General features: G+C 36.1%; 11 protein-coding genes across 17 annotated transcripts; 7 read left to right on the top strand and 4 right to left on the bottom strand.

The window, feature by feature from the left end:
• The first annotated feature begins 10,744 nt into the window (after window positions 1–10,744).
• LOC120774571 lies at window positions 10,745–18,380 on the top strand. The gene is made up of 2 exons (XM_040104304.1): window positions 10,745–11,336; window positions 17,839–18,380. Exons 1-2 carry the CDS (start codon window positions 10,745–10,747, stop codon window positions 18,378–18,380), a joined length of 1,134 nt encoding a protein of 377 aa, XP_039960238.1.
• A 3,480-nt stretch (window positions 18,381–21,860) lies between these two features.
• On the top strand, window positions 21,861–26,368 carry LOC120775116 (gamma-tubulin complex component 5). Its single transcript, XM_040105134.1, has 7 exons — window positions 21,861–22,490; window positions 22,579–23,052; window positions 23,122–24,453; window positions 25,191–25,328; window positions 25,385–25,828; window positions 25,896–26,121; window positions 26,202–26,368. The coding sequence occupies exons 1-7, from the start codon at window positions 21,978–21,980 to the stop codon at window positions 26,243–26,245; spliced, it is 3,171 nt and encodes a 1,056-aa protein (XP_039961068.1). The 5' UTR covers window positions 21,861–21,977; the 3' UTR covers window positions 26,246–26,368.
• Window positions 26,369–29,076: 2,708 nt separating this feature from the next.
• LOC120774478 (transmembrane protein 17) lies at window positions 29,077–30,062 on the top strand. The gene is made up of 4 exons (XM_040104137.1): window positions 29,077–29,254; window positions 29,313–29,416; window positions 29,494–29,607; window positions 29,686–30,062. Exons 1-4 carry the CDS (start codon window positions 29,215–29,217, stop codon window positions 29,965–29,967), a joined length of 540 nt encoding a protein of 179 aa, XP_039960071.1. The 5' UTR covers window positions 29,077–29,214; the 3' UTR covers window positions 29,968–30,062.
• Window positions 30,063–30,101: 39 nt separating this feature from the next.
• Window positions 30,102–34,418, bottom strand: LOC120774477 (glycolipid transfer protein). Of its 2 annotated transcripts, none has more exons than XM_040104135.1 (4): window positions 33,275–34,418; window positions 31,006–31,061; window positions 30,651–30,908; window positions 30,102–30,546 (listed from the first exon to the last, which is right to left on the bottom strand). In XM_040104135.1, exons 1-4 carry the CDS (start codon window positions 33,387–33,389, stop codon window positions 30,382–30,384), a joined length of 594 nt encoding a protein of 197 aa, XP_039960069.1. In that variant the 5' UTR covers window positions 33,390–34,418; the 3' UTR covers window positions 30,102–30,381. The 2 variants fall into 2 exon arrangements, with proteins under 2 accessions (XP_039960069.1, XP_039960070.1); XM_040104136.1 differs by having other exon boundaries at window positions 30,382–30,546; window positions 30,632–30,908.
• LOC120774476 (putative zinc metalloproteinase YIL108W) lies at window positions 33,729–36,860 on the bottom strand. The gene is made up of 2 exons (XM_040104133.1): window positions 35,050–36,860; window positions 33,729–34,450 (listed from the first exon to the last, which is right to left on the bottom strand). Exon 1 carries the CDS (start codon window positions 36,643–36,645, stop codon window positions 35,107–35,109), a length of 1,539 nt encoding a protein of 512 aa, XP_039960067.1. The 5' UTR covers window positions 36,646–36,860; the 3' UTR covers window positions 33,729–34,450; window positions 35,050–35,106.
• Window positions 36,861–37,461: 601 nt separating this feature from the next.
• LOC120774083 (putative inositol monophosphatase 3) lies at window positions 37,462–38,808 on the bottom strand. The gene is made up of 2 exons (XM_040103411.1): window positions 38,149–38,808; window positions 37,462–38,085 (listed from the first exon to the last, which is right to left on the bottom strand). Exons 1-2 carry the CDS (start codon window positions 38,678–38,680, stop codon window positions 37,547–37,549), a joined length of 1,071 nt encoding a protein of 356 aa, XP_039959345.1. The 5' UTR covers window positions 38,681–38,808; the 3' UTR covers window positions 37,462–37,546.
• A 122-nt stretch (window positions 38,809–38,930) lies between these two features.
• LOC120774082 (coatomer subunit beta) lies at window positions 38,931–42,648 on the top strand. The gene is made up of 8 exons (XM_040103410.1): window positions 38,931–40,735; window positions 40,816–40,945; window positions 41,009–41,534; window positions 41,595–41,756; window positions 41,818–41,954; window positions 42,017–42,153; window positions 42,220–42,325; window positions 42,383–42,648. The coding sequence occupies exons 1-8, from the start codon at window positions 39,138–39,140 to the stop codon at window positions 42,446–42,448; spliced, it is 2,862 nt and encodes a 953-aa protein (XP_039959344.1). The 5' UTR covers window positions 38,931–39,137; the 3' UTR covers window positions 42,449–42,648.
• A 751-nt stretch (window positions 42,649–43,399) lies between these two features.
• Window positions 43,400–45,155, top strand: LOC120775823 (diphosphomevalonate decarboxylase). Its single transcript, XM_040106178.1, has 5 exons — window positions 43,400–43,613; window positions 43,705–43,775; window positions 43,863–43,980; window positions 44,036–44,820; window positions 44,884–45,155. Exons 1-5 carry the CDS (start codon window positions 43,562–43,564, stop codon window positions 45,034–45,036), a joined length of 1,179 nt encoding a protein of 392 aa, XP_039962112.1. The 5' UTR covers window positions 43,400–43,561; the 3' UTR covers window positions 45,037–45,155.
• A 536-nt stretch (window positions 45,156–45,691) lies between these two features.
• LOC120775624 (stromal interaction molecule homolog) lies at window positions 45,692–78,893 on the top strand. 6 transcript variants are annotated; one of them, XM_040105878.1, is made up of 12 exons: window positions 45,692–45,851; window positions 51,201–51,751; window positions 53,758–53,921; window positions 54,057–54,176; window positions 54,251–54,363; window positions 57,812–57,927; window positions 58,003–58,175; window positions 59,212–59,791; window positions 59,875–59,922; window positions 67,038–67,467; window positions 70,375–70,623; window positions 75,429–76,465. In XM_040105878.1, the coding sequence occupies exons 2-12, from the start codon at window positions 51,382–51,384 to the stop codon at window positions 76,363–76,365; spliced, it is 3,300 nt and encodes a 1,099-aa protein (XP_039961812.1). In that variant the 5' UTR covers window positions 45,692–45,851; window positions 51,201–51,381; the 3' UTR covers window positions 76,366–76,465. The 6 variants fall into 6 exon arrangements, with proteins under 6 accessions (XP_039961812.1, XP_039961810.1, XP_039961807.1 ...); XM_040105876.1 differs by lacking the exon at window positions 70,375–70,623 and having other exon boundaries at window positions 45,693–45,851; window positions 67,059–67,467; XM_040105873.1 differs by lacking the exon at window positions 70,375–70,623 and having other exon boundaries at window positions 45,693–45,851.
• Window positions 78,894–85,846: 6,953 nt separating this feature from the next.
• LOC120775592 lies at window positions 85,847–101,913 on the top strand. Its single transcript, XM_040105827.1, has 7 exons — window positions 85,847–86,315; window positions 86,731–86,925; window positions 90,456–91,111; window positions 91,318–91,755; window positions 97,441–97,906; window positions 98,221–98,376; window positions 100,610–101,913. The coding sequence occupies exons 1-7, from the start codon at window positions 86,193–86,195 to the stop codon at window positions 101,387–101,389; spliced, it is 2,814 nt and encodes a 937-aa protein (XP_039961761.1). The 5' UTR covers window positions 85,847–86,192; the 3' UTR covers window positions 101,390–101,913.
• A 1,925-nt stretch (window positions 101,914–103,838) lies between these two features.
• Window positions 103,839–111,983, bottom strand: LOC120774570. The gene is made up of 6 exons (XM_040104303.1): window positions 111,838–111,983; window positions 109,815–109,912; window positions 109,368–109,609; window positions 108,805–109,016; window positions 108,615–108,715; window positions 103,839–106,255 (listed from the first exon to the last, which is right to left on the bottom strand). Exons 1-6 carry the CDS (start codon window positions 111,981–111,983, stop codon window positions 103,839–103,841), a joined length of 3,216 nt encoding a protein of 1,071 aa, XP_039960237.1.
• Between the last annotated feature and the right edge of the window lie 18,865 nt (window positions 111,984–130,848).

The raw sequence follows: 130,848 nt of genomic DNA, 5'->3' as shown, positions 1-130,848 counted from the left end.
GTAAATGTGGCTGAGTACTCAAAAAAATTATGAAACAAATAACAATATTAGCGAATATACATATTTATTACACTGTGCGACAAATGAAGGAAGCGAACTTGTATATCCGTTGGCGAGCGAAAAAGAACGAGGAGCAATAGATGCTTAGTCGAACTTCGTCACCCAGATTAGCTTTGGTTTTAACCCATGAAATGACAAAACTATTTCTGAGAATGGGTAATGGTAATGGTATTCCATACTGTTTTTGCCATTAAAAATTGTCTTGAGAGCAAGCAAAGCTGTGCGCCGTCGATCAAAGAAAACAAGAAAAAACGTTAAATTCGCTTTTTATTTGTATAGCAGCTATGTATGTATCCAAAATTTCAGAGCAATAGCTCAAAAACTGAGATGGAGACTTCTAGACCGACTCCGCTCGTCTCGCAGTTTATTTAAACTACTTTGAGCAAAAAATAGTAAGACTTTTTGATTTAAATTTTGAGCGAAAACCCATTCGTCGAATTATTGGAGTGAAATTATTCAAATTAAAGCCTTCGGTAATAATTGTTCGCAGCGAGCAAGTATTTTTGATTGGCACAAGTAATTCAAAGAGGGTCGAGAACGCGTTGACGACAAACCACGTCCAGGACAGCCATCAACATCAACTGATGATCAACATGTCAATAAAATAAAGGAGTTGGTGTTTGAGTATGTACGATTAACGGTCAGAGATCTTACTGGCATCGTTGGAATATCGAAAGGGTTAGTGAAAACCAGTTTGAAAGGTCATATGAGCCTAAGAAAAGTAAAAACTCAATTTTTTCGAAAAACAGCGTCGCGTTTACGTCTGTGAAACAATGCTTTCCGACTAAAAGGATGTCATGAAACGTATTATTACCGACGATGAGTCGTGGATTTATGCTTACGATAGACGGTCAATCGGCCAAAGATCGTGGCAAAGGCGAGCCGAAGCCGAAAAAACCACGTAAGCAGGTCAAAAATCAAGGTTATGATGACAGTTTTCTTCGATTATCGAGATTATCGAGGTGTGGTGAACTCCGAATTTATTCCGATCGGCCGAACTATCAACAAGGAATACAATGTGACTATTATGCGTCGTTTGCGCGAAGCTATTCGTAAAAGGAGGCCGGAATTATCGGCAGACCCTTAGTTTTACACCACGATAATGCACCGTTTCATACTGCATTGATTTTTTGTGAAATCTTCAATCAATGTCGTGCCGCAACCACCTTATTCGCCTGATTTAGCTCTGTATAACTTCTGGCTATTCAGTAAACTCAAATGACCGCTCCGGGAAAACCCTTTTGAGTCAATTGAAGACATTAAACGTGAATCGCTCCGTGCATTGAAGGCAATTCCGAAAATTGTCTTTATCTGTTTCGTGGATTGGAAAAATCGTTGGCATAAGTGTATTGGGGTCAAGTGAGATTACTTGAGAGACACGACATATATTTTAAGAATAAATTAAGGAGCTTAATATTATGAACAAAGTCTTACTATTTTTTGCTCATAGTTGTATATCTAATACCCGGTTCAAAGTACAAATATAATATTGGGTCGACAGTCGACGTAGGTTAACTGAAATGACTTCACATTTATAACCGGCGAATTGTCAACTTGACAAGAATTTTTAAGGTAATTTTAAGAGACTTTTCTGCCGAACAACAAAAAAAATTTGGACATATTCATAAAGAAGACTTAAGCAAACCTTCATTACAGTTCCAAATATTTCTAATTTCCGGATATTAAAAATATTGCCAAGACTCTACACTTTCCGGATTCCTGATCTTATTACATATTTCAGAGAGTATGGAATCATCTTTTTGACAAGAATCGAAAGTCGGGGGTGAAACTTCCGATATTGCTGCGGCTCATAGTCATAAAAACTTCAAAAGAAGCAGTTATTGTGCAACAATTCCTAAGTAACCCGATTCCCCGTAAATTAGGCTTAAAGCAAACATTCATTGCAGTTCCTTACAACAGCCAGGTTTCTAATATTTCTAATTTCCGCATACTACAACCTTGCAAAGGCTCTACACTTTCAGGATTCCTGATCAAATGGCATATTTCAGAGGAAGAAGTTATGAAATCGAAAGAAGCAGTTACTATGAGATACATAAGTAACAAAATTTACCAATGGCTCTTATCTAATTTTTAGAGTCTAACATTAAATCACAGCTTGCTTAACCTCGATAGCTTGGCAAAAAGTTTGTGAAGCAATGGCACTGCTATCGGAATAACGTGCGGATGTGACACAATATTCTCTACCGAGGTTTGGACGTTTTTATAGCGAAGTTTTCGTGTCAGCAAACCGGAAATGTGAATTTTTAATTTTCAAACTTTAACGCTTAGCTACATCCCAAAACGTTTTTGTTAATGAATTTCTTTAATTTTCAATACCCGTTTTGAATTATTACGACATCGGTGTAGAATATTGGACTCAAATAAGTATTCGAAAAGCCATCCTAATGTACGAAGTAATCAGATTGGCTGAATTGTCATAGAACGTAAGTCGTGAATACTCTTAAAGAATGTCTTTTCGATAACAAAGCTAACCTTCCCAACTGTCTCTTAAATTTTTTCCGTTATCCAACGAGTATACAATCTTGCCAATCTTAATTATTTGTCACACAGTGTTGTTGTTAAAAGCAAACAGCAATTGTTGAATGGGTAATAAAAAACCTACGAGAAGTTAAATATATAATATATTAAAGCAAATAATTTTTATGTAAATAAATTGTTGAACAAGAAATGAATAGTTAAAAGATAGCAAAAACAAAACTACAGGCAATCAAAAAAGGATAAATTAATGAATTATTATTATTGAATTTGTTTCGGGAATATAAAAGAAAACAAATATAAATAGCTTTGTGATTATTAAGTCCGAAAAAATAAATTGTATAACCGTTAAAGAGTGGAAACGGCGAAAAAGAAAGCAAAAAAGCAAATACCATAAGTATTATAAAAAAATGCAAATTTACTGTTTATCTATTATGCTATGACTGAGATTGATATTAGCCACTTTAAGGGTTATATCCACTGGAAGGTCAGAAAAAAATTACAGAATTCAATATACTTTATTTATAATTGGTGATTTGTTTGAAAAGTGTCGAATCCGCTTGATCTCGTAGCGCATCTTCAAGAGGTTAAAATTGTGTCAAATCCAAAAAATGTATCAACTATAAGTGAATACTGGAAACAAAAGAGTGCTAGTCAAAATTTTGATTTTTATCAAAATGGAAAAATTTGCGCCTCAGGATGGCTTAGAAATACGCTCATACCTTCGAAATTGTTTGCAGGATCAACTTCAAATCTTCGAAAAATATTCTCAAATAAAAAATCGAGGTTTTAAAATTCACAAGCTAATATAACCGCTGAACAAATTTGTCGAACCATTTACGGGACTTTTGGATATCGTGCGCTACCAGTGGTTCACGAGCGGTTATAACCGCTTAACAAATTTGTCGTAAGCTTAAAACGCTATGTCGATCTATGAAGATCTGGTTATCAATTTTTAGAATTTTTGGATATCGCGTACTACCTTTGATATGAGTGTAAACCCTACAACATAAGCTAATTTTATCTAAAGTTAAAATTGAAAGACATACAGACAGACATTATATAATTGCGAAAAACATTCTAAACTTTCAAATATTAAAACTGCTTAAGGGGGGATCCTGCTTTAGAAACTTCAAAAAATCGAAGCGGGGTTAGTTGCACAAACAAACAAAAACAGAAAGTGAAGAACGAAATAATAGCTTTTCTATCGATATATCCAAAACTCCATTAAAATTTTTATAAAAAAAACATTTTAGAGAAAAATGAACTAGCTTTTTGCGCTAATGTTGAAAGTGATTAGATCGAAAAGCTTCTCTTCAAAGGGAGCCAATCAGCATTGTAGGGGGCATCTACCTTTAATAATCCATCTTCAGAAACTTGGTAAAATAGAATCGGCATATTGCAGAGTATGCGTGGAGTATATATGGATATGGAGACAATAGAACATTAGCTCTGTGAATGTCAAGCCTTCTGTCTATGAAAAAATCAGACAAGTCACTTGTTGGACACGACTTCATTGGTTACAATTTAGGAGCGCAATGAACTTCATTATGGCTTAGGGTCAGCCACCTGACGGTCAGGCACTGTTTTCCCTCTACTTTCCAACCACCAGTACGAACTATTATGAGCTGAAAAAGGAGTCTAGACTGGCCGCATTGCCTCGTTTTTCGAAGCGCTTCAATGGAGACCATTATTCTTGAATTTGTTTCGACTAAACTCAACTTATGTCATCTAAAACCAATCGTAAAATCTAGATATACGGTTGAAGTTCTACACCGTTTATGGGAATGGGAAAAATTAACAACTTCGATGTTTCGCGTTTTTCTGTGAGCAGAAAAAAACTAGAAACTTAAGTAAAAGCCTAAATGAGAAACTAAAAAGTATCAGACCAGCGCTATATTTTATAAGAATTTTAGACATAATACCTAATTCTTTCTAGACAGGCATAGTGTTAGAAGAGTTTTGCGCTTAAATTTATTCAAATAATTTTAGATTCAAATTTATTTATTATTTGATAATATGCACTTAATAATAGATAAGCAATTAATTTGCATAAGAAATATACAAAAATTCTAAAATAACTGTAAAACATGTGCATTCTTCAAATATACAATTTCACAGATATACATACATACATAGTTGAAAGGCACGCCACAAATTAGCAAACACTTGAAATAAACTTACTTCTTAAATACTTCGCAAATACTCTTACTTACATAAATACATATATACATACATATATACGTACTTACATACAAAAAACCATTGCATTTGCGCCTCTTAACGAAAAATTTTGTTCTGAAATTGTGATAAGCAAAACCGAAAGGACGAAATCCTTTGCAATATTTATTTGCGAACTTGAAATAAACTGTTATACAAGTATAACATAATAATGTTTAAAAAACTAAGGCAATTCAGTTCTATTTCATTTTAAAACTAAGTTATAGCTTAAAAAAAAAAAAAATTATTTAATAGAAGAATTTTTTGTAGAAATACGTTAGATGTGCTCGCAAGCTCCACATAACATAATTTCATACATTTTTTATGTAATTTATTTTTCGAACGAATCTCATCTAAAATGGACAATAAAAGACATTTCCAGAGCCACCAACAGTAAAATAAATAATTGAAAACTTTAAAATTATAAATATCTGCGCCAAAAACCACCATTAAAACAATATTCAAAAAACGTCTTCACCAAATGTACAGTGGCACAAAGTTAGCAAATAATGAGCGAAAACAGAAATTGCACTTCGAAAACAAGCATGCACGAAACGAAACGCGAAAATACAATAGTAGAAGCCGTAAGCGGATATACATACATAAATACTGTGCTACATGAAATGCTAGGCAGTAGACTCTTCAATCAAAATTAAGTCCGAAAAGTTGTCTTCTTCACTCAAGTTCACTTCCAATTGAGCGTTTAACATTATATACAAGCACACGTTCATTTCTAAGAAACCGTTAACAATAGTGAAACGCATATATACTATTAATGTTTGTACTAGATTTTTATGAAATGTTAACGTATGAAAATAATTATAATTGCAATAGTTGAAATAAAGTTTATATTAGCGTTGTTTAGTTTTTAAAACAAACATTTTCATATTTACATTTGATGAGTATAATGTATGGTATTATATGAGAAATTGTTGATTAAATTGAAATACATATATACACATACATACATACAGAAATACATAAATAAATACGAGCAGATAAATTAAAATTTATCCTCGAGTTTTATTTTTAGGTTTCAAGTGCAAAAAATAAAATATTTTCCATAAAGTATTTATGTAGTTCCACTGATGGCGGTTTTCTAGATACCACTGCAAAATTAAGCGGACGGAAAAAAGCTGATAGATAAGCGGATTCCAACTGTATCGGGAAGGGCCGAATGAAGTTTCAGACAAAGCGACTCCCTATCGTGCGGCTCCTTCAATCTACTGCTGGAGAAAATAATTCGAACTGAAGAACTGAATAGAGAAGGTACAATCTTTTACAAGAGGGTACAATTGCTGGCGTACGCCGATGATATCGATATCATTCGCTATAACAAAAGCGCCGTTATTTCTGCTCTCTCCAGGTTGGACAAAGAAGCGCAGCAAAAGGGTCTGGTAGTGAACGTGGACAAGATGAAATACACCCAACTCTTTTTTTACACGGTAGATACGTTCCTCAGAAATCCGTGTAAAAAAAGATGCGTTTCTTATAGTAAAATGGGGGATACGTTCCATGTCATCTGAAAACCGTGTAAGATGAAATAAAGAACTATATTTACTTCGAAAAACCGTGTCAAAAAAGTTGAAAACTATAAAATTTCAGATATACGTACGAATTGTACAAAATGTGTAGGTAAGAGTTATCGAATAAGGGGATTTCCCAATTAAGTGATGTTGAAAACCGATTTTGAAACCATACTAGATAAAAATTTTTTACAAAAAAAAAAAATTTCTCAACCGTGTAACTTCAAATCCGTGTAAAAAGAAACTGTGTAAAAAAAGAGTTGGGTATATCTCCTGTCATCAAACAAACAGTCGTCGCATTCGCGACTTTGCTCCGACGTCACTGTTGATAGTCATAACAACGTCTACCTTGAAATCTAATACAGAGTAACTCGCCAATAGGTGCTGCTTCGGACGGAGTAGGAAATTGAGAAGTAAAGTCCTCTCTCGACGAACAAAAGGCAAATTCTACAAGTCACTCGCCATCCCCATCCTGCTATATGGTGCAAAAACATGGACGATAACAATAGCTCATGAGTCGGCGTTACGAGTTTTTGATAGAAAGCTTCTGCGGGAGATTTATGGTTCTTTGCGCATTGGCAACACAGTATATGGAATATGGATAGAGGTTAGAGAAACATCATCACAAGTTTGGTATACTCCCATTACAAGGCATATAAAAAAAATCCTTGCTTCAACTTTAGATAAGAGCAATATGATTAAGGTCATCATAGCACTACCAACGTTAAAATTTAAAACAAATTTTGGTGAATTGGGTAAAAGATTCAGAAAGTTTATGAAGTCCATCGATCTGTAAAATGCTGTTTAGGTTCACAAAAATCTTGGAACTATAACTGAATAACCGAAAATGTTATCATAATAAAATTTCTAATCAAATACGAGTATACCTCGTACTCGTATAATGTTGAAATTTTTAAGAGAACTTTTCTTCTAGACAATGTGTATGAAAAGTTTTTGGTTTGCCGAGAGATCGCGTTACAAACAAAAAGCCGCTATGCTTGGCTTAGGGAACTAACTATAAAAATAATACCCACATTTTCATGACAGTTTATCCAATGGTTCTGAAGTTATTGGTATCAAACGCTGCAATGGAAAATAAGAAAAAACGATCACTTCGGCTGCACAGAGGCCATAAAAAGATGTTTATCTTGAATATAATCAGTGAGTATGTATGTATGGCAGTTCTACACTATTGTGCAACAATATGTTCGGAGATATGAACGTTGCAGCAACAATATGCTGCAATGGTCCGATATTGGCGATTCCATGTAACTTCCTGTGGAGTAAAGATTGTGTGTAAAATTTCAAAACGATACCTAGAAAACTGAAGAACTAATTTGTGTATAAACAGACAGACATACGGATAGACGTTCAGACGCTGAATATTTATTAAAATACTTTATATTTATAGTATCGGACATTTCCTTATGGGTATTACAAACTTCATAGCAAATATACCCTGTACTAGGCATACAAATAATTTTTTGTTTTTTTTGGTAAAACATGGAGCGGTGTGTAGAAGTTCACGCAAGTGAGGAAAGTTGATCTAACCGCCATTCACTTGGGAGTGACCAGAAACGATTCTTTTACATTGGCTCAAGCAGCTCACGACTTCCGGTACCAAGTATCCTCTGGATAGGCAAAGAACATCCGTTTGAAGGCGAGCTAAAGTGAGAAGGCGAAACATCCCCTCCACAGGGTTGTGCGCTGGGTTTGGGGCCCGCCACGTAAAAAACACCACCAATGAAAAAGTTTAAACAGCTTCGGATGAGAGGCCCCCTTTTGATGACGACCATGAAAAACGAATTAAGGATTACGATTTGAGGACATGCACCTAGAATGTCCGGTCACTTAATTGGGAAGGTGCCACAGCTCAGCTGGATGATGTCCTCATTAGAGTAAAGGCTGACATCACCGCCGTCCAAAAAATGCGATGGACTGGACAAGGACTGACGCGAGCAGGTCCTTGTGGCATTTACTACAGTGGCCATATAAAGGAGCGCAAATTCGGTGTGGGATTCGTGGTGGAAGAAAGACTCCGTCGATGAGTACTGGCATTCACCTCTGCGGACGGTGGGGAAGGACGATGTGAGCAAAGATGCTTTCTATGAGCGTTTGAAACACACCTCTGCCCCGCCACGTTGCCAAAATCACGCTAAGCGACTTTAACGCCAGGGTTGGCAAAGAAGGCATCTTTGGCACAGCGGTCGGTAGATTCAGCCTCCACGATGAAACATCGCTAAATGGGAACTAGATTCCAGCATAGAAAAATTCTCAAAGCAACCTGGCTGTCTCCGGGTCGAAAAGCTACTAACCAGATCGATCATGTTGTGATAAACGAAAGAACATCGAGGTTCTAACTCGGACTCAGACTTCTATCTTTTTGCAGCCAAGGTACCCGCCCGCCGCTGTGCAGCAAAAAAGGCACGTCAAAAAACACAAGGAATGTTCGACGTCGAAAAGCTGCAATCACAAAAGACACCCGAACGATTTTCTACTCGACTTGCACTCCTGCTCTCTAAGAGCACTCATCAGCAACTTGGTATAAGGGAACTCTGGGACGGCATTTTAAGCTCTTTACCTACAACTGCAAACGAGGCCATCGGTTTTCGTAAAATTCAAAAGAACAGCTGGTATGATGAGGAGTGCCGTGTCGCAGCGGAGAGAAAACAGACAGCCTACCTCGCAACGTTACATACAATCAACTACAACTCGTGCGGAATAGGATAGATACCGGGAGTTGAAGAGGGCAGCGAGACGCATTTGCAGACAAAAAAAAGAGAGAGAGGCCGAAATGGAATCTTATATATAAGTATGAAGAGTTTGACAAGCTGGCCGACAGGGTTAATGCTCGAAAACTCTATGAAAAAATGTGGCGACTAACAGAAGCTTTCAAGAGCGGAGTATACTCGTGTAGAACCCCAGGGGTAATCTAGTAACCGATGCCCAGAGCATACTAAAACTACGGAGGGAACACTTCTCCAACCTGCTGAATGGCAGTGAAAGCATAGCACCACGAGATGTCGACAGTCATCTCAGTAGACTGTACACGATGCATCCGCTCCGAACCGTGAAAAAACGCAACAGTCGGTTCGCCAGGTTATGGCGTCTGTATTTTGAGATGCGCATGGAATAGTTAAAAAGGTGTCCTACCTATTGCATATATATGCATATTTCTCGATGATAGAGACATAAGAATAGACAAAATTTATCGCCTCAAAACAAAGAGAACTTAAGTTACTTTGTCAACGAAATTTTGAAATACGATTTTTCATAAAGTTTTGAAGATTTTGAGGAAAGAGGAAGAAAAAATTAATAAAGAATTAAGTTACATACATATGTGTATGTATGTGTGTCCATATCTATGTATGTATGTACCTTCAAATATTTGGAAATAAGATATTCACGCTGAATATATAATTATCAGTTCGCGATCAGTAAGTAAACGGCTCATTATATAGAATAGCATACAGTACACTTATAACCAGCGAAACTGTTATCATTCTTGAAGAAAATTTCTTGAGAAAACCACAAAATGATACTCACAATTTGACATGCAATTTGTAACAATAACAAAACTAATCCACTTGCATAAAGGCAATTATTGACTTCACTTACCCAACAAAATAATTTTTTACACTTTGCGATCAACACTTTCTTTTACCAACAACAAAGACTATACGAGTTGGCAACGATGCTAAGAACACTTGAACACGCGCCTCGCCGTCTGGCCCGACGATCCACAAGAGCAACACTTGCGTCCTATTGGTCGAAGAAGACGACTATCGATCAGCGATCGCCACCAATAGGAACGCGACAACAACAATGCACGCCAACACTTGGTGCTGATGCATGAGGCTGTGTTGTGCAGCTGTAAGTAGAATAGGAAATTACTTGTAGTAAAGGCAACATATAAAAACAAAAACAACAACATGTGTATGTATGAATTTGAAAGTGGAAAACTGAATTTTCTAATTACAGGCGTTTTAAATTTTGTTACTTTTGCCTTAGTACCTGCCACATTTCAATTTGGTTTAGCTGTCTATTTGTATGGATGTGCAGCCATATGGGCGTAAAAGCAGATATGTTTGTGGAAATATTGTTGTATGTGTGATAATTTCCGCTTCTAAGCAAATATTGAAACAATTCTTTGCTTTAAGTAGTCATCTTAAGAGGAACCAACTGAGCGCACACGCGGCACACTTTCGCAAGCAAGCAACGGGTGAACAGTTGGAGCACACTCGCCGATCGCATAATCGATATTAAATTGTTTTAGAGGTGATAAGTGCGAGTTTAACGAAGAACAAAGTGAAATTAGCAAAGAAAATTTCGAGAAAATTATTAAAAAGAAGACTGATACTAATTAAAGAATTTTAAAATTTGAGCGCCGTCGGCTTTAAATACATAAAAACCACGACCCAACCATACAACCTCGCGCCATAATGCCCGGACAATACACGCCACCCACATCGCCAACCCCATCAGATCAAACCATAGCGCACGATATGCACCACAATAACATGACGCCGCCGCCACAAACGCTAGCCACCTACTCACCGAACTCCAGTAGCTCCACCATATACTCGTGCTCTTCGGCGGCCAACAGCAACAACTCACCACCGCCGGCGCCACAGAAGGAGTCGCGCATGTTGCGCACACCGAAATGTGCACGCTGTCGCAATCACGGCGTCATCTCTTGTGTCAAAGGTCACAAAAAGCTTTGTCGCTGGCGTGAATGCTGCTGTCCGAACTGTCAGTTGGTTGTTGATCGGCAGCGTGTGATGGCCGCCCAGGTGGCGTTGCGACGTCAGCAATCTATGGAAGCATTGGAGGCACAGTCGAGTGGTCACAGCGTGTTGAGTGAAGATGCTACAGAAACAAGCACAACAACACAAACGTGTGGTAATACGGGTGTTAAGACAACTTCCAGTTCATTTCGCACCAAACAGGCGCTGATCGCGCAAAAAAAGATCTACAAGCAACGTTTGCGCTCCCTACAACAAACCACGCTGCACATAACCGCTGCTATGGAAGGTGAGTATTAAATGTATACAAAAATAGTTATTTAGTTTAATTTGGGTAATCATAAGCAATGATTTTTAAATGATCTTGCCGATCGTGACGCCACACAAATTTTTTTCGGCGAATTAATTTTTTCATTCATTCACTCAATCATTTTCATAGATATGATTGGTGATCTTGCTGATCGTGCCACACAATCATTTCTGTTTCTTCATCCATGTAACTTACTTTCTCATTCATTCATTCAATCGGTTTTTTGTTTATTCATTTGTTGCTCAATTGAAGTTCAATTTGTGGGGAGAGTCAGCTCATCAGCCGGCGCACGCTTTGATAGACAGTTTCATTTGGCACCAGCTGTCGACAGCTTCCATATTACGTGTGCACCCTCCAGAAATCACACACAAATCCACACTCTCAGTGTGTGCTGAATTTACATAGCTCCATATACATATGTAAGTTGTTCGAAAGGATTTGGCATTTCCCTTTGTATTTCTTTTCACTTGTTGTTTTTGTTTTTTGTTTTTTGTTTACACATATCAACAATTCACCTAAACTCATCAGTCGAATGTGGTATCAATCAAAAGTGTTCTGGTAATGCATTTATTTGCTAATATTTGAAGCGCTTCTGTTATACATCTGTATGTATGTATATAATTGACTGGCGCGTTAATGGATTGGTAATATTTTCTTATTTTGCCACAGCAAAGAAATTAGCTAATATGCATATCTCTGTTAGAAGCAATTTTTGTTGTTTCTTGATGGATATTATTTATTATTTTTTGAGCTCCAATGATTGAAGCAAGCAAATATAGTAAATTTTGTGTTACCAGTTGCCACACTGCCATAGAGTTTTTCAATATCTAAACCTCGACGGAACATCGAGGTTTGATGCTTCATCGTGGAGAAACACAAATTCACTAAAGCTAGAGCTTATTACTTCCATTTACACCAATAACCCAGTAATAGATATGTTCACACGTTATGATACCCTAGTAGTCGTCTAATTTGGAAAAGGTCTATATAATCCAGTCATTATAGTAAGTTCACCTCTGAATTCGATATACCCATTTATATGTCTGTAAATACTTGTATATTGACACCCTAAAGTTGTCTCAAAACCTACATATGGTAGGGTATATCGAATTCCGAGATTCTTACCTAATTTAAGCTTAAATGACTGGACTAATATGAGGACTATTATGTTTAGTTGTCGGGCCATTTTGACAAACGGATAAATCTGCTAAGTGCGTCTATGCTAATTCAGTTAGCTCGAAACGCTCTTTGATTTGCGCTATACATCTTAGACAGTGACGACTAGCCGTCCAATTGAGTTATTTTTGGTGCGAGACTCACCTCTATAATCACGTTGCATCCTCTAAAATATTTAGGCTCACCACGTGAGTGCCAATGAGACAATATCCACTAAGAAGACCTAACATTGCGGCGATGTGAACCCTCTCCAGGGTTGTGCGCTGGGTTTGGGACCCGCCACGTAAAAACATTCCCAATGAAAGGAAGAAAACTGCCTCCGCTGTTGTAAGCTCGGCTATAACCGCGTAAACGAAATCTACGTCAATGAAGAAGACGAAGAACTTCGCTAAAATGAATCTTTTACGTTGCCTTCTGGGGTAGAAGGTCAGAAGTGCTGCTTTCTGAGCTTGCGGGAGTCCCATTGATCCACTGCTACTGAGGTCATGCACTCCTTGATTAACTTTAAGGTCAGTTTGGAGAAGTATTTACATCTGCTGATTTCTTGGTGGCTGCCACTTCCGCTTAAAAAACACTACAATGGTCTGACTGTCTGAAAGAAAATTTGAATGAGACCTCTCGACAGAAGCTTTCCACTCAAACTTTCCCCTTAAGCTTTATTCCTTCTACCCGTGAGAAGGCTCACTGCGCCTCCGATGCACCCAAGTAGCCGTCGGAGGTATATATGTATGTGCGCGGAGAAGATACCACTAGGAGTAGACTCCGCGACCCAGTAATCCAAGTTATCACAGAAGCATTGAAAGAGGATTTCAGAATGTATTTCTCTCGGACGCTGAATGTATTCGGTTTCTTGGTACATTGTCATATTTATTTTTACGTACAACTTTAAATAGTTGGTTAGCCATAATTTCCTTGAGGGTATGCAAGAAACTATGAAATCGTCTATGTATGTTTGTATATGTGCCTTGATTGAAATATTCAAATGAAATTATGGCGGTTATTAAAATTTCCGACCATTTGGCTTTCAGCACTCTGAGTTTGTGAAAAGCTTTAAATATTGAGTGATTTTCGAGGAAATTAACAATTTTAATGGACATGTCATTACATGAAAATTATGTTGTAGTAATAGATGTGTATAATATGTTACTATAAACATATGAATGATATGTTTATAACTTATGTACATATACCAAATGATCAAATTTGATCCGTACTGCCAGGAATATAAAACTTTACGCCTACAAATTTTTTATTTTCATCTTCAACAAGAAAAAACGTTAACTTCGGCTGCACCGAAGCTAAAATACCCTTCACAGGTGCATTTCTTTTAGTAACTATGTGTTCAGTTTGTATCGAAGCTATACGCTATAGTAATCTGATCTGAACAATTAGAGTAATCCATGTCAAATTTCGTGAAGATACCACGTCAAATGCGAAAGTTTTCCATATACATAAGCCTTTGATTCCGATCGTTCGGTTTGTATGGCAGCTATATGTTATAGTGGTCCGATATCGGCAGTGCCGACAAATGAGCAGCTTCTTGAAGAGAAAATGATGTTTGCAAAATTTCAAAACGATATCTTAAAAACTGAGGGTCTAGTTCGTATATATACAGACGGACAGACAGACAGACGGACTCAGCTCAACATACTGATCATTTATATATATTATGCTTGTATAATTAGAATTGATGTGTTTTTCAATTTGAGCTTGTAATTATACGAAAACCAAACTTTCCACAGGTGTTGACTCACTTTTGACGCTCATAGTACTTTATAGGGTCTCCGACCTTTCTTTCTGGGAGTTACAAACTTCGCGACAAACTTAATATACCCTGTTCAGCATACCAACGATTGATACAATTTTCCACACACTCGCTACAATCCTTGGCTAGGAGGGCCATCAGTGCCTGCAGCGAATAGTAGTTTCTTTTTGTTCACCATTAGCTAGAATATTGAACAGTTTCGACATCATATTAATGTATCTATGTATGTATGTATGGTCCTGAGCTACTCATCGTCATTTTTGCAACAAATTCAAGGCTTTTGGAACGAGTTGAGTATTCATACCCAAAACATTAACTAAACTATGTTGAGCCGATCCAACGCTCCGATGGCAATGCGAAAAATAAGCCCTGTTTCTTTCGTTTTCGTTGTTATCTTAGACGGACATCTCGCATTATGCAAATTTTCAATGAGCTCACAACCTGTACCAAATGCTTTCATCCACTCATGATTTGTGATACAGTATGCTCCCTTCAGTAGGTCCGTAGTCATGATTTCATTGGAAAAACAATCAGAAATTCTCCTATGAAATTGTAAAACCTTTAGTATAAAAAATATCTGCTGCATAAAGTAATTTGTCGTGTGATGTCTAAAAAAAATTAACTTACATACATACAGTGGACCAATAAAGTTTACATACACCTAGTTCTATTAAATTTCGACACGTTTATTTGTTTCAAAATGGATAAATTTTGTGGTTTTTTTCTATCCATTTCATGATATGTATATTTAGCATTAGATATAGCATATCAAAATATTTTTTTTTTTTACACAAATAAAAAAAATTTAAGTTAAAGCTTAAAATGAGCATAATTTATATCAAAAAAGTTTACGTACACTTATGATTGTTTATATAAATCAAAAGTAATTACAATACTTTTAACGGGTTTTGGCCTACATTTTGTTGCTATTAGTGTCCCTAGACATCGTTGTATGCTCCCCACTCAATTTCTAGTATTATTTCCGGATATTTTGACCCATTAAGTCCATGATCCAGCTTTTTGGCCTTATTTTGATGAAATTCGATGTTTTCGAATACGGTTTTCCAAAAAGTTCCAGATATTTTGAATAGGATTAATGTCTAGCGATTGCGGGACCTATGGAGTTATTTTTATTTCCATAACAACCATTCACGTACAAGATAAGTTGTGTGTTTTGGGTCGTTATCCTGTGGTAAATAGAAATGGCTGCTATTAACAGCCGATTTAAGCACACTTAAAATTTAAATCTTTTTCTTAAAATGCTCAGATACATATGCTTATACATTTTTGAAATGTACACAAAAAAATAAATCCCCAAACAGTAAGGAATTTGTTGAAGAGTGCTGGTTATCATAGACGAGTCGCGCGTCGTAAGCCATACATATATAAGGTTAATAAAAAGAAAATGTTGGCGTTTGCTAAACAATATTTAAACAAACCGTATTGGTTTTGAGAAAACATTGAGTTCACCGACGATTCAAAATTTAATAAATTTGGTTCGAATAGATCACGAAAAGTGTGGAGAAAGATCAATGAAGAGTCGCAAGGACAAAATGTATTGCCAATGGTAGAGCACTGTGGGGGTAATGTTATGGTTTGCGGGTGTATGGTTGCATCTAGAGTTGGACATTTGGACTTTATTAGTGAAAACATGGATAAGCATATGTATCTGAACATTTTAGGAAAAAAATTTAAATTTTAAGTGTGCTTAAATCGGCTGTTCATAGCAGCAAACCCAATTTCCAACAGGATACCGACCCAAAATACATGTCTTATCTTGTACATGAATGGTTGTTATGGAAATAAAAATAACTCCATAGGTCCCGCAATCACTAGACATTAATCCTATTCAAAATATCTGGAACTTTTTGGAAAACCGTATTCGAAAACATCGAATTTCATCAAAATAAGGCCAAAAAGCTGGATCATGGACTTAATGGGTCAAAATATCCGGAAATAATACTAGAAATTGAGTGGGGAGCATACAACAATATCTAGGGACACTAATAGCAACAAAATGTAGGCCAAAACCCGTTAAAAGTATTGTAATTACTTTTGATTTATATAAACAATCATAAGTGTACGTAAACTTTTTTGATATAAATTATGCTCATTTTAAGCTTTAACTTTAATTTTTTTTATTTGTGTAAAAAAAAAAATATTTTGATATGCTATGTTTAATGTTAAATATACATATCTTGAAATGGATAGAAAAAAACCACAAAATTTATTAATTTTGAAACAAATAAACATGTCGAAATTTAATAGAACTAGGTGTATGTAAACTTTATTGGTCCACTGTATGTATGTATGTGCATGTGGACACACTCTCTTTGTAAGATCACTTTTTTCAAACCGCAAAATACTTAAATCACACAAAAAATAACTTAAAAAAATATGACTTATGAACGAACTAACTACTCAAATTTCACGACATACATACATACACTTATATGAACTAAGTATATATGTATGTATATACATATGTATGTAAGTGTTGACCACTGGCAGACAGATCGAGGGCCAGACTGGTGCCATACTGTCTGAGACGGTGCAAACAAGCCAGACACACTGTCGCCTCCGAACCGAACACCAGCGTCTACGATGAAGATGCCCACAGCGAGCCACACTTAGAAAATTCAATTACTTAGTAATTTGATGCTTTAAGATGCGTAAAATAGTATAAACTGCAGTGCAGGCAACCCACACACTCACCAAAACATGTACAATAAAGTTTCAAAAGGCCAAATGCACACAGTAAACATTAAAAATAAATTTAAAAAATGTTACAAATGCAGGAAATGCAGCCACAGCAGCAACAACAATAAACAAAAAAGTTCAGTGCAACTGAAAAAACACATAAGAAATATGAAAACAATAGCAAATTACTGTGGACTAACCATTTGTATTTGTAATTGGAGTCATTTGTGAGGACATGTGCTGCCGATATCCTGCAATTTGACTAACTCAAGACACGCAGACGTTGGGTGAGGCACTTCAACATTTCTTTAGGAGAGTGTGTGTGTATGTGTGTATACTTTGACTCATTAACCATACATCCCTGTCAGAGACTATGGAGAAATGTAGGCTAAAATGGAAAACACTTGAAATTGCGCGTTCCATCTGGTTTCCAGAGAAATCCGTTGTTTACGTGAATGCACGCGAAGTAACTCAATTGCAGCGACAGACAGAATTTACAACATCCTTTTGCTCGCGCAGACGATCAGCCACTCGTGAGTGTCAATTTTCATCAAATTACCAATACAGCCAATAGGCTGGTAGTGTCTAATTGACGAATTAGTTACTTTCTCCGTGGAGTTGTGAAAATTTCACTGCTGAATGCATCGGTGCCATTCAAACACTTCAAAAAAACAAGCAATCCTTCTACCATAAAATCGTCGTATTTGGGTGCTGTTACCCATCTCCGCTACAAAATGCACCAATTATTCACTTAAATGTGTTAAAACTATCACACACACACACACATACTGATTTTAAGCGATACTTTTCAATAATATGCTGCTTTCATTATTTTTCCAGAATACAAGCAACGTTTTCCCACCATCAATTCACCGTTACTGGAGCGTATCCGTAAGCGACGCGCCTTCGCCGATCCCGAACTGAATTGGGTGAATCTGGATGCCGCCACATTGCTGTCTACAACGACACCTCTAACACAATTTCACACGACTGATGCGCCGCATGCAACAATCGCCATGCCCAACACACTGCCACATGGTCATGGTAGCGCTTATATGGGTTCGCCGCCACTGCCGCCCTACTTTGTCACGCCCACATTGTTTCCAGCAGCTGCGCCTGACACCTATTCCTTCTGCAGCGGCTTCGAAAAATGTCCTGCTGTTGCTACCGCCGCTCCGCCATCCATCGACTCGCATTATGCTCCTTTACCGCTGTGGCATGCCAACCCCTTGTCAACGCCGACAGCAGCAACTGCTTCTACGCAAGTGTCACCTGCTACCACGCCGAATGGTGCGCAAGCGCAGTGTGTGGACTTGATTGCGCCTGTTAAAAAGCCAAAACTTAGCTTTTCCATTGAATCAATTATTGGCGTTAGCTTATAAGGTTGACATAGTTCATAAAAAAAGCTTACTAATTTTAGTTTTATCAAGCAATTTTTTGTGTAAATACTTATATACATATAATATACATAGTATTAATATGCATTTATCAGTATGTGATTTTAATGTTTAGAATAAATTCAACTTAATTAATATTTATATGCTTCATTATTATTGATTAAAAGCAAAAATGACGTCGTCCAATAGCTTTGCGGGGTCAAAGGTTGAAATGGTAAGTTAAGAACTATTTATGAGCATAAGATTTTGAATCCATTTAAAAATGTAGCCAGGTCCTTCTTCACTTGGTCCTTCCAACGGAGTGGAGGTCTTCCTCTTTCTCTGCTTCCCCTGGTGGGTACTGTGTAGAATACTCTCAGAGTTGGAGTATTTTCATACATTTGGATGACATGACCTCGCTAGCGTAGCCGCCATTGCCAATGTGCTAAGGGCCATGAATCTTCCGCAAAACCTTTTTCTTGCAAACTCGTAACGCCGACTCATCCGATGTTGTCACCGTCCATGCTTTTGCACCGTATAGCAGCACGAGGACTGTCAACAGTGAAGTGTGAGCCAAGTCGCGAGAGCGACAACTGTTTGTTTGATGACAGGAGATATATCGCCTTGTTCTCGTTCACAACTAGACCCATACTCGTCGCTTCTTTGTCCGACCTGAAGAAAGCAGAAGTAACGGCGCAGTTTTTTTATATGCAATGACATTGATGTCATCGGCGTACGCCGTTGTGCGCTCTTATACAAGATTGAACCTTCTCTACTCAGATCTGCAGCTCGAATTATTTTCTCCATTAATAAATTGCAGAATTCGCCCGATAGGGAGTCGCCTTGTCTGAAACCTCGTTTGGTTTAGCGGAGATCTTTCATCCGAGGCTGTTTTCTTTATTTTTTTGATGTTTTTTAAGTAGCGGGCCCCAAACCCAGCGCAGAACCCTAGGGAGGGAAGTTTCGCCTCCTCACTTTAGCTTGCCTTCAAACGGATGTTGCTCGAAAACGCAGAGGATAGTTAGTTTAAGACCGAAAATTGTGAGCTGCTTGAGCCAAATGTAAAGAATCGTTTCTGGTCATTCGCAAGTGAATGCCGCTCAAAAAACTTTCCTCACTTGCGTGATAAAACAAGCAAAAACGTTAACTTCCGAAGCTATAACACCCTTCACAACTGTTTGCATAGCAGCTATTTTATAGAGTGACCCGTTTTCGGCGGTTTCGACAAATGAGCAATATATTCAGACGGACAGACGGGCAGATAGAAGGGGATGTCTAAATCGACTCAGCTCGTTATGCTGATCTTATATATATATATTTATTGGGTCTCCGACGTTTCAATCTAAAACATCGCAATAAACATAATATACCCTATTCAAGGTATAATAGACTTAATATACCCTATTCAAGGTATAAAAAAAGGACTGAATTTGAAAGCAGCGCATTTTCGGATTATTAAAATATTTAATTATCTCACATTATCACATTCTCGAATGTAATGAACACACACTAATACATATAGGGATTTTCATACAGACTTGAAACTCCTCAAAACAGTTATGAAGCCAGGAATATTTTTAAGCCACTATTAGGTGATTTTTGCCTTGTGTGTTGGCGCAAAACCTTACTGGGAGACCTCTCTATCGTAGAGAGTACTGCTTGACTGCTTTACTACCCTAAAAACTTTTTCACAGAAGTGATGAGGAGCCGCCCTAACAGAAGACTCCGCACCAAACCTTTATAGCAACTGGGTGGTGCTCGCGTTGAAACCTTGGAATAACATCTTTGCGTATTTGGAAGGTGTGGATTTTATCGTTTTGTATATTAGAAACTTCTTCAACAGTGAAAAGGATACTTTTATGGCCGTTGACTGCGTGTTGCTGAAGAAGCTGCTTGCATATGTTGGGTCTAATTTTCTTCAAGCGCGTTGTCAGAAGGTGATCAATTGACCAACGGTAGGCTTTCATATGAAGATCGTCCAGCATTAGTCTTGACATTGAACTGGTCGATATATCCATTGTCTTTGACATAATTTTCAGTTTTTAATAAGACTGCTGCGAATGCGTTCGTGAACAGTCGCATGACTGAATTGGGAGCTGTAGTGCGGTAAAGAAACATTTTCGAAATATTAAATTTTTTGAGATCTCATAGATTTGCACTTTTTCCACACTTATGTATCTAAAATAATCATCGCAATACGAAATTCTTTAGCTCACCTTCCTATCGTTAATAAGCGAAAACAAACACTGAACTGATTGTTATATGTGAGGAAACACTGCATCCAAATTATAATAAAAAATAACACTTTTTTTGCGAATTTTTTCTCGATGTATGCATTATATACTTTTTAACAGAATTTATGTTAAGAATAAGTATATAATAATAATTTAAAACTTGGAAAACGAAATATTAGAGATAGATATGAAAATATATAAATAAAAAACAAGGAAACTTCTAATTAAAAATAAAATTTTCATCTCCACATCACATTAAGAATGAAAATTTACTTTTTAATCAAAAGTGTTAAAAAAAAATTGCAAATTAAAAGTTGTACTTACCTTTAAATAAATTTTTGTATTTATTGAAACCGGTGATACAAAAGTTGAAAACGTTAAACCGCAATGTTAAATTATTTTCCATAAATATATCAAGATAATTAACTTTTCATAAAATGATTGCTTACAAAAGCTTGTACCGGAAACATAAATCACAAATCGTCAAAATATTAAATATATGCACACATTTCAATTATTCGCTATGAAATGTGGATAAACAAATAAGTAGACCGTTGAACGGACAGGAAAAGCCACACATACGCAAACGCGCACACACGCGGGACCGAGGGATGTTGTTGTTGTGATGGCAGAAAACATTCCTGAAGTAATTTGGAGGAATGCTGCCGGTTTGACAGTCTTTGGACGTGTAAAAAACAGTGTCCGTTCCGATTACGTAGACCCAACTGTCGCGAGAACGTCCGGAACGACGCATATTTATGTCCGGTGAACGATTTTGCCAAAGTAGAATGCTTCACATTTTTCTATAAATTGTTTACGTTATTAAAACAATATATTAATGCTATATTTCATTTTACACACGCTCACTACTCAAACACTAAATATAATATATATTTTACACAAAAAGAAAAAAGCGCTTTAACTCAATAAAAATCTACAAAATTTAATTTTACCGATAAGGCAAACTAACGGAAGTGGCGAATGAGTAAACATAGCCCAGCAGCAGATTACGCTGAAAATTTTTGTTTTGTATAGATTGACAATGAAAAACCACCGATATGTAAATAATCTAGTGGTAGTTATTCATTAATTCTTTTTGAAAATAAAATATAAGAATATAATAATTTAAAAAATTAAATGTTTCCAATAGCACTCATTTATTATCACATATTTTATTGGAAAAAGTTTATTGTGAATGATTTTACTGTGAACTTTCAGCTAAAATATGCAAGAGGAAGCATAGTAAACGGTACATAAGGAATATAAACAAAAATAAAAACATTTAATTCTGTATATTTAGAACTTATACTTTAATAATTTCAAAGAGATGTTTTTATTGGAATATTGTTGCGACTATTTATAAAGCGAAATGTCTGTGCAGGAGGAACGCAATGAAATCATACGCGAGAATATACCACTACTTGTTAAAGCGCTCACCGGTTTCGCGGATGATGATGAAAATTTGCGCGGCTACGAACAAATGGCTTGGTCCATCATACGAAACCATCGCAATTTGAGCACCAACAGCCACGAGGTGCGAAGGCGCATAGAAGGAATACAAGAAAAATTTGCAGTCGACAATAATTTGGAGTATGCTGAACATCTTGGCAGACTATGCGATGAGGTCATTCAACATCCACTCTGTAAAGAGCATTATGAAGTTGATATAGAATGGTCATTACTAGATTTTCTACTATCGCTTGCAAACAATCCCACTGGTGCGCTACGTAAAAATAAAGACAAAATTGATAAGCTCTTAAAGGAGCATGAAGAACTTGTACGTGAAAATTGCGCTGAAAATGAGACCGAGTATTGGAAGAAGGTGCTACAGGAAGATTTTATACCATTAGAACACTCTTATAGTAGTTCTTCGGATTTGAGTGTTAGTATATAATATATGATATCATCTGGTGCAAATTTGTTAAAATATGTTTTGAAAATTACTTCTAATGTTTACTTTTTCTCTCAAGTACTGGTCGGATGCAACAATAGATGAACTTATGGGTTTATATGCAAACTATGAAGTCAGATCATCAGATGAGATTTCCTTTCCTACAAGATCCAACACACCAGTACCACCTCGTGGAATGGATGATTTAAAACCACCACGAAGATGTTTTTCCTGCACTACGTTCGATAGCAAATCGGCTGAGCAACGACTGCTAACTACTGTTCAAAATTCTTGGTGGGAGAAAGGTGTTAGAATAGTACAGCCGCATATAGAGAGTACAAATAGCGAAGCGAATTTCGCATTAGAATACCATAATCTTCATAAAACTGCAGGAAGTCAACGTCAGCGTGATCCACCCGAAACAGCTACGGAATATTGTTTGTTGCGTGAAATATTTTGGATGTTTCAAGTGCCGCAAACATGCAAATTTTTTCATGTGAATGGTGAAAACATTAAAATTAGAAAAAATGTCACACTGACCAGCACAAGATCGGTATGTAGCTCGTATTTTAATTTTGGGTGTATTTCAAAATTTTATTTTTTTTTTTTATAAACTTTTCAGATTGCTCTTTGTTCAATGTTAGAAAATCATTTTCTGCCTTATATACGCATGATGCAAGAGTTGCGCAATTTCAGCAAGCTCATATACGGTTCGGATGATTATACACCACCAAATACATTAGAACATTATGCAGCCAGCTTGGAACTACTACTCGACCCTATCTGGAATGAGTTGCTGTCATGCGAAAGGACCTTAATAACTCAACCTGACTGTGAAATAAACACTGTCATCAGCTTACACAATAAATTGCGACCTACATTTGCCAAACTTTCCATTTTGCATAACATACATCAACAAGCGGTCTTGAATATACGCCAACTGCCAGCACACATCTCAAGTACGCACTTATTAGCCGCTTTGATTCACTGCAATCGAACTGCGACAACTACAATTGAAGCGAATCTATCAATGTCGCTTTTCCTCGCATCAGTAAGAGTGTTCTTAATCATTGCCGACACGTGGTGGACCGAAGGCCGCCTGGATGATTGGCATAATGAATTCATAATCGAACGTGTGAACGAATCCGGGCAAAGTATACGTGTGCGTGAATTTTATAAGAATAAAGAGAAAGCATTCTTCGTGTCGACACAAGTCTCAAAAATGATAACTGAGAATAGTTTTTTCCAACTTTTATTGGAACATTCACTCGAAGCTGGTTGCACGTTAAATCTCCTCTATGAAATTAACCGTATTGGCGAATTACGTAGTGCTTGTGATGCTATTGAAGATAAATTATACAACGTTTTCATCGAAGATGTATTGAGACATGTGCGCATTTTGCAAAAACAAATCACCGAGGCAGCAAGAGAGGCCAAAGAGAATGACAGGCTGGAAATTGAAAGTGATGAAATGTGTAACAATGTCGATGAAGTTGATGAAATAGGTAGTGAGGCAGGTGTAAACGAAGCAGATGTGCAACATACGTCACAAAACTGTAATGAGGATGACCAAATACTCAAAAAATTAACAACAAACGATGATTTCTTACTACTGGCTTTCACAATGAATATGGATTTAAATGATGACGAACACGCATCGGATGATCAATGCGATACGCATAACAAAAGTGGACCTACAAAAAACGAGGAAACGACTGCTTTAGAGATTTTTGAACAATTTCAACAATCGAAAAACATACTACCCACAGAGGAAGTGGTCTTGAATGCATTGAGTCGCATACTCAAAACCCGTATTGCATTCGCAAACTCGTTTGTAATGCAGTTGTATCGGGAAGAGTTCGATATTTTGAAGCATTTGCGGAACATACGTAAGATATATTTACTAGAGGCGAGCGATATAATGCATCAGTTCTACAGTAAACTATTCAAACAGGTATTTGAATGGAAAATTTTACGAAAATTTTGAGTGAATCAAATTGAGTTTGCCACGAAGTTTGTAACACGCAAAAGAAAACGTTGGAGACCCTTCAAAAAATACATAAATGATAAGCGTGACGGGTCGTCTGTCTGTATATAAGTGAACTAGTCCCTCAGTTTTTGAGATATCGCCGAGAGATTTTACACAATGTCTCCTGTCCCCAAGAAGCTCTTCATTTGTTAGAATCACTAGTATTGGAGCACTATAGTATATAGCTGTCATACAAACTGACCGATAAACATAAAGTCCTTATATGAAAAACTTTTTTATTTGACAAGATATCTTTACGAAATTTGATACGGACTATTGTCCAGGGCAACGGTACTATCTCTGAATATATTGTTCAGTTCGGAACACAATAGCATATATGTATGTACATATGTAATACAATCATACAACAAATCCATACAAACTGATCGATCAAAATCAAATTCTTGTATGGAAACTTTTTTTATTAGATACGATATCTTCCCGAAATATTCCAAATATTGTTTTCCAAGGCAGCGCTATAACCTCCGAATTAATTTGCCAGATCGGACCAATATAGCATCTAGCTGCCATACAAGCTCACTGATCATAATTAAGACAAAGATCATTTTATACACTCTTATGCTTTTAGAAATGCACCTGTGAAGTATATTATTGTTTCGTGCACTCGAATTTAATGCTTTTCTTGTATTTTATGCAAACAGATCGAATCAGGCGAGGGCTGGGCCAATGCGTTTTCACTAACCTCACAACTGGATGATATAATATCTGCTAAATTCCCAGACATGTCTTCATTATTTCGTATAGAGATCTGCTCGACATTCGGAAGTCGCACCACTAGGGTAAAACAATCAAGCCTACTATAGCCGTTAAGTTATTTTAATTTATTTCGCTGCAGGTTCATGAAGCAGTCGCGGAACTATCCTTATCATACAATTTAAGCACCGAATTAGCGCATATGATAACACCAAAGGACTTAGAGGCATATAATAAAGTATTTCGCTTTCTACTGAAAGTCAAATGGGGCCTAACCACTTTGGAAAATCTACAATTTCCACGTGCGCACAAACGCCGAAGACCCTATGCACCATACGAAATGGCCGATTTGCTAATGCGTCGTCTCGAACAGTTACGCTTTTGGATGCTATTCGCACTACAGAGTCTACACTTTCATTTCATGACACACGTGCTGCAAGCGATGGGCGAGCAATTAGACGAAAAGATCATGAAATGCGCGAATCTCAAAGAAATGGTAACTGTGCATCGCTCATATATGAATACGGTATGTGAACATTGCTTCTTAACAGATAATTTCACCTCGTTGAAAACGGGTGTAGATCAGGTGAGCATAACACTGTGATAATTTACCACAAATTATATCTATAACTTCGTTTATTGTCGTCTTTCAGATACTGAATTTAACATATATTTTGCGCCTGGAGTGGAACAGTTGTGTGAAATACATTGAAATTAAGCGTAATCCCTGGGCGGCGGTGGATATGAACGCAAGTTCCGAAGAGCTTGATTATGTTGCACATACACAAATCGAAGCCATAGAGGTGACATACATACGTTGCCATCAGTATATGGCAAATAAGCTGAACATTGAAGTATATGTTGAAAACAATTCATTTCGTAAGTAATCTTACCAGCTAATGCAGTTCCTAATATGTACATATATGCATATTTTAATTATTTCGTCTTTTACTTTGCAGTGTTGGGCCTAAGCACTGCTTTCAACACCAGTTTACCATACTAATAAGGCATACATGCAGATTTATCATTAATACTCATACATTTGTTATCGTTAATATTTAATAAGTTTGTTAAACCTTCGAAATGCGAAAAAAATTCATGAATTATGAAATACGAAACAATTTAATTGAAATGTTTAATGAAGTTCGATACTAGAGGCTTGTAAACGCGGCAAGTTAACGGAGTAAGCAGAATGAACTAATGAATGCTTGACTGAAAATATATATGTACATACATACATATGGACTACATATGTATGTATACTCATATCCAAATATAGCAGCATTAAAGTGTTGGTTTTGTCACAATCATCTTAGTTATCTTGAATCTAGCAAAATAGTAAAATATTCGGATTTAGATAACTGGAATGGTTTTATTCGGCCAAGCACTTTAGCTTGACAGTTTCCTCCAAATTACTTCAGAGTTGTTTTCGCAGATACAACAACAACAAAACTTCCCCTCCTTCATAATTCCTAGAATATTGCAGCCGGAAATGTTATCTGAACAGTTGTGGAAAAAATCCATTGAATTTGCGTTAATGAGGCCTCTGCTTGAATGAAAAATGTAACTACTCGTTTAGAAAATGACAGATATCAGATAGGATTTTGAGAAACCCTTGGATTCCGTTCAGAGTCACTGAAGATCTGAATTTGTCAGAACTTACATTTCTCCATAGATATATAGTCTACAACTTTGCTTCCGCCGTTTTGTTTTTGTAAATTTAAGGCTTTATTGTATAAAAACGGTTACAGACATGTTATTCGAAATATTGGCCGTCGCTAGCTACTACGTTTGACCATCTTTCTGGCAACATGCGTATTCCGTAACGAAAGAACTCGTCATCTTTCGAGTCGATCCAAGTATCAATCCAATTTTTGGCTTCTTCGTAAGAAATGAAGTGCTCGTTAGCTAGACTGTGTGCCATCGATCGAAACAGGTGGTAGTCAGATGGAGCAACGTCTGGAGAATACGGCGGGTGGGGCAAGATCTCCCATTTCAGCGTCTCCAAATATTTTTTGACCACCTTTGCGACGTGAGGCCGAGCATTGTCATGCTGGAGAATGACTTTATCGTGTCTTTCCTCGTACTGTGGCCGTTTTTCTTTTAATGCTCGGCTCAAACGCATCAATTGCGTTCGGTATCTATCTCCTGTAATGGTTTCACTTGGCTTTAGCAGCTCATAATATATCACACCCAGCTGGTCCCACCAAATGCAGAGCATGACTTTGGCGCCGTGAATGTTCGGTTTTGCCGTCGACGTGGAGGCATGTCCAGGCTTTCCCAATGACTTTCTTCGCTTAGGATTATCGTAGTGGACCCATTTTTCGCCGCCAGTTACAATGCGATGTAAAAATCCCTTTCGGTTGTGCCTTTGAAGCAGCTGTTCACATGCAAAGAAGCGCCGTTCGACATCCCTTGGTTTCAAGTCGTAAGGAACCCAGTTTCCTTGTTTCTGAATCATCCCCATGGCTTTGAGGCGTTTTGATATGGCTTGCTGTGTCACTTGCAACGATTCGGCCAATTCCTCTTGGGTTTGAAACGCATCTTGGTCGAGTAATGCTTCCAATTCAGCATCTTCGAAAATCTTCTCCCTTCCACCACCATGCCGGTCTTCGACTTCATAATCACCATTCTTAAAACGTTGAAACCATTCGCGACATGTTCTTTCACTTAGGACAGCATCACCGTACGTATCCGAAAGCATTCGATGAGCCTCAGCTGCACTTTTCTTGGAATTAAAAAAGAAAAGCAAAATTTCCCGCAAATGTCGAGAATTCGGCTCAAAAAGTGACATTTTCAGTTGAGAATAAATTTTGAATGCAAACAGATCTCTACAAATATTTTGTTGGGTTAGTGTTGACACAAATGTCCAAGATCGATATAAAACGATTTAATCTACCAGTGTTTGACCCTAGAGACATATATTGGAAAACGGCGGAACCAGAGTTGTAGACCTAATTACTTATGTTTTATAGGCCGATTTTCCAGTATATACGTGTTCATGAACTGTCTCCTGAGCATTATTTCTCAATACTAAAATCCAGGCTCTGGATTAAGCTGGCAGATAGAAAATTAATATTTCTCGCTCTATAAAACAACAGAACTACCCTATTTATCCAAGGAGTGCCTTTCCTCTATGCTAATTGGGTGCAAACGTTTTGCTATAAATAACACCTTCAAGTCGAATTAATGGTTCTTGATAAGGGAAAAGATCTTTTTCTTGAATTTGATTGCTTTAATAATCCGTTCTAAAGAATATGTTCGGAGATTGAACAGTTGCCTTGGACAATAACTCATGAAATTCCCACAACAGCCACTTCTACCATACTGACCCGGATTTTATCCAGCCAAGGGCGATGACGATGTAACCCTGTTTGGATCGGAAAGTAATAATTTAATATTGTCATCATATTTAGATCAACACCTAGCAGCACTGTTGCTCCATAACCTCCTGATGCTTGCTGACATTAAGTCCAACCCGGAACTGAGGGAATTTTTCTGCTGCGCTTTCGTAAAAAGGCTACATCATAATTCCATTTCGGTTAGATGTAACACATGTAATAGTTGGAGTCATCTTAAGACCTGTTGAGACCTTAAGACTCATGTGGTGCACACATTATGTGACTCTATACTGCCACCACACTAATGCGACAATAGCCTCAACAACAGGAACAAATTAAAATAGGAATTGAAAATCATTTGAATTGTGATTTAGAGTTTTGGAACCCCCGTGAGTATCTGAAAAGAGAAACTACACAGCGAAATAGCAGGAAAACTCGGCCCACATAAGTTTCATTACTCAGCCAGTTTTTGCTCAAATTGCCAATTGCTTGACACATATTACGGTTGTTTTCAAACAAATGGGTCGTCTTGGTTACATAGATATACTTGTATAAATGCATATATACATACAGTATGTTATTTTTTAGTGCTCACAACTGACTTCAAATCGCTGCCGTATAAGTATTCAAAATGTCCAACACAAAAATGCCTACAAAATCCAGCGTGGAGGGTAAGCAAAAATCATAAATTTTTAATATGTTTCATATATTTTTAATTTGTATTTCCAGACATATCTTACAACGCCAACCTTTGGCTACAAGCCGCTATGCTAATCAATGTTTACATGTCCTTAATTTGGGGTATAATTTACGGTTGCTATATACTCTATAATGTGAGTGGAGCATATGTAAAATGTTTTAGCAAAACAAATTTATAATTTAATATTTTTTCCATTTCCATTCAAAAAAGTTGTCAGAGTTGCAGGACTTTTATGGACGTGCGGTTATAGTCGCCTACATATTATCGTTGTTGGCCGAAGTTTATCGCTTACGTGCGGGCTATAAAGGCAACTTGGGCGCAGAGGTGTGTATGTGTGTTACCTTTCAGATGAACTTACAGATTTTTTTACACAAAATTAAAACAATTGTATTTCAATAACAGATCAGCGAGTTGAGCATCTTTCTTGTGACAACACCGTTAATACAACTGCCGTTACTCGCGTTTCTCTTTCTCGCCGTGCGTGGTGATTGGACGCTCATATATCTCATTATTGAGTTAATGTTTTGTTTAATGCTAATTGAATTGATAGCCGGCATGTGGGCCTGGCATATGTTTGCGAAACATCAAAATGATTTGCACAAACTGAAGCGCCAAATCGCGTTGCAAATGCGAAATGCCAAAAAAGAAAGTGCAAATGCTGCGGACACATGGAATGTGCTATAGTTTAGTTAAATACATAGTTGTTAAATAAATTAAAATTAATTTATTCTAATTTTTACATAGTTTTTGCAACAAATTATCTAATTTTATCAAATAAATAAATAAAATGACATAATAAAGCTTATAATAAAGTTCAATTTGAATTATAAATATAATTGCAAGGCAACATTAGTACTACATATAACCTTCAAATATTTATCAAATGCTAAAATACATTAAAGTAACATGGGTCGTTAACGTAAAATGCTTAATATATAAATTATGCATGTATCAATAAATGATAACATGGTTCAAACTGGCCTGTATTAAGCGCTATACTCATGTGTTGTCAATATAGCAATCTCTTTGGATCAACTGGTTAAGCGTTTATAAAAAAATAGTAAAAAATAAAAAAAACAGGTCTGCACTGCACTTTTCTCACACCTTAGCATTATCAACGTTGCATTGCTTTAGCAGTGCATCGATGCGATTCAAGTGGCTGCGCATTGTCGGTAGAAATTTCTCCAATTCTTGCAGATTCTCATCGTGCGCCTCGCCCGTACCGATCAGCTGTGAGCGTGTGGGCACCCAGTTGTAGATTATCTGCAATGTAAAAAAAAAAAATATTTTCAATGAAAAAGTACTCATAACCTATTTATTATTGATTTTTGCTATTTCTCCTGCTCACCACAACCGCAACAACCTACTTTTATGGTGCCTTGCACTAGGAAACCGTGATAAGGCTTCAGCGTGCGCTCGTATGCATTCTGCAAATGTATTTTCAGCACGTCCGTCGCTTGTGCGTCGTAGAATATGTTTTCGAAAAAGGTGCAAATTAATTGTAGTCCACGCTTCAGCCACAAAAGCGCGTCCGCAGCGAAGTTGTCCACTTTTACATTCAAGATGATCATATCCTCCAGGTAAACATATTTGATTTTGTCCATATTATAGACTTTTGTTAATTTCTGTAAAAATGTGAGGTTAATTTCAGCGTGTTAACGGTAAATTGATATTATTGAATAGATAACAGTTTAATAATTGAAATTGTTATCATTAACCTACCGTAATATTGCCGTTCATATCACTTATCACAGGTGTAAATAGTTTGCCAAAGGACTCTGCAAGATATACATACATATGTACAAGTGTGGTTGGGTTTTTACACTTTTTTATGTTTATCATTTTTATCAAATACACGTATGTAGAGAACCATTAAAGATAACATGCTTTTATTAGAAACAACAACAAACAATTTAGCAATAAATGATAACGTGCAACGAAAGTGATTCCCTTTCGTTACTGATTTCGAACATTAATTTTTATGAGTCACCATTGCTTAACCAATACCCCATACGCAATTTTGGAGTAATTGTCAATGTTTTGTTTGATGTTTATATATGAGCAATAAATTTGTAATGTTTTAAGCGATTTACATGCAGAAAAGATAAGGTTATGTGCTGGCGGAAGGAAAGGCCAAACCCATTGAGTAATAATATTCATATAATAATTATGCAATGATAATGAGGATGGGCCGAGTTTTAAATGCTTGTGTGCTTGATTTTTTATGCTACAAATAGAATGTTAATAACGGGTGATCCAAGCAGAGGTACTTTTAATTTGAAATTTCTGTGTTTTTTCTTTAAAAAAGTAAGGAAGCTCGAAATGGATCAGTCTTTATTAAGAAAGCTTCAAATGCAGAATTTTTGAAGAACTTGTATTGCTCAGTTTAAAATAGCTTAAGTCGATTTAAGTTAATACGAGTATTGATGATTTCAGTTAAGCTGACCTACTATTTCAAAACTCGAAATTGATTTTACCTCAAATTATACTTTAAAATATCGAATTTCAAACTACGGTAAAAGGGAAATAACGAACCTACGCGAATTTTAAATTAGTTTAATTTTTTGACTCAGAATTTATTAAACATCTCAATCTTCAAACGGAATAATAAGGAAAATTGATTATTATGAAGGTCTTTTTCTGCATTTTCTTGGAGAAATTTGTGCGACAGCTACATACATACATATATCCTATAGTGATCCGATCTGAACAAAATATACAAATATTGCTACGTTAAAATATCTTGTCAAATAAAAAAGTTTTCCATATAAAAACCTAATTTTGATCGATTTGTTTGTAAGGTAACTATGTATATGCTAAAGTGATCTGACCTAAGCAATATACCCGGTAGTGTTGACTTGGCCAAAAAGTTTGGTGAAATTTCATGAAAATATTTTGATTTGATTTTGATAGGTCAGTTTGTATGACAGCACTATACTGTAGTGGACCGATATTGGCGGTTCCAAGAAATTATCAAACTTCTCGGGAAAAGAAGGACGGTTGAAAATATTCAGATCACATAAACTGAGGAACTAGTTCGCGCATATACAGACGAACATGTTTTCTATAGACATGTGCTCGTACACCTTATAGGGTCTTCGACGCTTCCGACGGTGTTACAAATGTTGTGTCAAATGAGGCAAAATATGTAAATTGTAAATACATGTATGTAATTAAGTTTGTATGTATGAAATTACCTATTCTACACTAGATCATGGGGAAAATACTTTAATATCCATCTATCAGCCTTAATCAATCATAAAAACAATTTTCAGTTATTTTAAAAGAAGGTAAAAATGACAGATAAAGACAAGAAACAAAATGCTTCATAAAAATTTTCATACATTACATACATCAATTCAATATTATTTTACTATAAATAAAATAATTAAAAAGTTAAGCAATGCCAAACGTGATATCTCAGATAGATAGATAGAAGATATTTAAAATAGCACAATTCACACTAAAGTTTTTGTGATGTTAGTTAATCACAGAATGATGAGTATGTCAATAAATGCAGGTGTAACCTCTTTTATAAGCGATGTGTGATATCTACCATAAATAAAATGCAAATAAATAAATGCGATAACAGCCACAAAGATTTATAACATTATTGCGAACAAATAAAAATTATACACAGCTAAAGACTTGATAAATAAAACAAAAAAATAAATAAATAAATGAAGAGCTGAGTGCAAACTTATCGGTGCTGTGCATATTGCAATAAATCTGTCTTTTGAATTCAAAACACTTTTGTGCAAAACTTATACTAGAAAATCTTAAGTGCATACACATACATACATACATATGTACATGGGTGTTAAACGTGCAAAAAAATTCATTGATAAAGTGAAGTGGGCATAAATCAATCTAAAATAAATATATGGATTGAATGTTCATACATACATATGTATGTGTTTACAAACTCTTACATAATTATTTCACATAAATACATTCAAATAGCTACATATTCAATTTCAAGCCAACTCACCAATAACGGTCACAATTTCCTTTGCAGACTCCAGAAATGCTTCGGTTTCGATTTTATCTTTAGTGGCTGGCGGGAAGCCCTTCAATGCTTTAAATTGTATACGTGGAGTTGACATTCTTGCAGCGCTTTTTACTCGTTTATATTTGTGTTGATAATAAAACAATTGCAGATGCACTAATTTATTTATTTTATCCGCGCACTATATTTCCTTTCGGCAAATCGCGTGCAACTCCCTACATTGATGGGCGCGTACAAAATTTACAAAAATCAAAGCGTTAAATGCTCGGTTCGATTTCGCCTTAATATGGTTCGACTTTATCTTATCATTTATTTTGTAAACAACTATCGCTGATAAATGCTCCGGTTGGAATCCCCACTATATTTGTATTGCACACATAGTAACTACAAATAATATACTTCTATACATACATATGTATATGTAGATCTACACGTATTTCAAGTAGATTTATTTATTTCGTCTATCTTTTCAAGTTCACAGTTTTTCAAAACTAGGCAGCGCCTTTAATTTTTTTGTTAAAATAGTTGGAAATTTTTGTTTTTCAAAACTTGTTGCGAATACTTCTTAGAGGCTGCGATGTCAGCTGATGAATAAGCTTTCGTTGCTATTGTTTTAGTAGCTTACTAAACTATCGATGATTGAGTCGCGCTTTCGTCTTAATTTTTTTTCAAACTGCTAACGTGGCTGGCAAGCTACTTGCGTGAGTGTGACTTTGGCGGCTTCAAGGCGACAACTAGCAAACTGCTGGTTAAGCGCTAATACACAATTAATTCGTTTTTTAGTTCATCAAGGTTTTCAAAGAAAGGTTGCTCTCTTGTTTTGCGGTTACTTTCGAGTAGCTCCACTTCAGTCAACTATTGTTGTAATTATTGTAAATACATACTTATGTAGGTATGTATGTATGTGAGGCTTATTATAGCACAGATTACTATTTCATATGTATTTTGTGTTATATTGCTGTAAGTGCGTGTGTATGCTTGTGAGTGTTGATATTGTGACTCTGATTACCGATTTGTTTACCATCAAAAGAATATTCATACATATGTATATATTGTTTTTAATCAAAAAACTTTACTGCAATGTAAATAAATATTGAATTCCTTCAAACCATTCGAGTTCAGTTTTAGATTCATTTCGGTGAAATAGCCATGCTTGTACTGAAAAATAACGAAAATATGATAGTTTGTTTAGAGAAAAGATTGTAATTATCTAAGTTTAAAGATTTATTACAAACATACATACATATGCATGTATATGAAATCACTTCCGATTAGGTCACCCTTCCGATTCAAAATTACTTACAAATTTTTACAGAGTTTCCTCATGTGATAAAAAAAACAATCTCATATGTGCTTTTTGGACGGATTTTCTTTAAAAAGAAAGTGTAAATTTGAAAAAAAATTACAAAACTTTTTTTTTAAGAAAACTACAAAAAAAACAAATAAATTAAGAAATCATTATTAGTTTAAAAAGAAAAAACCATACCTCATGATTCGTTTTTTGTTAAAAAATTAAAAAAATGTTTTATAATTTCCACCAAAAAATAACCATAGAACTTTTTTAATGAGAAATTTAAACCTAATCGGAAGCACAAAATATTGAAATATTATAATGTTTTAAGCCTTTTATAATAAAGTTATATATTTACAACGCATACAGCTATAAAGTATATTCCCCAATTATTTTAGGTAAAACCGATTATAATTAAGCTAGAAATTCCCTGGAATATTTACATACATTTAAATTTTATACTTACATTTTTGAAGCACAGTGAACACTTATACACATTTAATATTCATTGTATGAAACAATTTTAATGCTCACAAAAACGCTTTGTTATGCCCGACCGTGTTAACACAAACAAATAATGACTCTCTCCGAGCGCTTTGAGCGCTTCCTTTGGCAAGTAGAATTTATAAACTTCACTGCACTCTTTGTTTGACTGCGGCTCATACCAATATTTCACTAAACTGTTATCAACACTGCGCACCTCTATCAGACAGAGTGGATTCTCGTGTCCTTCAACAATCACACAACTATTAACAGCATCATAGGTTATTGGAACATCAGCCGTATTCTCTTCAGCATTACAGTCGTTCGAATTTCCAAACCATTTATTATAAGATAAAATAATTACACAATTTGGCGTAAAATAAAATGAGTCATTTATCTTCTGTTCGTGATACTTTTCCAAAAACGTGTTTGTGGCACGTTTGAGTTGTGTGAAACGTGGACGCGTCGCGATTTCAGTACACAGTTCTGGCAACGGTCGCTGTATGATTCTATCCGGTAGATGTTCGGTCAAATTGTCTATTGTAAAAACACGATTAATATAATCGACACCATTGCCCATCACACCATCTCTAGTATGACCCAAGTCGAAAGTGTGTCCAATTTCATGCACTACGGCACCTAAAGTAGTTGCATAAACACCGCCATATGTACGCCGATAGTTGCTATCGTCTGGTAATTGTGTCAGATCAACCAACTTGTTGCTGCCAAAACATGCGTTGATTTCGTTAAAGCTCTGTGGCCATGCATATAAATAGGCTGCACCAAAAAGCGCTAGACCACCGCCACCTAGGGCTGCGTGGCCCTTCAAATGTTTACGTATGTTTGAATAAGAGAAATCTCCTGAGACTGCTACGGCTGCACCATCATATTTTGTACAACCAATGAACGCAACAAATTTCAATTTTTCCTCACCACTCCAAGTAGACGAGTTAAGTATTTCTTTTGCAAAATTTTGCCACAAACTTTCTTCAGACTGCTCCCAAACTTCTTCACATGTTAAACGTGATTCAAATACTTTACAATCGCTGTTCAATGTAAAAGTTCTTCTACCGTAACCAGCAGATCGCAACTGTTCGGCATATACAGACTGCACCAAGCGTAGATTCAAATTGATTTTTTCACAATTTTCAAGCACTTGCTCCGCCGCTAAAGACTTCTGATTCACACATTTGATGTACAATGCTTGCAGACTATAACTGTTTTTGCTGTAAGCGGTAGATTCATACAGGATCTCACACTGATACGCAATGTTGCAGTAACTAAAATTTAGAATCAGTGGTGTTCGTGTGCAGACTGTCTCGAGTTCATGCTGGGCAAAATCACAAAGTAGTTTGAACTGGCCGGTTCTGGAAATTTTCGATTGTATCTGCAACTCCCAAGTTGCCTCTAGAACGCTATCATCGTGCCTTACTCGTAGTAAAATGTGTTGCTCTCTACACTTTTTTGCCTGTCGCTGTTGACGAATGTGCCCCTTAATTAGTAGTATCGTGTGCTTTATAATTTCGCCGTTCTCTAGATTATCTAGTTCTATCTTGTGCACACAATCATCGCTAATCATTGCACTATCTATTAGAAACTAATTAAGGTCAATACACTGATAACATTTGAGTTAAGTACTGATAACAAATGCTTTTAACTGCCGTGGCCGGAGTCAGCTGAAAAGTGAAAGGAAAGTAAGAAGTGCAGCAATCAGCTGTTTTTGTAGTATATAGTGCCGCTTGTACGGTGGTGATTCTTTGGTAATAAATAAAAAAATACAATGGTGTCGAAAACAAATGCATACGCAGTTATTTCCAAACACTTGTATATACATATGTGTACATACTATATACTATATATTCTTCTAGTCATTTTTGGCGTGGGGATTGGAGCTAAGTAAAATCAAAAGTACGATTTCAAAATTATAAGGTATAACAACACATCTTCTATATACATATTTTCCTTATATACATATGTATGTATGTAAATATGTGTTCTTATACATATGTACATATATATATGTAAATATGTATAGATTTAAATTAATTTTTTAAACATATGGGGAAAAAACTATTGATAATTAAAGCTTAGGTTGTTTACCAGAATCTTTTATTTCTTGTTTTCTATTAATATATTGACATCAAAAGCTAGAGATAAGATGCTGAAGAAAGAATTTTAATAATTACCTCAAACAGGTTTTTTATACAAAAGCAAGTTTAGCGATTGGCATAATTATGTAATGAAGCCTACAGCGGACTTTCGACTAATGCCGGTTCATTGAACTTAATAAATCAACATATTTTTTTTTTTTTTTTTTAACACACGCATCGTTTTTTATTCGCACGTTTACTGTTTTGAAACACAAGAACGTTTAGTATGAGTACAAAAACAGTTCTATTATTACGCAATATATATAACCTATGAATAATAGCCTGAGCTTTTTACCTATTTTCTAAATCCTTATTTCAAAAACTTTCAAACTATCTGTGTGCAGACACACTGCGTCTCTTTCTATACTCCATCAATTTTTCGATATACTCATCATGATTTTTAAGCGTAGCTAATAATCCCTGATCATTGACTGGTGAGCCTTCTGGCCCATAATCAATCAGCTCATCGTTAAGATTCGTCATAGCTCCACCAAGCGCATTTAAAATAGCATCTCCCGCGCAAATATCCCATTTTTTAATCTTCGTTGAATGCAAATACGCCGTGGCATTGTTGGATATTACTTGCAGAACTTTATAACCAGCGCCGGCAGCCGTTAAGATCTCTGACTCTTCACCAAAAACATTGCGTGTCAAATCTTTTACGCTACCTGCGTGAGAACGTGATACCGTAATAAGTGGTTTTGAAGTGTCTGGATTGACAGGATGTATAGATGCTAAATATTCAGACATTGAATGATCCACCCAAGCCCACGCAGTTTGCCCTATAAACGGACTGTGTATAACTCCGATAATGGGCTTTCCTTTTACTGCTACACACACCATGGTCGTGACATATTGATAAAGTTTTTCTGTAAAAATTTTCATTAATAAATAATTTTTCCAAAAAGAAGACAGCTGTCAAATGTTCATACCCGTAAATTCTTGAGTTGCATCTAGAGGATCAATCCATACTGTGACATCTTTTATATCAACCAATTCATTGGGCAAGTTGGCCGTTTCATGCAGTACTGTGGGATCTAAATCGAAAGTATTCACGTTACTACAGCTTTCTTTGTCTTCCTCAGAGTATATTTTAACTCGTGGGAAAATACGATGTAGCCCTTCTTTCATGACACAATGGGAACGTCCATCCGCATCCGTAAATGGATCGTTTGCACCCTCGTCTGTTTTACCTTTACTACGTTCTCTTAAATCTCGCGATTGAGCTACATCCAGTACTTCCAATCCGCCGCGTTGTGCTGCCTGTATGGCACCAATCAGTAGCTTGCGTAAATTCACCTTATTTTGATTGCGTAGCAAGCCATATACAGCGGGTCGTTCGTCCTCATGGAAATTCACAAAATACACTATAATAAGTGTTATCGTGATGAGGGCAATGGCAGCGGGCACTCGATGAATATGTATCGTGCGCCCCATTTTTTCTCTGCGCTTCGTATAGCTCATAGAATACTACAATAAACTCTATATGAGCAACCTACCTCCACAGCAGTTTTGGATAGGAAAGCTTATTTGATGTCGTGTCCAAGCAAAACTATACTTACTACTCTCAAACAAAAACAAATAAAATCAACAATTGAACAGTAAACAAATTGGAGCGTCATCTGACGTTACAAATTATGACAATTGCATCGTGGTTGGCAATGCCATTGAACAGATGTCACTGTCGATTGTAAATGTTCGCGGAAGAAGAAGCACAATATTAGCTGAGTATTTGACACGTCAATTATATTTCCACAATACATGTTTTCTTGAAAATTACAAAATTAAATACAATTTGTGTAATCTAAACAACATTTGAGTGTATTCCATATTTGTGCACGAGTTGTATAAATCATATTTATTTGAATTAATTCCCTAAATAAGTACAGAAAAGACCACTTGATAAATTTGTGTAACAAACATGGCGTTGGCCGAGGGACCTTGCTATACAATCATCAACTCGCCGGACATCGAGGTACCGAACGAGATGCAACTTAAACAAGACCTCGAAAAGGGAGATACCAATATGAAAATCGAGACATTGAAAAAAGTTATACAAATGTTATTGAATGGAGAACGTTTATCTGGTCTGATAATGACTATCATCAGATTCGTGCTTCCGGTACAGAATCATCAAATCAAAAAACTATTACTCATCTTCTGGGAGATAGTGCCGAAAACCTCAGCAGATGGCAAACTTTTGCAAGAAATGATATTGGTGTGTGATGCATACCGCAAGGACTTGCAACATCCCAATGAATTTCTACGCGGCTCAACTCTACGTTTCCTGTGCAAACTAAAAGAGCCAGAGCTTTTGGAGCCACTCATGCCAGCCATACGTGCTTGCCTTGAACATCGTCATTCCTACGTTCGACGAAATGCAGTTTTGGCCATTTTCACCATATACAAAAACTTTGATTGGTTAGTGCCAGACGGTCCAGAGTTGATTGCTAATTTCTTGGAAACTCAGCAAGATATGTCTTGCAAGCGAAATGCTTTTTTGATGCTCTTGCATGCTGATCAAGAACGTGCACTCAACTATCTGGCATCTTGCATTGACCAAGTTAACAACTTTGGTGATATTCTACAATTGGTAATTGTTGAACTCATCTATAAAGTGTGTCACGCCAATCCAGCAGAACGCTCACGTTTTATACGTTGCATTTACAATCTGCTTAATTCATCATCAAATGCTGTGCGTTATGAAGCGGCCGGCACACTCATTACACTATCGTCTGCACCAACCGCTATTCGTGCCGCAGCCAGCTGTTATATTGAGTTGATTGTCGGTGATAGCGATAACAATGTCAAACTTATTGTGTTGGATCGCTTAATTGCTATGAAAGAAAATGAAAATATGGAGAAAGTAATGCAAGATTTAGTAATGGATATACTACGTGTATTGGCAGCACCCGATATCGAAGTGCGACGTAAGACGTTGGCACTTGCCATGGATTTAGTCTCTTCACGCAATATTGAGGAAATGGTTCTGGTATTAAAGAAAGAAGTTTCTAAAACCCATAATGTTGAACACGAGGACACTGGCAAGTATCGCCAATTGCTTGTACGCACATTACACTCTTGCTCCATAAAATTCCCTGATGTGGCCGCAAATGTAATACCCGTTTTAGTGGAATTCCTTTCCGATACAAATGAATTTGCTGCAGCTGATGTGTTGATTTTCATACGTGAGGCTATACAGAAATTCCCCTCACTACGTGCACTTATTATCGAGCGTTTAATTGAAGCATTCCCACAAATAAAATCGTCGAAAATACATCGTGCCGCAGTCTGGATCTTAGGTGAATATGTAGACAACAAAGAGCAGATACTCGAAGTAACCGAAACCATAATACAGACATTGGGAGAAATACCGATGGTTGAAGCGGAGCAAAAACGTTTAGCGGGTGAACAAACCGATGAGGGGCAGAAAGCCACTGAGCCCAACACGGTTTCTGCTGGCAATAAAGTCACCTCGGATGGTACATATGCCACCCAAAGTGCTTTCAGCTTGGCGCCGTAAGTTGAATTTTCTTTCATTGACCAAATAATAAAATACCTTTAGTTTGGTAAAATTCTAATTTGTTTTACGTTCGCAGTGTCGCAAAGAAGGAGAAACGACCACCACTACGCCAGTATTTAATGGATGGTGACTTCTTCATTGGAGCTGCACTCTCAGCCACTCTAACTAAACTAGCACTACGATATGCCGAGTTGGAAGATGATATGGTTAGTAATTGATTAGCTAAAATTATATAACTTGACACAACTAAACATTCTATCCTCCTGCAGCGTCAACAAAATCGTTTGACTACACAAGTTATGCTCATTATGAGTTCCATATTGCATCTTGGAAAATCCGGTTTCCCTACCAAACCTATCACCAATGATGACATAGATCGTATCTTCATTTGCTTGCGCACATTGAGTGAACGCACCAAAGAGGCAGTCGAAGTATTCCAACATTATTGCCGTGACGCACTTGGCAAAATGCTGGATGCCCAACATGAAGAGGATCAACGCATTTTGAAAGAGAAACAACGTGCTGCTGCTAAGGTACAACCTGACGATCCGGTTGGATTTGCACAACTATCTAATGGGCGTGACAATCAATTGGGCGAGAACGTGTTCGAAACTAGTTTGAATCAAGCGTTGGCCGGCACAAAATCAACCAATTTGAGTGACATCACTTCGCCAAATAACAAACTCAATAAGGTAACACAATTGACCGGCTTCTCTGATCCAGTCTACGCTGAGGCTTATGTAAATGTCAACCAATACGACATCGTCTTGGATGTATTGATTGTAAATCAAACAAGTAAGTGCTAAAATTTGTTTAAAAACGAAAATCGCTCATACGAAATCTCTTAAATCACAGACGATACGCTACAAAACTGTACACTCGAGTTGGCAACTTTGGGTGATTTGAAATTGGTTGAACGACCACATCCAGTTGTGTTGGCGCCCCATGATTTCTGCAACATCAAGGCAAATGTGAAAGTGTCGTCCACTGAGAATGGCATAATTTTCGGAAATATCGGTGAGCAGAATATTTAGTTAACTTGCGTGTGCCTGAGATTATTTATTATGTATATTTGCAGTTTACGACACGAGCATCAATACAAATGTCGTTGTGCTGAACACCATACACATTGACATTATGGATTATATCATACCCGCTTCGTGCACTGACACTGAGTTTAGACAGATGTGGCAAGATTTCGAGTGGGAAAATAAGGTGCGCATTTTAATTGATAATAATTGTATAAATAATTGATGTACTATTTGTAACTTCATTAGGTAACGGTTAACACTACATTCACCGATTTGCATGAGTATTTGAAGCATTTGTTGAAGAGCACCAACATGAAATGTTTGACTCCGGAGAAGGCACTCAGCGGCCAATGTGGATTTATGGCTGCAAATATGTATGCGAAGTGAGTAGTTAGCTTGGCCAATGAAACTTATAAAAATCAATGCATTAAATGTCTATTGTATTCAAGATCAATCTTTGGTGAAAACGCCCTTGCCAATTTAAGCATCGAAAAACCTGTGGACGATCCCGATTCCAAGGTCACCGGCCACATACGCATACGCGCTAAAAGCCAGGTACTATTAAAATTAGCAAATCAAATTAATTTTTTAACTAAATATTTGTATTTTCAGGGCATGGCACTAAGCTTAGGTGATAAGATCAGTTCGTCGCAGAAACAGTCAGTGCAGGCTGCTTAAATGCTGACAGACATGGCAAATTGTTCTTATTTAAGTTTGAACTCTTAGTGTATTAATTATATCCGTTTACGAAATTCATCATTTCAAACTTAGTGCATTACTGTATGGGTGAAAACTTTTTCTTATTGTTTAATTATATTTGATTTATTTGTGTTGCCTAAAATAGCGAATATTCGCACACAAAGTACTTTATACGTTAACATGTATGTAAAACCATTTATTTGTTAGTATATCATTGCTATAAAGATTTTGAAAAGCTTATAATTCCAGCTATTAAATAGAATAAAAAGCAACGCTTTATTTTATGTACGAGAAATAAAATATTTAAATATATACTGCATACTCCATACACCATACACCGATTAAAAATATATGTATGAAATTAAAATTTAGAAAAAAAAATGTAATCTTTTTTCGGACAATTAAGCTTGACTTGTAATTAGTGTGTGTGAAAGTGTTTCATAGCGAAATACATAAATACTGAATTTATACACACACGGAAGAAGAAGAAAATCGCTAAACTTTCATAGCACTTTACATAGATATGCGGGATATGCACAGTTAACTTCGATCTTTTGTATGCCATCCGCTAATTCACAACACCTCATTGAGCCTCAGCTCATAAAAAAATCTGTCGATCTACTTGGGGTAATAGAGTCGAGTGACCCATTTCGCGGAGCCTTTTCGCAAACTTTGCTACTACTTTAGCAATTTGTGCGCAAGGAATCAGTATTTACAGTTTTTCACCGATCAAAAGCCCTTTTCATGCATAAGAGACCTACTGAGTTTACAGTAACTGATTTACCGTTAAATATTGAAACAAAATTAATTTTTAGCTTCTTCTCGCCACCACTGTCAATAATCTTTTACAATATTTTGATGCTTCAAAAACTCAGCAACTCTGCTAAACAGCTGTGCAATGTATGCAAAAACATTTGGAATGTGTGCGATCACTCAACTCCACGGTAAAAAAGTTGCACCAAAAAATGGCCCCAACTGCCAGTGACTTACTTGGGGAAAGTGGAGCAGTCGTGTTTAGTTAGCGGTGCAGCAACTACTTAATATAAATAATTAAGCAAAGTGTTAATAAATAATATATTTTTTTACTTGAAAATGTTTGTTGAAACATGCATTGCACCTGTAAACATTGCACTAATCAAATATTGTAAGTAAACTTTCACTTTTCAAGCCATACATACATATATACATACAATACATAAGTAGTTAACAGTTTTTAAATATGACTTTATTTAAAGGGGGAAAACGACATGAGGAACTCATATTACCCATCAACGACTCGCTCAGTGTGACCCTTAACACCGACGAGGTAATTTCCATTTGAATATACTTATGTTTAATTCCTAAATGTAAATTATTGTAAACAAAAACCTTTTGTTACGGAAATTCATTTTAGATGTGCGCTAAAACAACAGCAGCTGCTTCAGCTTCCTTTAAAGATAACGTAATGTGGTTGAATGGCGAAAAGGTGCCATTTGAGCAGAACGCACGGTTAATGCGTTGTGTGAAGGAATGTAAGTTTATTGTCGAAGTATTATGGATATAAGTTTTTAAATTTCAATATTTTAGTACAACAACTTGCTATTGCTAAAGGAAAACTAAAGTTCCCCATAGATTGGAGGCTACACATAGCATCGCGTAATAATTTTCCTACTGCTGCGGGCTTGGCGTCAAGCGCAGCTGGTTACGCTTGTCTTGTATATACACTTGCGCAACTGTATGGCGTGGAAAATGAAGAATTGACGACAATTGCTCGCCAAGGAAGTGGTTCTGCATGTCGCAGCTTGCACGGCGGTTTTGTACGCTGGCGCATGGGTACACGCAATGATGGTAGTGATTCAATAGGCTCTCCCGTTGTAACGGCAGAGCATTGGCAGGACTTTCATATCATCATATTGGTGGTAAACGATTCACGTAAGAAAACAAGCTCGACTAACGGTATGAAACGTGCCGTAGAAACATCAGATTTGTTAACATATCGTGCACAACATTGCGTACCACAGCGTATAGCGGCAGTGATCGATGCAATAAAAAACCATGACTTCCCTAAATTGGCAGAAATTACTATGCGCGATTCGAATCAATTTCATGCTATTGCCTTAGACACATTTCCACCATGTGCATACATGAATGATGTGTCACATGCAATTGTGGACTTTGTTCACGCTTTTAATAAAGCAGCAGGCGAAATAAAGTTGGCTTATACTTTTGATGCCGGATCAAATGCTTGCCTATTTCTTTTAGAAAAAGATGTAAGTGCTGCATTGGCGGCAATACAAAACAGTTTTCCGAATGATGCGGGAGACAGTGTAGAATATGTTAAGGGCATACCGATAAAGTGTGAACCCAAAGAGGTACGTAGAAATTTATATGAATTTATTAAGACTTTTTTTTTTAAATATAATATATTTTTTTAGATCGACGCCTTCTACAATAATGGTACTTTACCTAAAAATGATAAGAATCTTTTTAAATATGTAATTCATACAAGGATTGGCACAGGACCACAACGTCTCGATGAAAGCAAAAGCCTTTTAAATATCAGTAATGGCTTACCACTTGAAAATTAAGAGTAAAAACGCCTTTGGGATATATTTCATTTAAGTCATAAGCAGAAAAATGTAAACATTGTGATCGCAGAGCAACTGTTCAATAAATATTTTCTATACATATATCAATAAATAATAAACGAAACTAAAATTTTTTTCTTCCATCGTATATGAAAGTGCGAAAAGTGTGTACTTTGGAAAACTGTAATCATTCATAAAAGTAATTTTCTAAAATGATTTTTTTTTTTTTATATTCATCGAAATTAAATAGAATATTAATTGGGAAATTTATTTAGAGTTTCGGCAACCCTATTACCCCATCAGCTATCTTATCACCCCATTCGTTTTCGCCGTTTTTGTTTTCATTTGCTAATCGTACTCCAATTACGTTCGTCAGCTGATTGAGAGCCACCAGATCAAAAACTGAATAGCGCAAGTATCGCCCAAATAGATTTCTAGGTTTTAGCGTTTTATTCAATTATGTAAATTTTTTGAAACATTTTTTAGTGAATGAGGTTTATTTAGATAGGTTATTATGCATTGTTATGGAGGATATTAATTATGTGTAATATTTTGTGGAAAAAAGAAATAAAGTTGATTTTATATTTGCCTTGGTATGGCAACGATCACAATCTTTTCACACATGCACCCAAACGTGAGCTTGAAAACTTATTCGTTCGTGTCATTATTTAGTTGAACGGGAAGAAAACGGAAAATATTTAATTTCTTGATCATAGACCTTTTATAGGACAGAATTCGTAATAAAAAGTGGAAAATTACTTAAAAATTGATTGTGTTTTACGTTGGTAGGAGAAGTACAAAAGGATGTGCCCTTGGTAAAGAGTTAAAAAGTGTTAAAAATTAATATTGTAAGAAAATCAGAAGTTTTACAAAATGACGAGTTAGCCAGCTAGTGACGACGAAGGTAAATGCCAGCGCTAGCGTTGACACAAACGGCTAGCTAGCCAGCGCTGGCGTACACATGACAATAGCATTGGCAGTGGCAGTGGCAGCAGCGTGTGATTTGTGTTGTTTAATTATTGCCTAGCCGCTTGTATAATGATACAAGATGCAACGATGCCGTACAATGAAGTAGCCGAAAAGAAGCAATAAATAATTAAAGGCATATGTGTGTGGTGTAAGCGAGGCATCGGAGACTGTGAATGATCTACATGCAAACAGTGATCAATGTATACATATTAAAAAAAAAGGAATTACTATCCAAACCAATGCAAAAATGCATTTGTTTACAGATTCCAGACTGATGTGTTGCAAATCTATACAATATGCATATCAAGACGTTGATTGAGTGATAGCATTTAAAGAAAAAGCTTAAAAGTGATAATGCATTGGACGGCTAATCTGTTTTATTATTTGTAACAATTCATCCGCACCCGTCTACTTTATATCGCTGAGCTGTGTATAAGTCAGTTATTACAGTTTTATTGGGAGGCAACAAGAACAGATATATAATTTAATCTTGACAGTTTTAATATCTCCATATATTATTTTGAATAATGTTTTTATTCCATTCTAGTAGGGCCCGAATTTATTTATTTATAAAAAAAAAAAAACCGAGGAAAAAGTTAAAAACGGAAACTTGACTCAATACGTATTGATGGTCAGGTTCAAGTTCCAGTTATGGCATTTCTAACGTGAATATTTTCATATAAATATTTGTTTGCGTGTGTAGACGTATGTACATACAAAACATTTACGTATCTAGCAAATAATGCCGCCAGTCAATTGGCACTTAACCCTTTTCGACATGACCTCCTCTGCATCTCTCCCCTGAAGTTAACAAGTTTAGATATTTGTTAACATATAAAAATACGCATATGGTATATGTATATCATGTTTTCATGTTGTTGGTTGAAGTATTACGTTTAATATGTTATGTCGTAGTAAAATATACATACATAAATGTCTAAAACTAACACATTTAGGAAATTTTCTATTAACATTTTAGCGAGACGATAAAACGTAAATTTAGAAAGTAACCACGCAAAATTGTATACCGTTATAACAATGTATTCAAGAACGATACATTTAAATATGAGTTTGAACTTCGAAAGTGGGTGCAAATTTGTAAAAGTGTATATGTACTTATATGTACTGTTGCTGCTATAAATTTATGCATTGCCCAATATAGCTGCTTATCCATTCTTTTAATTTGAGTTTTTCGCCAATTGTATAAGCAAATAATGACGTGTTCTCTAACCACACTATGTTAATCCTCAATTGGCTATGGTTGGTTGGTATTCCGATTGCTTCTTTTTGTTTTATGTTGTTTGTTTTTTTTTAACCGCAAACAGCAGTCGAAAAGCAGCAGTCAGCATTGGTAAGCATTCGTAGCTTTGAGGAGTGATAACATTGGAATAAGTGTGAAAAAATAGAATTCAAATTTTGTGTTTACTTTGAATTTTGCGTTTTTTATCGCCTTGGAAATACTTTTTTTGTGTTTTGTTTTCGAAGCAGCAAATCATGATGAGTGCTTTGGCGGTTAAATTATATGTAGACACTACATACATACATACATACATATGTATGTAAATATGTGAAAATATCACTTTAGCAAAAATATGTACAATTTATATTATGTATTAATTGATTGATGTTTGATTCTATTACAACTATTAACGTAGATACTTCCACAGAAAATATTTTTTTACGTTTTTTAAATTTGCTAATGAATATCGGTATTTGTATTTTTCCACTTTGCGACAACACAGGAATTAATGTGCTCTATTAAGTATGTACATATATTAACAATAATGTTTGTCTCAGCTCACGTAAGCTGAATGGATAGGAATTTATATCCGATTCGGAGATCTTTCTGACCTAGAGTAGAACTGATATTAACCGTCTCACAAATTTGAAATTGGCACCTTGCCGATTTATAACTGTATTTATGATCAATAGGCACCAATTCTCACAACAGTCGGTAAGTTTTTGATTAAGTTTTTCATCACTGGAGCAACGTCTTGCAGCAGGGTTGCTCCGTTTCCTCATGACTCATGCTGGCATTGAGTCCACTCGGCCCGGAAGAATTTTTTTTTAGCATAACCTGGCGACCTACGCTAACTTTCGTATCAGACCATCTGTCCATAGTTATTTCGATCAAAAAACCTCCCGTCTTAATTCTGTGAACAACCATACCTTCGTTAACTTTAATAAAGCTTATGCATCACAGAATTTACCTAGAGCACCTTTAACACGCTACCACTTTTCTACGGACGTAACCGTTGGCGAACGTCAATTCCGCAAGGTGATCGCAGATGCTATCGCTCGCTTCAGCCCTGCAGGAGAGCTCGACACCTTACGTCATGCTGATCTCAATGATCCCCAAATAAAGGATCTCAATTTGGAGATTCGGCAAATAGCAAGTTAACACAAGTGGGCAAAATGAATAGAATAATGAAGTCTTGCAACCGGTGTGAGTAAACTTTAGACTACTGTCAATGCTTTGTCTGTCCAATTTAATGGCTATGCCTCTTCGAACCCGAGCTATTTTAGCCGGCAATTTACACTGTACCTCTCGGTAGACAAAGCCAAACGACGAGTTACCTGTCGGCTGCGCAAAATGCTAAAAGATTGCAAACCACTTTTCTTCACCGATGAGGAGGTTCTGAGTGTTGTCAATAAGGCAAAATCGTCCAAATCCATTGACCCTCATAGAATTAATATGCTGATGCTAAAGCACCTCGACGGGAGTAAGCTTCCTCAACAAGGTCCTCAACCTGTCGCTGATCACTCTTCAAAAACTCGGATGTGATAGGAAGAGTGGTCCCACTACTGAAACCTTCGAAACCCAAGGTAATAGTTCATGGTCTCAACTAAAAACAACCCAGCGAGGGTTGAAAAGGTAGACTACATATGAACTACCTGAGTGGTCGACATCTCTTCAACATCTCGAAACTCTCTCAACAACCAGAGGGTCAGAGAACCACCTCATACGCCGATGATTGCACGATAATGACGTCGGGAATGGAATCGCTTCCTCGCTGCACGTAACCTAACACTCTCCTTGATCATAATATTGCTGTCGATGGCGTTGAAATCCCGACTGTCAAAAGCCCTAAGATTTTAGGTGTGACATTCGACAGCTTGTGCTCCTTCACTCCTCACACGACCGCGATAGCCGGCAGCACATGGGGAAAAAGCTAAAGAAACGTTGCTGGCAACATACAAGGCAATCGGCTGGCCGGTCCGCACTAATATGTTTGCATGGATGCAGTGAAACGCAGACGAGAAAGCTACAGACATGTTAGAATTCTACACTCCGGACTACAACGGGGTGCCTCTTGATGTCTCCCATTGAACATCTGCACAGTGAAACCCGCATTCTCCCAGTTAAGGAACATATTGAACTCCTCTCTCAGCACGTTTGCTGGGCCTACTGTTGGATGAGGCCGATGACAACTTTTCTGAACCTTTCCATCTTAACTTCACCGCGACCATGCGGTTTACGAATTCAAAATGAATTCGATCTTTCTACATATATATGATTTATCTAGTGCTAGGTTTCCAATGCTGCAAATTCTGTGATATAAGGTGATTTATAGTACGTAAGACACAACTAAATTGGAAATTCTTTACTTCCATTGATTTCAAGTTTGAATTCAGTTATAAAGTTCCATATTTGAATGAATGAATGATTCATATAATATCTCAAACATAAAAAATCCTTCTGTAATTTACTCCTCTAATTGAAAGCTCGGGTATTCCCACTTTTCGCATGTCATGTGCTCCTTTTATCGATAAGTTATAATAAATGTATTTGCGAAATAAAAAACCGGTAAAATTCCTGCAGCATCTGATGCATTTTTAAAATTATATTTTTATGTTAAACTGTTTTGTATAATTGTATGGGTATTTCTTTGTTCATACTTTAAAATTATATTATATACAACAACCATATATGTACATACATACATATGTATTAATAATGAATAATTGTAGTATTCATAATTTTTGAATACGAAAATCACGAAACAATGTTTCGTTACAATTTAAGTTCGACTGCCTAATTAATATATGTAAATAATGCATATATACACGCATACATACATACCTAAATCCCATTTATATATATAAAGATATATATATTTGTATGTGTATATATGTAAATGCAAAGCTCTCTTTGAGAATTTGCGCTTAACGTTTACATAAATAAGGTGGGGGCTTTTACAGAGGGGGATTGATTGCTTTGAAAACTGTTGTTTGAAGCGTGTACTTGGCAACTCATGAGATGTCGATTCCGAATACATTTACATATGCACATATATTCAGAGCTTAGCTTTTTCTAGCGCTCAAGCACGAACGCTTCGTCAATAGCGGCAGCTCGAATTCTCCAAATTCATACTCGTATCAATTGTTATAGCTTGTTCATATATAAAACAAATTAAACTTACATACAAACTATTGTATGCTTGCACTCACTTTTGGGTTACGAATATTGTAAGCAACTGTTTGTACACAGTCATATATACATACATATGTATGTATTTAATATAAATGTGTAATACATGCAAAAGTGTGTAAATATTGGAATAAGTACAGGTATCTTTGGAAATTAATTTTGTTTGTATCTTCTCTGTGTTTCTTGCAATATTCGTGCGCGTGCATATACGACGACGTACCGGCTGCTCGCAGTACACCGTCAGTCAGCAGATAACAAACAAGACAGTCGAACGTTCGCCGCCGAGTGAATACGGAACAATTTGTGGTTTAAATCAGTTTTATGGATTTTCTTTGTGCTTTTTTGTTCAATTATGTGTTTTCGGATTTGAACTTCACGCATTAAAAAACAAGCAAATATTGCATCTGAATAAATGCAATAATTTGTGGATATTTTTGTTTTTGTGAACTTCAAACTAACAGCAGGCGAACGCGCGCTGCTTATAGCGTTATAGCATTCAGTGCAAGTCTACGCTATTAAAGCACGCTCTAAGCTGCTGTTAGCAGGAGAAACAAACAAAATCACGCGCAACACAAGTCAGAGCACGGCGAACGACCAACGGCATAAAGGTCAACTGGTCGCCAAATGTACGGAGTCAGTGTCAGCCTATTTGTCATTTAGCAAAATTTCAATTTTATTGCAATTTTTTAATTGTCTTTACAAGTACTATCTAAAATACATATGTATGTATATATTTTATTTGTATTTTTCTTTATCTTTACAGGTAGACGTTGTCATCTCGTTCCATTAAATTAGCATTCTATTCAAATATTTATTGTTATCAATATTTGTTTGCCGAAGTTGTTGTTGTTGTCGTTGTTGTTTGCGCAAAATAACACACAACTCACAAGCAAACACCCATAATACACTTGAACTGCACACCTAGCGGCAGCGTACGATACACCATGCAACGCAAACTGTTGCTCTATGCGCTGCTCTTCTTGGCAGTGACGTCGCAAAAATGTCATGTAGTCGAAAGTGGCGGCCCACCCAGCGACACTATGGGCACAATAGCCGCCAATCGCTACAATGCCGAGCAGCAGCAGCATCAACACCAACAACAGCAACAGCATCATCTTCCCACGGCGGCGCATCATCAAGGCGGCACTGGCGGTGGTGGCGGCAGTAACAGCGTTGTGCCGGCGCCCGCAGCGCCAACGGCTGCCACACACGCTTTATACCATCCATCGCCGTCTGGCAGTGGCCACATGGAGCATCGCAATTCGTATAATCTGCTAAGCGAAGCAATGTCGCAGGCTGTCAGCAATGAATTCAGTAAGTACACACAAACATACATGCATACGCTAATGTAAATGTCGGAAGTGAATGACGAATTTGTTGATCGGCTTGATCTTATCTACTAAGAAACAATATTTTTGCATATACACACAGTCACAATGAGTGAATGTGCTGTACTTAGTTACTAATGCGAAAGTTGAAAGTTGTGAATGTAGCTCTGTACGTATTTAATTTTTTTTACTCATGCTTTTGTTTTAATTTCCTTTTTCAAGTTATTTTTAAAGCGGCAGCATGCCTTCACAAAGTGCTTCAAATTTTGACAGCACTATATTTTATCATTTACATCGATTAATTATTTCCCAAAAAAAAATGATAATCCGGTAAATGTGACGTAATGCTCAAAAGAATTAGCTCGTTAAAGATTAATTACATGCATTTGCAAAAACAAGAAAAAGTAAATCCAATAATATCTTGCTTTGATTCATGAAACTGATTTAATTATAAATATAACCTTTAAGGTGCGAAATGCATAAGCCAAACGATTTTTACCGATAAATTGCTGCGATTGACGCAACAGTTTAGTTTTTATAATTTTTGTTTTGAGTTGCGCCCTTTTCTTACTGCCTGATGTTCTGGCATGCCACCTGTGCGTGATATATAAGAAACTTCCCCGATCAAATGACATTTTAAAATGGAACTGAAACCTTCGAAACAGCTTTTGTATGCTCTATATAAATATGCTGCAGTCAATTATTGGACTTTTCTATTAAATAATGGAAATAAAAGTGGAAGTGATAACCGGTATAAAAAATCAAAGATAAAGTGTTAGAAAAAGGTTATTGGAAAAATTTTTGGATGTTTTTGAAAAGTGCAATTCAAATTTAAGTAATAAAAATTTTGTGTAAAAATAATTAAAAATAAATGTAAAAAAAATAAAAATTCTAAAATTTTTTTTAATTTTTATTTAATATTTTTATATTTAATTATAATAACGGAAATATTAAATTTTGCGCGTATCAATCACTGATAATGACTTGAAATTTGTCCCCACCTTACTTTGCAAAGTAATTACAAAAAAATCTGACTTCAATAAAGCATAAACAAATGTGCACTCCCATCACACAATGCATCATTAATTGAGATAGCAGGCTTTAGTGTCAATTAATTGCCAAACTACGTTTCGATAAAAATAGCGATCATTAAAAGTAATAGAAATATATATTTTTGATAACGGTTGTGGCCAGGCCATTTTTCTTGTTAAAGGCGTGGAAGCAATAAGTTTTTTTTTGTCACCAGTGCACGCTGGTCGGGTCAACATCTACAATATAACGCACTTATGTTCCAACCTATTTTTTATGGTTTGTTAGAAAAATGCTGAACAAAAATCTGTTCGCTTTTGAAACCACAACGCATCGAACCTACTTTCTATTAACGTACGAACAACCCAACTATTGCTAATTATCGCTGCTACACACCCATACGCACACCTACAAGCAAAAATTTTACCAAAGGAAATTAATACTGCTTAACCGCAGGTGACTCCCGCGCTCCTTTTTTTGCTTATCTGCAACAATTTGAATAAGCCAAATTCTTATTTATGATTTGCTTACGCACTTGTCGGCAAATAAAAGGAGCAAGCAAACAAACAAAAATAACATTATTAACACACATTTGTACATATACGCGAAATATCACAATTAAGCGTTGGCTTTTTTATTATTTGCTAAAGATGCGCGCAAGCTTGTAAAATTCCAACAGTGTCTTGTGTTTTCTGCCAACTGGCTGCCAAACGGCACTATCTCAATTATTTGCCTTCGCCAGGCTTTGATACAATAAATATTTATCTCTCTGCATTTAATTATTATTATGTGTGTATTCACACACGCACATGTGTGCTTGATTCTAATTATGTGTGCGTGCCTGTGTGTTTGCAAGTTATTGGACTTGCGTAAAAATATCCCACTTGGAATGAGCATGTCACACTATAATTTTATTAATATTTCCCCATTTTTTTGTATTTTTATCCATACAAAATGACACAGGTTCACTGGGCAGTGGTTCGGCGGATGGTGCTTGCCATGCAGACGATTTGGATTGTTATAGTGGCAATGTGCAGGATCGTTTGGGTATGGAGGCTATACGTACGCTGCATCGTCAGCTCGATGATGACGACAATGGCAATATCGATTTGAGCGAATCGGACGACGTAAGTAAACAAAAAACGAAAGCTGAAAAAAACTCTTTTATTATTACACTATGGTCATTGGTAATAAGTTCTGTAACTAATTGGCTTAACTTCTGTGCTGTATTGTACCCATAACAATCTCGTTGGTTTCTTTAGTTTTTACGCGAAGAACTCAAATACGACTCCGGTTATGAGAAACGTCAGAAAGCGTTCCATTTTAACGATGATATGCACATTTCCGTGAAGGAACTGTGGGAGGCGTGGCTACGTTCGGAGGTTGGTTGCTCCTTTAACGAAAAGTTTCTTACATTAATTCTAATTATACTGTTATTATTTTGTATATTTTTCAGGTGCATAACTGGACCATGGAGCAAACTTCAGACTGGTTGGCGCAATCAGTGCAACTACCACAATATGTCGAACTATTTCGTTTGCATAAAGTGACCGGTGCTACATTGCCAAGGTAAGCCATTTGATTTTTTTTTACGAGTTCAAAAGTATTTTAAATGCAGAAAAAAGGCAAACAAAAAAATCCAAATAAAATAGCACTTAAATAAAAAAAATTGCTAAGCAAATATGCACTATAAATCATACTCAAATTTGTAGCTAATAAAGAGGGAAGTATGCCAAATTTGCACTCACCTACATACATACAAAACTTTTAACAATAAAAAATCAAAATTAAAAAAAATCTGTCTGTCTGTAAAAAGCGCACGAACTTGCGAAATTTCCGTGGCAGTTTTTTTCCAGCACGTCACACTTTTTGTTTAGGCAGAATTTTTAATAAAAAGAAAAGAAATTATTGCAAACATTGCTCATTCTTCCACAAAGTTGTTATGCCTATCAAGTAACGGCGGAGAGATTGCATTATTTATATAAAAAAATTATATTATAAATTTATATGCACACATACACACATATGTATGTATAATAACATATTATATTATTGTTTGCGCGTAGCAACAGTTTAGTGGCATTAATTATATATTAGCATAACTAATGGATTCTCTGAGACGATTTTTTGTGTCGGAAATATACTGGCAGATTTTTCATTGCCTACTTGAGGGAGGGTAACGTAAAAAAGACTTTTTGCGAATTTATTTCTTAAATATGGATTGAGTACTTTTATTCGAACGTCTTGAGAAAAAAACGCTTTGCGGTGTTAACTCGGCTGGAAATTATCCGGAAATAAAAAACCAAAAAAAAAAAATATTCAAATAATAATAAAATCTTAACCCCCCCATCGTTTTCTGATAATTTTTTTATTTAATAATTTTGGGCGGCGATTTAAAGTGATAACTGCTATTTTCCATATTTAGAACAAAGTTTAAAGAATAAAAAAAATTAAAAAAAAGAGTTAATTTATTTTAGGAGGTTATCGTAAGTCGTGTTTCTACTGACATCAGAATTGGTCATAAAATCAAACATTATTTCACTCGAGTGCGTTTTTTTTTAGGCTACGATCATCAGGAAATTCGAACATTAACCATAAAACTAAGGGTTCAAAAAATTGGCCTTTTTAGCAAAAATGTTCGCTTTTTTCGCATTAAAAATGCTACATACTAATAAAAATAAAATTTTCTTTAAGTCCTTATTCTAACTGCAGTAGTTTTGTATGCCTTTTTAAATAAAGTCTAAATAGAGAAATCGGTTTATTACTTCTTCCGCAATGGCTTACAGCAATTTGGAAAACATGGCTTAGAGAAAAGCAGATGCTTTTGGAATTTTGTAATACTTTTCTTAGAGCATATACCTATCGATCAATACAATAAAAAATCGATTTTTTTTAAACGTTTTCTGTTACTTCTTCCTTAAGCGTGTTTGACATTAAAACATTAGTTTCAAACTTTGTTCAATCTGACGAAACGATCCTCTTCGTAGTAGTCACTCACTCAACCCACTAGCCTACTGCTTCAAAAATTAATTTATGTTTCTTATACTCATGTGGTTTATGACATTAAACAGTAAAACCATATAGCTCAATATAAAGTTCTACTAAATTACATATCAGGTTACGAAATTGTTATGAATTATTATTCCCATTTCACTTGCATTAGTTCATACGGTTATAACGTTTCAGACAAAATCTAACAAATTCATGCTTTATTACGAATTCAAATGAATTTTGCTCGCAGCATAAAAAGCGATTACGATTTTAATAATCTTAATCTTATTTGCATGCCTAAGTTGCTCTGTCTATATAAATGCTATTTATATGTTAAAATAGGCTGATTAGAAGTCATCCGTTTTTATTAAGCGTTTATCAGCAAAAATATGACATAATTTATAATGAAGTTTTTATTGTTGTTTTTAGAAAATTAAATGATGAATGAACAGTTGTTTTATTGAGTATAATTTCTTTGATTTGAATATAGAGACTTCTTTGACTTTTTCTTGAATTTCAATCTTGATGTATTATAGAAAACTCCATTAAATTATTACAAATTTGTAAATAATTGTCATTTTAACTATCTGCGCATGACAACGCCAATTAATATTTTGCGCTTATCTATTTCATCTTTAACTCAAATAGCTAATAAAGGTTTGAGCTTAATTTGGTCTGTGGGAAAATCACTTGAGCCTAATTTGATACGATTTAATATTTGTATTGTTGACGTTAACTTGTAATAGAATAATTTATATGCAGAAAAACTTTATAATATTAAAATAATTCATGATTTTTCAAAAATAAGTTTTTTTATTAAAAGAAAACACATACCTAGTATGACAACCTAAAAGAAAAGTATATTTCTACATACTTTAAATATGCGCAGTAAGATGCTAAAAGAAAAAATTCAATATTTTTGAAGTTACACGCTGCAGCAGCCGGAATGGCTACTCTGTTAGAATATACTGTTTGATATTAATTACCAAATTTGAAAAAAAAGATAATTACGATTATTATCTAATATGAAAAATATAACATGAAAAAATAAAAATAATACATATGTCAACAAATATTTATATAATATAGAAAAATATATTAGTTACGGCATACGATTAATTACCTTATATGAAAAAAAATTAATTATAAGATACCATTACATTAAAATTAAAATAACATTGCCCATTATTTCAACAACATTAGGACCACTAGAACTCTAGAATAATATTCGAAAATACATATATAGTGTAGATTGTAAACTTTTTTGCAACTTTCAAATTAAATATGTATACCCACAAAATAAAAAAATAACTAAAAATAAGCCACTAGGGGGAACTAATGGGGGAGTGATTGTCGGGTGTTCCACAATTGGAACGCCACAAATATAACGGCAATAATAAAAGGCATCAAATTGTCATAGAATAATAAAGGTAAGCAACGAGGAGGCAATGATTTTTCACTAATAACAATAAAAAAGCGGCAATTATATAGCGGTGAGACTTTTTTGTAAGCTTAATTTTTGTATTTCGTGTACGTACATATGTATGTGCAACTTTGTGACAATGGTGTAGTAGTATTGGTTGGAACATGCAATTAAACCAACAACTACCGAGGCATGCACAGTGAAAAAGTGGGCGCCCACTTAATGGGTTATTGTGCGAAACCAAATAGATTTTTGTTTATAAATATATACAAACCGACATATGTTTAAATGTATCTGCGAATGTGTAAGTGGATAGCATGCTGAATCATTGGAATTATTTTTGTGTGAAGTTAATAAACTTACAGTTAACGTTTTTGCAGTTTATGTAGCATTATTCGCAAAGCGGCAGTGAGCGAAAAGCAACAAAAACGGAATATAAAAACAAAAATAGAAAATTAAAAAAGCTTTACTATTCGTAAGTTTGGCCTTCAAATCTGCTCATTTCACTAAAAAAAAAAATAATAATAATTTGACTATAAACTTCTCGCAATTTAGTGTATTCTGACACGCTGAACGTTTCGTTGCCTTTCGCTTTATTTACAGATTGGCAGTAAATAATATGCACTATGTGGGCAATGTGCTGGGCATAAAGGATCCCATTCATAAGCAGAAAATTGCGCTCAAGGCGATGGACGTTGTGCTATTCGGACCGCCGCGTGGTATGCCAAACATATAAAAACATTTTTCTATCAATAACACTAACATTTATTTATTCAACTTGTATGCTTTTGCAGAGACCGGCACACGCTGGAAGGATTACATTTTAGTGACGCTATTACTCAGTGCAATTATTGGTTGTTGGTATGCATATCAACAGAATAAGAATGCTAAAAGACATTTACGACGTATGGCTCAAGACATGGAGGGGTTGCAGCGCGCCGAGCAGAGTTTACAAGAGATGCAAAAGGTGCGTAATCATACATATATTGGCGATCATAAGCATGCGAAGGGAATCGTTGTTTCGATTAGGGGTTTAAACTCAATATTGGAGGATTAAGTTTAACTGTTTCTTCTTGCAGCCGTGCGCCAAAATTTTGTCTGTTTCTCAGTCCCTAGATTATTATTGTATTTCGCTATAACTGCCTAAATGTAGGCAAAACTTTTTCGAAACCTAGTTTTTATATTAAGCTAATAGCATTTTCTTTTCTCGTTGAAAATGTTGGCTCAATATATGGCAACATTATATAAATGTTCCATTTTTTACATGACAAAAGAAGAAAAAATGCCAACCAACATTTGCAATATCCATTATTAAACTTAACAAAACTGATCGATTCATTATAATTAGTAGTAAAACTTGATTTAAAAAAATAACTATCAAAATCGAAAAATACGCATCAGACCCTTAAACTGTAAAAAAGGCAGAAAATTGTGCAAGCTTTTCAGGTTAGAGGGCAGCATTCTGCGAAAAGAAAACCAGCTTGGGCATAAAGCTGAATAAATCCAATTGTGAGAAAAAAACCGATTTAGTAATTTCACGGTAGAAATATTTTTTTTTTAATATTTCGAAACAAAAAATTGAATGGTGCATACAATTAGGCGCATTCATATAAAATATCGGTAACTTGCCAATATTTAACCGAAATTGTACGACTAATGTGTTAATACTTTAATTATTATAATTATTTAGTGACTGTAATAGTAAATAGTTGTTACCAAATTGCGTGTTGTTTAGCAATAATTAATTTTTCAAAAGCCTTATTGCGAGCTTCGATGGCTGAAATTATTAAAAAATCGTATTCATAATCGATTACAATCCACATCAGTTGTGTAAATGTCAATTAACGACTAATATTATTTAATTATTACTTTTTAAGTATTAATTCAATTCACTTCTTATAAATTTTTCTCTTACAAATTGAATACTTTGAGGTTAAGACTCATTCTATAAAAATTTAAGCTCAATGTTCTCTAAATTTCTGCTGTTTTCCCCCTCTCTACAGGAATTGGAACGTGCGCGCATGGAGCAAGAAAATGTTGCTACCGAGAAAATGGATTTGGAACGTCGACTTAAAGAGGCTCCCACACTTTCATCATCCAGCTCTGATCTGGAGGTGCAAAAGTTGAAAAAGGAAATCGAAATATTACGTACTGAACTGTCACGCGCCGAAATCGAATTGGTGGATAACTGCTGGACACCGCCACCACAACTACAATCCTGGCTGCAATACACCTACGAATTGGAAAGCAAGAATCATTTGAAGAAACGTGTTTCAGCCGAAAAGCAATTGCAATCAGCGCGGGAAGCCTGTGAGAAGTTGCGTAAGAAACGTTCAAGCTTAGTTGGTGCATTCGTGTCGACGCATGGCAAAAGTATTGACGATGTCGATCGCTCCATTGTGGAGGCGCGCAATTCGCTCAGCGAGGTGACGAACGAGTTGCAAGAACGTCTGCATCGTTGGAAACAAATTGAGAATTGTCTGGGCTTTAATATTGTCAACAATAATGGTTTACAGTATCTGGAGAATGTGTTATACAATCGCAATGGCGGTAGCAGTGTTAGCTCCAATAAGGGTTCACGAGGTAATTTTTAGAGCAAATCTTATGCGTGCACATTATACGAAATTGCTTCGGAATAATTTTAATTAAATTTCATGATATTTTAGGCCGCATAACGAGCAGCAGCGATGATTTAGACGATGAATCTGTGCAAGGTAAGCCCAATTTTGACCACTTCAATTTGTTCTCGACTGAATGATGCAGCTGATGAGGCGTGGCACTTCATCACACAAGCAAAAAAACAATAAAGAAACATGTATGTAGCTCAAAAGCAAAGCAAAAGAAGTCTACATACATGAATATTTTCCAAAAATTGAATTGGCAGCGCAATATCTAAAACACACATACGCCTACAGTCCATATGTAAATTAGTGGATTTTGCACATACGAGCGCTATAGAGTAAGCGTATATCCAACAAATATACACATTAAGCAATATTATGAGCGCCATTAGATTTGCCACATTAACTTAATCTCGAAGCATAGCGGCAAGCGTGTTTCACAACGTAAACTAGCGAACAATTTTACATATAAAGTATATACATATATATATATATATGAGATTTTTTCACATTAGCTTGTACTTTTTGGTTAAATTGTTTTTGTCATAAAATGCCTCATTTAGTTATTTAAGCCTAAAAAGCTGTAGTTTGGTGCTAGATAAGTCAGAGAAAGAATATAGCGCTAGTAGAGGTTAGTGCTAGTGAAAAGAGTAGTGCCTTAAGAGAAAAAGTTATTTAATAATAAGCATAGTAGTTAGTTGCTCAATTTGATGGAAAAGCTAGCAGCAGCAATGACAGTATACCATATGGAGTTAATGATAATAAATAGGCAGATATTGGGCTTAAGTTAGCGTTTATATAAAATATAGCTTAGGTATATACATATAGTACATACATATATTTTTTATAAAGCCACTATTTTAAATAAATAGTTGTTTTTATATAAAAGTTTATTTAAAAAATGTATTTGAGCAGTTTTAAAGCATTTATTATATGAAGCAAAAGGCAGGAGTGTGTCAATTTTTCGAGTAAAAAATTTGTAATACAAAAAATTTTGATTGCAGCAAAACTTTTTTCTTTAATCAAGAATTAAAATTCTAGTTAACAAAAATTTTTTTTGAAGACTTTTGCTTATTTTTGTAATTATTTTTATTTTTTGTTACTAATTTTGTTAAAACGGCGTAAGCGGTGTCTACGCCAATAAAGAAAAATGTTGCAGTATTTAGTTGCATATTAAGTGCTCCCTCTTCTAAGTTTTTGGTTTTAGCATGTTTTCAAGTTTCTCGTCTCAAAAATGTCCTTGAAATTCGGCTCTAGATGTATAAATCAAACATTCGTCTGCATTTCGTTAAATTTCAATCTACTTTTTCGTTATTATTTGCATAATTTGCAAATAGTAATTTGAGAACTTAAAAAAATCTCAGAAATATTCATCGTTCATCTAGAATGAACAAAAGAACCTACACATAATTCCGAAAATACTTCAATGTACTTGGAAAAGATATTCCTTCGATTTGGGTATGAAAAACTATATTGTAAAATAATAATTTTTAAAATTTTGGTAGAAGTTAATAAAAAGTGATTCATATTATTCCAAATTCTTTGAAAAGTGTGATTTTAATATGAAAATTTGAGATTTTGTATTATTGTTATTTACTGAAATCTAAAAACAGCTGATTAAAAAATGTGTTATTAGTTTTTATTAAGTTTTCTAAAAAAGGAAGCACTGGCAATAAATGTATTTCACGTACATATGTATATATTTATATATTTTTTGCATTTTACTTTCAAGACGATACAATATTTTCAACTTGAAATTAATACAGAGGCAATAGTGAAAAAAACAACAAACACAAAACTGAAATTATAAGGAAACAAGTGAATTCTATCACTCATATGCCGTTTTCACTAATACATATATGTAAATGTTTCCATATGCAATTTTTTTTTTAATTTCTGTCAAACAACAATTTGAGTCACTTAAAAAATGCCGAAAATGGAAATGTTTGAAGACAGTTATGTTTACCATTTGTGGTCTTCCTAGAAATTCCATACCAAATTAGGTTTTAAGTTGCCAATAACCCGTTCATGATTTATACCACACAGTGGGAACGCTTATATGTACATAGTTATTTATGTATGTATTAAAATAATACAGAACAAGGCAACGTGTTTGCGTTGCTTTTTTTGCATGACCAAACAGGTGTCAAATGTATAAAATTATTATAAACAAAACAGGCGTGGTGGAGCATGTAGAAATGATTCTGAATTTCACAGGATACATACATATAAACAAAATTATGCATATTACAATTTGTGGTAAAAATATTACTTTCAAATTTTTGGAATTATTTACACGCACACGCCTTGCCTTGCGCATTCACAACGCTAGTGTTGTAGTTTAATAGATATTTATGTCTAGGTAGTTTTTCTTTATAAATTGCTGGGCTGCTATTTTAGGTGCTTAATGAAAGTGTGCGGAAAAGTATAACGGAAAATAGTGATAATTTCATACACTTGTCGTAAATTGAACAAAGCCAAACTAGTGCCACGCCAAATGAATTCAAATTGAACGTTAACGAAATTGCAAACAAAATCAAAGAATATGCAATATTTCCGAACGTAAAAGTACTATTAAGCTTTTGAGTTGTGCTTAACACTTGCCAAATGATTTTTTTGTTATTGTTAAAACAGCTATAAACAATAAGCAATAATCAGCTGAAAATTATACACGTATAAGCAATGAAATTTTTAATTGCGCACAACGATGACGCACTTAAAGTCAACCAGTCTCGTTTACCACACACAAGGTTTTTACGAATATTAAAAAAAATTAAATTTACGAATGTTCAAAAAAAAAAACGGAGTAGAATGAAAGAAATACTTATTGGCGCAAATACTTAATGTACACAATAGCTGTTAGCGCATATACACACGGCAGTCTCTACACATACACTCACATATTTGCAGCGTAATAGTTTTTTTCTTAGTTTTACATATTTTTTAATACAATTTTCTGTATGATTTTTGACATATTATATGCAGTTGTGAAATAAGTAAACTATAAACAGACACATTTAATTGTTATCTACCAATTGTTTATGTTTAAAAAGCTGCATAATTTACCTATATTGTTTTCCCCACAAAACTAGCGTTAATAATATTCTTCCTGTGTTTTCAGTCCTCTTTAAATAATTCTACGCATTTTGTACATGCGTTTTATATTGATAAGCTTAATTTTAAAAGTATATTGTTACTATTTATATATAAATAACATTTATTTTTTAGATGAATTTTCGATATATATTTAATTTGTTTTTAGTTTTTATTTTATGTTATTTAATGTTAACAACGAATGTGCTTAATCCCTTCCGGTGTTGTAAGTTTCGTCATTGTTTATTTTTGATTTACTTTTGCCTGTTTATTTAACTCCATGAAGTTACATACATATATATACCTACAATAATATATAGTTAAACTTGTTCCCCCTATTTACTTAGCTGTTCCTTCTTAATATTGACTAGTATATATAATTCGTTAATATATCATGCGGCAACTACTTCGCAATCTCAGTGTTTTCATTGTTACTCGGCGAAACAGAAATAATCGATCATCGTAATGGAAAAGGCCCACGACAGCATTTATATCATACATATGTATGCCAATACACATACATCGACATACCTATATGTAACGCACAGGCAGTGGTTGGCAATGAATTGCAAAAAAGATATATAAAAATAATATTCATTTGAAAATTTTACTTCTAATTTTTTGTTTTTGTTTTCACGCCTTGAAGTTCTCTTTGACCTTTTACCGCCAACGACTGCACATGCGTGCCATATACGCGCATTCTACATACATACATATGTACACATGCTCTCGTTTCTTATGCAATACATGCGTGAAATTGCCTGAGTCATGACCAACACAAACTCTCAGTGGCAAACGACAACAAATTTTTAATTTTCGGTGTGCAAAAAAAGTATAAAATACATACGCACCCTACACAGATATATACATTTTTCATATTTATTTTTACAGTGTTTATGTTAGTTTTTGGTCGATTTGTGGAAATCGTGTTAAAATACATATGACAATTACCGAAACTTTTCTGTTTTCGGCAGCATAATTGTCCGTTGGCGCTTATATTCACCAGATTGAAGCGTCCAAATCACCGGAATGGATTAACATCTAATCAGTTGTAATTATAGCGAGAGCGATGAAGTTCTCCTGCAATACATAAATATGTTGTAGACTTACGTATATACAAACATACATACATGCCCATACTTATTAGCCACGTTTAATGTGTCTTCGAATTGTGAATGCAATCCCGTATTCTCTAGCGAAAATTGCAGTAAACGGATTTTTTCTAGAGAGCCCATGCATCAAATGCATAAGATGTCTTTTTTTAAATATTATTAAATAAAAAAGTGAATTGTTAATATAATTTGATTATTTTTAAATTATAATAAATTTTTTAAATAATCTGAATTTGTTTCATTTCACCGTCACACACACCATGCATACTTTTCACATTTTAATTTTCCTAAAAATTTGAGAAAATATGGAAAAATTAATTTTGATCATAAAACAATTTAAATATAAAGTATCAATAATTAATAAAAAATTGAGTTTGTTCAAGTTAAAAGAAGTCTAGAATTATAAAAACTATAATATATAATAAAAATAAATAATGAAAACAAATTCGCGCGTTATGAAAATAAAAAGTATAAGTTTCATAAAAACAATTACAACAAAATTTAAAGTTTAATCAAGTAACATTAAAGCTCGATTTTAAATTTTTTATTTTCTAATAATGTGAGTTTTGTACCTTAAAAGAAAAAATATATAAAAATTTTTTTTTGCAAAATTAAAGTACTGCGATTTTAACAAAATACAAAATATTAAATTATATTTATAAACATTCAAATAAATGACAAAATGTGAAAAATTAAGAAAAATAACATGAAATCTTATCTTATTATTTTACAATCATGGGAAAATTAATATTTACTTTTTTTTAAATTTTAATAATTACTAATCAATTTCAAGTAATTAAAAAAAATAAAAAAACAACGAACAGAATAAAAAATAAGAATTATGATACATATACAATAAATTATAAAAATTTATTTAATTTAAATTAATGGAAATTTCTGATTATTAATGGATTATTAATGAATAATAAATTACAATACATTACAATAAATAAAAAAAATATATTAAATTTGAATTAATTTTATGTTAAAATAAAATTAAATAATTTCTGATTATTAATTGATTATTAGTGAATAATAATTATCAATATAGTAGTTATAACGAAAATGTAATTATAATGAAATAATTCTTCAAATTAAAAAAAAACTTTGAATTCAAAAAAAATACATTAATCAAATATTACGCAATACAAAAAATAAAAAATATTCAATTCTAAAAAAGTTTTTACACTACACCAAAAAATAATTTATTTTATACAATGAAACAATTTATTTATTTATTTTATTTTTTAATTGTATGATGATTCTGGTAATTTTCTTCTTTTAAATTAATACCAAATATTTAAAAGGTTAAAAATAATTTAAGTTTAAATGAAAAATAAAAATCATTTAATTCCAAATTTTATTAAAATATTTTTTTAACGAAATCTAAAAAATAAATAATAATTGAAATACATATATAAACAACAAACTATTTTTAATATTTGATAGATTAAAATTTTTAATAAACTCCTTAATAGTTAAATAAAAAATTTAATGCGACTGAATGATAATTTCAAGGTATTTGCCAAATAATAAAAAAAATTAATAAAAAAAATAATAAATAAGTAAACATTATAAATTTAAAAATAAGCATAAACATGAAAATATATATATTGAAAATAAATGAGAATAGCATTAAATTAATTAAAAATTAAAATAAAACATAATAAATAAATAAAAAAGATATAGTAAAAAACGTAAAAAGTTTTGTTTCAAATAAATTTAAAAAAAATAATTGTTTAAAAATCGTTTGCCTAGTAATATAAAATTTCTAAAATATAAATAAAAATTATAAATTGAAAAATCAGCATAAATCTATTGAAAACAAATAAAATATACATATTTAAAAACCTGAAAAATTGTTCCTTGAAATCAATCTAAAAACTAGAAAAATAAATTGTATAAAAAACTATTTGCTTAATAATAAAACAAAAATAAAAATTATTCAACGTATCATATAAATAAAAATTATAAAGTAAAAAATTGGCATAAAACTGACAACCAAAACCAAAAAATTTACCGAAAATAACTCAAAATCGAATAAAAAAGATTGAAAGTATAAAAAAATTTAACGTAAACCAGTGTTCTTTCAAATAAATTGACAAGCTATAAGTAATTTGTATAGAAAAAACTATATAAGAAATAAAAAATATATATTTAAATTTAAAGGATAAAATTAAGATTCCAAAAAAATCATGCACGACGATTTCAGGTAAGCACACATCCTGAAAAGTCTCTCTAAACTCTAGCTTCAACCGCAAATTGAAGCGCATATTTATATTTATGGATACTACATATTGTCCTTGTCTGCCTGTGTTGCCTGCATGAGAGTGTGTTGGCATGAATATTCGTTTGTATCTAACTCAGCGCAATTTCATTAGTATGGTTCAGCGTGTATTCAATGCGTAACTAACAGCATACATACATACATATGTACAAAAAGCAAAGTAAATAATATTTCATCAATAAAGAACAAAACAGTCATTTCAATTTCATAAAATTAACAACAACAACAATTGTGCCACTAAAGAACTGGAACGAAACGTACTATGTGCTAAAAATAACCCAAAAAGACTGTGTTCTAACAAATAACACCAAATATATCCAATACACCAAATACAATATATACAAATGTGCTTATGTTTAAATAATTCATTTCATTGGAAATAAGTGAAGTTCAAGTGCTTCATTTAAACTCAACTCATAAGCTCGCTACATATCTACAAACATATATAGATTTATATTTATAAACACACATTAAAATACAACTTTATTTCTATAAACGAAAAACCGGTGTGCTTTACATACGCACATTCATATATACATACATACATACATACATACATAAATAGATGCCTGTGTGAATCGCACTTTTTGCTTTGAATTATTTTAAAATCTTTTGCATTTGCATCATTCATTTATTGCTTTAAGAACAAACCATCTGCAATCATGATTTGACAAACGCTTGTACCATATATAGATTGTGATGATCGTTAGTTCCAGAACTTCTGTACATTTATCCAGGTATGTTGGACAGCTATAGTCGCAGTTCGGTGGGTTTAAGCGGTGGCAGCAGCGGCATCCTAAACAATAACTCCAATGCGCTGTGTGATGATTCGTCGGGTAGTGAGGACGCCAGTGAGGCTCCTGCACATGCGCCGGTACAATTTTTATTGGGTGGTGCGCCCACAACCTCGTTGAAGAGCGCCACCGCAACAGCAGGCGCCGTAACAGGTGTCGTTTCACGGGCTGGTGCTGCTGTCAATCACTCGTCATTGGATGTGAATGCCACGAATCATATTGGCAGTTTGGGCAACTCAACGAACGCTATTGGAACGTCCGGTGGGGCGAGTGTAAACGCCCAAAATGCAACACCACCACCCCTACCGCCGCACAATAATGCTTACAATTCGAGTTACTTTTTGAATGATAGGTAAATTTCTTTGCGTTTTATCGCCGATCTAGTATCTAGTCTAGTGTTTTACTAACAAACATGCGTGTATGTTGACATATTTATGTAAGAAATCGATAATTAAAGGTAATACGGGTAAAAAATTTAAGAAAAAATAAAGAATAAAGATGAGGTCTATCTCGGTATAAGCACACACTAAGACTTTGAAGCCATTCCCATGACAGTCGGGACTTAGTAACCTGTTAACTGCTACGAAAAGGAAAACAATCTCAATATCGTAACCGAAAAAAGACATTTTCCATATTTATCTTCAATATTTAATGCTATGGAAACAGACCCAGAAGTGCTGTAATATTGATGATACAAACCAGCTGTCAAAATATATATATTTCTTAAATTTAGTATCGTGTCAATGTTTGATATTGTGGAAATTTATGTGCAAAGCTTTCGTTGCGGAAAATTAAATTTTTTGTCGTGTTTTGGTTTCTCATGTCAATATCAATCGTCTAAGCAAAAATAGTCACAGCCAAGCGCGGCAGCAAGCCAAAACTATTAATCAAGGAAAACCCTTTTCACTTTGGTAATTTGATTTCACTCCGTTAGATTATATTTGTCAAGTCAATGTACTGTGCGGATAAACGTGCTGTAAAATAAATCCAATTTTTTACCGATCCTCGTAACACTCAAAAATAGAACTCTAAATGCCCAAAGTTTTCAAAATAATAAAATCGAAATATTTGCCATTTCATCTTTTTTTTGTGTTTTATTTGCAAAAAAAGCACCTCCTCTGAGAGCACCATTTATTTGAAAAGCTTTTTTTGTAAACTATTTTGGCCTCCAAAGTGGTCGAATTTGACCTTTGAGGCTTTTATGCAAATTGTTATGAGAACTGGGTATCCAAAAAGAAAATTCAATTATTCCATAAAGAAAAGTGGTACAATAAGATTAGAATTCCCCAATTTGCAATTATTTGTGTGTGTCCATAATAGTCTGGAAATCTAACTTCTTGGCTAATTCTGCCTCTAGTCATAGTATAGTTAGTTCGAAACTCCTACCCTGTGACGAGCATGATCGATGAAAAATTTTGATCCTTACTAAAGCACTAAACGAACGTTCACCACTTGAAAGAGAAACGGATAAAGTTCAAAATATACTCAAAGTGTTGCAAAAATTTGGGAAAATTCTTTCTAATTTTCGAGCATAGAAGGCATTCAATAAGTTGTATGGAGTAAGACGGGTTTCAAAATTTGCATCACAAACGTGCCTGAAGTGAATAGTTTCGTTAGACAACTTATCAGATAGTTGAGTTCATTTTCTTTAATATCATGGAACTGCCATAGAAATAAGAACAACTCCTTTATGACGCTCACTGCCGGTAATCTTCACTTTATTCCACAGATAACGTCAAGTAAGACGTAGAAAGAGTTTGTTTAGAATAAAATTTTTTTCTTTACAGCAATTTTCATCCACTTCTTCATGTATGTAGGTAGGAAAAAGATCAAGAAGTAGACGAAAAATCGCGCGATCTTGTATCGATTTTTGTTTAGAAAATTTCCAGCTGCTTATGCGGCATACGCGCTCTTCTTTTACTGGGTTTACGAATATTTTTCAGAAAGCTATGCATACTTGTTTGTAAATTGAATATTTCAACTCACCACACATCCTTCATTATCGAAGCACCGAGCACAACACGCTTGGCACATGAAAAACTGCAAACGAAGCCGTAAATTTTAAGGTTGGACACGTCAATGTCACTATTATTATTATTTTCCCGATTGACGCGCATGCTATTCGCCGAGTGTTCTCTAACATCGGATGACATTCGATAATGTGAACGAGGGTGGGGCCTTAACGCTAAGGAAACGCGTAATGAGGCTCGGTTGGCGACTGTTATACCGATTCTTATTACATTACTTTGCCATTTAGTGTTACGTTAAACAAATTATCGAATTATAGGTGATCAGAAGAACTGTAATTTTTAACTAATTAACTTAATTACTTAAAAAATACGGTCCTCTTCGTGAATTCCAGGCCCGAGGGTATCATCCCGACCTAACCCCTCTCGTTAGGACTGCATACTACAACCGCTATGAACAAAATTGTTATATTAATTTTTCTGTGAAGTAATTAGAATGAAAATGTTTATGAAAATATCGGGTAAATTGGACCGTATAACTTAGCCAGTATTTCATGTTACGCTCTTTAAATACGATTTTGGAAATAGAGTAGTCAAACACAAAAGACTTATCGACTCGATGAATGTATGTATGTATATTGCATAGTCAGTAACCTCTATATACTGACTCCGTCTTTGTAGTTACTAGTTAAAAATTATATTTCTATACTTTATGGTTTTCATATACTTTGTTAATATATCATTTGTTATTTTTATTTTTTCAACATTCATATTGATTTATAAATATTTTATTTATTTTTAATTTTTGTTTAACTTTAATTTTTTTAGCTTGTGCTTGCTTATGATATGCTGTATAAAACATCGCTAAACTTTTATTTTACAGACATTTTATCGATTTGTCACTATGATCGCTTATTTATATAATAATAACTGTTAATTTTGTCTATTTTGTAAATTTGTTAACTTTGACGTATGAAGAAAATTTCATAAAAATCATCATCACAACAAATATGCAAACTGCACTACACTCATGTCTATATTGATCCGGACTGGTCACGCACCGAACGAATCTATAAATAATTTCTGCTAGATTGACAAAACAATTTTTATGTTCGTGTGATGTTTGATCTTCACATGTCAATTAGTGTGTGTTTGGCTGCTGGTTTTTATTTTACCAGTCCGGGTCAAATTTGATCCTGACTGTATTTCTCCATTATTATATCATTTTCATTTAGTATGAATTATATGATATTTTACACCTATATATCTGTATGTATATGTCTTCATCTCAGTCTTACTGGTGTTGATGACAGTCGTCATAGTCCGTCTTCATCAGAAATCTCCATTACGGTACCGCCGCGTTTGAAGAAGCACAATTCGTCTAACTTAGTGGTGACACCACCAACAGCGGTAGCAACAACAATTACACCACCAACACCAATACCGCCACCACCGCCGCCACCGCCATTGCCACCACATCTTGCAGCGGTCGGCACAGTGAACCGTGCACCACTTCCACCACCTCGCAAGTCTGCACAGAGGTTTGTTGCGTTCGCTTCTTTGTTGACCAAGTCCAATGGAAAAGAGCCAAATTTCAAACCAATTCACCAACTAAATGCGCTTTTAAGTGCTGCTAACAACCCGAAGCCAATGTGCCCTGCCAAATGCACTTCCTCTTTAGAATATAATCAGCACATGAAAGTTACTCTCTTGCGCTTTCCTATTTAACGCTTAATTATCTAACTAATTTCGTTGGCAATTATCAATGTGCAACACCTTCTGTCCTCTTAACAGTTTAATACGACTCGATTGAATTCATGCAGTTGCGCTCCTTTCTCCTGCTTCGCACAGTGTTCATACATACATATGTGTATATAAAGCAAGCAAATCCAAACCCTCAAATTACAAACTCACTATTTACCGTTTTCTTGTTAACCTTGATTCTTTTCTTTGGTTTTACAATTTCAGAATACAAAAAACAAAATCTTCTACATGAACTTCGGTGTTCTTGTAGTTCTAATTCTTCACTGAGAATCCCCCAAAAAATATTGATTTATGTTTAAATTCCATTCTAGAAATGTTAATAACAATTTTGTGAATTGTAACGACTTTTTTATCAATAATGTAAAGATCTAAACATTTCAGTTATGTCATTTGAACACCCGTTACTGGCATCCAGACACTTCTGCATACATATTTACACATTCGTACATCAATCAACATGTTTTCGAATTAAGTTAATTCTAGGCAATGAATACCAGGATATTAATATATTATTAAGACAGTATGACTTAAAGGCGCAAAAATTGGCAAATCGAGAATTTTAATTACTTTATTTAAACTTACTGTAATTATGAAAGTAGATACTTTGTATGAGTAATTCTAGTGAATAGTACTATAAGCCTAGGTGTTATGTAGGCGCTTTACCAAGCTTTGCTAAATTATCTACCAAGATCTATGGAAAAATAACGAAAAATTTCGGTTAGAATTACTTTTCCACGGCAACCAATTTGTTATATTTTTGCATAAAATTCAGCAGGTTTTGAAAGCTGTTTAGAGTATCCTCATATGCAATATAACATTGAGATTGGCCATAAGTAAAGAGGAGAACGACTATTACTAATTTAGAGTTAGATAGATAGATAGATAGATAGATAGAGGTAGTATTGGTCGATTGCAGTACCAATTTCCTCGAGTGAGAGCTAATACCGCAAAAAATTAGATATGGGTTCATTGTAGTTTAGTACCAGAGCCCTTAGGGGTAGGATATTACCCATATGAATTGGCTTGTTTGCAAGTACCATGCAGTAGAGTTATTCATAAAAAAGTTCTTATAATTGACAATTTTTCAGTAACCCAACAGAAAGCGCCTTTAAATTAAATAGTTAAGCTAGATTATGTAATTACAAGTAGTAAGCATTATCGCAAAGCTTTAAAAAAAATCAATTGGCGAAAAATTCACAACCTTCAGAACTAAAGTTATTAATTAATGTTTCCACATTGTTTAAGTAGTACATGGCAATAGTAAGTGTTTTTAGAAGTATCGCCTACAACCAATCAATTCATAGAATAATTTTCCAAAGTGAAAGACCGTAAGTTAATTTCTGATCAAATATCCATGCATTAACTTCGAAACATGCATGCATTAACCTAGAAACTGAAGCTGAACGTTTAGCTTCACTGAACAACTGCAATAGTCCAGAAAAATATGAAGGATCCTCTGTAAGGATTGCTAGCCCAAAATTTTTCATAACATATATTATATTACAAGATTTAGCGTAAAGAAAAAATAAAAAAATCGATACTGACTCACCTTATAAATGACTAAATGTTGCCCGTTTGGAAGCACAATAGAGTTTTTGAGTGGAAGTAAATTGCTATGAGAAACCTACTACATTTAGATTGATCAACATTAACTTCAAAAATATCTATTATATTGGTCTTAAGGCTAAGTATTTACTTTATATTTAATATATATTATATGCGTAATATGTATGTAGTAATTTGTTAACTTTAAGGTTGTTTTTCGTATTTTTGAATTTATAACGATTAGTTAAAAATTATGTTTTAAACCATTTTATAAATTATTTTGTAGATTAAAGTTATTAAATTTCAAAGTCATTTCCCATTTCTGTATTTTCAAGGACATTTAATGCATACTGAAAAACATATTTTAAATTAACATATTTTTTTAATGAAGAAATACACCAATTAAAATTATCTAAAGGAAATCTTATCAAACCTTTTCAAAAAATATCGATCCCTTAAAAATAATAATTTTCATAAAAATTACTATTTAAATAATAAAAATACGGTTATTTTGTGAGAAATTTGAATGGTAACAAATAATGGGGAAATATTTAATATATTTGTATGTATATATATTAAGTCTAGATTTTAATTAAATTTTTTTTTATTTTTTATTGTTAACTATTCTACTAGTACTAGTACACATAATATTTTAATTTTTTAGTTAATAAACTTTATATATTATTATTATTATTATATTATTTATGATAAATATGTATATTAAGAAACTTTATTAACCGATGTTTTTTCGCCATTATATCGAATGTACATATATTTGAGAGTATTCTCCGAAACTTTGATTTTTATTTGATTTTTTAATCCGACGAATAGTTTCGGAGATAAAAGTATATTGGGAGTTTTTTATGTTAGTGTAAACCCAAAAGTTTAAGTGCGTTTTTCTCGAAATGCTGTTTTCGGAGTTGGGAAGGAAACTTTCTACGAAATGTTTATTCGGGAAATCTTCACACGGCTTTCGTAGATATATAGTACAATTATGTGAAAATAATAAGGACAGGGATGCATAAAAACAAAATAGCAATACAACTGTAGTAAGCCATGAAAATTTCCCCCAGTCTCGGATTTTTTGTATCACTCATTATTTATAAACACAAATTCCGTTAGGCAATTGCAAAGTATTTACGCAATGCAGCCTATAACCCCAAGTATATGATAAAGACCGTTAAACAAGGCGGAAATATTATAGTTTAGGGAATACAGTCAAAGCCTCGTTTAGAGGAAAGTGTCCAATTAGTGATGAAGAGCTTTGGCAACTTAATCAAAATTCAAGAAATGCAATTCCCATTTCCGTCTGCCAAAACCTAGCCAAAGCGGTTGCGGTTTAAACAACCATGGATTTTCAAGAAAATATTAAACTAATTAGAAATTTATATTATGTCAGCTGAATGAAAACTAGTTACTTTTTTATTTAAAATTGTATTTTTTATAGTACGCCACGAAGTGTCCTTATTTTTATACCCTGAACAGGGTACGAGTATATTAAGTTTGTTACGAAGTTTGTAACATCCAGAAGGAAGCGTCGGAGACCCTATAAAGTATATATATATATGATCAGTATGTCGAGCTGAGTCCATTTAGCCATGTCCGTCTGTCTATCTGTCGGTCTGTCTGTCTGTATATATACGAACTAGTCCCTCAGTTTTTAAGATATCGTTTTGAAATTTTGCGAACGTCATTTTCTCTCTAAGAAGCTGCTCATTTGTCGGAACTGCCGATATCGGACCACTATAACATATAGCTGCCATACAAACTGAACGATCGGAATCAAGTTCTTGTATGGAAAACTTTCGCATTTGACGTGGTATCTTCACGAAATTTGGCATGGATTACGGCTCAAGGTAATAATAAAATCTCCGAAAAAATTGTTCAGAGCGAGTTACTATAGCGTATAGCTTCCATACAAACTGGACACATAGTTACTAAATGAATTGCACCTTTGAAGGGTATATTAGCTTCGGTGCAGCCGAAGTTAACGTTTTTTCTTGTCTTTTACATGTTTATATCGCAAATTTTAAAACAAAAGCAAATAAAATACAAAACTTTTCAAAATATTGATAGAACTGAAAGAAAAACAAATTTTTAATTTGTTCTCAATTAATTTGATTAGTTAATTGCCGTTGATTTCTCCACATTTCTGGATGTATGTACATTAGCTTCCACTGTCCTTATTATTTTTAACATAATGGTATATGTTAGGTAATGATCCAAGGAACTAAATTTTTCATAATAATATCGATTATTTAAACTATTGTGAAGTGTAAGTGTTTTCGCCAGACACCTTTTTTCGGAGGTCCTCCTGGAAATCGGAGTCCAAATTTTTCAAAGTGAATCACTGATTATTCAACTACTTAGATACAGCAAATGTACTTATTTATTATTTTTTTTATTAAATAGAATATCGCTTTAAAACAAGTCACAAAAAAACGCGTTTTTCTGGCGTCCAATTTTGATATAACCCCTGAAAGTCCCGCCCAAGTCACCTGTAGCTAAAGTACTACGTTACTTTTTTTTATTAATTAATTATAGATATAAAATCTTAACAAGTATTAATAATAAAAAAAAATATTAGTGTAATAATAGTATTAATATATTATATTTAAGATCAATAGAAAGGCTTGCAATGCAAAAAAAAAAATTCTTAGTTGCTTTAAAAGAATTATTCAGTTTAAATGTAACAATTTATATCTTTTGAACACCCAAGTTTTTTATCAAATATTTAGAACTATTATTAAGATCGTTAAATGCTAAAAAGTAGACTTCAGTTAAGCTTGTAGCTCATTAAGGCATTCACTCAATCAAGCCACATTAAATGCTTACATACAAATCTACATATATTTAACATGTATTAGACAAGTATATGGTATTCTTCTTGGTATTTCTGTGTGTCTTCGCCATTGCGTGTCACTAACCACCGCCTCATTCACTTACTCACTCACAGCCCTCAACAAGGCTTAGAGTATTAGACTCATCAAAAAATAATTCATTCGATTTGTATTTCTCCTTCTCATTCGCCACACAGCCAACTTTTGCGATCCCAAAGCACGGATCTGGTACCAATGGAAATCTACACGTTCCTTAATAGACAGCAACAACAGCATAGCACGAAACCCAACATTAATGGCAACAACAGCAGCAACCACAACAGCCTATCCACGGGACAACAATTCATTGGCAGCGGAAGTGGAATTGTTGGAAAACTTAGCGGAACCAACAAGAAGATGGTCAAGCAGCACAGCACAACTAGCCAACAGTCCACATCGTCCACATCATCGTCCGTCCATTCAACACCATCCGCACCCGGTGCACTCGGCGCAGACGCACACAGCGGCAGTGGCAAAGGACAATCCCCCGGACGTTGGTCATCCCATGAGCGCATCCTGCCAATCCATCAACAACAGCAACAGCAGCAGCACGAACCTCAAATGCTTATTTGGCAGTCAATGCAGTCTGTGCAGCACAAGCAGCCAACCGCCGCTCACGGACAACAACAGCAGCAGCAACAACAGCAACAGCAATCAGCGCAGCACGCTGGAGATAAAGAGTCGTTCATGCAGCCCCATTACACAGCAATTGCTGGAAAGCCGCCCACTGTCGGCGCAATACCCGCACAATACCAGCAATTACCCACCTCGCTTAGCCTGCAATCGCTGTGCGGGGGGCAGACACCACAGCATGGGAGCGACAATATCAGCCTCGGCACCACCGTCGGCGCCGCCACCACCACCACCACCACATCTGCGCCAGCTGCTGCGTCGGCACACAGTGATACCCAAATGGAGGACCAACTGTTGCTCAGCGCCGACAGCGCCAGTCTCGACGGCGGCGCCACCATTAAGAAGCGAAAACGACGTTTGCGCTTCCCCTTCGGCGGCGGACACCGCAAATCCGCCAGCAACGCAAGCGCCAGCAGCGGCAGCACAGCCAGCGTCAGCGTCAACTCCAACAAACATACATAGCTCGCATAGCGTTGGCTGTCTGACAACCTCCTACAGCGGCGCCGCCACCGTAATAATGGAGGATGCGTTGACGATGCAGAAGGAACAACAACAACTACAGCAGCAGCTAGGCAACGATGACGACCGCATGCACGATGTTATGGACAACGATGATATTTTCAAAGAAAATTTATATAAACGTAATAGTAGCCACAGAAACGCCGATGCGCATGCCGACTCAGAGGCGGAGGCATACTCTCAGGTTACTTTGAATTTTGCTAAACGCGCCGCACACGCCGCTGCGACTGCGCGTCAATTGAACGAGCACGACAATAATAATTTTAGTGATACCCAACGCGACTTGAGCAGCACGCCGACCAGTGGCTTCACGATAGCGGCCACCTAATACGGTGGTCGAACGAAATACTTATATTTTTTAACACAAATGTTACACGTCTTCCATGTACGACGACTGGAACCGACAACAATGCGAATGAAATGTGCGTGCGAGTACTTAATTTTACATAGTTCTGCATACGAACATATACTAATTGGAGAAGGTCACATAAATACATTGCATGCAAACACACTCACACACACACACAGACATAGAACATAGTAACCCTGATCTCCGAAAGCATGAGTAACTCCTAGAAATGTGCTCCAATATCATGCTATGGCACACATCAATTCAGTGCTTCCTCGCATTGCGTATAATTAAAAAATCTAAAGCAGTTTAACCGAAAGCTACTTTGCAAAACGATAATTTGCGTTACGCCTGCGCAAAACGCCAAGTGAAAATAAAATAAATTTTTTGTACAAAAAAAATTTTTATAATTTTTGTGAGCCATGCAGACCAAGTTAGTACTTCAGCGTCCATATAATGACATAGACATAACGGTAAAAAATAAATAAAATTTGTTTTATGAGAATTCAAATTGTAATTTTTAACTTGTTCCAAAATATTGACGTGAAGTGCTATTTGATACGCAGCTCTCTGGCAGCCATACATTAACGGCCTTATTTCTGAAAAATGAAAAATCAATTAAATTTACTTTATAAATAAAAAATTGCGAAAGTTTCATTTACAAAGCCAATGATTTGAGTGCTTCCCTAAGCAAATGCGAAGACAACACTAGTAGCCAAATAAAATTGCAAAAGGTTTTTATTGCAAATACTGTTATGACAATTATTGTATTGCAAATAATAAGGAAATTAGTTCAATATTTGTAATGTGTATTGTAAAAGTCAACTTGAGATATTTTGTTTTGGTTCCATCCATACTTGACCTTAAAACTTAACGGTAATTGCAATCTTCCTCGAATTTGTGACACGAGAGACGACACACACTCGTATTTCATAGAAATTGTTCCAATAGTGCCTCAACGAAATCACGATATTTACAAAGTAATTAGTAAATAAGTTGTGAGTTTTTATTTGTAAATAAGTAATTCGTAAAATTTTTATTTCTTTTTAATTTGTAATGCGAAAATAAGCAAAAACAACACACAGATACTTACAATTTTTATAAAATTTTTTATAAGAAATAATGGCTTGTAACTTTTAGTGAAAAAAACGCGCAATTGCAAAGAAATTAAAAATTAAGATGCCACTCTTTAGAAAAATTAACGCCGACACAAATTTCAATTTTTTTGTAATTTTTTAAACTACTTAATTTGACAAAAGTTTTGGACATAAACTCTGTGTTGTTTTGTGAATTATTTGCGCACAACTGTTCGCCTAAAAGCACAGTTAGACCGTTACAGAACTGAAAAACTCGCCATGAGAAGCAAAAAAGACAACTAGAACAAAATTGAACTTTTTAAAATTTCATACTCGACTCTGTGTAATGTTTTTGGTCCATTAAATTTGTATCGAAATCTTTTTTATTTAATATAAACACTTATAATTTGCACCGTAAATCATTGGACTGATATTTCCTTGGCTATGACACCTATTAAATGCTATGATAATATTGTATTACTTCTACAAGTGCATAAATGATTTTTATGTATGTTTATATTATACCTAACTTGTTGCTGTGCATGAATGTACAGACAAACGTTACGTCGAATATTTACTTAATTTGGTATTAATTGCAGACATTACCTAAATAAATAATATCTAATATTAGTGTATTATGTATCTACCTAAATGATAGCAATATTTATAGCATAATAGCGTTATACTATACAAACTTAATACATACATACAATTATCCATGCGGATAAAGATTTTAGCAATATTAGTAATAATTTGTAAAAGAAAATTTTGCTAAATACACATACACAAGGCCAAAATGTATGTGTGTGAGAAGAGAAACAAATTTATTCAACACACCAGACACGATAAGCACTATACCTAACAACAACAAGAATGAAAACTTAAAACAAAAATAATAATGTATTAAACTAAATATAATTATAATATAGAGCAAAATTTGCCACAATTAAGCAACAGCGATAGACGCAAGAAACTTTTTCAGCCAAATTGCTGAGAAAATTATATCATTATATACCTTTTAATAAAAATAACCTAAAAACAGTAAATCTTTTATTTTTCTATCAATTTTGCGGGCGGTTTCTTGCGGTTAGAAAACAGGAACTCTAGGAGCCAAGTGAGCTCACATACTATACATATGTACGTACTCAAACTGGTGAGCAAAATCGTTCGGATTTCACATTTTCTGCACTCTAAGTGCTTTAACATTTCAACATTTGGCTGAATTGTTACCAAATTTGAAGTGTTGACTTTTTAAGAAAATACACAGAAATTTCAAATTTAATGGGGAGTGTTTATTATCATTTCTTGGCATTTATTTTTGAAGATTATCTCTTTCAAATGTTGGCCCATCGTTGAGAGCATTTTTCGATAACTCGTTCGATCATTTCGACTGGTAACTGGTGAATGAGACGCGTGATGTTTTGCTTCAAGCCCTGAAACGAAGAGGGATTGTCCGCATAGACTTTAGACTTTAAATATACCCAGAGGAAAAACTATAACGGTGTGATAGCACACGATCTTGGTGTCCTATCGACCGCCCCAAATTATTTTAAAATATCAGTAAATCCATTGATTGATGCAATATGTGGGAAATCTCCCTGAGATCACCAGTTCAATTTCAGGCCTCAAACAGTCGGTTATCATGGTGCGACAATGGTCGCCATTGACGCTTACGTTCTCACCGGCATCTTTTTTTTAGAAATATAGACCGCTGGTTCTACCGTCTCACAAACCGTACCAAACCATTGTTTTTCTAGATGAATTGACAGCTCTGAATTTTCGTCAGATTACTCTTCGCACCAATTGCGACAATTTTGCTTGTTTACATACACGTTGAGCCGGAACTGCTTTCATCCGATCATATCCTGAAGCTAATGAATGCACCTTGTCAGTTTTTCGCAGCCCTTTTTTTTACTATTCCATCGTCATTGATTAAGGCAGGAAAAGTGTTTCCTCCATAACATCAGTATGGTCTGAACATCAGCCACTAGATCACCTCTTTAAGTCCTATAAGAGTATGCTCCGGTTTTGAAAATTTTGACGAATTATCATTACGAAATTCGGTATGAATAAGAGAATAAGACAAAGTTACAATCTCCGAAGAAGCATTTCATAGCGGACCACCAAAGTATAAAGCTGCCACACAAAATGACGGATCAAGATAAAAGTCTTGTATGGATTGTTTTTATTTTTGAAGCATTTTCTAGCCTCGGTGCAACCGAATAAAACGCGTTTTATTGTTTTTAATAGATTTTCCTTCGAAAAACATACGCTATTAAGCGAAAATCTTCATCCAAAGTCCAAGTGAAGATTGTTTGTTTAACAAAAAGTGTTTCGGACAGTAAAATTTGCTATTCAGTTAAAGTTTCAAAGCCAACTGGGAGGCTAAAAGCAAAATATGCATTGTAAAGCAAGCTGCCATCGCCATGAATATAAAAGTTCCTCGAATAAATGGCTTTGCGGCCGCCATGAAACAGAAGATACCTGTTCTATGTAATAAAAATAAGGCGCGCCAACAGTTTTGTAAGAAACAGAACAACTGGTCTGTGAAAGATTGGAGAAAAGTTATCTGATCAGATAAAACGAAAATCAATCGTATGGCAGACAGTACTATGTACTACCGTAACCATAGTGAAGACTTTTAACATATCATAAAATCAGGATGTCATGAAACGCATTATTACCTAAAAAACGATCAATCGGCCAAATATCGTGGCAAAGGTGAGCCGAAGCAGGTCAAAAATTAAGATTATGTTGAAAATTTTCTCCGATTATGGAGGTCTGGTGCACTCCGAATTCCTTCCGACCAACTGAATTGTCAACGATGAATTATTTGAGTGTTATGACCGTTTTGAATTAATTGAAGACTATTCCGAAAGTTGACTTTAACAACTAGGAAAAAAACGGTGGCACAAATGTATTGAGGCAAAGGAGAATGACATAGACGAATTTGAAGAGTTTGTTAAGTAGTCTCACTATTTTTTGCTGATAATAATAATATTAATGTTAACAGCATAATACACGCAGGGTAAGCTAGAGCTATCGGCATAGATTCTTTTATATTAGGTTGTCAAATATCTCCCTTCCGGCTTTTTGTTCTTTATTTAATGCTTTATAAAAAGTGTTACAGTGATCGGATTTAGTTCAAATATGCGCAGTTTCGTTCGTTAATCTGTTTCCATCTAGGGCCTAGACGGCAACTTCAGAATACCCCCTCGTAGAAGCCCCCCTCCTTATTTGCGAAGAACTGGGGCAGCCACTTTTCACAAGCCTCTTTTGAGTTCAACTTTACACCAACAAGGGCGATCGCCATGGACAAGAACAGTTGGTAATCACTTGGCGCTATGTCCGGGCTATATGGTGGATGCGATAAAACCTCCCATCCGAGCTCCCGTAACTTCTTACGAGTCATCAACGAAGTGTGTGGGTTGGCGTTGTCCTGGTGGAACACTACACCCTTCCTGTAGGTCAATTCTGGACGCTTCTGGTCGATCGTCTGCGTCAAGCGGTCCAGTTGTTCGTAGTAGATGGTAGAACTGAGCGTCTGGCCATATGGGAGCAGCTCATAGTGGATGATTCCCTTCCAATCCCACCAAACACAGTAAAACCTTACTGGCTGTCAATCCCGGCTTGGCCACTGTTTGGGACGATTCACCGGCCTTCGGCCACGACCGTTTTGGCTTGATATTGTCGTAAGTGATCCATTTTTCGTCGCCAGTCACCATCCGCTTCAAAAATGGGTCGAGTTCGTTCCGTTTCAGCAGCATATCGCAGGCGTTGATTCGGTCCAGAAGGTTTTTTTGCGTCAAATCATGCGGCACCCAAACATCAAGCTTTTTTGTGTATCCAGCCTTCTGCAGATGGTTTAAAATGGTTTGGTGACTAACTCCCATCTTCTGGGCGATGTCACGAGATGCCACATGCCGGTCTAACTCGATGTTTTCAATGATTTGATCGGTATTCGTCGTCACAGGTCTTCCGCCGGGTGGCTTATCCATGGTATCGTTTTCACTCACTCTGAATCGTCGAAGACATTCCTCCGCAGTTCGAAGTGATAGAGTACACTCCCCCAAACCCCCATTAATCTCAAGGAACGTTTCTCTAGCGCATTTGCCGTTAACGAAGGAAAACTTTAAAATAGCGCGAATTTCGGCGTTAGTGAACTCCATGTCTACAACTGTTGGACGCAATATCCAAACTAATCATGCATAGCGTCGTTTTGTAGGTTATGCCAAGAATTTTCAAACGATGTATAGTATTGCCAGATACGAGCTCTGTAACGCTTTATACATAGCCGCGAAATTCAAAAAACAAAAAGGCGGAAGGGAGATATTTGGCAACTTAATATTATATATATTATTATTTTTAAATATTGAAATAACAATGAACAATGCCATAATAAAAAATTATTACAAAAAGTTAAGTTCTTAAAACCAAAACCAATAACAAAAAGCAAATGTTAACCAAAAATTAGAGAGCAACATATATACGAATGTATGTAGTCGTAGTAATATATATTAAGAATAAATAACCCTACAATATATATACCATACCTATTGTATGTAAGTACTTAGGCGTTCGTTATTCGTTTGAACCAGTAGCCGTTATGTATTGCATTAATTTCTAAATACAATTGCTCTACAATGCAGTCGTTTTGCCGGCAAAGTTAACAATAAAATACAACAAAAAGAGTACAGAATACCAAGCCATTAGTCACTGAAATCACAAGTACAACAGGCGAATAGGCAAACCAACAAACTGCGTGGTAACCAAACAGTCGGTCGGCCCACAAAGTAGTGGAACGGCTGATGTCTGCGAAAACAGTGAAAGCGCCTAAAAAGTGTGGCACACAAAGCGCGCGCCAATTGTTGCTGCTGTTGCCGCGGCCGCCGCTCCATGCCCGACTGACTGACTGTGTTGGCTGCCAATGTGGCTGCCGTGGCAGCGTTTACTTTTCCAACGCGTCGCATTTGCAAGCATGGAAAGGCAATAAGTAAACAGGTAAATACACCCAAAGACCCAGGCATATTAACACGTACTGTGTACTGCACTAACAACAACAAATATTCACGTATTTATATTTTGCTTTGTTTGTATGCACGTATGTATGTGGGTTGATTTACTAGGTGCGCTTGCCACAAGTTATTTAAATATGTTAAATAAATATATCTACGCTCATTGAGGCAGACTCAAGCATTCGTACATCTATATAAAATATGTGTATATAAATATGTATGTCTGCATGGAAGAGCTGGTATACTATGACAGCCCTGAGAACTGCGCTCCAGCACTACACTGTAGTAAACGTAAATTTCAAATGAGCTTGTCAAGCAAACATTCGCACTGAAAGAAATACATACATATAAATACAACACAAATACAAGTGGAGTTATTGCGCAGCTCGTAAACGCGAGCCCAGCGCCGTGGAAGATGGAAAGCGCGCCGCGCAAGTGAAACGTCCAAAAGCGTCTAGTTAAGAAAAAGGTATGAAAACAAAAGTTAAGAAATGTGGCCTACAGCGTTTATATATAGAAATGTACAAGGGCAGTTTGATATGACAGAGACTTGAAGACGATTTATAAATTTTCATCCGATTGCTTTCTCTAAAAAGTGGCTTGAAACAAAGTCTTGAAAGCAGTATTTGCATATGTACGTCTGAAAAGAAATGGACAAAGTAAAGCAAAAAAAATGGTATGCATATTTATAGTATATCTTACACGATAGAAGAGACTATAGGAACATGTTGGGAATACTAACTGGTCACTGTCGGGTGGCGACACACGAACGCAGGATGTGGCTGACAGATCGAGAAGGCTGTCTGACTGTATAGAGCAGGACACCAGGGAAACAATGAATCATCTCTTTTGCACTTGTCCCGCATTGGCTAGACTACCCTGTAAGCATCTCGGATCCCACGGTATGATGCACTGGAGGTGGTATCGATAATGAGGCTGGATAATCTGTTACAATTCGCTTCAAGCGTAGGTATCCTAAAGGATGACTACTCCTCATGGACCTAGTAACTGATCTCCAACTTAGGGAGATGAACTCGAGCGTTTATATCAATTATCAACGCCTAAAACAGTATCGGTAAGGACAGAGGAGAGAAACAAGAGTACTAAAATGTGGCAGGAGCGGTAGAATCATCCAAAGGGCGCTGGACCCATCGACCTATACTGAACATCCACTCGTGGATAGACAGACGACATGGAGACTTAGATTTCTATCTGACCCAAATACTTAGTGGACATGGATGCTTTAGAAGCTACCTTTTCAGATTCCACAATGACATTAGTCCGCACTGACCGACGTGTACAGAGTATATAGAACACTCTGAACATGTATTATTTCATTGCGCTCGATTTTCGAATACAAGGGAACAGCTAAAAACTACACTCGGTGGTAGTTTTACGGTCGATAACTTGACGACACTTATGTGTCAGTCGATTGATAAATGGAAAGCTGTCAGCGAAGCGTCAGCGTTCATAATGACCAAACTGAGATCTTTTCAACAGTCTAGGCGTCCGTCAGTCCGCGCAATAGAGGAGATTTAAATGTCTTGTCCCTCCCACGAAGTAATACCTAGCCGGTGGTTGCATGGGAGAGTCCTGAGTTGGGAGTAGGTTAGGTTTAGCGGATTAAAGTTTCGCACTTCGGTTTTCGATGCTTCCCCCTACTATAAAAAAAAAATCTCTCACTGGTATCACAAACGACCAAAACTGGTCTATGTGTGGCTTAATGGCCTGCCAGATTAACCCAACCTAAAGTAAATTTTACACAACTATAAGGAAGATGAAAAAAATGATGCCTCTAAGAAGCCTGCTAAGAAATTATAATTAGCGACTGTCATCAGAAAAGAATTTCTGATCTTAGATAGAACCAGGAGACGAACCCAAGACCAACGTTTTATGAACTCCTGGCAATGGCGATTCAAATTAGTGCGGATAAATCATATCTTGAACAAAAAAATAAAATTAATATTTTAGAAGTTGTTTAACAGACAGAGCTTTTGGGCCAGTTGAGAGAAATAATCGATTAGTGACCTTTGATCTTTTAGATTATATTATTGGTAGTAAAAGAGGAAGAAAAAGGCGTATAAATGATAAAGCTAGTGAATTTCTTCAGACAACAACTGCCCAATATGAGTCCACGTATTCTGAATTAGAATACATTTCTTAATATCTTAAGAGAGAGATTAAGACATCTTCACAAATAAATCACAAATCACAGAAAATAGAGCTACATTGCAGAGATATAATACCCTTCAAAGTTGAATTTCCTATAGTATAAAAGAGTATGTATACAATATTTATATTGATTTTGATCGATCAGTTTGTATGGTAGCTATATGCAATAAAGATCTGATATCAGTCATTCCAGCAAATGAGCGGTTTTTTTGTACTCGTAAGAAAAGAACGTGTATGAAATTTCAGACCGGTATCTCAAAATAATCTCAAAAATGTACAGACTGACATTGTCGGATCGCCACAGTGATCATTTACATATATATATAATTTATAGGTCTCCGACGTTTGTGGCTAGTTATTAGAAACTTGTTCCAGGTATAAAAAGTATTACTGACGTATCTCAGCTTCCTCGTATATACGATTATATGTATATAAATACCCACAGTAATAGTAATAATAAAAATAATAATTTGACTTTTTCTTTAGTTTTCTTTGCTTTAGTTTGCGAGTTTTCCTGAACCTTTATTATTTTTTAAATGCATTTATACTTGAGCATTTTGCTTTGTGGCCTGTTGAAAAGCCGGTGTTGCCATTGTTGTTGCGCACTGTTGGCCCCACCACTGCCCTCAACCACTTTTCCGCAAAGCTAAATATAACTGCGAGCTGAGGCAAGCGTTTGAAACAATGAAAACGCACTCGACCGTGATTCCCTCATTGAGTTTGATGAGCGCTACTACGCTGAGCCAACTCTTCGTCTGACTGCGCTGCGCGGCGACGGTTTTCCGTGCTGGGCTATGTAATGTTTGCTGCTTCGCTGGAAAGGCAAGGGGCGCCGCTACCAACATTGCGGTGCGGTGCGGTTTGAGTGCAACTTATGGGAGCGAGCACAGTACATCTTTTCTAGGCTGGTCTTACAATTCAGTTTGTGTTCGACTTTACATTGTTCAGCAGCAGTGGAGCAGTAGAGCAACCAGCAGTGGGACAAGCGTTACAACTTTAAAACTCGTAATTGTAACATTTTCGAACAGCTGATTGTTGGCAGTGCAAGTGCATTGGCGTGTTGTTAGACAGGTCGTGGCGAGACAATGTCTCCTAATAGCAACTTCCTCACAGTGCTTATAGATTGATATAACCGTTAAGGAGACTAAGACTTCGGGCATGGATACGCAAAAGCTTACGAACAGCTCAAATGCGTTGGCCAGCAGTGTTCAGTTGGTGAAGGAGCGTAATCGAAGCATCAATAAAGTGAAACTTTGTGGTTATTTGAAGAAGAAACGAAATGTTAGTATGAACACGAAGTGAAGACGATAATTGCGGACGCGTGTACAAGCGTGAACTAAGAGATATTTTCGAAACAAGACTCAATAACAAATAAAAAAAATTCTGAATTTCAAAAGAGCAAAATATGTATTATAGGCAAAGTTCAAATTGGATATAAATATTTCTTAAAAATATTAAAAAAAGAAAATGAAAAAAGTTAAATAAATATTTTTCTACGCACATTTTACACACGCGTCCATAATTGATTGAATAAACAGCTCAAAAAAAATATAAAGTAAAAAAAAACCTGCTCAGTTGGAAAATTCAAAGTAAAACAAAAAACTAAAAAAAAACGACCAATTTTTCACTATTCCCATTACATACATATGTATAACAATATACTTGTTTTTGTTGTTTTGTTTACAACCGTTATTAGAAAGTTGGCGGTTGGCGTAAAATGTGGTTTGTGCTGCAGGATAAATTGCTGCTCTCCTATGCATCGAAGGAGGAGTATGACAATAAATTGGTCTCATTCAAAGACGTGCTCAATCTGGTGCCGGGCACAATGGTGCGTCCTTTGGGTGGCTTTCGCTTCACAATTGAGACCACAACGCAAGTAATGTATACCTTTGTGAGTATTTGGTTGCTATGTGCTACTATTTATATTACTTATTTAAATAATAACAGCAATTGTAATGTGTATTATATGAGTAATGCGTAAAGACATTTATATGTAAATATATTAGTCACGTTTTTTATAGTACTGATATCGTTATAAGCAAAAAGTTTGCAATTTGTGTATGTAGATTTATGAATAATTAAAAGAATATTAACAGTGTGCTCAGGAAGTGTTCGTATAATACCCTTAAAAAACATAGTATAAATGCCAACACACACCTGTATTTTGATCAGCTGATCGTCCACATTTCTCATGATCTGTCTGAACACCTGTCTTTGCTTGTTCAAGAAATTAATTTGAAGGTTAGTAACGCCCTTTTCGTTCTTATGCTTCCTTTTCCAAGATTTTGACAGATCTATTAACGGAAACTATTTTAGATATTTTAACAATTAAAATTGAAAAACAATTGTATATTATATTATGTCTTTTGATTAAGTGATCTGTTAAATTTTCATGGAGAAATGTTAAAAAATGTGGCAATGACAGCAATTACTCTGGCGAGTTTCGGAAAAAAGTCGAATTGCGATGCCCCTTATAACACGGTGCTACATCATCCTAAACCAAAAAAATCACAACTGTATCGTTACATAATCGCTTCACTCAGGTAACGACATTTCAATTTTTCACTTTGGGAACACGCAAGTTCTGGCAAAATCGGTTAATCTTTTTTGTAAAAAGAACAATGTAAGCAAATTCGAAAAAGACTCTCTGGCGTTACCTCGTAAATTATGTATAGAAATAGTGCTACAATTTTCAAAACGTAATTCAAATGAAGTATGTTGTTATTAGAAATAAATGAATAAAGAAATGAAGTATGTTTGAAGTTATATTGTTATTAGTAACATTGTCTCAAGATTCGTTAGAACTCGACATTGAATGGAATTTACTGCTGAAGTGTCAGGATGTGTTCAAAGCGTAGGTCTTTGGTTTCAACAATTTTTCTAATTTATAAATAGCAGAACATTTTAATATTTCCATATTAACTGTGACAAAAAAGCACGGGAAATTGTAATAAATACCCAAGGTAAATGATATTTCAAAAACAATATATTTTGCTAAGTTGGCAGGATTGTCCTTAATTACTACGCCAAATATGAGAGCGATCCATCAACCAGTTTGTTTACAGTGGCTGCTTAAGTCGGTACCCCTTATATTAGCGCGTTACGATTTTTACAATTGATGAATATAGCGAACAAAGAATTTGTCTAAAATGTTGTATTTCTAACCAAATTTCGTGTGCGGAATGGTTGCGAATTTTGGAAAAAGGCTTCTGGTGATTCAGTTATATCCAAAACTCAAGCCTACGAATGGTATTAAGCCTTCAAAGATGGTCGAGAGATCGTTGAAGACATGCCTCGTTCTGGATGACCTTCGACCTCCTCAACTGATGAAAATATTAAGAAAGTAAAGCATATTGGTGCTTGAAAGTCGTCGGGCAAGTGTTAGAGAGATAGTAAGAGTGCTCGACATCTCTCGTGAGTCCGTTCGAATGATTTTGGTGGATATTTTAGGTATGAAACGCGTTCTTTCTCGATTCGTCCCGATAAAGCTGAATCCTTTTCAAAAATAGTGCTGTAGACGGCTCTCTTTGGACATGCTTGAATGTGCGAATTCCGATCCCAGATTCATGAAGAGTATTATAACTGCCGATGAGACATAGGTTTATGTGTTTGACATGCAAACAAGTCAACAATCATCGGAATGGAAGGAAAAAAACGAGCCAAAACCAAAAAAAAAAAACACGCTAAAGCTGCTCAAAAATCAAGGTAATGCTCATTGTTTATTTTCGATATTCGCGGTTTGATGCATCATGACTTTGTTCCGGTCATCCGACCTGTTCCGACATCCGTCGAAAACGGCCGAAATTGTGGAAGAACAATCTATGGACTTTACGCGATGATAATGCAGCCACGATTGTGACCGAAATTAAAGTCAAAAAAGCTATAAATAGCATCGATGAACTACCATATTCACCAGATTTGGCTACATATCATTTTTTCTTGCCCCCTAAAGTGAAGTTGCTGTGCCGAACTCGTTTTCAGTCGATCGAAGAGATAAAGCAAAATTCGCTGAAGAAGCTGGAGGTCATCCCAAAAAGTGCTTATGAAAAGTGTTTCGAGGACTAGAGCAATCAATGGCATAAGTGCATTACATCTGGTGGAAAGTCGACAAAATAAATATTGATGACTAAATAAATATTTTGCGTTTTATTTACATTTTCCGGATACTTTGTCTCAATGTATACAACGTGAACTTTGTATTACATGATTCATAAATAAATACAGGAAATAATAATTAAATTTAATTTGTTAAGATTATGCGCTCCTAAATTAGTTATCTTTGGCTGAGATTGTTACTATTAATTATTATAATCGATCGATTAAAAACTAAACTCGGCTTCTGTAATTTAGTAGGGAAAACATAATGTGTTTTAACTTTAAAATCATATCTTGTAAACTTGGATATTAAACTAATGAAAAGAATTGTCAAAAGCTCTATTCAGTCTTCAGCAAGCCATTAGAGTTATTTTAAAGCCATATATGTACATATGTAATTATATTAATAGATGAAACCAGCTTGATAATAACATATAATACTATGCAGCCTGCAAAATTTCTGTTGTTTTTATAAGAGAAAGCCACTGCAATACATTGTTTTGTTGTAAGATCAAACCTTCAAACGCCACCTGTGTATATTTCGCAGTTGTCGGACAATGATTCAAGAGATATAGAATCTTGGATCTTTTGTTTGTTTAGAAAAAACTGTATAGGTCAATTTAATAATAAAATAGTTAGATAGAAAAAATTCTACTCATACCAATAAAATGGTTGGTGTGTGTTGTCCGAGGTCTGCCTCATATGAAGTAATCATTCAAAAGTGATTGCTAATTTCTGTAAATACCATTATGAGTACAAAAGACAATGAAGGCAATTGACACAATGATCTGGATGACCATGAAATGGGGTTGATCATGGCAGCTGATGCTCCAAGGATATCGAAGAGACAAGCACTTCAATTTCATGCTTGAATAGAGTTTCGAATTACTTTCTCATCCTCCTATTCTCCGGATTAAAGCGCCAGTATTTCAGATTACATCTAGATAGACCTCTATTTTGGATCTATTTGCAGATTTTACTACAAAAAAATATATTGGAAAAATGAAATATTGCTGTAATTGGATTATTGTCCTCAATTTCAACGATGCTGTATGATAAAATCGAATTTTGCCGGAAAAAATAGCTTTTCTTTAAAACGATACGAATTTCGGCTGCCTTTTATAATCATAAAACACTGGTATTGAGAAACTTTTTCATACATACATATTTGTAGAAAATCTGTATCAAAAACTTGAATTACTTTTATAGACTTATAGTACTTAAAATATATTATATATAAAACTATTTAGCTGCAGCAATTTAAATCCATTTTAATTTATTAATTTGTTGATTGCACTCTATTCTAATCGCGTGTTTCTTCATCAGCACTGCGACGATCGCAACGCCTACCGCGAATGGATTACCATGCTGCTGGATAGTTTGACCAACACAACCAGCTCGAAAATTATTTCCGCCAACTCCTCCGCCTCAGCGTATGCGCTGCTACCTATACAGCAGCAACGTTTCCGCAATACATCTGTCGACAATATACCGTATGCGCTGTGGTCGGGTGTAGGGCAGAATTCACAGCGTCAGCGAGAGCTTTCGTCCAGCTGTGACTCGATGCGGCAGCGTGTGGAGTTGGCGGACGCCCAGAGTGAGTATGCGTATTTGGAGCGCATGGCAAACGTAAAAACGAGAAACGGCATAAAATCGACGACACGGGCTCTTTTAGCGCCGGCGCTGTCACTGCCCAGCCATAGTAGCGGCGCTGGTGGTGGCGGGGGTGGTACTGGTGCAGCGGTACGTTTGCCAATTGCGCGCAGCACAGCGAAATTACTGGAGCGCAACGGCGTGAATTCAAGCGATCCGCTGAAAAAATACCAACATCAACAACAACACTACCAAAAACGGCAGCAGCAGCAACAAGTGAACTGTTGCAACAGGAGTAGTGGCACAACAGCCAGCGCAACAAGTTGTAAAAGCTACAACAACAAAAGTAACGACAACGTCACAGATGCGCGTTTAACTACTGAAGCGAGGTAAGTAGCGTGCATGCATATGAATGTGTACATATGTGTGTATGTATAGGTATGCGGTATGCGCATGCGTACATTTGCTTGCTGACTTGAATGGTGCAATAGGCGAACAATAAAAGAAACTATGCGCATATGCAATTTAAAATTCAAACAATAAACAGAAATGCCTTTCATGCCATTTAACATAACATTATATAACGGCATTTCAGTGCGACCCACTTCCGTTTGCATGGTGAAAGTAATTGGACTGACTTTACCACACTCGACAATGGCCGCAATTCCTCAAGTGCTGGCAGCACATCTTCCTCAGCTTCCGCATCCGCTTGCCATGGACCAATTAACCAAACAGTCTTGAAGATAAATAGCATGTTCCAGCAGCAATCAAGTTCTTCCACGACGTCGGAAAGCGCCAGCGCGAGCCGCCAACATGTGGTGAATAAAGAATTGCCATCCTATCCAAAGCCAACACAAGCGAACTGTGATCGAAACGAATTTACTCCAAAGTATAAGCGTAACAAAAGCAACATCAATGCCAGCGAACGCAACAACAATAACTGGTTGTTGTCAGATAACTGTTCAATGAGTGATGATGCTGAAGTTGATGTGGACACCAATTCTACAGCATACGCTAACAACCACAAAGACAGGTAAGCAATCAAAAAGAAATTGTTTACATACTCCATAGCAAAGCCGATGCAATGAAACTTATTATATCCAAATAATTGATAATCAAATAAACAGCTGATTGCAGATGCAGTCAGTATAAAACCGCAAATACTCGTATTGATCAATATTATACCACAAAGTCACTATTAAAGATTTTAGCTAATCATTGAGGGCTCCGTCATCTTAATGGTTGAAATACATAGCTGTGGATAAAACCCAAGTAATAGCTATTAGATCACAATAAACATTATCAATAGTGCACAAGTGACTTAGCCTACAGGATTCTTAGTTGATGGGCGAAAACGAATAATGAGAATAGTTTAGTGCGATCCATACACTAAAATTAAGCGCATCCATATGACCTGCGGAAAAGACTATTTGTCTCTGTTGAATAATATTAACCAGAGAAAATTATGTTTTTATCATTTGAATTTTTAAAATCTGTTGTACATATGTAAGTAGTTACTTTAAAGTGTTGATAAAATTAAATTTTTCTTAAAAAATGTTTTTTCTCACACTAAGTTCTTCTTTGTCACTCGTTTCAAAATATGAAAACCTTAAACATCACGAGTCAATTGTGCAACACATTTACATAGAGAGTTTTTTGAAGGTTGGCTTATAACACAAAATATATACACATAATACTTTGAGCAAAAAATAGTAAGACTTTACTCATAATTTTAATATTTTGAATTTATTCCACAAAATCGGGGTTACTTGAGATTTTGGCTTTGGCCTAATACACTTGTGCCAACGTTTCTTCAAATTCTCGAAACAGTTGTTAAAGTCAATTTCCGGAATAGGCTTCAATGCGCCTAGCGATTGATGTTTAATGTCTTCAATTGACTCAAAACGGCTTCCCCGGAGTGGTCGTTTGAGTTTGCTGAATATTTTTCGAAAAAATTTAGTGATTTTTGAACTAATCGTGCTTTTACTTTTCTTAAGCCCAGCGTTCTCGGCAATCTTTGAATAATTTATAACGGGTTTTCCAATAGAGACGCTTTGAAAGTAGAACAATAGGGTTTGCCATTTCATCGCCAAAATTATTAAAATTTACTACGGAAATTCGGAGTCAGTGGGCTCAACTTTAAAAGCACTACGTCCAATTTATGGTCGTCATAATCATCCTGTCAGATCAACAATTGAGCGTCAAGTGGAAAAAACACAGTACAAAATGTTCCCGTGACAGTGAGACATATTGCATCAGTTGAGGAAGACCGAAATCAGTCTCTCACACGTCGTTCTCAAGCGTTGGGCATCTCTGTGACGTCAGTGTGGCAAATTTTGCGAAAAGATAGTGGCTTACATCCTCACAATATTAAATTGATACAAGAATTGAAGTCGCTTGACCACCAGAATCGTCATATGTTCGAGAATTGGGCTGAGCAACATTGAAAACGATCCGGATTTTCATCGAAAAATCATCTTCAGCGATGAGGCTCATTTCACAGATGTCACTGACAGTTTCGAGTGAAATTTAAATTAAAAAGTCTTACAATTTTTTGCACACAGTAATATATCAACTCTAATTGAAACAATATGCAATTGCAGCCAGTTAGGTATTTACTATGAAGTATATTCAAAACAATTTAGAATAACGCATTGCGGAATTTTGGAGATTCATATGGAATTATTTTAAACGATTATCTCGAAAATAGTAAAATAATAATAAAGCAAAAAACTGTTCCGAATGAATTTTGCCAAAATAACTTTTAGTACAAGGAGCGTTCCAAAGTAAACAGGACTTTTTGAATCTAGCGCCCCCTGATGGCGCCATCTATATGTCGACTGGTGCGTTAGAATCTGCGATTGTCCAGTGAGAATTTCATGACATTTCATTGATTGGAAGTGAAGTTATTGCGTTTTAAATGTCAGCATGTTTGTGTTATCGGTGCGAAAATGAGCTTGGAACAAAGAGCCAAAATTAAATTTTGTTTTAAAATTGTTTAAACTTTTATCGAAACGTTTCAATTGATGAAACAAGTTTATGGCGATGATTGCCTATCCCGTAGCAGAGTGCACGAGTGCTTTCAACGTTTTCAAAGTGGTTGTGAGGACATAAATGACGATCAACATGTGGGTCAATCAAAATCCGTGATCACCAGATATTCCATCGAAACTGCGCGTGAAGTCATCAAAAATCAGCCGAAATCATCATTGAAATTCATGGAAATGGAATTGAACATCCCCAGAACATCGATTTAACGCATTTTAACCGAAAATTTGGGCTTACGAAAGGTGTGTGCACGGTTTGTTCCGCACAAATTGACTGACGACCAAAAATTGCTCAGAATCCAACATTTGATCGACACTTGTGACCGATTATTTGACCAAAAATCACATTTTAACCATTAACCACTCCCCGTATTCATCTGATATGGCACCTTGCGACTTCTTCCTTTTCGGAAAAATGCATTTGCCCATGAAAGGAAAGCGTTATGCTGACATAGAGGCCATTCAAAAGGCTGGCACCGGCATACTGGCGGCCATACCGGCCAACGAGCTTAAACGCTCGTTCGACATGCTTTTGGACCGTGCAAAAAGCTGTATTGAAGCAGAAGGAGACTATTTTGAATAAAATAAATTGATTTTGCCGAAAAAACCATTTGTTCTGTTTTTTTAAGTCCTGTTTACTTTGGAACGCACATTGTATACATGCACACTCGTGGCCACGCAAACCTTACCACTATTCATTCTTAAATTTTTTTCTGACTTTTTCGTTCGTTCTGGATTTTCTTCAATTTTGTTTTTTTTTATGTTTTTAAAAAACTAAATTATATTATCTAATTATAATTATAGTTTTTAATTTATTACGTTTATGAGTAAAACACAAATTAGCTTTTCTGTGCTTATACAAAAGCGGCCGATTTTATTGTTTTTAAAGTGAAACCCACTAAACTTCGTGTTTCAATTAAAAACAAATAAAATAAAATATTAATTTCAATTATAATGTAAATGAAATTAAATTCTTCTTCTTCTTCTTAATTGGCGTAGACACCGCTTACGCGATTATAGTGTAAATGAAATTAAATTAAAAAAATAAAAAATATCATGTTTTCATCGCATGTCAGCCTCTTACATTTCGAGCTCATATTGTAAAGTTCATTATCTTTCAATTGATTTATCTATAGCTGAATGTGCCTTGTTTCTAATTTTTAATATTTTTGATAAATAACATGTCATTAACTTTTTTATGAATAAAAAATTTCTATACCGCAAAAATTACCGCTATAAAGTGTAGTCAAATATGTACAATACTTGAAAATTTTAAATGGTAAGGTTTGCGTGGCCACGAGTGTATATAAATATACATAAGTTACAATATAAAAAAGAGAAAAATAAGAATTTATTTAAAACTTTACAAACATTTGACAAGCTTATAATTGTAACAACAGGTTCTGGATTTGCGATTAAATCTCGAAAATAAATGTGAACAAATTGTGGGGACTTGGAGCACAGAAACCAAATTCATATGGCAATTCGACTGTTTTTTATTAAGCTTTTTTGATAGAATTTGGGTTTATATGGTCTGTTACAGAATCAGCTGCGCTTTATAGCAGGACTTTTTATCAAATAAATAATATTTATTGTTATTTTTTTGTTTTCTTAGAAATAAATCCAGCACTTGTTTCATGAATTACCATTTTCAAAAATATCTTCACAACTCTCTCTTAGTGTATTGTTAATCTGTGTAGTTTACAAAAACAAAATTAGTAAGAGTATTAGTACGAGTATGAACATGTAAAACAGTTGCCTTATTGTACAATTTTTATGACTTGAACGCCCACACATTTGTAATGAGTAAACAAAACAGTAAAATGGGGTCTTTCCAATACTCATATACCGGCGAGATAAGAGTTTCGCTATAAATAGCTACTTGCGAGACACTTCCTAAAACACACGTACATACATACATGTATTACCAGACACTGGAAACTTATGCAAAAAAGGGAGCTTCAAAGCGCGCGCATATTAGAGTGGTTAGCATAGAACTTCTGAAGTGGAGCTACTCTTATGCATACATTTATATATTATAGTAATTGGTGCATTTTTTAAATTTTGCCACTCGCTTTCAAATAACTTGTTTTTTTAATTAATATACATGCCCCTGAAGTAGGATAAAATATTCAGCTCCATTCATCGTTTACCTTGTAGAAGTATTTAGCAGACGCTAAATTTTACATGTTTTTATGAGGTTGGCGGTTGAGAAATGTATTAAAGAATTTATTCGTGAATCCTTGGCCAAAAATAATACTGTCACAATGCCACAATCTTACATAATTGTCGAACGTTAAACTTTTCCTATTACTAAAAATAAAGATAACCTTAAATGACCGTCGCAGAGCCAAAGGCTATCCCGAAAATCGAGTTTGAGCAGTTTCGACGATTTTGTTGCGAGTCAGCAGCAATTCGCAGGTGGAAATACGGTTCATAAGACTACTGAGTCAAGTAATCACAAAACTGTTTGAGAACGTCATCTTATCTTTCTAACGCCATATAGCGTAATCCGTTACCACTCATACAATGCGAGATACAGATTACTAAAGCTAAAGAGCCATTTGAACTCTTCAATTATTTTAGGCAATCACTGTGCCGGGGCAATAGAAGAATTTTTATGAAAAATATTACTTTCCGATATTGAACTAACCATACCATCGCTGTGTAGGGTATCGGCGGCAATGCATAGCCAATAAAATATAAAAACAATGTCTATAAAGACCACAAAAGCATCTGGATAGGGTGGACACGTCAATCGGCTGGCTGTGACTGAATGAATAAAGTTCGTTTAGCGGATGCGTTGCTGCAGTCATTTAAAGTCTAAAGTATTGCATGTACGCTGCGAATAAGCTCTGCATATGTGTGTGTTTGGGCATGTGATGTGTGCATATTTCCGTACTGTGACGTGCTATTTTTGACTTCACTCTTAAGTCAATGTAAACAGCGGAATAGCAGGCACCATTGAGTGCCAGCGACGAGCAGCACGCAACATCCATCTATCCAGCTATTAGTGGCAGCGACAAGGAGGAAATTTAAATTCTTACATATGCACATATGTACATACATACAAATGTCTTTAGATATATGTTAGTATATACATGCATTCGTATAGATTTAAATGGCATATGCATTGCGTTGAGGCATTGATTCATTGGAGTTTGCGGCGACGCTTAGCGTTGCAGCGGCACATGGTTTAGCTCAGACTAGAAATTTCAAATGAACTGTAATTATATACCTAAGTAGAAGTGTTTAGCGCGCACAAATGTATACATTTAGAGCAAAACAGAGTGATTTTCTCTTGAATGTCTGTTCCATACAGCGAACGCACTTGAAAACGCTGGAAAAGTAAGAATCAAAATAATTCAAGTGTATTTTAACTTATGCACCTACATATATATACCTACATATATTATGTCGATGGTACATATGGGCTTGCGTATACTTGAAGCACGTAAGGATAGTTGCATGTGCAGTAAATAAAAAGATGCCTTACAGATGATGCTTCACCACGTCGACACACACACACACGACAGCCACATCTCCTTTCTATATGGTACTCGTACTTTCTCGACATGCACTGGAGTGTGTAGTGTTTGTTTGTGTTTTTGTTTTTTACAATTTTCATTTTTTTAACTGTTCTTTTTTCCAACTCCAAAATCTATTTCCAGCCATGCAATGGTTATGGTGAAAGACCAAATTCAACGCATGAACATCAAAGGCCGGAAGGAAACCGTGTCGTATGCGAATGCAGATGTCGCAGTCGAGCGACATGAGCAGAGGCGTATTGTCCTAACGAAAAAGTTGGAGGAAGAATCATTTATTGAATCGGCAGCCAGTATGGCCAAAGCAGTTGTTGATAAGGCGCATGCAAAATCAGTGGATAGTGATCTGGAAAGTGTAGGTGATGAGGAACAACAACTCGTTGTTGACAAAGCGGCGTCGGCGACTTGTAATAGGTCATCAGAGCCGATTTATGCTGTTGTGGATTTGGCGCACAAATATGCACAGCGACAGCAACGAAATGTGCGAAACAATTTGAAAAGTTTGGACGCGAATCGGTGTAGAAGCTATGAAAGCATTATACAGGGTGTGGAGCACAGTGTGGGTTTGACGAATGGAAATGGACCGATGGGGGTGAGTGCAAGTAAAGTGATAAACATGCAAGCCTGTGATAAATTATGATTCCGATGAAAATTTTCGAAATTGATGCCAATACCGAACAAATTGTTTTGTTTTATGTAAAAAGTGGTAAAATTAGCAGTTGTAAAAACAATTGTTTGGAAAATAAATACAGAAACTCAAATATCGGTGTGATGGATCAGAAAAAAATATTCACAAAAACTTTATAATTTTGATTTTGATTTTTTAAAATGAATCAGTGTAAAACACAGGCTTATTTCTAATGCATATAAAGAGCAAGTAATAAATTTATACTCATCTCAAAACAGAAATCAAATAGTAATCTACATGATGATGACATTGACGGCATCTACGAGGATGGTGATAACTTTGCTGCGACTTGTGAAAATGGTGGATTACCAAATGCTGAAGAGGATGAAAATATATATGAACCTGTTGGTTTCGACAACTTTGGCAGCCAAAAGGTATTATTTTTATTTATATGTATTTGTAAAAATAAGATTAATTAAGATTAGTAGGATGGAAAGGGAAAAGTGCAGGACATTTTTTTTGTAGCCGCTGTTTACCAATCTGAAGTACTTTTTATTGAATTATAATATTTTACAATTACGTAAGTTGCCTTTTATATTTCGGAATTCGATAACTCGCAACTGTATCGAAAAGTTGTTGGACATTTTTGATGTAATATATACTCAGAACGTTTTGACAAACGAGCGCTATTGGTGTTGTTTACAGTAACTTAAAATATTCAGCCTGGCCAAAAATAGAATTAAATCGCTAACATTTTGACCCGCTTATTTGTTACAACTTTCGATGTGGATTAACTCAGCAACAGTATATCGACGAACTTAATTCAATGTTTTACGATGAAGTTCCATTAATGACCAGTGTATTGAGAACTTAGATCATTCCAAGACGAATTTGGTAAAGGTCATCCAAAATAAGTCGTTGCTCCGGAAGATCGGCATGTGACCAATCTTGAGATTGAGAAAACTATAGAACTGATTATAAGCAAGATTTGTCCATTTTGGATCCCACGCCGTAAAGCTTAATCCGTTACCACTTATACAATGCGAGATACAAATTACTAAAGCTAAAGAGCCATTTGAATTCTTTAATTATTTTAGGTAATTATTGTGCTAGGGCAATAGAAGAATTTTTATGAAAAATATTACTTTCCGATTTTGAACTAGCCATACCATCGCTGTGTAGGGTATCGGCGGCAATGCATAGCCAATAAAATATAAAAAAATGTCTATAAAGACCACAAAAGCGTCATTGCCTATCTTGAGATTGAGAAAACTATAGAATTGATTATATATAAGATTTGTCCACTTTGGATCCCACACCGTCGATCGCTCAAGAAAGGCTCGTGACGATTGGTCGAGAGAAATGTTAAAAAAATACGAAAACAGTGTTTTCATACAGATCTATGACATCATGACGGCTGATGAATTGTAAATAAACGCGTATGAGCTCGAAAGTAAACAGTAGTCGACTGTATGGGTGTTTCCAGATGAGCCGAATTCAACAAAAGTTATTCGCGCACGAAGCACTTCCAAGCAAATGGTTGCCTGTTTTTTTAGAAAAACGACATGTCGCAACCATACCACTAAAACAAGACATAACAGTAAATTCTGAGTGGTACATAACCATTTTTTTACCAGTTGTCTCTCAGGAAACCAACCGTCGAAAGCAAATCATTCTTTACCACGAAAATGCGAGCTCTCACACATCAATTGAAACAAATACATTTTTGAGGACTCAAAACATCTATTTTATGAGTCGTCGTCAACGGTCTACGTTTTTCGACACCTGAAGAGGCGGTTGATGCGTTCAGAAGGCATGTTTTGGAGAAACACAGTGGCAAAAGTGCTCACAATTGGCTCGAACGCATGAACGCATGGAGAATAGTTTTTATTACATTGTATTAGTTTTTGTTCTCCAATATAAATACACCCTCGTATGTGTGATCATTTTCAAAGACTTCTTATAAACCGGAAAATGATTGATTTTAAATACATTTTTAAGACTTCATACGAGACATAATGGAGGAGATCGAGAATCTATGTAAATGGGATTAAGCTCAATTTCTATTGTCATTGAATTGTACTCGTTAAGTCAGTCCTGGATTATCTCTTGCAAGAATCAGTTTCTATAGAAAGCACTATTACATTCAGGGAAGAGAAGTGAGCCAATTTATGTATATGCTTTGCATTTCTAACAAGAATAATAATTTCATTTGTATTTGAAAAGAATTTAGTAGCAACATAACCTTAAACAAGAAAAAACTTAACAGCGGCTGCAGCAAAGCTAAAATACTCGTCATAGGAGCATTTCTTATAGTATAAAATGGTATAAAAATCTTTATCTTGATTTTGAACGGACAGTTTGTATGGTAGCTACATATATACTATAGTGGTTCGATTAAAAAAATGTGCGGAGATTGTACTGTTGCCATAATCTACGTCAAATTTTGTGAATATATCTTGACAAATAAAAAAGTTGTTCATGCCCAAAAATCATTTGGATCGTTCAGTTTCTATTGCAACTACTTGTATGCTATAGTGGTCCGATATTGGCGGTTCCGGCAAATCTTAAACTTTTTGTGTAGAATATATATGTAGATACATGTTGATATCATATTCAAAAACTTTCTTTAGAAAAATTTAAAACTGTAACAACGTCCACTTGCAGATTACGGCCTCTGCGACGCAACCGAACGCTTTTTGGCGCTACATAACACGTTTGAAAGTCAATTCGCTGCTGCAGTTTACGCGCATGCGTCGTCACCAGCCCACTGACTATGACACCATAGACTTATCAACGCCATCTCCGTCACCCACACCCGCAGCGAGCAATAGCAAAACAAAAACAACATTAGGAAAGAAACAGCCAGCGGCAGTGTCTGCTACCACTACAATACAAACAAACACAACGTCATCACAATTTGCCAGCATTAAACGCAAATTCGGCGCACACCGCAAATCGATGCAGGTGCGTGTGCGTAAAATATGTGCGCGCCACTATGAACCAAAGACAAATTTCGGCAATAAACAAGCCACACAACAACAACTGAATGGTAATGGACACTTTGCTGGCGGTGGCAGTGGTGGTGGTGCGGCGAACGGTGTCAACAGCGTGGGTGGGGCGGCGAAAAAGTCAAAATATCGTTGGAAGTCAGTGAAAATTAGGCCAAAGCATTTTAATGGCGCCTACAATGGCAATAACTGTGGCACGAGTTGCACAACCGATGATATAAGCTGTAAATCGACGCGGCGACAATCTTTCTTCGGCAGTCTGCCGCACTTGCGCAAAGCGCGTGTATCGCTTTTCTCCACGCCGAATTTACATTTGACGGCGAAAGATCAGAATTGTAATGTTAGTAATGTGAGCGAGGTCTTTGATAAAGCGACTGAGGATAAAATGCCAGCGGAGCGTAAGCGTGAATATGAAGAGCTGAATGAGAGCAGCTGAGCGTATTCATGCACATTTTTGTGGAATGATGAATAATGCAATCATTTTTAAAAACTGAGTGTAGATGTACTTATTTTATTATATTTAGTCTAAGTAAACATTTGCGCAAATGTTTGTAAAACGAATAAAAGTCAGTTTTAAGGCTCGTAATTAAGTCAATATTAATACTGGGATTGACTGAGAATATACATATAAGATATACTCGTTAAAGGAAGTGTAAATACACATATTTTATATTGTATTTAAAAAGTCTAAAGTTATAAGCAAAATTGTAAAGAACTTTAGTAAATCTCACTTTAAATAACCATCATTATGATGGTGCCAGTAAAGGGTGTGCTAAGTTATTATTATAACTTCTGCATCTACAACTACATAAATATGTAAATATATGTGAAAAAGGCCAGGGATAAATATTTGAAACTTAGGATTATATATCCAAAACTGATTTCATTAATTATACATTGTTACAAAATACCCGGAAATTGTAAATAAACGCAAAATATTTAATTATTAATCAATATTTATTTCGTTGCCTTCAAAATAATCCTCACCAGATGTAATACACTTATGTCAACGAACTTTCCAGTCATCGAAACACTTTTCATAAGCACTTTTTGGGAACTGAAGGCCATCCTTCAGCGAATTTTGTTTTATCTCTTCGATCGACTGAAGACAAGTTCCACGAAGCGGTAATATCAGTTTGGGGAACAAGAAAAAATCACACGGAGGCAAATCTGGTGAAGACCGTGGTTAACCGATGGTGTTCATAGTGTTTTTGACTTTAAATTCAGTTAAATTCGCGGCTAGATGCGATGGTGCATTATTATCATGTAAAATTCATAAACTGTTCTTCCACAATTCCGGGCGTTTTCAACGCATTTTCTCACGCAAACGTCGCAATACGGCCAAATAGAACTCCTTATTGACCGTCTGTCCATCTGGAACAAATTCGTGATGCACCAAACTATGAATATCGAAAAAATGAGCATCGCCTTGATTCTTAAGTGGCCTTGACGTAGTTGTTTTGGTTTCGACCCGTCTTTCCCATCCATTCCGATGATTGTTGACTTGTATGCATGTCAAACTCATAAACCCATCAGAGAACAACGGCAATTATAATGCGCTCCATGAATGTGGGAACGGAATTCGCACGATCAAGCATGTCCACGGTACTCTTAAAAAAAAAAAAAAACCAGCTTTATGGGTACGAGTCAAGCAATAACACGTTTCTTACCCAAAATATCAACCAAAATCATTCGAACAAACACGCGAGAGATGTCGAGCTCTCTAACACTTGCCTGACGGATTTCAAGCACCACATTTGGCATAATACTTTAGGACAGTCCTACCAAGTTAGCAAAATACAAATATCATTTACCCGGAGAGTTTAATTACAATTTCCGGGAGCTTTTTTGTCACAATGCCAGGCAGTGAGTAGCGTGCAAACGAAGTAATAAATAATTAATTATATTTTTTTAAATATCAGCATCTTATTACTGGGTTGCGTGTGCAGCAACGCCAGGCCGATCAATCTATCTTGGAGCTTGTTCGTCCTTAGCCATGTTTTACTCCATTTCCTCCCTCTGAATCCGCCTCTATATATATATATATATATAGTATATATATTAGGGTGTTTCTTTTTGAACTATTTGAACCTTGGCAATACCCTAAACAAAATTCCCTAAAAATTTTAGCCCTTAATATTAACATTAAGAACTGTACCAAGGCCTGTAAAAATTTCCCATAGAAAATACACTACAATCGTGAGTTTCTATCTTTAAATTCTTACAGATCTGAGGTATTTTATGGCATCGCTTTGACCTTAGACGCATATTTCTCAGAATTGTTCACTCTACAAAAGTGAGCTAGTACGGGGCTCTAAACCTGATTTTTCCATGAAATTCGCATTTTTTTTGTATTTATCTCGTAAATGACAAGAGCTACAGAACAAATTTAAATGACAAATTTGTAGGAAATTTTATTTGCTATAAAAAAGTTCCAAGGTAAAAATCGCCATCATTAACACTTCTCGAGATATTCAGTTTTTTAAATAAGGCTATATGCAATTTTCATAGATTCTTTAATACATTCCATCTAGAAGTGCTAGACGTCAAAATATACAAGTGCTCTTTACAACAAATTTGAATTGAATATGAAAGAAAAAATTATTTGATTTCTTGACATTAGTGGAAGCAGGAGGATGATCAAGGATCTGATGGGACTATTTATTATTTTGCTTAAAACGTGCTTAATATTTACATTTTTTTTGGCTTTCGTACTTATGTACATATGTATATATTTTTTTGGTATTTTAAATGAAACGAAAAGAAATATATAAAATGCAAGGTTGAAATTCAAATTGGGTTATCGTTATTTTTCGTAAAGGGTACACAAGTACATAATATGGATATATAACAGCATAGAAATTAAAAAATTATTGCATGACTTACTACTTAGTCGGCGTTTGAAGTACATAGCTGCAATATTCCTCGAATGACATACTCGGCGAACTTTGCGTTTCGTTGAGTTGTATATTTTGCTCGATTGCTTTGTAATCCAAATCTGGCAGAGTTTGATATGTTTCTTCAGCGACAATAGCGTCACACTTCATGTTGAGCACTAAATGCATCACCTCATTGTTAATATATTGAGCGTTCTTCGCTTCACTATTCACTTCATTTAACTGCAAGCGATAACGATTTGGAAACTTAGACGACGTATCTGGATTTCTAGACCCGTTCGAAAGTTTCGGGCACATTTTTTCTTCGTTATTTTTTATTTTTGTAAATTTGGACCGTAATACCGGTGCGGTTGATTTGACATTATCACTATTTAGCACATTTTTCACTTGTTTTTCCACAATCAACTTTTTAGACATGTTCAAGGGTAGTTCACTTTTTTCTAAAGAATTTACCATGGCACTCTTTATATAGTGTCTGGTCACTGATTTCTGCACTGGCACTGCCTTCGGCTCCTCATCATGACTAATGCTACTGTGGCTCAATTTATAGGTTATATAATCTATAGCGGAACTGGTGCGCCCCACACGTTTGTAAAGGGTTTTAAAATTCTCGATTGTACGTTCTTTTTCACTGAGACGCGCATAAGCGGTAGCTACTTTATAACAAAGTATGTAATTCTCAATACTTTTTTGACTGTTCCTTAGTGGAACTTCGGAACTTTTGCTGGTCAGCGTTATGCTACCAGCAGACACTTCGTATACTGCTTTGCTGTCGCACCACGACATATTCAAATTAGTTTCAGACCTGCGTGACAGATCTAGGACGCCGATGTCTTCTTCTGGATACTTCAGATGACCGCGTGGGACCTTTGCGCTTTTAACAGTGTTTGTGTTCGGAGTATGTTGAGACATTAGTGTTGACTTGGTAGCTTTTAAATGTTTGACATTCTTTTTATAAGGGCTAATTAAATAATTGGATTTCCTTGTTAGATCTAAAGGCTTTTCGTTATTAGTTGACATAGCCTTACCTCTGACAAATTCTTTTTGCATCATATTGGAGACGCCGCAGTTAAATATTCTTGAATTTGACACTGAGGAGTCGAACGAATTGTTTGTTTTATCTTTTGGCTTGTCGAAAAAGCTTGAAAGTTGTTCATTATTCTTCGTAATGTCGAGAAATGAAATTGGTGCCTTTCTTAGTGTTGGTTTTTCAGTGCTTTTAACGGGGTTATTATTTTGTACTTCTTCACTACTAGATCTCGTGTTTTGTGTATTCAACAGCAGAGAATTTTGTGTACCATTTAAAATACTACAATCTGCTACTAGACAGCTTGTCAAAATTTCAAGACATTCAGCGTTTTTCGACTTTTGTGTTTCTTCGTTAGATTGCCTTGATTTCTGAGTACCCAAGAACGCAGAAAGTTCAAGACATTCAGCGTTTTTCGACTTTTGTGTTTCTTCGTTAGATTGCCTTGATTTCTGAGTATCCAAGAACGCAGAAAGTTCAAGACATTCAGCGTTTTTCGACTTTTGTGTTTCTTCGTTAGATTGCCTTGATTTCTGAGTATCCAAGAACGCAGAAAGATCGTGTAATTCTGGTGTTGTTGCACGAAGGGAAGGCTGCACTGTAGGTTTCTGTTCATTTTTTGGTTCTGCTTCGTAAATTGGTAGTTTAGCACACTCTTCAGCACCAGGCTTTGTAATTTCTACTGTATCCGACGTTTTTTGACCTGGTGCATTATTGATAACTATTAAATCTCGTTCACTTTCTTGTTTACCCTGGCTTTCCCTTAATTTGTCAAAATCGAGATCACGTTGCTTTAGAAGTCTCTGGTATTTTAACAAAGTCGTATCTAGCGTTCTATCTAGAGTTACTTCGGATTTGTCTTGCATGTGGCTAACGGCACATTCATCAGCACTTCGCTCTGTTAGCATAGTTAACGATTTATCCTTAACACGCTTCCTTTGTGTGAAATATTGCGTTAATTTACTTTGCACGAGCGTTGAATTGTTATTGGATTGTTTATATGTAGTATTAAATGATTCTTCATTTGTGGTAGTATCCGTTATATTAAGATACTTTGCGCAATTCATTTTACTCTGTGCAAAGTGTTGTTCCACTTTAACTGCCTTCAATTTAATGGCGTCGTTACTAAGTTTTGATTTTGAAAAAGTAAAGCTTTTTAAATTTAAGGAAAGTTTATTTTTGTTTGCCAATGTGCTGTTAGTCGTTGTATCGCAAATTGTACTAATAGTCTTGGATAAGTTTGGTTTTACTTTTTTGTTGCATTTAGCAGTTACCCTTGTTTGTTGTTTTCGTTTTTTGGACTTTTTTGAATTTGATACAATTGTTGATTCCATGACACGTTCGTTTAAAATTAATGTCTCGTGCACATCAGCCCCAACTGAAAGAAAGATAAAGAGTAGTGATTTAGAATCTTATTCTAGAATTGTGTCTTTGGTAAATTAAATTTACACTATAATTTTATTTAAAAATTCCTAGCTGATACTTTCTCTGTAAATCTTTGTTAAATTTGTAATTGATTTAAGAAATGTTTTACTTTAAAGTATAATTTCATTTTTTATACATGTTTCAACATTTAATTTACAGCACTACGGCGTTTGCTCATTTTACTAAATCTTTCTATTATTTATTCTGGTTCCACAGAAATTTCGTAGTTTATGCTGAGGAGTACTAAGCCGTTCAATCTTTTCTGAAGCATCGTTGTTCTCAGCCATGTGTTGATTCGGCGCAAAGAAGAAAAGGATCGTTCAGCGCTAGCATTTGTATCTGGCAAAGTGCAGAGTACGTGAAGGAGAATATGAATCGACGGATATATATCATTATCGGAAGTGCTGAGGCTTTCTAAGGCAAAACGCACTTGCGTTCTCGTAGTCATTTTCATTTTCCATGGTTGTTGAGAAAGCGCTACTTCTGCTTTGAGCTTCATTTTTTGCAGTTCTTTGTTTCAGGGCAAGATTTTCCCAAAACGTTTAATTAGACATTCAATCCCTCAATTCCCACCCGTGGATTCGCCCCTGGATACATGGGGCGACTTGCCGCAATTTACATCGAGACTTTACATTGAAAGCGTCCAAAATACAGCTTGTGCAAGAACTGAAGCCACTCGATCTTCCCAAGCGACATCGCTTGGACGTTTTCGAACCAAATTTTGTTCAGCGATGAGGCCCATTTCTGGCTTAATGGGTTTGTAAAGAAGCGAAATTGCCGCATTTGGGACGAAGAGCAATTTGAAGAGATTCAAGAGCTGCCAGTGGTCAAAAATGATGACGGTGAGAACGTAACCGTCAATGGCGACCGTTATCACGCCATGATAACCGACTACTTGATGCCTGAAATTGAAGCTCGTGATCTCGGCGACATTTGGCTTCAACTAGACGGCGGCACTTCTCCGATGGGATCAATTAAAGGACAATATTTCGGTGAGCAGATAATTTCACGTTTTGGTCCGGTCGTTTGGCCACCAAGATGGTGCGATATCACACTGTTAGACTTTCTGTGGGGATATGTAAAGTCTATGCAGTCGATCCCGTTTCGATTCAGACCTTGGAACAAAACATCACGTGTATCATTACGTTACCAGTCGTAATGCTGGAACGAGTCATTGAAAATTGGATATTTACTGATAACAAGTGATTGGACTTCGCCAAATGGAGGTTAGGCTAGGTTAATCTTGTAGGCCAATAAGCCAGACATAGTCCAGTTTGGGATACCAGTTTATTCTCTTGCTTAATCAAACGAAACTATTTTTGAAAAGAATAAATTCAAAAAAGTTTAAACAGGCTCTAAGGCTGTTCACCAAAAAGTGGAAAATTCATCATTTTTGAATAGTTTGGCATTTACTTGTCGATCGCCTCCAACAAGCTATTTGTCGAAATTCCGTTCTATGTAATTGGTTCAAAACCGGATTTTTATGAGGAAAATTAATATTAACTCGGCAGCAATTTACAAAAATAAATATTTGAAAACTATTTTATGTTATTACAATAATAACATACATGTATTCACGACAAAAGCCTTAGGAATTATTTTTTCTCCGCCTTGTTCGCACTAAGCATCCTCTCGGAACATAGGGATAACGTGATTTCGACAGTTTGTGACGGCCATATTGGTTTACGGATTTGTGTAAAACTTTGAGAGTGTGTTTACTTTGGTACAACGTTTGGAAATTATCCAAGATTACTACGCTAATTCACGTTCTCCGGTGGCTATTGTAAAAGCTCTTCTCTTGGGTCTGGTTAAATACTGGTGTGGTTCAGGAAACTTAATTGCATCCCCAAAAATTTACCGTTTGGTGCGAATTGTGATGTGGCAGTATCATCGGAGCTTACTTTTATCGAAATGAAGTTGTTGCTGACCAATTTTTTTCCCCAGAATTTGATGAAATCGACGCCAGTTATTTCCAACAAGACAGTCATGTCTCAACAAATTTGAATTGTTACTGAGAAAATATGTCGATCGATACTTGTACGCAGGTTTCAAAATCGAATGCGAGTTGGTGGCATATTCGAATAATACTTTTAGCACCGGTAAGTTGGCAGTATCGAATATACGACATGTCTTAAAAAAAACGATTCATATAATTTTTTTTTTTGAAAGAGGTTTAAAATTTCCATGACCCTACCTCTGAGTTGCGGGCATAAACTCAATTTATATAAGCGTTATTTTTCGTAGGACATTAATCACTTATTGTAAAGCTTTAAGTTTTAACATAAAATATTTGAATATGAATTGAAAATTACCTAATGTAGCATGAATTACATGTGCATACAGCTGCTCAACATCAGGATTTGGTAATTTAATGGTTTTCATAAAACAACCGTACTCCAAAAGCAATGAATCGCTGCAATTCGAAGAAAAAATCAATAAATAAATACATACATACATACTATATATATATAAAAAGGGAGTATATTGATCACTATTACTTACAGATCTTCAATGAAGAGCAGCAGCTGATTCTCGGAATCACCAACAATAAGCAAGGCATTTATACCATGACAAATGTAAGCCCCATTAACTTGTCGCACACAGACGCGCACCAGACTTTGTGAATCTCGCGTCAATTGTAGGGAATATTCAGGGAAGGTTTGTTGCAAATTTTGCAATATCTCATCGCCAAAGGGATATGATTTGTTCAGTATCTATCAATGAAATCAGTAAGATAAGTTGAAAAGCCAACAAAACAAATTTAATTCAACAAACAATACATACTGACATATCTGCAAAATAGATTAGAAAAACCGTTAAGATGACAAAAAGGCGCAAATATAATTCATTGCTAACACAAATTGCAGTCGTTTGAGTAAAATAATTATAGGTTTGTAAACAATTGAGGTGGACGACAGATAGCTACCGTACGGGTGACCTACCTACCTGCTATATTATTAATACTATGTACATAGTATATACATCAGTATAAAAACAAATACGGTAAGTATCTATGAGCGCCCAAGCAAACAGAGCAATAGTTAATTTTCCCTTGTTGCACCTACCGCTTCAATGGTGCGCGCGTCTGTCGCTCCCAATGATTTCAATGTAGTTTTCCCAGCACACACCAGCTGAGCTGAGTAAACGGCACCGATTTTCTGCAATTGTTTCGCTGCATACTCCGAGTTTTCCCACAGCTTGGCGTGGAAGCATTTCGCGATTGTCACGGTATGCAATAACGCCTTGTAGCGGCCCAAATGCAATGCATGCGCTTGATGCTCCGACAAGCGCATATACTCCATTAGACCTAGAAACATACATCTTTGTACATACTTATAAATACATATGAAGGAGTAGTTGAGAATGTAGTGATAGAAGAAGAATGCACAAATGAAAATGCTTGCAAACTTAAATGTGTAAATTTAACAGCGCTAAGAATTTCATAGTTAAAATGAAGTTATAAAAGCATTCGTTATGCTGATAAGTGGTAAAATAAAAAATAGCAGCCATACATTTAGCAATGCGATCACCGATGCGTAACATTTTCAACGATTCCTGCGCCAAAGTCGGGAAGGCGATCGGTATATTTCCAAGTACCGCTTGCAACAAGCTGCAAATTAGAAAAATTATCACACATTAAATTATATTTAATACAACGTCAATAAGATATTAAACAAAGTAATATGGTTTGCCACACTTTGCAGCTTTGAAGCGTTTAGCTTCCGTGTGAAAAAATGCGACTGATACGAGGGTGGGAGATAATATAATAATACTAATTTTAAACATTACAATAAGATATTCAAAAAAAATTTCAAAATTTTTGAAATTAAAGTTGAAAAAGAGTTATTATTATAATATAAAATTGTTCCATTTAGTTTAAAAATAAAAAAATAATCATGTTGAATTAAGAAATTTGTAAACGGCAAGCCCAAAAAGTTTGAAAAGCACATCTAGTTTAAAATTTAAAAATTGTTTTGCCGCCGTTCACAGCAACTCAGACTGACATTTGGAACGACTTGGCGCATTTTACGTCGAGATCTTAATTTGAAAGCGTACAAAATACAACTTGCGCAAGAACTGAAGCCGCTCGACCTTCTCAAGTGGCATCGCTTCACTATATGGGATCTTAAAAAGTTCCAAGAAGATCCGACGTTTTCGAGTCAAACTTTATTCAGCGATTAGGCCCATTTTTGCCTCAATGAGTATGTAAGCAAGCAAAGTTAATGCATTTGGGACGAAGAGCAACTTGAAGAGATTCAAGAGCTGCCATTTTTTCTAGAAACAAAAACGGTTTTCTGTGGTTTGTTAGGCGGTGGAACGTAAGGCGGATGCCGGTGAGAACGTAAACGTCACTGGCGACCGTTATCGCGCCATGTTAACAGACTATTTATGCCTGAAATCGTGATCTCGACGACATTTGGTTTCAACAAGACGGCGCCATCTCCCACACAAAGCATCAATCAATGGATTTATTGAGAAAACAATTCGGTAAGCAGAAAATTTCACATTTTGGGTCGATAGATTGGTCATCAAGATCATGTGATATCACACCGTTAAACTTTCTCCTGTGGGGATATGTAAAATTTATGCGGACAATCCCGCTTCGATTCAGGTCTTGGAGCAAACAGCACACGAGTCATTCGCCAGTTACCTATCGAAATGCTCAAACGGGTCATCAAAAATTGGACTCATCGGAAGAAAATAGCTAATTCAATTCAACTCAGATTGACAAAGTTATGAATTGTTCGAGCAAAATGGTGCATAACGCTATACATTTTGTTAAAAGAGATTCTAATTTGCTGAAAAATAAAAAATCCGAAAAGCACCTGTACGTAAAACAACGGAACATGCTGATAAAGCCAACATCAGAAAAAGCAAGGCTGGTCCTTTTAAATCTTACCGAGAGTTTGTGGCTGAAATAAATGAGGAATTTGAGTTTAATGTATTCAGTAAACTTCTACGAAAGCTTCTCATTGATGCCCCTTTTTTTACGAATGAGTAAATGAAAATACATTGGAAAATAGTACTTTTGAGCGATGAAACAAAGGTGAATTGTATTGGAACCGATGGCAAACCGTTTGTCAATTTTGTCAATGTTTTGTAAAGTAATTTTTATTATAATTCTCAAAAATCGCCTTGGTTTAGGCTGTCACACTGGGACTGCCCCTTAAATAAGTGTTTAGAAAAACTCCAACGCAGAGTTTGTGTCGAGAATTTCAAAAAATTAATTTATTTTATTTTATTTGTTTGAAGCGCTTCGAATGATATGTTATCTTCTACGTATTCTTTTTAAATGACCTATTCGGAAGCGTTGAATGTCACCATTTTTTTTTTAATTTAAGCAGAAACAGGGCAGACGCAACCATTTGATCAACATTTTTTTAGAGATAGAAATTAAAAGTATGGAAGAAATATTTACAAAATTTTTTAAGACCTTTGGCTTCTATTTAACCCACCCTCGTATATGTTAAAATATGTGCATTTTCATAACAACCTTCGGGATTGCCCACTTTTCACGAATCATTAATAAATTACCATGAAATTTTATCCTCACGTGTTTTGATACGCCCGAGGCGGGGAAATCTTAATGGCGTATCATTTAGCGCGTTCAGCAAACGCTTCTCATTAACTCTTAGTGTAAAATCACTGAATTCTCTGCAGCGCACAATTAGATCAAACATTTTTAAAAATGATTCATCGCCTCGAATCTGTTGGAAATAAAATAATTTTTTTTAGTAAAATAAGTGTGATATTCACATCTATTATTAATAAAATTATAATATGCGTATGTAAAAGAAATGATTTTCATTCCACCAATTTGTACTAACCTGCCGAAAAAGCTTCATGGTCTCGAAGCATAAGTAATATTTAGCCATTAATTTGCCATAATTGGTGGTCTGCACATCTAATTCATTTTGTGGGTTTCTAGAGATGAGACCAGCATTTTGAAGCTCTTGTATTTGCACCAAACACAGCTCTGGAGGAGTAAAATATTGTCAATTCAAGGCATTTCAAACCACGACTATGTTTTAGTGTGATCTTATGTTTAATTGAAACTTACTTTCCAGTTTGTGCTCAATAATATCCTTATCGGTGTTTTCTTCTAATCCATAATATGAGGGATTTTGCATTGATCGCACGTAGAAGTAAGTGGAACGCATCCATTGCATGGCTACTTCCAGATTATTTATGGTACCCAAAGCGATTTCCGAATTGAGATGTTCAGCCAGGTGTTTGTGTAAATGTGATTCGATTGGCATTGTGCCATTCACCAAAGTTTCATATTTTTGCTGGAATATAATTATAATATTATCAAATATTAATCTTATTAAATTTACCAGAAGCTTCCGTTTTAGTTATATATGTACATATGTATGTATGTATATACTTAGGTATGTATATTATACAAAGTGGTCAAACTTTTGACAGCGCGTGGCGGCCATGGTTGTTTATATGTATATGTGTGTCAAATTTTATCAGTGTGTTTTGTTTGATATTTCATCATGTCACGTTTCACTTTCGTACCACGCTTGGAAATTGTCTAAGATTATTACGCAATTTCACGTTCTCCGGTGGCTAGTGTAAGAGCTCTTCTCGCAAAAAACGGGCTTCTGAGGCTCATTTCTGCCTTAATGGCTTCGTCAACAAACAAAAGTGTCGATATTAGGGTGCGTGAAATCCTCGTACGTCACGTCTAAACATGGATACATCGCGTGCAAAGTTTGGCAACGCGTTAATTTCTCGAAAGCTCGAAGAGAACATTCAGCACACTATATGGTAGCTGAATTTTCCGCAGAAATGCTGCACCGGGCCATCGAAAATTGGCGTAAATCGTCATTGCCTCTACTCGACAATTCTACGCAACGACCAACAGTTGGTGTCAAGACAGGACCTTACTCTTGTAGAACCTAAAGAGGTGATCTAGAAACTGATGCCGAGAGCAATTATGGAGGGAACACTTCTCCAGCCTGCTGAATGGCAGTGAATTGATAAGGAGCATGCATCAGCTTCTTTGTTGAATATGCTTCTCTGAAAGCATGCCCGATGATTAGAATTTAAGTGTGACCTGCCCAATCAACAAAAAGGGAGACCCAACTATCGTGGGATAAGTCTCCTAAACATCGCATATAAGGTTCTATCGAGCGTAGTGTATGAAAGATTAAAGCCCACCGTCAACAAACTGATCGGACCTTATCAGTGTGGCTTCAGGACTGGAAAATCTACGGCCAAATCTTGCCGCCGATGACATCGATATTATTGGCTATAATAACCGCGCCGCTAGTTCTGCTTTCTCCAGATTGGACAAAGAAGCGAAGCAAATGGGTCTGGTAGTGACCGAGGATAAGACGAAATATTTCCTCCCACTTCACTGTTGACAACATCCGGTGTGTTTAACGTGGGTACTTGTTGACGACAGCCTTACTCCACGGCGCTCAAAAGCACAGCGGATCAAAATAATGCGTTGATCAGCGCCCTGAGAATGCCAAGCATTTTCAGTACCAATTGGCAATGTGTCATGGACACACTAACCACCTTGGTCGGGTTCGAGGCCCATCTAAAACCTTTTCCGTGCTTTGGGTCCGGCACACTGTTGCAATACAACTCCACATTCCACTGACAAGGTCAGTTCTTCCCGCATTTGGGTTTTAACCACAACCACCACGAATCTCCACAAAGGGCCAAACCCAATGAGCAGTTTGGAGTTACCGCCAAGGGCTACTGCTCCCCGTGGTACCAGAATTAAGTCTCCGGTCAGACCTCGTAGCCGAAGCTACTACCAGTTGAGCTTCCATACGGCTCTGCACTGGTAGCCAGGATATTAGTCGCCTCTTACGACAGGCATGCCTTACCACGGGTATATTCGGTTTCCCCCCTGAACCAAAGGGGATCCCCCTTACCCGCAGGGGGATTCACTGTTGACAGTCATTACTTCGAGGACGTAGATAATTTCGTGTACCTTGAAACCAGTATTGATACCAACAACAACGTCAGCCTCGAAATCGACCGCAGATTAACTCTTGCCAACAGGTTCTTCTTCGGATATGAGTTTTCATATGAGTTTTCTTTAATTTGTAAAAATCCCCAAGTTAATTTTATAAATTATTCACATTACTTTCAACTTTAAGCAATACCTCTTTTGCTTCCCATATTTTATTTTCTATTTTCATTCTAATTAAATTTTTGTACTTATTCACACGACGAAGTAAAATTAAGTAATTAAATTTAAAAATATACATAGCATATCTGGGTATATTTATTTTCTGACTTTTTGTTGTTGTTGACTACATAACCTGTAATCGTAATTACCAATACCACTAATCGTTAGTACTCGTTTAATGAATTACTTGTTAAAACAAGTCACTTTTTAGCTGTCCAACTACAATGTCAAAGAACTAAACAACAACAACAAGTGTGACGGCAAGCAGCTTCAAGCAACGACCATCAAGTGCCACAAATGCAAAATCAGCCATTTTTAAGCCACACTTGGTGCAACCAAGCGGCGTTGTAACCATTAAACTGTTGCCCCAACAACAGCAACAAAAGCACTGGCCTCCCTTGTGACGCCACATCGACGACGACAACGGCAACAACAAAGTGATGCTGTTGATGCTAATGATGAGTCCAAACATTGAGTACAAGCAGTTAGGCAAATATTCATTGATGCATCGGCCGCTCATAGCTAACCAATATTTGCAGGTACACCGTTTAACTCGACACTACGACGTTGTGGCGATGTGCCGACGTGTTGCCACCAATGATCTCATGTGCAAGGCATCATCTTGACATTTAAAACGCTCACGATTGCCACCAATTTAAATATCGGTGCAGTGAGGAGTGGTGATTCTCCTTTGCATGTGTCTATACATGTATATGTGTGTACATATAGATATGTGGCTGTGTGCGTCTTTATTATTATCCACATATGTGTACCTTCCAAGTTGACTTGCTGACTTGTTTGTCTCACTAAAAAATAATAGTAATAAATAAATAAGCCAATAAAACCTCGTGGGGTTGCGACCGCAAACGGTGTCATCATTTCGAAATTAATTATTTATTGTAAACAGATTTGATAGGTACAAATAAGTTGTTTTAACCGAAAAAATTTTATGCATACTTTTTATACCCTGAACAGGTATTTTAAGTTTGTCAGAAGGTTTGTAACGCCCAAAAGAAAACGTCGGAGGCCCTTTAAGGCTCTAAAATGTCGGCTAAATTGCAAACACGGCTACGATTACATTTCTCTACCAGTTTACGTCAATTTTTAATGACCCGGTGCAGTATTTCAGCGGGAGTTTCAGCTACCATATAGTGCGCTGGATGTTCTCTTCGAGCTCCACGAGCTTTGCTAGTCGATTGGCGTAACCCTTTATTTAACATATCCCCAGAGAAAATAATTTCACTAGCTACTTTGAGAGTAACGAGTCGCCAAACTTTACTCGCAATCTGTCCATCTTTAGACATGAAACATGAGGCGGCGTACCGTCTTATTGGAAACAGAGACAACGTCTGATAGTGTTTAACGTGGGATTCTGCTGGCGACAGCTTAACTCCAGGTGCTCAAAAGCACAACGGATCAATACAATGCGTCGATCAGCACCCTGAAAACTGGGTAACGATTTTCAGTACCAATCGGCAGTGTGGCATAGACACACTAACCACCTTGGTAGGGCTCGAGGCCCATCTAAAACCTCTGCCGTACTTTGGGTCCGGCACCCGATTGCTATGCAACTCCACATTCGACTGACAAAGTCAGTTCTTCCCGCGATTTGGGTTTTAACCACAGCCACCACGAAACGAGATGTGGTTTCCTGAACCACACCAGTATTTGCTTCATTTCATTAGCGTCTTTTTTGTTTGTTGACGCAGCCATTAAGCTAGAAATGGGCCTCATATGAAAACACTTTTTGCGAGAAGAGCTCTTACAATAGCCACCGAAGAACGTGAATTCGCGTAATAATCTTGGACAATTTCCAAGCGTTGTACCAAAGTAAAACGCTCCCGAAATTTGGCACAGATTACTATCCAAGACGTTGCCACAACATCCGAAGAAATTGTTCGGATCGGACCATTATATCATATTAATATCATACAAACTGATCGAAACCAAGTCCTTGCATGTAAAGTTTTTTCTTTGACAAGATATCTTTACGAAATTTGGCACGTATTATTGTTCAAGGTAACGGTACAATATCCAAACAAATCGTTCAGAAAGAACATCTATAACATATAGCTGTCATGGAAACTGACCGATCAAAACCAAGTTCATATATGGAATATTATAGCTTCGGTGCAACCGAAGTTTTCGTTCTTTCTTGTTTGTTTTAAATGCGATCTTTTGGTGTCAATGAGGTGACGAATAGGTTAAAAGCAAAACCAAATAAATTTTGGTATCGAATTTTCGGGCAGCGAGAAGTTTAATTACCAAAAAAAAAAAACATTTATACCGAGATGATACAAGTAGAACTAATTTACTGCAAAAAGCAAAAGTTTTCATGTCAAGGATAGTTAGGCGATTATGGTGGATAGAATTACGATTGCCCTTCGTAAGCAAAATTAGAACTCTACTTCATATAGGAATAAAAAAGTTACTTCGGCTGCCTTCACAAAAGGGTTAGAAAGATATTTTGATCGGTTAGCGGTTCCGACGAATGAATAGTCAATTGAGAAAAAAGTGGCAAGTTCAAAATTTCAGGGCACTGGAGAAAAGGCAGCACCGATGCGCAGATGGATAGAGGCTGTACTGGCCACCAGAATAGTTGAAACCACAGTAGGGAATACCAGGAGTTGTCTCGGTACTACAAAACGCTGCCCACAGGGTGGAGTGCTGTCCTCCTGCTAGTTTTGCTAACTGGCAATGGGATACGCTGTCAAGGATATGCGGATGACATTGCTCTAGCTAATGGCAAATCCGGGGATACTTCCTGGGACTTAGTATAAAGAGGTTTTAACTTGGCTAAAGAATGGTGCAGTGGGGTTAAGCTGAGCCTGAACCCCCGAAGACAACCAAAGCCTCGTAAACGATCTCTACCCGGCCTCAAGAAACTAACCCTTGGGATCAGAGAGGTAAAGTTGACTAATATGGTCAAATATCTTGATCTCAAGCTAGATTCCACTATGCGATGGAAGCAGCATGTTGATCTGAACACTAAAGCACTAATAGTGTGTAATCGATTAGCTGATAAATCCTGGGCTGCAAGCCAAGATTTATCAGGTGGTTGTACACCATGATCGTGCCATCAATAATTATATGGGGTTGTGGCTTGCGCCTCAAAAGCATCGTAGACTTCGGTAGGGCTCCAACTATCGAAGCTGCCACAACTTGCATGCATCTGCATGTTGGGTGCCTTGCGCACGTGCCCGACGGCAGCACTTAAAGAAATGCTTTAGCTCACATCACTTCCCTTAGTAATCGGTCAGGTAGCTAAACACACACTGCTTTAAATGACAGTAGAAGAGTGGCGCAGAAGTAAGGTAATCTCATGCCAGCGGATGAAGAAATTAAGTGGTGTAATATCATTGGCTCTTCTTCCAATGGACAGCATTACCAAAATGGTAAACTTCATTAAGAAGTTCAAGGTTACACTTAGTAGTAAGGCTGAATGGAATGATTCCACTCTGGAGCTGCTGCTTAGGGACAGTACAATCAAATGGTAGACCGACGGTTCGAAGAGGGAAGGAATTGCTGCAGGAGTCGTAGGACCATCCACAAAACTCTGCATACCTATGGAACGTTTTCCGAGTATTTTTTCAAGCACAGCCTTTGCTTTAAGTCAGTGCGTAGAGATAAACCTCCCAACGCAACTATCCCAACGTACATATAACCATACTTAGCGACAGTTAAGCGGCACTTAAAACAATCTATGCCGACAATATCAAATCGAATCGAACGGCTGAATAGTCTATCGAAACTTAACAAAGTGCACCTCATCTGGGTGCCCGGTCACAAAGCTATAGCCGGGAGTGAACCGGGTGAACATGTAATCAATCTCCCTAGGGACAAATTCAGGCTACTTGTGGCATTCTACGATGGGCACAGACTAACTTCTTGTGCAAATTGCCGGTTCTGCGACAAGGAGCCTGAAACTCCAAAATACCTGCTAATTGGCTTCATAGCAGTTTGCAGACGCAGGATAAAGGCCCTTGGTTTCATGTTCCAAATAAGAATCACATCGCCACACTAGCACCTAGCGGTTTATTGGAATTTATCAATATGCTGGGGCTAAGTAGGTCGTTTTGATTTAGGAGAGGGCTCAATCGTCAGTTAAAAATTAATTCATTTGCATATCGATATATAGTACATATTCCAATAATTCACAAGAAAGTGTTGTCTATAAAATGTAGAAGAAAATGAATTTGGCCTTGGAAACAATCTAATGCATATCAAAACATGATTGCATCTTATTCGGAGGAGGTTAAGAGGATAGGCTTTGACTTGGGCCAGTAAATCTAAATTTCGTATCAACTGTTTCACATTTTTCCTGTTAAACGGGATTCGAAAGAGGGAGTGTATCTGTTCTTGGATTTTATCTACAAAATCAACCACGAAGCAGATGGGTCGAACATTTTAACAAGGTGCGTTCCAAAGTAAACAGGACTTTTTGAATCTAGCGCCTCCTGATGGCGCCATCTATATGTCGACTGGTGCGTTAGATACTGCTATCTTCATCGATTGTCCAGTGAGAATTTCATGAAGTGATGTTATTGCGTTTTAAGTGTCAGCATGTTTGTGTAATCGGTGCGAAAATGAGCTTCGAACAAAGAGCAAACATTAAACTGTATTTTAAAATTGGTAAAACTTTTACCGAAACGTTTCAATCGACGAAACAAGTTTATGGCGATGATTGCCTATCCCGTAGCAGAGTGTACGAGTGGTTTCAACGTTTTCAAAGTGGTCGTAAGGACATAAATGACGATCAACAGCGGGCCAATCAAAATACGTGATCACCGGAAATTCCATCAAAACTGTGCGTGAATTTCAAAAATCAGCCGAAATCATCATTGAAATTCATGGAAATGGAATTGAGCATCCCCAATACATCGATTTATCGCATTTTGAGCGAACATTTGGGCTTACGAAAGGTGTGTACGGTGACTGACGACCAAAAATTGCTCAGAATCGAACATTCGAAGGGCGATTATTTGACCAAAAATCACATTTTAACCATTCACCACTCCCCGCATTCACCTGATATGGCACCTGGATATGGATATGGACTTCTTCCTTTTTGGAAAAATGCATTAGCCAATGAAAGGAAAGCGTTATGCAGACGTAGAGGCCATTCAAAAGGGTGGCACCGGCATACTGGCGGCCATGCCGGCCAACGAGCTAAAACACTCGTTCGACATGCTTTTGGAACGTGCAAAAAGCTGTCTTGAAGCAGGGGAGACTATTTTGAATAAAATAAATTGATTTTGCCGAAAAAACCATTTGTTCAATTTTTTTTTCTTTAAGTCAAATAGAAACTGAATGAAAATAATTTCGAAATCTCGCATATTTCCGTGAACTAAGTGGTTGGTGCAAAAAATGCAATACACACATACAAATATATTCAGTCAATAGGCGAAATGTGCTCGCATGTACCGAAATTCGTTCAAATGGAAAAAATGGTAATGCTTCACAACTCCACCCAAATTGTTACAGTTTTTGTTTATGCAAAAATATTGCTAACCTCATGAATATGCACATTTTGCCGTGTACTCCAATTGCTCTCTTTAACAAAAAGAAGATACAATCCGAAAAAATTACATGCTCGTAGTTCGCGCAATTTGCTATGCCTCCAGACTTGCCGGTATCTTGTGGCATTGCAATACCCAGTATTTGCCGCATACAATGTTTCCACACTTAACCAAATAATAGCAATTTTGGCAAGTCAGCATCTCATCACACCACAACCCACATGAAGTCATGAATGTGATAAGTTAATATTAGTTTTTACCAATTCTCACTAATGTTGCCCTCCATTGTCAATTTGACAGCAGCTTTAGAGACGTCTGTCAGGTCGCCTTTGCTCATAATTGTTAAATATTTGCATAAAATTATCACAAGTATGAGAACTCAGAATTTGTAATAAATTTTAATATTTTTTTCAAATTTGTTTAGTGATCTATTATATAATTGCAAGGTTAGTTGAGTTTTAGATAAACGGTTTGAAATATGGTAATATTTATACTCATGCAACATGCTGTTAGAGAGTATAATATGGTAGTTTCGTTCACCTAACGGTTATTTGTATCACCAAAAACAATTTAGATATAGGGTTATGTATATACATATGTATAAATAATCAAGACGATCAGACGCGTTGAATTCCGAATGCCCGTCCGCGCGTGCAAGCGATAAATTTAGTTAAAATTTAGATATCTCGATCAAGTAAGCTACTTCTTGGAGAAAAATGAACATATGCAAAAATTCAGTTTGATATCTCAAAATCTGAGGGCTATTTCGTGTATATATAGACAGACGACGTGTCCTTTCCGGCAATCGTAATACACCCTTTTTTATAGTAGTAGGAAGCATCAAAAACCGGTGTGCGGAAAACGGATAAGATATTACAAGGGAGAGAAAAGACATTTAAGTCTTTTCTATTGTACGGACTGACTGACTTCTAACTATTGAGTTTCTTAGTGTAAGAAAAAAAAAGGAGCTGACGCTTCGTTGACAGCTTTCCTTGTATCAGAGGAGTGACACATACATACATACATATGTGATGTCAAATTTTCCATCGTTACACACCGTAGCAGAGTGCACGAGTGGTTTGAACGTTTTCAAAGTGGTCGTGAGGACATAAATGACGATCAACAGTGGGCCAATCAAAATCCGTGATCACCGGAAATTCCATCGAAACTGTGTAGATTTTTGCTTTTCCTTATGTTTAAAAAATGAAGGGCACTGAAAAATTACGTGTTCGAAGTCTACTATGCACTCTGAAAACATCGGAGAATACGTACTAACGGCATGATTAGTTTGGAACAGTTACTTTCTAAAGCATCTATGGCCACTCAGTATTTGGGTTAGGCGGAAATTCATATCGTCTGTCTATCCACGAATTAATATCTGGGAGCAGTCTGTGGGTTCATCGGCCTTTCTATGCTTTTTTCTGCCTTTTATATGGCTCTGTTTGCTGATATAGTCGCGCGAATTTGTCTGCCTGGATGTCAATAGGCGGCATGCTGCCTGGTACTTCAGCAGCAGCGCTTGATATCATTCGATAAGCACTTATTGCTTGTATTGCAAAAAGCCTATGCGCTGCTTTATTAGTCTTGCATATGATTTTATGTTCAGCGCCTGTACACAATATTGAGGAACTCATTGCTTTTGCTATTAAAAATCGCCGGCTGGAACGCGGCCTCTATTGGCCATCATCTCGATAGGGCGTTATATATTTTGTTTGCTTTGCCGTAAGTATACGTCAAGTGTTCCTTAAATTTTAACTTGGAGTCCAATATTACTCCATATACTTCGGCTGGGGCTGTGAAGTAATCTCACAATCCCCTATGAGTGAGTGTTACCCTTTCTTGCACCTTTCTTGTGCTTATGAACAACACTTCCGTTTTCTGCTCAGTCAACTCTAAATTCATTTTTGTAATGGTTGCATGTTTAGCCACTGTTACCATTAGGAGGTCATTCGTATATGCGATTGTTTTCACATTTTTTGGTTGATGTATACTTAGCAACCCATCGTTTTCGTAGCACCCCGTCCTATTCAGAGTTCTGCGCTTTTAACGGTATAAATTACAATTAAGCTTTTCTTAGTTTAAAAAAGTATGGATGATTTTAATGCCTCGAGCACTAGATTCCTTTACAGACCTCTTCTTCTTCTTCTCTACTACCATTATGAGGTCATTCGTATATGCGATTGTTTTCACATTTTTTGGTTGATGTATACTTAGCAACCCATCGTTTTCGTAGCACCCCGTCCTATTCAGAGTTCTGCGCTTTTAACGGTATAAATTACAATTAAGCTTTTCTTAGTTTAAAAAAGTATGGATGATTTTAATGCCTCGAGCACTAGATTCCTTTACAGACCTCTTCTTCTTCTTCTTCTTTAATGGCGGAGACACCGCTTACGCGGTTATAGCCGAGTTAACAAAAACGCCAGTCGTTTCACCTTTTTGCTATGTGACGCTAATTGGCAATTCCAAGCGAAGCCAGGTCCATCGCCACCTGTGTCTTTCCAACGGTGTGGAGGTTTTCCTCTTTTTCTGTTTCCCCCGGAGAGTACTGCGTCGAAAACTTTCAGAGCTGCAGTGTTTTCGTCCATTTGGACGATATGAACTAGCCAGCGTAGCTACTGTCTTTTAATTCGCTCATCGTTCCATCGAATGAGCCTAGTCGCGAGTGCGAAGACAGTTTGTTTGATGACAGGAGATACTTCGTCTTTACAGACCTACTAGTTCTATATTGTGTGTAATATGATAAAATATATTTCTGAGCAACATTTGATCTGTTGTGTAATTTTTCTAGATGGAAATGGAACTGAAACATAATTATTTTTATTTTTATTAAATTCAGCAAAACATTTTAAACATTTTCGAAGCATATATTTTTCTATACGTAATACATAATTACACTCTCTGAGTGGAGGTATTTGAACAAGTTTGCCGCGTAAGCGAAGAAACCCAGCAATCATTTTCCATGTCAAACCCGATATACAAGCATAAAAAATTAACTAGTTTGCGCATCCCCATTTCTCAACAAACTGTCATTAAAATTGAAATATATTGCGAGCAAATTTATTGTTTATGAATTTGGAGCATGTATGGGTTTGTCAAGCAAGCCCATACGAGTTTGCGCGCGCCCATATATGTAAATTGGAAAAAAATAATTAAATATTTTTCTTACATAACTTCTGATAAAACTGAGCACTTTTACAACCATTTTACAAGGTCTAAATATAAACCTAAAACACATAAACGCCAATTTGGAAAAAGAGCTAAAAGAGCAACAAAAAAAACCGCAGCAAAATGAGCCCAGATCTGTGAAAAAGGGGTGTCGTTATCGGCTTTGCCGCCACTGGCGATGTCTACCACAATTGTTGTTGTTGTTGGTCGTAAACGTAACTACCAGCCCATCAGCCAGCATGTACATATGCCTGTCAGCGCCGAAACATCAAATTGGTGAACTAAATTGGGTGAGTGTGTCAGTGTGTGAGTGACTGAGTGAGCTTGCAACAATTCACGGGAAGCATTGTTGCGGTGGCGCTTGCCGCACAATGAACATAAAAGGAGTGATGAATGAAGGTAGCCAAGTCGCCAAGACGGTGTGCCACCGAAATGCTGACGATCAGACTGCTGCCGCTGACGACGGATTACTGACGTTAATACTATGTGTCTATATGCATATGTTAGCATTTATTGTTGTTGTTATTTGTATAATTGTATGAATGTTTATTTTTGCGCTACAGAAATGCTTGCTGGTTGTATTTACAACGGCATTGCTTTGGCGCTTGGTGTCGTTGCTGCCGCACCTAAGCACGACTTTGAAGGTTACATGCCGCCGCCGCTGTCGTCACCACCATCCACATCACCATCACCTCCACACTGCCTCGGTAAGTCGTGTGTTACAACATTTTTGCAACAACAACATGCGAGCTCAACGCTCCTTTTGCTCAAAAACGTGCGACCTACTCCACGGCTATGCGGGGGTGTGTGTGTGTGAAGGGTACGCCGAAATGTTGGCAAATACAATTTTTGCATGGAAGCGTTTTTTGACAGCAAAGCGCTGAAGAAGGCACACAAAATCAGTCAAAAATGCCGCAAATACCGAAAATATCCGCAGCGGTTGACCTGGCAAGCGGCGAACCACACATACACGTGCACTCACAACTCCATATATATATGTATGTAGGTGCAATGCCGTTTCTACTTAACGGAGAATTTAGAAGATGCCATCAATAAGACACCGTAAAATGTTGGAAAAGTGATATAGCAGCCAAGCTCGACGAGAAAAAAACATCTGCATTGCTGCGACCCACACTGGGTAAGGCCGCCGTCAAGTTAGAGATCGCAACATAAGTAGTGTCTTCTTCTATTTCATCTTTGACCATTTCATGTGACTTGCTAGGTTCATTGCTTGCTGGCTAAATTGGGAATCATAGCTGATATGCGACAATTGCTGCTGCTGACTGGCAGGCAGTCCACCAGCCAGCTCACGAGCAGCCATTCAATCCGCAATTGCGGGTACCCAACATTTATCATGGCATTAAAGAGCCATACGGCGCTGTGCACATTCATACATACAAACATTCGCGAATCGACACGGATGCAGCATTTTTTCATTATGTTAAATAGAGAATTGATGGCTGTGACCAACTAAGCACGAGTATTATATTTATACGAGTCGTTATGAAAAACCTCAAAGCTGCTGCGGTGGCTTGAAAGAAAACCCACAACTACAAAAAAGTTGCTCAACTTTGCTCACCTTATCATTGTTGAAGCGATATTTTCTTGTTGTTCTACTATCTTTGCTTGGGTTTTATTTTTATTGTTGCTGTTATTGTTGTTAACATCATTGCGTTTAGTCTACAAATAGACACTTATGGTATGGTTTTCTAATTTTTATTTTCTAATGGTTCAAACGTCGCTTCTGCCGTAAATTTATACTCAGATCAAACAAGTATCTGTGGGCGCCTGCTCCATCTGTATCGAAAACCCAGTGAGCGTTTAATTCGTTAATCATTAATCAAGATAGAAAATGAAATTATCATAAGAACAGGGCCAAAAAATAACAAAGACACGGCTGCCGGAAAGACAAAGGAGCCGAGTACGTTTTACCGCCAACAGCGGTGTGACTCTTGTACATTTTCTGTATGGACCCATCACCTATGGTAGTATTTTAGCCTCAAGCGCTACGACTTACTTAATGCATTGTTTGGAAAATAGACTGAGGGTGAGGTTCCTAACGCTCAGAATCCTGAGTAATCTCATTCAATATGTTTCAGAGAAACGGAGCTAACGAAGCTATTTAATACTAAAAATTTCCCAAGGAATAGGTATACAAGTTGCATGAAGATAAGACAGAGGGAGATCTAACAGTTGTTTGTTTTTCCAAAAAATATAAATGTTTCAGGGAGTCTCTTTTATCTAATGATATAAAGCTACCAGTAAATGTTATTGAATCGTGAACAATTTAAGTCAATTTCAGATATAAAGTGAAGGGCGGTCATTTACATATGTTTGGCTATTCATTTGCAGACAAATATAGGCCGAAATGCGTGAGTACGAAGAGCTTGACAAGCTGGACCACAGGGTTGATGCTCGAAAATTCTACAAAAAAATTCGACGACTTAAAGAAGGTTTCAAGACCGGAGCATACTCTTGTAGAACCCCCAGAGGTGATCTACTGATGCCCAGAGCATACTAAAATTATGAAAGGAACACATCTCCAGCCTGCTGAATGGTAGTGAAAGCATAACATCAGGAGATGGTGAACCGATCCTCCAATCGATAACGATGTAGCGGACATTCCATTGCCTAACCATGAACAAGTTCGAATAGCAATTACCCGTCTGATGGATTGCCGGCCAAGCTATTCAGATACGGCGGCGAAAAAGTGATAAATAACACGCATCAGCTTCTTTGTAGAGTATGGTCAGACGAAAGCATGCCCGACGATTGGAATTAAGTGTGCTCTGCCCAATCCACAAAAGGGAGACCCCAAAATATACGCCAACTTGCGGGGGATAAGCCTCCTCAACATCGCATATAAGGTTCTATTGAGCGTATTGTGTGCAAGATTAAAGCCCACCGTCAAGTAACTAATTGGAGCTTACCAGTGTGGCTTTAAACCTGAAAAATCAACAACTAGAGATATTAACCATGCCTTAAATCTTGGAAAAGACCAAAGAAAAAAGAATCGACACACACCATCTCTTCGTCGATTTCAAAGTTGCTTTTGACAGCACGAAACTCTTGCCAAAAGGTGCTACTTCGGACTGAGAAGGCAATTGAGAAGTAACGTCCTCTTTTGACGAACAAAGACCACACTCTATAAGTCACTCATTATCCCCGTCCGGTTATATGGTGCAGAGGCATGGTCGATAACAACATATGATGAGTAGACGTTACGAATGTTAGAGAGAACGGTTCTGCGGAATATTTATGGTCCTTTGCGCATTGGCAACGGCGAATATCGCATTCGATGGAACGATGAGCTGTATGAGATATACGAGGACATTGACATAGCTCAGCGACTTAAAAGACAGCGGCTACGCTGGATAGGTCATGTCGTCCGAATGGATGAAAACACTCCAGCTCTGAAAGTTTCGACGCAGTACTCGCCGGGGGAAGCAGAGGAGAGGAAGACCTCCACTTCGTTGGAAGGACCAGGTGGAGAAGGACCTGGCTACACTTAGAATCTCCAATTGGCGCCAAGCCGCGAAAAGGAAGAACGAGTGAAGCGCTGTTGTAAACTCGGCTATAAGCGCATTAGCGCTGTCTACGCCAGTAAAGAAGAAGAAGAAGAAGACGTAGAAGAAACTTTTTCTATTAAAGGCATCAACCAACTCGGGAAGAATTATAGGTAAGCCTTAAATCGTGGAATAGACAAATTTGAAATGTTTGATGGGTTAAATCAAACAAGCAGCGGATAAACTGCCAACAACACCAGCGACTATAAGAACACCAACAACTACACTGATGACAACAATAATATAAGTACCCGTTACGTGTAATCGAAGTAAATGGCAAATAAACAGTTGACATTTGGGAATCTCAAATTGGCCAGATATAATCGTATCGCATCGTATGGTGTCGCATCAATTGGCCGACCGGATCCAATAGCAATTATTTGCAGCATGAATAACATAGCATGCCCATTACACGCTAGTGTGTTTGTATGTGGTGGAGTGCAGACGAAGAAGCAGTGACACAACGATGAATCCATTCTTTTGGAGCGCCACGTGCCTGTCTCTTTCTAATTTAATGCTAAAACTGAAAAGTTCTTTTCACAAATTATGTGTGTATGTGTGCGAGTAATTCAGGTATGCCTTTGTTCTGCATATACTCGGGTGCATATGGTAATCAAGGTCAACTAGCATTGCAACAAGTAAGAAAGGAGTTGTGTTGAATTTAAACAAAATTCCATTCAGGGAAATATTTAGAACAAGGCACAGCGTTGATGACAAGCTTATGCTCATGCGCACCACCGTGCAGATTTAATTTTATTCAAGGTGACTTTGAGCCGGATTCAGTGGTCTTTGCCTTTAGTGTAGGCAGACGGCTTCACCACTGATAACATAGCTTTAAAACATTTAGAACAGAAAAAACATTTTGTGCTAAATTTTCTTTATATCACAATTGAACGAGTTAAAAACTTAGTAAGTAGCTACACGGTTTTAAAATATTATTATTCTAACATCAGTAAAGTGAGTAAATAGCATTCTATCAAAAGACACTACGATCTTTAAAGAAAATATGCCTAAAGAATATTAGAATTATGGAGCCATGTTTCGAAGTTCACGCAAGTGAGAGGTTTCTAAGCGCCATTCAATTGGGTGTGGCCAGAAACAATTATTTTACATATGGCTCAAGCAACTCACGACTTCCGGTCTTAGACCAAGTATCCTCTGGGGTCCGTTTGAAGGCAAGCGAAAGTGAGAAGGTGAATCATCCTTCCCCAGGGTTGTGCGCTGGGTTTGTGACTTGCCACGTAAAAAAGCATATCCAATGAAAATATCAACTTAGCCTCGATTAAGAGACTCCACCTTTTCATGACGACTACTGCAAACATATTAAAGATGACGATTTAAGGGCATGCAAAAGGAATATCCGGTCCTTAATTGGAAAGTTGCTCTGCCAGCTGGTTGATGTCCTCATAAGAGTGCGATTGACGGGACAAGGGCTGAAACGAATAAGTCTATGTGGCATTTACTGCAGTGGTCATTTAAAGGAGCGCAAGTTCGGTGTGGGATTCGTGGTGGGAGAGAGACTCCATCACCGAGGCCTGGCATTCAATTCGGTGGATGAACTTCTGGCACAATCCGCATTAATTCCGCCACGGCGCAAGTGAAGGGCGATGTGACTTGGAGCGCACTTATCTGAGTAGAGCGTATATGGCCTCTCTGTCCAAAAAAAATTTATTGATGAGACATAGCGAAGAAGCAAGAACACGATGGACCACTAGTCTCAGTATTATTTATTTCATTATAGGAGATCCATTACCTAGTGCAAGCACTTTATCCCAATAGACGATAATGGATCTATATTTATACCCTGGACATGATATAATAAGTTTTCAACGTGTGTCTGTATATACGCGAACTAGTTCCCCCAGTTTTGAGCTGTCAATCTGAAATGTTGTACACCCCTTTTCTCCCTAATAAACTTTTCATTTCTCGAAACTTCCACAGCAAATAAGCTATTCGATCAATATCAAGTCCTTACAGAGAAAACTTTTTAATTTGACAAAATGTCGCCGAAATCAGTTGCTCCCATTTCAGATATCAATAGTCGGTAATCATGAAGCGATAACGGTAGCCATTGACGGTTAAGTTCTCAAAGGCATCTTTTTTAAATAATATGGATCGATGATTCTATGGCCCACACTAAATCGTTGTTTCTTCTAGATGAAATGGCAGCACGGGAATCTTTTCGGGTTGCTCTTAGTCACAAATTCGGCAATTTCGCTTGTTTGCGTACCCATTGAGCTAGAAATGGGTCTCATCACTGAAGCAAAGGTGAAAAGGTCGGGTCTTCTCGGAGCTTTTTAAGACCTCATAGAGCGGAGAAGGTCGAGCGACTTCAGTTCTTGCACAAGCATTATTTTTTACGCTTTCAATTTAAGATCTCGACGTAAAATGCGCCAAGTTGTTTCATACATAAGTCCGATTTGCTGCGAACGGCGTCGAATCGTCTCTCCACGGTCTTCGTGTACACTCTCAGCTACGGTTTCTATATATTTTTCACTGCGAGCTGGACGTGGTCTTTTCGGTCGAATATTATACAATAATGCACGCTGGGTCTCAAGATGGGCGATGGTGTTGCGAATGGTACTGTCAGTAGGCCGATTAAGTTGACCAAAAGTTGCGCAAAACAAATTCTTTACAGAATGTACATTTTCCGTAATAAAGTTGAACAATTTGTAAACGTTGTTACGGCGTGAGTCTCCTCATGATGAAATGCCAAAAAATACTGAACAAAAATAACATGACCGCTTGCAACGACTCACGCTTGATCTGCCAAAAAAAAGCTATTGAAAAAACTACTTGGATCACCCGTTATAAGAATTGGACCTGTAAAGGGTATTAAAGCTTCGGGGCAGCCAAAGTAGCGTTTTTTTTTCTAATTAAAAAATCAAAATATCCAATTTTACATAACAAAATCAGTCAAAAAACCAATCTGGTCGGTACCATTCGAAGATACTGTTCACACTTGCATGCACAACTTCAAATCTATTAGCTGTACGGAAGCAACAAGATATATTTATTTATATTATACATTTAGTACTTGCGCTTGAAACTGTAAGAGCTGAGTTCAAGCTCAATTGGTATTGAGAAAAGTTTTTTCTAATAACTGTTGGCTCGTAATAATAAAACTTTAAGAGAATTTCTGATTTAAACATTGCTAAGCAGTGAGGGCATCATTGTATGCTTCGATAACATGTCAACCCTTTTTATGAGTAGATGGAAGATGTATGGTCAAACACCTTGCAGATTTATATAAAGAGCCCTGGTATTAAACAGTCATACCTCAATCACATCTGTTTTCAAGCAATATTAATAGTGATTCTACAATATATTAATAGTTAATAAATTGCATTTGTTACATGATCAGATTAGGAGATGTTACACTCCTTCTATGAAATTCTTAAACACCTTGCATTTACTAAAATAAATTATTACATTTTTACTTTATATATAAAAATTAAACAAAGTATATGTGTATGTATATATATTTTGTATACGAAGATGTTCCTATGAGGTTTGTTAATAAATCAAACGCAAACAACATTTCAAATACCTTCACACTGAAAAAAAGGTTGTTACTACAATAAAAAATGGTCAATGCTCATCAGCAAAAAATAAATAAATTTCCACACACTTACATTGCTATGTGCACATCTACAGACTGCATTAGGTTATGCCTGCATTGAAAAGCTAATTTAACATTCTATTGATTAACATATTAATATATTCATAGTCATATGAATCAAGAATCGCAGTCAAATGCGCTATGACCAGTAAGCGCGCCAGCTTCGGCGGCGGTGAGCGTGGTGAGGATATTATTTCGAGTGCAAATTGTTGGAGTATTGAAGATTTGCGCGTAGGTACAGTAATGTTCATATTCATAGCAGTGCGAACTGAAATGTGCTTAATAAACCGATCAGAAAATTTTTTTTCTTAGATTTTTGTTCAGCTTGTATGGCCACTATATGCTATTGTGGCCCGATAACAGTGGTTCCGGTAAATGAGCAACTTCTTGGAAGTAAAAGGTCGTTTGAAAAGTTACAAATCGATATCTCAAAAACTTGGGGACTAGCTCGCGCATAAACATGGCAAAATTGACTCATGGTCATGCTGATATATATGTATATTTTATAGATTCTCT

Source organism: Bactrocera tryoni, chromosome 4, assembly GCF_016617805.1.
Source record: "Bactrocera tryoni isolate S06 chromosome 4, CSIRO_BtryS06_freeze2, whole genome shotgun sequence".
Lineage (NCBI taxonomy): Eukaryota > Metazoa > Arthropoda > Insecta > Diptera > Tephritidae > Bactrocera > Bactrocera tryoni.
This window is presented reverse-complemented; position numbering and strand designations above follow the sequence as displayed.

Coding starts and splice junctions, on each gene's coding strand:
- LOC120774571 (XM_040104304.1), top strand. CDS start 10,745: ATGCCCGGACAATACACGCCACCCACATCGCCAACCCCATCAGATCAA. Junction 11,337..17,838: donor CATAACCGCTGCTATGGAAG/GTGAGTATTAAA, acceptor TTATTTTTCCAG/AATACAAGCAACGTTTTCCC.
- LOC120775116 (XM_040105134.1), top strand. CDS start 21,978: ATGTCTGTGCAGGAGGAACGCAATGAAATCATACGCGAGAATATACCA. Junction 25,329..25,384: donor TCGGAAGTCGCACCACTAGG/GTAAAACAATCA, acceptor ATTTCGCTGCAG/GTTCATGAAGCAGTCGCGGA. Junction 25,829..25,895: donor TGAAAACGGGTGTAGATCAG/GTGAGCATAACA, acceptor GTCGTCTTTCAG/ATACTGAATTTAACATATAT.
- LOC120774478 (XM_040104137.1), top strand. CDS start 29,215: ATGTCCAACACAAAAATGCCTACAAAATCCAGCGTGGAGG. Junction 29,255..29,312: donor TACAAAATCCAGCGTGGAGG/GTAAGCAAAAAT, acceptor TTGTATTTCCAG/ACATATCTTACAACGCCAAC. Junction 29,417..29,493: donor GTTGCTATATACTCTATAAT/GTGAGTGGAGCA, acceptor CATTCAAAAAAG/TTGTCAGAGTTGCAGGACTT.
- LOC120774477 (XM_040104135.1), bottom strand. CDS start 33,389: ATGTCAACTCCACGTATACAATTTAAAGCATTGAAGGGCTTCCCGCCA. Junction 30,909..31,005: donor ATATGAACGGCAATATTACG/GTAGGTTAATGA, acceptor ACATTTTTACAG/AAATTAACAAAAGTCTATAA. Junction 30,547..30,650: donor TAGTGCAAGGCACCATAAAA/GTAGGTTGTTGC, acceptor TTTACATTGCAG/ATAATCTACAACTGGGTGCC.
- LOC120774476 (XM_040104133.1), bottom strand. CDS start 36,645: ATGATTAGCGATGATTGTGTGCACAAGATAGAACTAGATAATCTAGAG.
- LOC120774083 (XM_040103411.1), bottom strand. CDS start 38,680: ATGAGCTATACGAAGCGCAGAGAAAAAATGGGGCGCACGATACATATT. Junction 38,086..38,148: donor TGCAACTCAAGAATTTACGG/GTATGAACATTT, acceptor AAATTTTTACAG/AAAAACTTTATCAATATGTC.
- LOC120774082 (XM_040103410.1), top strand. CDS start 39,138: ATGGCGTTGGCCGAGGGACCTTGCTATACAATCATCAACTCGCCGGAC. Junction 40,736..40,815: donor AGTGCTTTCAGCTTGGCGCC/GTAAGTTGAATT, acceptor TTACGTTCGCAG/TGTCGCAAAGAAGGAGAAAC. Junction 40,946..41,008: donor CCGAGTTGGAAGATGATATG/GTTAGTAATTGA, acceptor ATCCTCCTGCAG/CGTCAACAAAATCGTTTGAC.
- LOC120775823 (XM_040106178.1), top strand. CDS start 43,562: ATGTTTGTTGAAACATGCATTGCACCTGTAAACATTGCACTAATCAAA. Junction 43,614..43,704: donor CATTGCACTAATCAAATATT/GTAAGTAAACTT, acceptor CTTTATTTAAAG/GGGGAAAACGACATGAGGAA. Junction 44,821..44,883: donor TAAAGTGTGAACCCAAAGAG/GTACGTAGAAAT, acceptor ATATTTTTTTAG/ATCGACGCCTTCTACAATAA.
- LOC120775624 (XM_040105878.1), top strand. CDS start 51,382: ATGCAACGCAAACTGTTGCTCTATGCGCTGCTCTTCTTGGCAGTGACG. Junction 57,928..58,002: donor GCTATTCGGACCGCCGCGTG/GTATGCCAAACA, acceptor ATGCTTTTGCAG/AGACCGGCACACGCTGGAAG. Junction 59,792..59,874: donor CTCCAATAAGGGTTCACGAG/GTAATTTTTAGA, acceptor ATGATATTTTAG/GCCGCATAACGAGCAGCAGC.
- LOC120775592 (XM_040105827.1), top strand. CDS start 86,193: ATGGATACGCAAAAGCTTACGAACAGCTCAAATGCGTTGGCCAGCAGT. Junction 86,926..90,455: donor CGCAAGTAATGTATACCTTT/GTGAGTATTTGG, acceptor TTTCTTCATCAG/CACTGCGACGATCGCAACGC. Junction 91,112..91,317: donor CGTTTAACTACTGAAGCGAG/GTAAGTAGCGTG, acceptor ACGGCATTTCAG/TGCGACCCACTTCCGTTTGC.
- LOC120774570 (XM_040104303.1), bottom strand. CDS start 111,983: ATGTTTGATCTAATTGTGCGCTGCAGAGAATTCAGTGATTTTACACTA. Junction 108,716..108,804: donor CTGCTCTTCATTGAAGATCT/GTAAGTAATAGT, acceptor TTCGAATTGCAG/CGATTCATTGCTTTTGGAGT. Junction 106,256..108,614: donor TGTAATTCATGCTACATTAG/GTAATTTTCAAT, acceptor TCTTTCTTTCAG/TTGGGGCTGATGTGCACGAG.